The following is a 142578-nucleotide window of genomic DNA, read 5'->3' as shown; positions in this document are numbered from 1 at the left end:
TGTGGTCTGCCTTGCACACGGCATACCCGCTCCTGGGTCTCCCGGCCTCCAGCACGCTCCTCCGATCCTTCTGCCAAGAGAAATCTTCCCCCAGATTTACCGTTAACCTTGTCCAGCCCTGCTCAGACCCTCTGTGGCTTCCGGCTCCTGCAGGACATTCAGATCTTGACGAGTTGGACTGACCTCTATACTTGCTCACGCCATCTGGTTTATTCATTTCTTCACTCAGTATGTACTGAACATGTGCGTGTACCAGATCCTGCTCTGAGAGTGCTCAGTCGTGTCCGATTCTTGGTGATCCCGTGGACTGTAGCCTGCCAGGCTGCTGTGTCCATGGGATTACCCAGGCAAGAATACTGGAGTGGGTTGCCTTTTCCTTCTCCAGGGGACCATCCCAACCCAGGGATCGAACCCGTGTCTCTTGCGTCTCCTGCATTGCAGGCATATTCTTTATCATCTGAAACACAAGGGAAGCCCAGTCCTGCTCTAGAGGCCGGGCAATTAGTAAAACCAAACCGAGAAGTTCCTGGCTTCATGGGGTTGACAAGTTGATGAGGAAACAGACAATAAAGAAAAGACAAACACGTTAAGATGACAGAGTTAACAGCAGGTTGGGCTTCCCAGGTGGCTCAGTGGTAAAGAATCCGCCTGCCAATGCAGGAGACGGAGGAGCGATCCCTGGGTCGGGAAGATCCCCTGGAGTAGGAAATGGCAACCCACTCCAGGATTCTTGGCCTGGAGAATCCCATGGACAGAGGAGCCTGGCCGGCTACAGTCCATGGGGTCGCATAGAGTCAGATATGACCGGGCAACTGAGCAGGTAGAAAGAAAAATGGTCAGGGTACAGAGATCAAGGAAGGAGTTTTCTTAAATATGTACATTCTAAACGTTAAGGGTTGATCAGATACCATTTTTGTCCTTCCTGATTTAAAAAGAAAAATCCAGAGTTTATTCCTGTGAAGGTTTTTTGTGTAATTCTGAGGATGAATTCTGATTGGACTTGGTTGATCTTCACTGTCCCTCTTCCCTTGGCCAGGAATTCGTCTGGGGAAGGGCACAAGTTCATTTTGGCTGATAGTATTTACAAGAAACTCTGTAAGGGACTTCTGGGAACAATTTTCCTAGAAAGAGATGTGCATCGAGAAAGCCTTTTAGCCATAGCTTCCCTTCATCTTTGAGTGAGCTGCTCTCATGAGGGGACGTGACACTGGGGCTGTGGCAGCCGTTTTGTGACCATGAGGGGAGATGGCATGGCATGAAAAGAATCAGAGTGGCAACATAGGAAACCTTGCTACTTCAGCGACATCGCTGAGCCCCTGGACAAGAGCAGGACCCTTATCTTGGGATTTCTTGTGTGGTCAAAACTGATGTCTCAGGCAACACTTTTTTATTTCTGTGGTGCTGGTTATTGCTGTGCTGAGTTGTGACTTCCCTCAGGCCTCAGGCAGGTGGAACAGGCTGAGGGGCTGGAGCCCCAGGCTGGTAGCTTCTGACCTCAACAAGTGCCTTCTGTTCCCCCAGCACTGACCCACACTCACACACTTCTGCACACCCTGGAGGGATGGGGCAGAGGTTGGGAAGCCTTTCGTGAGGTCCAATAAGTCCAGTCCTACTGCTGACAACCAAGCCCATCCTCAGTACTCACCCTCTGCTCCAATCGTTTGGAATTACTCATGGTTCCCCAGACAGCCCAGGCCCTGTCCAGCTCCATGCTTTTGTACTTGTGGTTCTCTCTGCCTGAATGCCCTTTCTGGCAAACTCCTACTCACCCTTCAAAACCCAGTTTGAGATGGAACGTTGCCTGTGGTGTGGAACGTCTCCGAGCCGCGGCTCCCGTGTCCCTTCTGCGCTTCCTCCACCCCGTCAGTTCCCCCCCTTGGCGAGTGGTCTGTCCTGCCGTGGCCTGGGCGTTCCACAAGTCCACAGACTCACTTTCCTTTATACCTGTGGTCCCTGTTCCTAGTTCAAGGCCTGGAGGCCTCCACCGGGAAGCTAATGGTTTTTGTTGGCGAGACAGTGAGCGCATGAGTGTTCTCAGCTGGTGGAGCGAGGGCAGAGGTGGCAGCAGCACCGTGGCTGTTCCGAGGTGACTCTGCACGGAGGCAGCTGGGGCGGCCTGTGGCTCTCGGGGCAGGTGGAGGCCTGCCCGCTCCCAGCCCGCCCACCTCTCTCTAATCTCTGCTCTTCTCTGCGTCTCGCCGGGCAGCCTCCCAGGGGCCGGTCCCTCCCTCGAGCTCCCTTAGGCCTCTGCCAGCTCAGCTAGCCTCTCCGCCATCTCTGGGGTTCTGGGAACACCCACCCCACACCTCGGCTGTCAGAGCGGGGGCAGGTGATAGTCCTCCCCTCTTTGGGGAAAGTTAATTAGGCTGGGTTCCGCGAACCACTTTGAAGGGGAAAAAAAAATAATGCACGCAGTAGTTGCTTATCGGAACAGTTATTACCTGGAGGCTTGCCTCTCCCCTCTGCTGGGGCAGGCTGTGTCCCCATTCCACTACATACCTGTTTTTCTAGAAAATCCAACTCCTGAAAGCCAGGCGCTTGGGTGCGCAGAGCGAGGGAGGTGAGTTCGGGTTCCCTCTGGGCGGGGCCCCAGCCGCTGAGAACCGGTTCCCGGTTGCCCCAGGGATGCCGGGCTTCAGGGAGGAGGTAGGGCTCCCAGGCCAGTGACCCCGGCGGGGCCTCTGCAGCTCAGCACAGTGACGGAGGCGCTTCTGGGTCTCTCGGAACCAGAACACGGCAGGACTTAAGCGCGCAGAGCGCCCGCCTCTGCTGACTGTCAGGACCGGGCACACAGGGTCCCCGCTGCCCCCAGGGAGAGGCTGGGGAGGGAATTGGGCTTGCTTCCCCAGGGACCACCCAGCCCGCTGGCCCGCTATGGGGCAGACTCCAGCTCAGAGCCGCGGAGCCAGCTGGCGGCAGCCAGGATGCCAGCTTTGGTTGGAAAGGCCCTGCCGGGCCACAGGCGGGCAGCGCGGTGGACCCTTGCATGGCCAGAGCAGTCCCCCGAGATGCCTGGCATGTCCTCTCTGCCCTGTCCTGAGTTGGGAGCAGAGGCTCAGAGGGGTCCAGCCTCCGGTTAACAGGCCCCCAGCTGGGTGAGGGGAGGGGGTAGCCGCCAGGCAGGCAGGTGAGGCTTGGCAGAGGGGAGCTCTCTGAGCTTTTATGGGGCTTCAGAAGTTTGGCAGGGTGCAGCTCGAGCTGGGCAATGCTTCCTTCTCGGGGTGGGGGGAGGACCCCTCCCTGTCTTGGGTCCTGGCGTACCTGCCGGGCAACAGGTGGGTGATGGGGGGGGCCCACGGAGGCCTGCGGGGAGGGACCTCCGGCTCCAGATGAAAGGCCAGAGGTGCCCCCGTCTCCCCAGCTCCCCACCTGGAGCCCGGGACCCCAGAGCCTGGTGGGAAGCCGAAGTGCTTCCTTTTCACGCTGTCGCACCTGCTACATCCTCTCAGCCTCGGAAAGGGCGTCCCAGCTGGGCTTGCAGAGACTGTCGGGGCCCCCAGATCGGAGGGCGCCATTGGTGGCTGCGCTCCCTCACCTCTCTGAGCCTCAGTGTCCCCTTCTATAAAATGGGGGTGAGAACGAACGCCCCCGCCCCGGCATCCCGAGAGGGTCTCGGAGGAGAATAAACGAGGTGAGGCCCGGCTGAATCGGGGGCTCCCCGGCGCTGGCCCGGCTCGTGCGGACACCGAGGATGGAGACAGTGAGCCTGGGGACGCCGCATCCCGACGGTGGGCAGCAGGACAGGCCTGGCTGGCGTCTGCCCACCGACAGACCCTGAGCCCGTGTTTGCCCCCCGAGGAACCCTCAAAAGCGAACGTCGAGGGAGACTGAAGTCCGGGAGGACGCCGGCAACGGGGTGACGGCAGGGACCAGGTGTCTCGAGGGCTCGCTATGTGCCGGCCCCTTGTCTCAAATGCTTTACGTGTCCTGACTCATCGACGGCCTGCCCGTCCCGTCCAGGAGGCTGGTGTTTTATGGCCGTTCTCAACCCGGGGCTGAGGAACTGAAGCCCAGGGAGGTGGGGTCACGGCCTGCGGACGTCCCATGCAGCCACAGAGCAGAGCCCGAGGGTGTGAGCCGGCCAAGCTCCGCAGCCGCTGCTTCTAACCCCGAGGTCACGCTGCCGTCCAGAGCACAGGCGCTCGGGATCATCACACTGCACAGAAGCATGGGATCAATGCTGCAAAGCAGGAGAAAGGAACCTGGGAGATGCCCGCTGTCCTCCCCAGATCCAGCCTTCTGCTCACACACCGTCCACGGCTGCCCAGGGCCTGTGGGACTAATGCAGGGCCCTGGGTCCCCTGAGCCTACGTGCGCCTCACCCTCCGCCACCCACTCACCTGCCCGCCACGCCTTGTCCAGCCTGGCCCTCCCAACCCCCTTGCTCCCTGGCACTGTGCCCAGCCCCTCCCCCCCTTTCCCCACGCCCAGCTCGAGGCCACCTTGACTCCCGAGTCACCAACACCCCCACTGCCGCTCAGCTGGGACGTTCCCAGTCCTGCCAGCGGGACACCGCGCTGCCGGAGGCTGACATGTGCTGGGTTTAATGCTGTGACCGTCCAGTAGACGCTGAAGGGTCGTAGAAAGTCTGAACGGGAAAGCAGAGGCAATGGAAGGTCTCAGCCGGCTCCCTCCCCAGGAGGTGGGTGCTGTTATACACAGGCTTTGTGAGGTTTCAGAGCGTTTCCTTCCACTTCCACAGAAAGCGGGAAGCCCCACCTTTTCATTTCTTATTTCAGATCTATCCCAGGGAATCAGTAAGTCCCCGTAGAGCCTAAGCTCCCCTCATGGGGTTCACGTTGGGTCCTGTCCTCCAAAACAGTGGACCCCCAAGAAGCTGCTGTATTGAGTTGCAAAGGTGGGCAAGAAAGAGGGTCTTCACTGGATTCTGGTCAGAAGGGTCAGGGGCTCTGTGCACCCCATCAAATGAGGGGTGTGTCGGGGGAGATAGTGCTCAGTCGTGTCTGATTCTTTGCAATCCCTTGGATTGTAGCCCATCGGGTTCTGTCCATGGGGTTTCCCAGGCAAGAGTACTGGAGGGGGTTGCCATTTCCTTCTCCAGGGGATCTTCCCGACCCAGGGATCAAACCCGGGTCTCTTGCATCTCCTGAATCGGCAGGCGATTCTGTACTGGTGCACCACTTGGGCAGAAAATGAGGGGGGTCACTAAGTAACCCCGGCAGCCCAGAGGTCCGGCCCCCCCAGAGGTGAGCGCCTCTGCCTGTCGGCTCCCCACCCCGTGCCCCATGGGCTGCAGCATGGCTGTATGGGCGGCCACTCCTGCTGGCGAATGAAAGGGAAGAAGCGCGGTGTGAAGAGGCGGGAGGATGGCGCCGGCCAGGGAACCCGGGACCTCACCCACCGTCCAGGCTGGAGCCTCGGAGGCCGGGCTGTCCCTCCGGGTCCGGGCCGGGAGAGCCCAGGGCCCAGAGACTGGAGGGACTCCCTGGCCGCCCCCCAGCCAACACCGTGGAGGAATTGGAGGCTACTAAGTCAGAAGGACTGCGGGCAGCCTGGCTTCGGAGCCATTCATCACCTGTGGCAATTCCAAGAATGCGAAGCCAGAGGAGAAGGGAGGGGGCCGGGTGGGGGGTGCCCTGCCTTCCCCCGGGTCAGCAGAGGACCCAGAGCCTCGGCATCTGGAGAAGACTCGGACCCACAGAGCAGTGGGGGACGCTGGCTTGTAGGGGATGCCCACTGCCTGCCAGGCGCTGCCGTGAGCCTCATGGCACTGGGCGCGGTCACACCGCTGGGGCCCGGCAGGGCCAGGACTCACAGCTGTGCTCACACGCGGATGGGCAGCGCTCTGCAGGAACCCCTGCGGGCAGGCCTGTTGTCTGTTCCACTCTCCGCGTGGCTCAGAGGAGCCGCCGAGGCCCTCAGAGGCGTCGCGTCAGCCTCTCGCTCCCTCTCTGCAGCCGCAAGCACGTGCTGCCTCAGGGCCTTTGCACTTGTTCGGTCGCTTATTCTTGTCTGACTCTCTGCGACCCCGTGGACTGTAGCCCGCCCGGCTCTCCTGTCCATGGGGTCTCCCAGGCAGGAACACTGGAGTGGGTTGCCCTTTCCTCCTCCAGGGGAATCTCACTGACCTCCAGGGGAATCTCACCAACCTCGGGATCGAATGCAGGTCTCCTGCATTGGCTTCTTTACCTCTGAGCCACTGGGGAAGCCCCAGCTGGGCTGCAGTGGTCCCCTGTTCACCGCAGGGCGCGGATGTACCTGAAGGCTGTGTCCTGCATCAGGACACCGCCTGCCCTGCGGTTCTGCTGCCAGTTCAGTTCAGTTCAGTTCAGTCGCTCAGTCGTGTCCGACTCTTTGAGACCCCATGAAGCGGAGCATGCCAGGCCTCCCTGTCCATCACCAACTCCTGGAGTTTACTCAGACTCATGCCCATCGAGTCAGTGATGTCATCCAGCCATCTCATCCTCTGTCGTCCCCTTCTCCTCCTGCCCCCAATCCCTCCCAGTATCAGGGTCTTTTCCAATGAGTCAACTCTTCACATGGGGTGGCCAAAGTACTGGAGTTTCAGCTTTAGCATCAGTCCTTCCAATGAACACCCAGGACTGATCTCCTTTAGGATGGACTGGTTGGATCTCCTTGAAGTCCAAGGGACTCTCAAGAGTCTTCTCCAACACCACAGTTCAAAAGCATCAATGCTTCAGTGCTCAGCTTTCTTTATAGTCCAACTCTCACATCCATACATGACCACTGGAAAAACCATAGCCTTGACCAGACAGACCTTTGTTGGCAAAGTAATGTCTCTGCTTTTTAATATGCTATCTAGGTTGGTCATAACTTTCCTTCCAAGGAGTAAGCGTCTTTTAATTTCATGGCTGCCGTCACCATCTGCAGTGATTTTGGAGCCCCCAAAAATAAAGTCTGACACTGTTTCCACTGTCTCCCCATCTATTTCCCATGAGGTGATGGAACCAGATGCCATGATCTTAGTTTTCTGAATGTTAAGCTTTAAGCCAACTTTTTCAGTCTCCTCCTTCACTTTCATCAAGAGGCTCTTTAGTTCCTCTTCACTCTCTGCCATAAGGGTGGTGTCATCTGCGTATCTGAGGTTATTGATATTTCTCCCAGCAATCTTGAATCCAGCTTCTGCTTCATCCAGCCCAGCATTTCTCGTGATGTACTCTGCATATAAGTTAAATAAGCAGGGTGACAATATACAGCCTTGACGTACTCCTTTTCCTATTTGGAACCAGTCTATTGTTCCATGTGCAGTTCTAACTGTTGCTTCCTGACCTGCATACAAGTTTCTCAAGAGGCAGGTCAGGTGGTCTGGTATTTCCATCTCTTTCAGAATTTTCCACAGTTTATTGTGATCCACACAGTCAAAGGCTTTGGCGTAGTCAATAAAGCAGGAATAGCTGTTTTTCTGGAACTCTCTTGCTTTTTCAATGATCCAGCGGATGTTGGCAATTTGATCTCTGGTTCCTCTGCCTTTTCTAAAACCAGCTTGAACATCTGGAAGTTCTGCTGTCAGCACCCAGGAAACCTCCGTTTTAGGGATTCCAGGCCGTTTTCCCACTCAGTCCAGTGACAGGGACCAGTCAGACCGTGAAGGGTTCGGCGGGAGAAGAAGACGGGACGTTTCCTGGGGCAGGGGCGTCAGACAGCAGCCCCGTAGGCCCCACCTGTGCCAGGTTTGAGGGCAGCTGCCTCAGGGACTGGGGCGTTGGGCTGGGGCCTCCAAGGACTCACTCGGGTCTCTTTAATCACCCCTGCCCCTGACCCCCTGCCGGCTGCCGTCCAGGAAGCCAGGCCAGTTCTGGGCCTGGAGTGAAGGGAGGGCGGTCTCGTGGGGCTGCCAGAGATGCTCCATCTCTCGGGGATGTGGAAGGCTGTGCCGTGGAGTCGGGGCACAGCTGTGCTGGCGGTAGGGGAGACCCGAGGCACCCTTTCTCTGCCTGGCGGGGCAGTGGGGACTCGGGGGAGGGCCTCGGGGGTGCGGGGAAGCCAGTTCGCAGGAGACAGCTTCAGGTCCGTGTGGCTTGACGTCCCGGGCGGGTGACGCTGCTGCTAGATGCCCACACGCAGAGCTTGCAGGTCAGGCGTCAGGGAGCCCGCCTCTGGGTACCACGTCTGAAGCTCGTGTTCATCTTCCCCTTCCGCTTCACCGTGGCTCCAACACACCAGGCACCCCAGACACATTACTCGGTTTTGCGGTTGCTGTTTGACTATCCGCTCCAGCAGGACAGGGTTTGGGGGATCTGTCTGTCTGTCTGTCTATCTGGTACATTCACCGCCTTCACTTCCACTGCTCATGCCCCAAGAAGGTCCTCAACAAAGATGCACAGAATGAACTCGTGCCGTGAGCTTGGAGTAAGGATATGGGAAGCCGTGTCTGTCCTCGGGGGGGGGGGACAGTAGACACAGGCAGTGGGGACGGCCAGCCGGGACGTGGCATAGCCTCTGGCCGAAGCCAGCCCAGGGCTCAGAAGGGCCCAGGGGTCACTTGGGCCGCCGGCTGGCAGGGGCCAGGGCAGCAGTCGGGGGAGGAGCACAGCGTGGAAATCCGACATTAATACCGCAGGACCTAATTCATGAAAACATCTAATTACAGGGTGCCGGCGTTTAATTGTAATTTTGGTAATGACCTGCAACTGCATACAAATTATAGGGTAATCAACTCGAAACGTGCTTACAGCTGCTGTAAATGCTGTTTAATCTAACGGGGAGCGCCCCGGCCAGGGTCTGCGGGGCGCGGACCAGGGCACGGCGCTGGGAACGTCCTCCGTCTGGCTTGTGATGTCCCCACTGGGGAGGCGAATAGCGTGGAGCTGGGCTGCGAAGGCCAGCTGCTCTGCACCCCCAGCCCCCAGCCGTGAAGAGGGCCCTCTGCACACAGGCTCCGGTTTAGACTGCAACAGGAGAGGCTGAGGTCAAACCCACACTGAGCCGGCAGAGATTGCAGGGCTAGCGGGAAGGTCGGCCTGCCGGCTGGTCTCGGCAGGTGGGAGCCCCACGACAAGGGCTTGAATGTGTAGGCCTCCTTCGTACCTGCAGGGAGGACCAGTTGACGCGCCTGTGGGTGCGTTTTATTTGGGCTGCTTCCCAGGTGGTGCTAGTAGTAAAGAACCCACCTGCCAATGCAGGCAGATGTAAGAGACGCAGGTTCAGTCCCTGGGTGGGGAAGACCCCCTGGAGGAGTGCGTGGCAACCTGCTCCAGTGTTCTTGCCTGGAGAATCCCATGGACAGAGGAGCCTGGCAGGGTGCCGTCCACGGGGTCGCAAAGAGCTGGACACGACTGAGGTGACTTCGCACACACAGTGCTCTGAAGGGGCAGAGCTGAGCGCCTTGGACGGGCACCCACACTCTCGTAAGCACATCCCGCCTCGGCCCCGGTGGTCGCCCCGCAGGGCCCTGCCTCTCACGCTCACTTGTGCCCTTACCGCCTGGATCTCGGCGGTACTGACCCGCCTGCAGGTGTCCAGAGGCAGCGCCCCTGCTGAGAGGGAGGTGGGCTTCGGGGCCGGACACCCAAGGACTGAAGTCTGCCCACTGCCTCTTGCCGGCTGGGCGGCCTCGGGCGTGAGGTCAGGCACATGCAGAGTGTGCTCAGCTTGCAGCCCCAGGCAGCGCGTTCTCCAGCTGCAAGGGCGGCCTAGCATCGTGGGTAAGACTGTGGGCTCTGGAGCCAGCCACCTGGCTTTCCATCCCAGCCCGGCACCCGTGAGCTTCCTGAACTTGCCTCCCCTTGGACAACCCTTGTTTCTCTGTCTGTAAAAATGGGGACGATTGTAAGGACTGCTGCCTAGCTCAGAGAGTCCGTGGAATGAGTTCATGAATAGGAAGGGCTTCAATATAAAGAAATATCAGCTGTGAGTCTGCACTGTGTGCTGGGAGAGAGCTGTGGGTAAAGGGGAGGACAGGCTAGCCCGTGTTCCTGCACGGGTGCACACATCTCCCCTTCCTCTCCTGGATAACTTTCCCTTGCCGATCTGCCTGGTGAACTCTTATTCATCCTTCAAAACCCAGCTGCTTTCCCCCTCTTTGGGCCAGTGTTGGCTACTCTCCTCCCCCTCAGGGGCATCATCCATCGAGTGCTGCCTCTTCTGGTGGCATCACATTCACGAGGCTGCTGGCTCATTTCTGTCTCCGAGTGGGAGTGTTTGGGGGCACATTGGTGGCTGGCATCGTAACTGCAATGGGCGCAGCTGCTCAGAAGAACTTCCTAAATGTTGATTGAACTGATCTGATTGGATTAGCGAACGAGGAGAGGGGGGACTTGGGGGACTCCGTGCCTAGGTAGATGCTTTTGAGTTTTTTGTTTAAAAAAGGAAACATTCATAAGGGGAAATATATATTATATAAAGCAATAAATAATTACATCGAGTAAAAGTAACATTTTCCTTGTCAACCTCTTGAATCCTCTAGAGGCGGCCACTGTAGTGAACTCTTCACTGCACACCTTTTCTGTGCTTCTGCACACAATATATATTTCTCTCTACAAATGGACCCTCGAGACACACTTGTCTGTGTCTCCTCTGTTCATTTGCTAGTGTTTGCTGACCGTCCTGCCACTGCAGAGTTCACAGACCACCCCGTTGGTTTTCGGGGTGCATGGTGTTCCACCGTCCGGGTGCCTCATGATTTATTTAACTGCCCCCCTGACCCGCATGTTCTGACGATGGGCAGTTTCTGGTTTTCGCTCCCCTGGGCCAGGCTGCACGGGCGTGTCTGTGCGACCCCCCGGCACGCGTGTCTGCTGCAGTGGGGAGGTCCCCCAACCGGCCGGGCCTGCCCCGCAGTGCTGGACCTCCCCATTGCTTTCAATCCTTCGCTCTTTCCGCAGCTCTTCAAGCGGTTGTCCTGCTCTGCTTTACAGAGAGAAGCCTTACCTATCCCGTGGCTCCCGCCCCGGTTCAGGGCTCTGATGGGAAACGCCATCGAGGGTGAGAAGAGGGACAGATGGGATGGTCCCTGCCCCTTCCAGCCCGATCGGCGCCAGCCAGCTGGGGCAACACCGCGCTGTCTAGTTTTAGATGGCTTTCTTTTCCTGCGGATGTGGAGTTTCTCAGCTGTGGAACCACATTTGAAGGCCCTTCTCCTTGTTCTAGATCCAGGGACCCTGAGGTCCCGGCAGAGGGGCTTGGAGGGCGAGGCCCTGCCTGGAGCGGGGTGTGGGGGGAACGTTTGGGGGCAGCAGTTGACACTCCCTTTCTCCGGGGGAGCCCATCAGGGGCCTGGAGCCCCGTCCCTCGGCCTAATCCCGTTTTCTGCCCAGCTGAACAGCGGAGAAGGCTTATTTCTCGTCCCATTTTAATGCAAAGGAGGCTGCCAGGCCCGGCTTGTTCTGAGCTCGGTGACAGTGGCCGTGAATGGGGACCCCAGTAACCGGGACAAAAATGTGACAGGCCCTCCATCATGGCATTGTCCGACAGCCGGGACATTACGGCTGCGCCCGCAGCCCCGCCTGGTATGCTAAGCAGACAGGGGCCACCGGCCTGGTCCGGTCAGTGCTTCCATTGTGTCAGGAGCTTGGACCTGAACAATTCAGACGGCCCCCCAGCTGCTCCCCCCTCCCGCCCTCCTCCCGACACGAGGCGCGGACGTGCGGGTGTGGGTAGAGGGGCTCCCCGACCGCCGCCCTGAAGAGGCCACGGCCGCTGCTGGACGCCAGGGCGGGTGCTCCCCTCTGGGGCTCGGTGACAACACCCGCCCCCAGCAGGAGCATTTCTGAGTGTTCGCCGGGAGCGCCTGCCAGGCGGGCCTGCTCTGAGCCCCACGGTGGCCTGGGCCGGACCCGGCACCGCCTCCAGCTTGCGATGGTCACACCGCGGGCCAAGTCACCAGGCCTCAGGGGGCCCAGGAGGTGTGGCGGGGGGCCGCGGGGGGCGAGGAGGGCAGCGCCGTTCGGCAGAAACGGGGTGCAAGCCAGACGTCTCATGATGTGTGTGACTTCCACACAGTTCCAGTAAAAGGGAAGGGAAACAGGTGAAATGAATTTCAGGAGTACAGTTCATGGGACTTGCCCGAAATCTCAGTTCAGCACGTAACCTCTATTGGAAATACTGTTAACGAGACACTGCATTTATGAGACACACCGGGCCTTTGAAATCTGGTGGGTGCCAGACCCCCGCCCCCCCGCACATCTCAGTCCTCTTGTATCTGCTGAGGGTCCACACATGGCTGGTGGCTGTCGTGCTGGGTGGCTCAGGTCTGCAGGGGCCGGCGGGCACACCCACCCTCCCCCGTGACCCCGGGCCGCTGCTCCACCTCTCTGGGGGTCGGTTCCCCTCTGGAGAGCCCTTCACAGCCTGGTGATGGAGAGGAGCAAGGCGATCCCCAGGGCCCTAGTGGTGGCTCCTCAGGGGTAGGCACCCTAGTAGGGCTTCCCTGTGCAACCCCCCACCCCCCGATTGTTCTGCAGCCTCCACCCACCCCAGGGCCTCCCCCCCAGACCCTGGCCGGAGCAGCCCCTCCTCTCTTCAGGCACCAGCAGAGACCCCGCAGCTCCTGTCCCGCCCCTCTGGAGGGCTGGGTGGGGGCACCGGGGTGGTGTAGGTCAGGCTGGACTAGATGGGGATCTCCCAAGCCAGGCAGCAGTCCCTCTGCTGGACCTGCCCTCGCTGCACCCATTTTGCAGATGTGGAAACAGAGGCCTGTTCGCACAGATACGTGGAGGGAGGGTGGAGCTGAGCCACTCTCTGAGCTGCCCCTCGTCGACATTCAGCTAGGAGAGTCCTCCCCACTCCAGTCTGTTCAAAGATCTGTGAAGCTCCTTCACTTACAAAGAGAAAGGGCTACTACCGCCCCGGGCGGGGTGGGGAAGCTGGGATGAGGGGCAGCTGGGCGGGGCGGCCTCTGGTACACGTGTGCTGAGCAGCTGCAGGGAAGTCACTGCCCTCCTCATGCAGTTTCCGGCGGGCACGTCCAGGGTCTCTGCACCCGTGGCGGGAAGGCAGACACGTTTGCAAGCTTTGAAGGGCGGTCCCCAGGCTGGGGCTGGGAGGGCAGAGGGGGTGGGTGTGGACACAGCGCTCCTCTCCTTGCCCCCCACCACCCTCACCAGACCCCACTGATCACAGGAGGCTCCCATCCTCAGAACCGCAGGCTCGCCTGCTCAGCCAGTGCATTTGCGACTGGACACCTTCCAGGGCCGGAGCGGGGACGGCTGGTAACGGACCGCAGACTGAGTTATGCAGCCGCCAGACTCGGGGGGGGGGTGGCGAGCCTGGGGGAGGTGATGGGGGCCGGGACACGCAGGGGTGGGGTGCCCCCGCCCTCCGCCTCCCTGCCCCTCTTCTCCCCAACGCCCCAGCCTCTGAGCCGCCCTCCCGCCCCCATCCACCACCACCCAGATGGGCCAAGCAGCTCTATTATGCGGAGTTGGAGACTGAGGCCTGGAGGAGGGAAGGGGCTTGTCCAGGGTCAGAGAATAAGTGACCTCTAGAGTCCGGGACCCTTTCTCCTGGTCCGGAGCTGCCTGGGGACCCTCCTAGCAGCCTGAGCCACACGCTGTCGCCCACCTGCCCCAGCACTTGGGAGGTCCAGCCTTGAGGCTCCCAAGTCTGCCCTCTCCCTGGCCTTGGATTTGCTCCGCCTGCCGAAGGAGGAGGGCAAGTTGCTTCACCTTTATGTGCTCCGTGATGCTTCCCACTGAGTCTGTTTCTTCATCTGTAGCATAGAGAGTGAATTTTACAGCTGGCTTCTGGAGAAGGAAATGGCAACCCCCACTCCAGTATTCTTGCCTGGGAAATTCAACGGACAGAGGAGCCTGGAGGGCTACAGTCTGTGGAGTTGCAAGAGCTGGACCTGACTGAGCAACTAAACCAGTACAGAGCAGTTGGGGACCATGTGAGGAAGAGCGTTAGAGCCTCAGCCCTTCAGGACACGCTGGTCTGACCCTCGACCCTGGGCGCCCTAGGTCCGGGCCTGAGCGGGGAGACCTGGGGGACAGTGAGGGGTTCCACGCTGGCCTCGTCCAGGGAGACCTTCAAGGACCGGACACGCAGGCAGTGGGAGGCCTGATCTCACCGAGATGGGTGAGATCACCTGGACACAGACATGCAGAGAGCAGGAGGATGGGCTCAGAGCTGGGCTGACTTGAACCCGGGTCCCATTAATCAAGGTCTATACCTAGGAGAAGGGAGGTGAAGTTGTGCTTGGGTGGCCCAGCCCCTCTTGGGTCCTGTGCCTGGAGCTGGGTGAGAGGCGCCAACCAGGTTTGGGAGGTGACCGCACACACCCTTTGGTGAGTGAGGCTGGGGAGATGCCCGGCTCCGTCTGAGTCTCTGCCGGCTGCCCCGGGTAGGGGAGGAGGTGGGGCCCTGCTCCCAGAGGGCCAGGCGGGGCTCCAGTGGGCAGAGCAGAGTCGGGCTCCAGCTCGGTGTGAGGGCATGTGTCCTCCCAGGCAGGCTCGGCGGGATGGGGCGGGCTGATGGACAAAGGGGGCAGCGCCGCGTTCGGGGAGCCTCACGTGGAGGCTGATGGATGCAAAAGTGGGCCCTGGTGTTGAGTGGGGGTGGGCCTCTGAGTCCACAGGGCCCCTCCTGCTCAGAGAGGCGGGCCTCCAGCGGGGAATAGTGTTCCCAGGGAGCAGCGGGAACCACCGCTGACTACAAATTGCTCTGTGATTTTTCTCCCGTTACCAGGGCGACAGCAGGCTGAGCATCTTAAGCAGCAGCGGGATGCAGCCGGATCTTTTAAAGCCGTAGATGGTTTCCCTTCAGGGCTCCACACATCCTTTCTCCACCTCTCACCCTCCCTTCCCCTTGCACCTCCTGGTTTCGTTAACACTCTTCCCTCCCTCCCTCCCTCCCTCCTTCCCCCTCTGCCTCCCTCCCACCAACCCCGCACTCACATGAGGGGTCACACCTGTTCCCCACTCACCTTCACATATTGTGCCTCATCCATGCAGTTCAGGGCTTCTTGCTCTCAGGTTCCCTGGGCCTCAGTTTCTACATCTGTAGAATGGGAACAGCACGTGCCTGGGTGATGCCTACCCCATCCTCACAGGGTCATATCAACTCGCCCTGCAATTCCAGGGCCAGTGCAGGAAGTCTCCGGAGGGGTCCAGGCTGCAGCAAAACCCTCCTTGATTCATTCATGTTCACCTGTGGGTTTTTTAACCTGTGCTGTTCTATGCAGTAGCCACCAGCCCACGTGTGGCTATTGAGTCCTTAACCTGTGGCCGGTACTGTGTTTTAAGACAGTATTGGGGCATATTGGGTTAAACAACATAAACTATTAGAGTTGCTTGCACCAGTTTCTTTTCAGTTTTAGAGACGTTTAAGCCACAGGTGGTCTGCATTGCATTCCTGCTGCAAACGGCATTAACAGGTGTGACCACGGGGCAGCAGCCGCGGTGGCAGCTGCTGTGGATGGAGGTGGGGCTCGTTTCACCCGACAGAACCCCATGACGTCGTGTCCACACTGTCGGTCTGACCACCAGGGAGAAGGAGGCCCGGAGGAGGAAGCTGCTGGCCGACGGCACCCTGTTGGGTGGTTGTGCTGGGACCCCGTCTTGGTGGGCGTGGGGCGGGGTGTGTGTCCTTAAAACAAAGCCCACGGATGCAGGGCTTGAAGGCAGAGAGCGGGTGGCTTCGGAGCCCAGTGGGGCTGAGCGGGGGCTGCAGGGTGTTCAGGTCGGCAGCAAGGCCAGTGGCCGCCCGCGTCCGGGGTGTCAGGGCGTGGCACGTGCTGAGACGGTCCTCCCCGAGCCCGGAGGCCCTCGCCCGCCTCACCGGCCCAGAGCTCTGGCATCACCACCTTGTCTGAGTGGGGCTAACACCCAGGTCCCACCTGCTGCTGTGTTCTGAGCCGACACGTGTGTGGCCTCACAGCGGCCCTTGTGCCTCCCTCATCTGTGACCTTCTGTGAATAGTGCACACATACCCATGGACCGCTGCCCGGCAGGCTCCTCTGTCCGTGGGTGTGTGTGTGTGTGTGGCTTCCCAGGTAGCTCCGTGGGATTTTCCAGGCCAGAATACTGGAGTGGGTTGCCACTTCCTCCTCCAGGGACTCTTCCTGACCCAGGGATCGAACCCACATATCCTGTAGCTTCTGCATCGGCAGGCGGATTCTTCACCCCTGAGCCAGTCATAGTCACACACACACTTACATATATCCACTGTGTGCACATACACATACACGCACCTACATATAATTACACAGATACCACATGCAAGTGTATACACACACATCTGTATGCATCCACATAATAGGCATATAGATAACATATACGTATGTATGCATGTGTATACACACATCTGTATGCATTCACATAGCAGGCATATAGATACGTATACACATGTACACAGCTATGCATATAAACTGGTGTGGTTGGGGCATCTTCAGTTTGTAGAAACTGTTAGAAGATGCCAGTTGGATGTCCAGGTGAGGCAGCTTGACGTGGATGGAGGGGGGAGCGCTTTCTGTAGCCTCCAGGGCTTACGTGGGTCACTCTGTGCCCAGTAGGCATCCAGCACAGTGCCCACAGCCCCCGGGGCAGGAAGACACATTTCATAAATGGAAGAACACTCTTGCGAGACAGGAGCCCTGCACCCAGGACTCTGCATCATCTCTGTGGCCAGTGCCAGGCCTGAGCGCTGGGCCCGGCTCCTGGAGGCGTGGCATGCTGGGGACCGATGAGATAGGCGCGTGTGTGCGGGCAGGTCTTGCGCCCTTGGAGCCCCGGCTTGGCCATCGCCCGCTCTGTGGAGATGGCTGGGCTGGCCCTTCCATGTCGGCCCCTACAGACCACCTTGCAGCCCTGCTCCAGGTCCTGGGGGCTGACCTTGGGGCGGCTCCCACAGCCTCCCAGCCGCTGGGCGGAGGGTGAGTGCGGCTCCCTGCCCCTCCTGCAGGCTGGCAGCGGGGCAGGGGCACTGCGTCCACCAGGGCCCGTGGCTCCTGCCCGGCCGCCCGCTGCTGCCCCGGCCACTGGTTCCAGCTTTTCCGAGCCTCAGGCCTCAGAGGGAACGTCTCCCCACTTCTGCCGGCCCCCCCACCCCACCCCCATATCCTCCTGGCTTCTCTGGCCAGTGCCTCTGAAACCATGTGAATCACCCACCCACGGGGCTGCCCGTTCCCCGCCAGGACCCCGTCCAACACACCAGGCAAGTCCCTCTGCGTAGTTGAGTCTCGGCTTCTGTGAAATGGGAGTGCTCACAGGCGCCACACCCTGCCGAACAGGTTAAGGGAAAGAACTCGCCCAGCGGCGTGGCCAGCCCATCGTCCGCACCCTGCAGATGGCTCTTGTTTGACGAGGCTGCGGGGGGCAGGCAGGGAGGGCTCCGCTGCGGTCAGCAGCTTGGACTCTGGAGCCGGACGGTCTGGAGTCCCCAGTCGTGTCTCGGCCGTGTGGCAGCTGTGTGACCTTGGGCCAGGGACTCAGCCTCTCTGAGCCTCGCCTGTAAGTTGGGAGTGGCAGTTACTAGAGCACCTCACACGTGAGGACTCTGCACGTGCACCAGCCGGGCTGTCCCTGCCCTTCCCGAGTGGCCACGGATACCCACGTGTGCGGGGGAGAGGCTGAGCGCCCGTGGTCCGCGGGGAGCAGCAGGCGCCCCCCACCCCCTGCACGCGGGGCCTCGTCCGCCTGTCCGGCCACCCACCTCGACTTCCTCTGCCACGTGGCTGGTGGGCAGACGTGGCCCAGCGCTCCCGGAGGCTGCGTGTGGGTCCTCTCTTCTCCGACGGTGGTGTGTCGGGTCCGGGGGCTCTGTGGCCTCAGGGTACGCGCCCTTCCTTCTGGGGTGTGTGGGGGCCGCTCCATCCTCCCTTGAGGACACGCGGGGCCTCGCGCCGGGCCAGCAGCCTCACGGCCCCTCCCGGGCAGGCGCCCCCCACCCCACCGGGGCTGTGTAACCAGAGTCGCAGCCCCGGGAGCCGGGCCCGGGCCGGATCGCACAGGTATCAGCTCACCGCCTGGGTCCCGTTTCCCTTCACACGAGGGCGGCTAACAATGGCCGACAGTCGCCCAGGGAGAGGCCCCGGCCGGCTATCGGGCCACACGATCTCACCCCTCGGAGAGGCGGCCCTCCCCTGCCGACAGAGCGCACAAACGGGGCCTTCAGCGGCTGCCAGCGCCCGGGGAGCGGCCGGAACCAGCCCCCCGTGCCAGCCAGGCCGCGCGGCTGCCTCTTCCCCTCCGTGTGAACCTGCCCCCCCGCACCCGGGCCTGGGTTACATCCCGTGAAAGCCCTTTGTTCCCGGGCCTGGACGAAACTGGGCCCGGCTGGGCGAGGGGCTGCCCCGCCTCTGCCCACGGAGCCCACTGCTCCCCGAGGGCCCTCGGACCCCGGCTGGCGGGCTGGGGCACCAGGTCCGGAGGCAGGCGGGGTCGGGGTGGGGGGTACCGCTGGGCGAGGGGGCGAGGCTGCTGTCGCCTCAGGTGGCCTTGATTTTGTCTCTTTCCTGCCCCCTGGATGCTGGCTCCTTTGCTCTAGAAGTTTCTCTGCCGTGGGGCACGGGAGGCTGGGATTCATGACGGGGTCCCCACGGGGACACGCAGAGGCCAGGCTCCCCTGAGGCCTTTCCAGCCACACCTTTCAGGGGCGTGGGGAAGCACCCTGAAGATGCCGAGCTGCAAGCCGAGCCTCGGGGTTCTTTGTTTTTTTTTAGTATTTGTTTGTCTGCACCAGGTCTTCACTGAGGCACGTGAGGTCTTGAATCTTGGTTGCGTTGTCTTTTAAGTTGCAGCATGCGAAGTCTTAGTTGTGGCATGCAGAATCTAGTTCCCTGAGCGGGGATTGAACCGGGGACCCCACTGCGTGGGGAGCATGGAATCTTGGCCACTGAGCCACTAGGCAACTCTCAGAACTTGGGGTTCTTGAGGGAATTCAGCCCATGCCGTGGCCTGTCATCCCCAAAAAACAGGCTGTGGGTCTGGGCGGGCCGGGTGCTGGGTGAGCCGGACTGTCCTTGCAGTAGCCACTTGCCCCGTGCGGCGAGTCACACTTGAGAAAGATGAAATAGTGTTGGCTCCGTCACACCTGCCGTGCTTCATGCGCTCCTGGCTGGGCGTGGCCGCAGTTGCCACACTGTTCCACGTGGAACACTCTCTGGGACGGTGCGGCCATTGAGCCTGGGGGCAGTGGACTAACACACACCTGCTGGGCACCTGCCTGTGTGCCAGGCCCCACCCCAGCTGTCTGCGAACCGGCGGGTCAGAGGCGCCCTCTGAGCCCCACTGCTTGCTCTCCCCACGTGCGTGTGTGGGGCGTGCACGCGGCTGGCAGCAGAGAGAGCAGGGCCCTGGCCAAGCTCACAGCACACGGCAGAGGCACGTGGGGTAACACAGCCCTGGGGGTGATGACCCCCGAGAGAGGTGCAGGCCGGGTGCTGGGAGCTGGTGCGGAGGAGTCCCCTCTGTCCACAACTGGGGCAAGGGATGCTTCCATTTCTCTGCCCCAAAATGTGCAGGCTTGGCTGAGAGTGAGTGCCGAAGTTTCAGGTCTGAGGTGAGCACCCACGACTCCCAGCGCCAGGGTTCTGCGTGGACCCGAGATGTGCTCCATGCATCCAGGGACGGGGAGGTCACTATCTCCTCTCTAGCAAGACTCAGCCCAACCTGTTCATGGCTGTGGCAGGCAGGAAAACAGCCCTCCAAATCACAGGTGTCCTAGAACCTGGAGCCTGAGTGTGTTAACCTCGAGTAGCAGAAGGGCTTTGAATATGCAGATAAATCTAGGGTCTTGAGATGGGGGATGAGCCTCAGTTGCACAGATGGCCCTGATGTCATCATCATGACTTCATGAGGAAGGCAGGAGGAAGGGGCCAGGAGCCAAGGAGTGCAGGCGGCCACCAGAAGCTGAAAAAGGCAAAGGCCTGGGTCCTCCTCTCAGAGGCCCCAGAAGGGACCAACCAGCTGGCACCTGCCTCCACCCCAGGGAAAGTGACTCCAGACTTCTGACCTCCAGAGCTTGAAGAGGGTAAGTCTTTGTTATTTTAAGCCGCTCAGTTTGTGGTCATTTGTCACAGCAGTGAGAGGAGTCTAATACACTAGCATCGTGGTCAGCATCACGGGTTTCGGCGCAGATGGAAATAGGTTTCAGTCCCAGCTGCTACCTTTTCTAAGTGCGTAATCTTGGGCAAGTGGCTCTGTTTCTCTGTGCCTCAGTTTACTTTAGCTGGAAAATGGGTCTCCTAATGATGCCCACCTAATAGGGTTCAGTGCAAGCAGGTTATTAAGAAAATGCCCCCTGTTGGCATCATTGTCAGAATCCCTTGAAAGGCAGTGTGTGGTCTGTGATGGTGTGGTATCCAGAACAGGACCATCTGGGCTGTAGAAGTACTCCGTCCTGCCTCAGTGTGTTTATCCGTAAGATCACAGTAGTTGACGGGATACCGTGACGGTTAAACAAAATACTCTGCATACCTCACTGAGCACAGTGCCCAGCCCCTGGTAAGCATTCTGTTGTTCATTCTCCAAGCATGTCCGACTCTTTGCAACCCCATGGACTGCAGCACGCCAGACTCCCCTGTCTTCCACCGTCTCCCAGAGTTCGCTCAAATTCATGTCCATTGAGTCAGTGAAATGATCCCCTTCATGGATCGCAGCCTTGTCGTGGTGAAGAGGCTGGTGTAACTCAATGAAGCTGTGAGCCATGCCGTGCAGGGCCACCCAAGATGGACAGGTCAGAGTGAGGAGTCCTGACACAACGCGGTCCTCTGCCGGAGGAAGTGACAACCCACTCCAGTATCCTTGCCTGGAGAAGCCCATGAACAGTAGGAAAAGGCAAAAAGATATGACACTGGAAGATGAATCCCCCCCCCCCGCCAAGCCCAGGTCAGAAGGTGTTCAGTGGTAAGCATTTAAGCAATGCTAATTATTATTATGGGCCTCTATTGTAGCCCAGTTGGTAAAGAATCTGCCTGCAATACAGGAGACTCAGGCTCGATTCCTGGGTCAGGATGATCCCCCGGAGAAGGAAATGGAGAAGGAAATAGTAATTATTATTATTGATGTCATTGGATACCCAGCCCCAACGCCCCCATCCTGGGAGCCCCGCAGGCCCGGCTGAGCGTGTAGCCAGGAAGACTGCCCACGGTGCCCAGCCTGGGGGGCGGGCTGGGTGGGGCCACGCTGGCTGACCAGGCCTGGCTCTCTGCATCTCCACTTGCTCTGCCCCTGCGCCCCGCAAGCTGTCCATACACAGGCCGGGCGCCCCAGGAGGACCCCCAAGCAGCAGCCCTGGGGAAGGCCAGTGTCCGCAGCACGCGGCTGGAGGAAGCGGCCCTTGTCTGCTCCCTCGCAGCCCCCGGGAGCTCCCCGCCCTCTGCGTGTTTGCTCAGCTTCCCGGCAGCTGTTGGCTGTGGAGGGCTGGCCGCCTGGCAGAACCGGGCCCCGGAGCTCAGTCCCCGACCTCAGCTCCCAGACTCGGCTCTTGTCCTCCTGGCCGTCAAGAGTCATTAAGGAGCGGCCGCCGCCAGCGTCGCCGAGCAACCACGGTGTGCCTGGCCCCCTTCGCCGCGGCCCACGGAGGTCGGTTCCTCAAACTTTCCCTGGGACACTTTGAGCGGGTACCTTCTCTCCCCATCGACCAGCCAGGAAACCGAGGCACGGAGCCGCCAGGTAGAGCCCCAAGGTCTCACCACTCCTGGGGGTTAGATCTGATCTCCAGGAACCTCAGCCCAAAGCTGCCTTCTCTGTGTGGCCCCCTCTGAAGCTGTCACATGGAATCAGGGGCTCAGAATCACGTGATGGAGCATTTTAAAGCAGAGCTGGATACAGGAAACCGAAGACAGACATTCTCAATAGCACTCCGCCCGAGATCTTAGAGGGAAATCAGAGATCCTTATTGTCAGGCTCCTTATGTCTCACTGCCGGGGAGCCCCTGAACGTCCTGGGGTCCCCCCCACCGTTCAGTCCTCCCTAGGAGGCTGGGAAAGACTGAAGGCAAATGGAGAAGGGGACGGCAGAGGCGGAGATGGTTGGATGGCATCACCAACGCCACGGACATGAGTTTGAGCAAGCTCCGGGAGTTGGTGATGGACAGGGAAGCCCAGCATCCTGCAGCCTATGGGGTCGCAGAGTCGGACACGACTGAGCGACTGAACTGCAACAGACACGGATGCATTTCCTTGCCCGGCCCCAGCATGGGGCTCTCTCACCTCCCTAGCCCGCGCATCCTCCTCAAAGCCCCGTTCCCACTTGCCTGCATAAATTAGCACCCCTGCCTCAGAGCATCTGGTAACAAACAGTGGCACTGATCAGGCACTGCAAGGCATTGCGGTTCTCCTGTGGATTTCACAGGGCCGTCCCGGAGGAGGCGAGGAGGGCGGAGGAGCGTCAACCCCAGGCTGAGGCAGCTCTCGTTGCCTCAGCGGATGGCCTCCCCCGCACCATCACACCGTGGCTGTGAAGGGAACTCATGCAGGTCTCACCCTGGGGGGGTGGTGGCTTAAAAACCCCTTGAATTCCTCCAACAAAGAGAAGCTCACTCCCTCAGGGGCTCTCCAGGGCTGAGCCAGAGTCATCCGGGGGGGAAGACCACCCCACATGTGGCGGTCCCAGCAGAATGTAAAAGCCACCACCGTTTGACCCAGAACCCCCACATTTAGGAGACAGGAAAGCTATGACGAACTTAGACAGTGTATTAGAAAAGCAGAGACATCACTTTGCCGGCAAAGTTCCATCTAGTCAAAGCTGTGGTTTTTCCAGTAGTCACGTGCTGGAATGTGAGGGTTGTACCGTAAAGAAGGCTGAGCGCCGAAGAATGGATGCTTTGGAACTCTGGTGCTGGAGAAGACTCTAGAGAGTCCCTTGGACTGCAAGGAGATCTCTTCTCTTCATAGACGCTGCCCCCTGCTTCATGCAACCAAGGCCAGCTCCTTGCTTTTCCTGAGTCTGCAGAAGGCTCATGGTGAGACAGGCCAGGGCAGCCTCTGTGGATAGGAACCGGCCCAGAGGGAGCGACAGGCCGAGTCCCCAGGGTGGGGATGAGCGTGGCAGGTCAAACCAGCCTGGAAACCCCCGCTTAGGCAGGCTGCAGGCCGGTCAGGAGAGGTGGGCTGCAGCAGGAGCCCTGTCCTGGGGCCCCTCTGGCCATGGTAAGGAGTTTGACTTTATTCCAGTTTGATGACAGACTGTCACAGTGGCTGCATGAAGGAGGCAGAGGAGCAGGCGGTTGTGAGAAGGCAGTGCGGCCGTCCCAGCAGGGAGAGCTGAGCACAGCCAACCACCTGGGTCCAGGCGCCCCACGGACGTGGGACCCCTGCCCGCTTCCTAAGGAGACGATGCCTCGGAGCAGGGAGGTTGGCCAGGCCAGCGGCTGGGGAGGGTTTTCTCAGGTAGTAGCCATGGTAGAAATAGAGCCATGGGTGTAAGCAGGCCATTCACAGCAGAGACGGAAAAGGCCCAGATGGGCAAACTCACTGGTGACCAGGGAAGCCCAGGTCTCGCCTGCATCCACTAGACCTGGGAAGGTGGGGCTGGGCAATGCCAGGTGCGGGCGTGGGTGTGAAGGCCCCCTGGTGCCCTGCGTGGGAACAGTAGCTGGTGGGGCCACCTCTGGGGCTCATGCACATGAGGAACCCCCTCCCTGGGACTCAGCAATTCTGCTCCTGGAGCTGTCCGCAGACTTGCTCACAGGTCCCTATGAAGCCCCCCGTCCTGCAGTGCTCCCTGGGGCAGTGAGCTTACAGGAACCTGGGTGCCCGTGACTCACAGGCACGTGCAGTTGACCTCATGGCTCCACTGCAGAAGGAATCTCTCTTGCTGTGCCCATTGTACTGCCCAGAAGACTGAGGCTCAGCAGGTCGGAGCCCCGGTGCCTGAGGCACCGAGTGTCAGGAGCTGAGGTCTGACCCTGAGGCAGCTGTCGTGTGTCTTCAGCTCCTGACCCAGTTCCCATCACGGGGGCGGCTTCTGCATGGACGGTGGCAGAGAAGCGGGCAGGAGGGGCATGCTGGCTGCACCCTGGCCATCGTCAGGAGAAGGGGGCTGCAGAGGTTGAGATGGTTGGAAGGCATCACCGAAGCAATGGACATGAGTTTGAGCAAGCTCCAGGAGTTGGTGATGGACAGGGAAGCCTGGCGTGCTGCAGTCCATGGAGTCACGAAGAGTCGGCCACGACTGAGCGATGGAAGAGGTTCCCAGCGTGAGTCCTGGCTCTGCCAGTCAGCAGCCATAAAACTTCAGACGGGTCGCCCCTTTGCTTGGCATCCTCCAGCTTCTCATCTGTGAGATGGGCACAGGCCACCCATCTCAGAAGCCTTAGTGAGGTTTCCTGGGCCAACTCCTGACACAACTCTTCCTTCTCCTTCTCCCTACTCCCCAGGCACATGGGGGAACTCTCCCATCACCACCCCAAAATTCAGTAAGGAAGGCTTCTCAGAGGGGCGGGGAAACAGGTTTTGCAGAAGCAGAATCCAGGCCTTCACTCTGGCCTCCATCCCTCCTGTTAGGCAGACAGTCCAGCAGGGCTGCAGACTCTCTACCCGAGCGATACTACCTGCCGGGGGCCAGGAGCCCTGCGTGTTCTGGATGGAAGAGCGGAGGTGGGGGAGAGGCAGACTCCCCAGGGGGGTGCGGGCAAACCTGCACCCAGACCTGGGGGCATGTTGAGGGGTTCACAGCAGCCAGGGGCCCCAGCCCTTTTCTGGGCAGCAGAGCTGCACCCCACGTAACTGCCTGAGCAAAGACCCTTGAACCTGGCACCCTCGCTCGGCCTGGGCCCAAACCAAGCAGAGAGGCCAGGCACTGAGCCGCCAGCCTTCCTCGGGGCCAAGCTGGCCTCTAGGCTGCGGCGGCTGGCACCTTCCGACCCTCAGAGGCAGGGACAGGAACTGGGGGGCCAGCTCACAGCCTGCCTACCTCCCAGGGCTCCCCGGGGCAAGTGTCCCGCCACCAGCGGGGCCGCAGCAGTGCCTGGCCACCGGGGTGCTGCGACCGTGCAGCGAGCCGGTCGGGGCATTAGACGCACAACGCGGATAAGCCCCTGGCACTGTTGTTCTGCAGCTCCTCCGGGCAGCGTGTGGGCCGTGGAATCCCATTCGTCAGGACCGTCAAGTCAGGAGAGCCCAAGTTTTGCTGCGGTAACAAAGGCCCCAAATCCCCAGCGGCTTTACTGCAACAAAAGTTTCCTTTTCACCCATATTCAGCATGCCCCAAATGGGCCAACTGTGGCTTTGCTGTGTGCAGTCGTGTCAGGCTGACGGGGCAGCCGGCGTCGGGAACGCTGCCAGTCGCTGCGGCAGAGAGAACGAAGCAGGGGCTGCTGCCGGCTCCCAGGGTGTCCGCCTGGACACGAGACGCATGACTTCCCCTGCAAACTGGCCAGTGCGGGTCACACGGCCAGCCGCGAGGCAGGAGCGTGGCCCTGGACGCGCCTGAGGGGTGGAGAGGCAGCTTATGTGTGAGCAGTGCCAGTGCCTGCCCACCAGGCCTCCTTTGTTATTGTCGTTCAGCCGCTCAGTCACGTCTGACTCTGTGACCCCAGGGACCGCCGCACGCCAGGCTCCTCTGTCCTTCACTATCTCCCGGAGCTTGTTCAAACTCATGTCCATCGAGTCGGTGATGCCATCCAACCATCTCATCCTCTGTCATCCCCTTCTCCTGCCCTTAATCTTTCCCAGCATCAGGGTCTTTTCAAATGAGTCAGTTCTTCGCATCAGGTGGCCAAAGTACTGGAGCTTCAGCTTCAGCATCAGTCCTTCCAATGAACACCCAGGACTGATCTCCTTTAGGATGGACTGGTTGGATCTCCTTGCAGTCCAAGGGACTCTCAAGAGTCTTCTCCAACACCACAGTTCAAAAGCATCAATTCTTTGGTGCTCAGCTTTCTTTATGGTTCAACTCTCACATCCATACGTGACCACTGGAAAAACCATGGCTTTGACTAGACGGACCTTTGTTGGCAACGGACTGTTGGCAGTACGACTGGAGTCCTTATAAAAAGGGGAAATTTGGACACAGACATGCGTTGAGGGCAGACAGTGTGGATAGGGTCATATACAAGCCGAGGTGAGAGGCCTGAGCAGGCAGTCTGTCACAGCCGCAGAAGGAACCCGCCTGCTGATGCCCTGATTTGGGATTTCCAGCCTCCAGAACTGAGAGGTGATAAATCTCTGCTGTTTAAGCCACCGAGCCTGTGGTGCTCATACCAAGGCTGAGAAGAGTCCTGTCTCACATAGAGAGGAGTACATCAGAGAAGATGTGCAAAGTGCTTAGAAGAGGGCCTCACTCCATCACCGATGAGGCAGCTGAGGCCCAGAGAGGTTAAGCAACTTGCCCTGGGTCACACAGCTCCTGGGTGCCTGATCTCTTGGTGATCCTACTGAGCTCCAGTTTTAAGTCTCCTCCCGAGGGTGCTTTGCTGGGTTCCTGCCACCCTGGGCCTTCTTTGCCCGTAGCTGGGGCTCAACGACACCAATCGATCATCCTTTCAGAGGTCAAGGGAAATGGCGAAACAGCAGAGAAGGGGGCCGGGCTGACGGAGGAAGGCTGTTACTCAAGGAAGTAATTATGTATTAAGTGGAAAAAGTCCACCGGTGTGTTCAGTGATTCAGCATTGCCGAGTCCCTGCCAGATGTGCAGCGCTGGCTGCCTTCCATCGGCAAGAGACGCGTCAGCATGTCCACCAGCGGTCGCCTCTGCCACCATCCAGGTGTGCTGGCGGGCAGGGGCCAGAGGCAGGTGGGCTGAAGGCCGCTCCAGGCAGAAGACCTTCCCCTGGAGAGAGGGCCTGGCGTTTCAGGATGCAGTGGCCTGGCACCTAATCCAGCACTAACTCACAGGCCCTAAGAGCTGAGCCTCAGTTTCCTTGTCTGTAAAATGGGTACCTCTCTGATGAGGAAGCTCCAGGACCTGTGGCCTTTCAGGAACCTGTTGCTGGGTGGCCCCTCCCCAGCCACGCTCCGCGGGAGGTCAGAGAGGGTCAGGGTGAGGCTGCAGAACCCACAGTCCTTCCGGGACACCCAGGGTGGGGGCAGGGGCGTGCATTTTGCAACAGCTCTGGGACAACCCCTCCAAGTAGCCCTGACCGGCTTTAGAGGAGGGGCCAGGGCGGGTGTGTGGGGTGGGTGAGAGGATGCTGTGGACACTGGACTTTAGGGGAAAGGTTATTAGAATGAAAAACGCCCGTGATCATTACAACTCTGCTCCCACCACCCCTCCATCTCGGCCCTGGGGAGGGGAACCATAAGGCAGACCAGAGACGGGGAGGGACTGCCCTCAGGGTGCACAGCGAGAAAGTGGCCAGGCCACGCTGCCCGGGACGGAGGTCCAGCAGGCAGAGACCCTGACCACCCAGAGCAGGCCCGGCACAGCTAGAGTCACCAGATTTAGCAAATAAGCATGTAGGACACCAGTTAAATCTGGACTTCAGACAAACAATACATTAGTGTAAGTGTGTTCCATGTAATGCTGAGTACATGCTTGTACTAAATGTTTTGCTTATCTGAAATTCAGAGTTACCTGGGCGCCTTGTATCTTATTCGGGATAGGGAGGGGTGGGAAATGGTGGGGTTTCAGCCTGGGGTCTCTCAGGCCAGAAGGCCTGCGTTTCAGTCCTGACTGCCCCTCACTGGTCCCACAACCATGTTGGGTTACTTGAGGCTCAGCCTGAGGTTTCCTCCTCGGCCTTGACCTTACCACCTGCTTAAGGCTGGTGTGAGGATTCCCTGAGATGACCTAAAGCCTTCAGTTGGGGCCTGGGTGCAGAAAGAACTCAACACGTGCTCCCTGTGTGTGTTATTCACTGAGTTTGGGTGCGCAGAAGAACTGTAATCAATCATTAGCCACCTGTCTAAGGCAGCTGGTCTCAAACACTGGGGGTCTCAGGACCCCTTAGTGTTTAAAAAAATCATTGCAGACCGACTGTTGAGAATGTTTGTATCAATATTTACAGCGATGGAAATTAAAGCTGGGAAAAAATAGAGGTCTTTATGCGTTTGTTTTTAAATGACAACGAACCAACTGTGCTTACAGAAATAATGCACTTTTTTTTTTTAATAAACAATAGCTGTGTTTTAAAACCAGCAAAGCAGCCCAAAGAGCGGCCTTGTGTTTCACTTTGCAGGTCTGTTGAACGCGAGGTTAACACAAGGCCAGCTGGGTTCTCACACCTGCCACGGCTTTGGGCCTCTCGCGAGATCACGCCTCACGTAGCCTCTGGAAAACTCCGTGGAACGCCTGCCTGCGAGAAGGTGGGAGTGAAAAATGCAAATCTCTTGCTATCGTCAAGAAAGCAGTTTTGACCGTCTGATCTCTGGATCCCCTGAGAGGTTCCGGGACGTTGCTTTGAGAATCACTGTCTGGGACTCTGGGGAAGACGCCCCCCGCCCCGCTGACCCCTGAACCTCACCCGGCCGCAATGGCGGTGGGGCTGCCCCAGGCCTGGGTGTCGAGGTGGTGGTCCGGGCGCTGCCCGCTCCGCGACGGGCCTTCCCAGCCGCTGTCGGTGCTGAAGGCAACGGGGTGTCCCACCAGTACCTGCCTCCGTCCCCACGTCTCTCCAGGTAAGAGGGCCGAGCTGTGGTTGGAGGCCTGCGTCCTGGGCTGAGAGCCGGGGCTTGGTGGGGGTGGGGAGGGGGTGGTCACTGCCCTGTGGGGGGCAGGGCTCGGGCCTCGGAGGTGGTCTCTCTTTATACACACACCGTGCATACACTCGCTGGGGCCTGCGCAGCGCGGGTTCCCGGGGCCGCAGGTGAACGAGGTCTGATGTGGCCTCCCAGGTGATGCTGGTTGCCTGGCCCATCTGGCCTCTGGGTGGGGGTGAGCCTCGTGAGCCGCCCTGGGGGCGGGGGCCTCTCGTGGGGTCTGTCTGGGGTGCGGTCTGCCCTCGCCGTGTGGGCGTCTGGTCTCTGCCTTGGTGGGAGCCCTGCGGTGCGTGCAGGCCCCTCTGGGTGTCTGGCGCGTCCCGCGTGTGGCCGCGGGTCTGTGCACGCCCACCCGCGAGCACGTGTGTGGCACTTCCTTTGCGTCAGAGGCGGCCTGCCGTCCTGGGGGCTGAGCCAGGGGTGACTGTGGGCTCTCCTCTTGTCTCCAGCACATTCTTCGGGGGCCAGGAGTGTCGTCGTGGCAACCAGTGGCCACCTTGTCAATGGAGCAGATGGGCCTGTGACCACGTCCGGGGGCTCCCGCTGTCCCTGCCACCCCCTGAGCAGCCCCCAGGCCCCTTGTCCCCCAGGCCTGGGCCCCAGAAACCCACCTCAGCCCACTGTTCCCCAGCCTGGGCCCGGGTAGGGGCCTGGCACGTCTGGGAGTGGATGCGCATCTTCATTCACTCTTTTTTATCCCTGTTTTTATTAAAAATGTTTTTTATTGAGACAGAGTTGGTATACAATATTATGTAAGTTTCACGTGTACGACATAACGGTTTACAGTTTTTACAGGTTACACTCCACTCACAGTTACTATAAAATACAGGCGGTATTCCCTGCGCCGCACATGGCGTCTCTGCGGCTCATTTATTTTATCCACAGCCCCTGTCTTGCCCTTCCCCACATCCCTCTCCCCACGCGTAGCCACTCGCTTATTCTCTGTATATGTGAGTCTGCTTCCTTTTTGTTATATTCACTAGTTGTATATTTTAGATTCCACGTATAAGTGATATTGTACACTATTTGTCTCTGTCTGACTCATTTCACTTAGGGTAATGCCCTCAAAGTCCATCCATGTTGCTCCAAATGGCAAAATGTCATTCCTTTTCATGGCTGAGTAGTATTCCTGTGTGTGTGCGTGTGTGTGTGTGTGTGTGTACACACATATATGTACCATGTCTTCTTTATCCATTCATCTATTCATGGACACTTAGGTTGTTCCATGTCTTGGCAATTGTAAATAGTGTTGCTATGAACATTGGGGTGCATGTATTTTTTTCAATTACTGTTTTCATTTTTTTAGATGTATACCAGACATGGAATTGCTAGCTCATTATGGTTTTAATTTGTGTTTCTCTGGTGATTAATGATGTTGAGCATCTTTTCATATGCCTGATGGCCATCTGTATATTTTCTTTGGAAAAATGTCTACTCAGGTCTTCTGCCTATTTTTTTTTTAATTAGATCAGTTTTTTTTTTTTTTTTGGTTTGTCTATTTCCAGTATAAGCTGTTTATATTCTTTGGATATTAACCCCTTATCAGTCATATTTGCAAATATTTTCTCCCATTCAGTAGATTGAATTTTCATGTTGCTGATGGTTTTCTTTGCCATACAAAAGTTTTTACGTTTAATTAGGTCCCATTTGTTTGTTTTTTGCTTTAGGAGACAGATCCGTAAAAAATGTTGCTACCATTTATATCAAACAGTGTTCTACCTATGTTTTCTTCTAGGAGTTTTATGGGTTTTGGTCTTATATTTAAACCTTTTAATCCATTTTGAGTTTATATTTGTATATGGTGTGAAAAAATGTCCTCATTTGTTTCTTTTACATGTAGCTGTCCAGTTTTCCTAGCACCACTGATTGAAGAGACTGTCTTTCCTCCGTTGTGTATTCTTGCCTCCTTTGTTGTAGAATAATTGGCCATAAGTGTGCAGGTTTATTTCTGGGCTGTGTATTCTGTCGTGTTGATCTATGCATCTGTTTTTGTGCCAGTACCAGACAGCTTTGATTACTGTAGCTTTGTAGTATAGTCTGAAGTCAAGAAGCATGATTCCTCCAGTTCTGGTCTTCTTTCTAAAGTTGTTTTGGCTACTTGGGGTCTTCTGTGTTTCCATACAAATATTAAAATTACTTGTCCTAATTCTGTGAAAAATGCCCTTGGTGTTTTGATAGGGATTGCCTTGAATCTGTAGATTGCCTTGAGTAGTGTGGTCACTTTAACAGTATATGCATATTTTAAGTAATTTTATTGGAGTAGAGTTGGTTTACAATGTTGTGTTAGTTTTAAAGGCACAGCAAAGTGATTCTGTTCCACATTTTCATCTATTCGGGCTTCCTTGGTGGCTGAGCAGTCAAAAGAACCTGCCTGCAATGCAGGAGACTTGCAGGAGATGCAGGCTCGATCCCTGGGTGGGAAAGATCCCCTGGAGAAGAGAATGGCAACCCACTCCAGTGGTCTCGGCCTGGAGAACCTTAGAGAGCCTGGTGGGCTACAGTGCATGGAGTCCCAGAGTCAGACTCAACTGAGCAACTCAGCATATATTCATTATCTTTAAGATTCTCTTCACATCTCGGTTGTCACAGAACATCGAGGCACGTTCCTGGTTGGTGTTCTCTCTTGTATGTAGTGGTGTGTGTGTGTGTGTGTGTGTCCCAAGCGCTGATTTATCCCTCCCCAGCGTGTCTCCCCTTTGGGGACCATCAGTTTGTCTTCTGTGTCTTTAAGTCTGTTTCTGTTTTGTAAACATGTTCGTTGGTATCTCTTTTTTAAAAATTATATTCCACTTATGAGTGACATCGTATGACACTTTAACAGTGTTAACTCTTCCAGTCCAGCGTGTTCTGTCTTTCCATCTGTGTCATCTTCGGTTTCTTTCATCAGACTCTTAAAGTTTTCTGAGTACAGGTCTTTAGCCTCCTTAGGTAGGTTTGTTGCCAGGTGCTTTAACCGTTATTATGCAGTGGTAAATGGGATTGTTTCCTTAAATTCTTCCTATAGTTTGTTGTCAGTGTATAGAAATGCAACAGATTCCTGTATATTAATTTTGTATCCTGCAGCTTTACTGAATTCATTGGTTAGCCCTAGTAGTCTTCGGGTGGCATCTTTAGGATTTTTCTATGTATAGTATCACGTCATCTGCAAACAGTGAACACTTTACTTCTTTTCCAACTTGAATTTCTTTTATTTTTCTTCTCTGAATGCCATGGCTAGAACCTCCAAAACTGTGCTGAATGAAAGTGATGAGAGTGGATGGACATGCTTGTCTTGTCTCTGGTCTTATAGGAGAGGCCTTCGGCTTTTCAACACAGAGAATGCTGTTTGCTGTGGGTTTGTCATATATGGTCTTTATTATGTTGAGGTATGTTCCCTCTATACCCACTTTCTGAAGAGTTTTTTTAAAAATCATAAATGGATGTTGAACTTGGTCACAAGCTTTTTCTGCATCTAGTAAGATGATCATGTGATTTTAATTCTTTAATTTGTCAGTGTGATGTGTTGATGTGATTTATGGATCCTGAAAAAGCCTTGCATCCCTGGGATAAATCCTACTTGATCGTGGTGTCTGACCCTTTATTGTTGGATTTGGTTTGCCATTATTTTGTTGAGGATTTTTGCATCTATGTTCGTCAGTGACATTGACCTCTAATTTTCTTTTTGCGAGATCTTTGTCTGGTTTGGGTATCAGGGTAATGCTGGCCTCCTAGAATAAGTTTGGAAGTGTTCCTCTGTGATTTTTTTTAAAATAGTTTGAGAAGGATAGGTGTTCACTCTTCTCTAAATGTTTGGTAGAATTCACCTCTGCAGCCATCTAGTCCTGGACTTTTGTTTCTTGGGAGTTTTAAAATTACTGATTCAATTTCATTGCTGGTAATTTGTATGTTTATAGTTTCTATTTCTTCCTGACTCAGTCTTGGCAGATTGCACATTTTTAGGAATTTGTCCATTTCCCCTAGGTTGTCCGTTTTATCATCATTCGTTCTTAGTTAACAAGCTGGGCCTTGGAGACCCAGTGGCCACAAAGACAGGAAGTCCTGCCTTAAGGAAATTTAATAGCATGTAAATTAAACCTCATGCTTCCTCAGTCCTTGCAGTGCATTAGGCCCTGTGTTTTGCAATTTACGTGTGTTAGTTCATTCAATCACTGTGATAATTCTATCACCGCTCCCATTTTGTAAATAGAGACAGGCAGGCACAGAGAGGTTATGTTGCTTGCCCTAAACCACACAGCCATAAATAGCAGAGGCAGGCTTGAACACGGGGCATCTGGCTCCAGAGTCCATGCTTTTAACCACCACTATACTGCACAGCCTCTAGGAAGTGAGAAGTAGCATTTCAGATGGTGGTACACGCCATAAAGAGACAGCAATGGAGGGTGAGGGGTGCTGGAAGCCAGGGTGGTCGGCGCTGTGTCTTTGAAGTGTTGGCATTGGAACTGAGTCTTATGAACCAGAAAGAGCCAGCCATGCAGAAGTCAGAGGGACGAGCATGTGCAAAGGCCCAGAGGCAGAGCAGAACATGGCATGCTGGGAATGGATTCACCTGGCTGTAGCTGGGAGGCTGGCTTGATGGAGCCTGGGTGGAGGCAGAGAGGCCTGGGAGGAGGCTGTGACTTCCTCAGGGGAGAGCCGACGGCAGGTCAGTGAAGAGGGTGGGCAGACGGGGGGCACCCAGGGAAGCAGGGCCAGAGCTGGGTGAGCTGTCGGAGGCACCTGCTAAGGTGGCTGGGGGAAGTTGACGGCACTCGGTGCCTGGCGTGGGCTCCCCGGCCTGAATCCACTCTGTCTTCCTTGAGCCTCCTTGGAGCTGGTGGAGGCTCAGGACTCCAGCTATGGGCTGACGGGGGACAGCCTGAACCGGAGCCCTCGTCCTCTCTCCTCCTGGTGGGGGGGCCTTGAAGCTGTCAGTTCTCATCCCCGAGACTGTCCTCCCCTGAACCTGGGGATGAGCGACCTCCTAGGGGCTCAGGGAACATGTCTCTTCTGAAGCTGGAGGGCTCGGCTGCAACTCAGGTGGAGAAAAACATCTCCCCAGGACTCCCCTGACCTGGGTCTCACTGAGGGAGTCCCTTGAGTGGAGGGGCAGGGAGTCTGCGAGGATTGGGGTCCCTGGGCCTTCTGCGGGGCATAGCCCATCCCTGTGAGGCCTTGGGAAGGCCCAGTTCCTGCCCTGGGGAAACTTGAGCTGGTTTTAAACTTAACTGCAGAGGACCTGTGAGTGCGTGCACACAGACGTGTGCTCACATACGTACGTCTGAACAACACATGGGAAGTTTATCCTCCCAACCCGCATGTGGATGACTCTGCCGCCTCTGGGGTGCCCTGTGTCTGGAAAGGAGGGCACGACTCTTGGCCTTGGCGGCCCCTCTGCTGTGGGGTCTGGGGTAGAAGCCTGCATCTCTCTGGGCCCCAGTTTCTCTGTCTTAAAACAAGAGATTTGGTGCACGTCCCAGGCTGTGTGCCGCTTGCACAAATGCCACGTTCAGCTTGCAGTCATGCTTGCTCCTTCCTCATGGTGTTTGTCAACATACAGAAAAAGGAGGTTTCACTCTGAAAACCTGAATACTCAGCCCCTCTGGGAAAACCACGTGGTCTGGCCACAGGGTGGCCCTCGTTCCCACGCGGCCGCAGCGGGCCCACGCTGAGATGCTCACCTCCTACAGTTTTGTTACACGTGGGCCTTCAACACCAAAGTCCTGGGCTTCCTCATTCTTGATTTGGCCTCTTAGGATTTGCACCTATTTAAAGTCTGTTTTGTTGAAAAGCCACTTTAGAAGTAAATCAAAGGGGGGTGGGGAATACCTTTGCCCAACACAGAGCCAAGTACTTATTACCGTGTGCCCTGTTTGAGGAATCTCGTCCCTGCGGGGGGAATAGCGGGAACAGTGTAGTAGTGTTCCGTTTTTTGTTTCCCTGGAGTGTGGGTGCCTCACAATGTGTCGCTTTCTGCGTACAGCAGTGTGAATCGGCCATGCGTGTCCGGGTACCCCTTTTTGGACTTCCTTCCCATTTAGGGCCCACAGGGCCTGAGTATTCTCTGAGCCACGCAGCCGGTTCTCACCGGTTACCTGCTTTATATGTAGTGGTGTGTGTGTGCTAACCCTCATCTCCAATCCAGCCCGCCTCCCGCTTCCTCCCGTGGTGTCCATGGGTTTGTTCTCTGACTCTGTGTCTCGATTTCTGCTTTGCATGTATGTTCATCTGTACCACTTTTGTAGATGCCATATATGTGTGTGTGTGTGTTAATAGATGGTATTTGTTTTTCTTTCTGACTTACTTCACTGTATGACAGTCTCTAGGTCCATTCATGTCTCTGCAAATTAACCAGTTTAGTTCCTTTTTATGGCTGAGTGATATCCCATTGCATTATGTACCATATTGTCTTTATCCATTCATCTGCTGATAGACATTTAGGTTCCTTCCACGTCCCGGCTATCGTAAAGAGTGCTGCAGTGAATATTGGGCTACATGTGTCTTTTTGAATTATGGTTTTCTCAGGGTATAACCATCCAGTAGTGGGGTTGCTGAGTCAATGGTAGTTTTATTTTTAATTTTTTCTGGAACCTCCACACTGTTCTCCATAGTGGCTGCATCAATTTACATGTCCACCAGCAGTGAAAGAGGGTTCCCTTTTTCTCAAGTAAATCCTCTCCAGTATTTATTGTTTGTAAATTTTTGGATGATGGCCGTTCTGACTGGTGTGAAGTGGTACCTCATTGTAGTTTTGATTTGCACGTCTCTAATAATGAGCAATGTTGAGCATCTTTCCATGTATTTGTTGGCCATCTCTGTGTTTTCTTTAGAGAAATGTCTGTTTAGGTCTTCTGCCCAATTTTGATTGTGTTGTTTGTTGTTGTTGTTGCTGGTTTTTATATTGAGTTGCGTGAGCTGTTCGTACATTTTGGAAATTAATACCCATCAGTTGCTTCATTTGAAAATATTTTCTCCCATTCTGATGGTTGTCTTTTCATCTCTTTTTTAATATAAAATATATTGACTGTCTATTGTCTTTTAAAAAATAATTTCATTTCGTTACTTTTGGCTGTGCTGGGACTTCATCGCTGCACGTGGGCCTTTTCTAGTTGCGGCGAGCAGGAGCTCGTCTCTAGTGGTGATGCGTGGACTTCTCGTTGCGCTGCTTCTGTGGAGCACGGCTCTCGGGCGCACAGGCTTCACTAGTTGCTGCTCGCAGGCTCTGGAGCGCGGGCTCAGTCGCTGTGGCACATGGCCTTAGTTGCTCTGTGACATGTGGGATCTTCCCAGACCAGGGGTCGAGCTGGTGTCCGCTGCATCGCAAGGCAGACTCTTAAACCACTGGACCACCAGGAAGGCCTGTTGCCATTTACAATGTTGTGTTCATTTCTGCTATACAACGTCGTGGACCAGCTACATGAATACATCCCCCCCCGCCCTCATGAGCCTCCCTGCCACCCCCTCATCTCACCCCTCTAGGTCATCACAGAGCACCGAGATGAGCTCCCTGTGTTGTCCAGCAGTTCCACTGGCTACCTGTTTTACACGTGGTAGTGTATGGAACTGGAGAAGGAAATGGCAACCCACTCCAGTACTCTTGCCTGGAGAATTCCATGGATAGAGGAGCCTGGAGGGCTACAGTCCATGGGGTCGCAAGAGTCGGACATGACTGAGCGACCAAACCACCACCACCAGTGTGTGGAACCTGGAAGAACGGTGGGCTGATGAACCTATCCACAGGGCAGGAACAGAGACACAGATGTGGAGGATGGACTCGGGGACACAGCGGGGAAGGAGAGAGTGGCGTGAGTTGAGAGACTAGCACTCACATGCATACACTAGCGTGTACACAGACAGCTAGTGAGAAACTGCTGTCAGCGCAGGCAGTCCACCTCAGCGCTCCGTGATGACTGCACACGACCCAGTTTTGTGCCTTTTATGGCTGCGTAATATTCCACTGTGTGTACGTACCACATCTTCTTTATCCGTTCATCTGTCGATGGACATCCAGGTTGCTTCCATGTCCTGGCTATTGTAATTACTGCTGCTGTGAACCTTGGCATACACGTGTCTTTCTCAATTTTGGTTTCCTTGGGGTATGTGCCTAGGAGTGGGATTGCTGGCTCATGTGGTGATTTTTAGTTTTTTTAGGAACCTCCATACTGTTCTCTGTAGGGCGTGTATCAGTTTACATCTCCACCATCAGTGAAAGAGGGTGCTCTTTTTCTCCAAAAAATCCTCTCCAGCATTTATTGTTTGTAGATTTTCGGATGATGGCCATTCTGACCTGTGCGAGGTGATATACCTCATTGTAGCTTTGATTTGTGTTTCTCTAATAATTAGGGATGTTGAGCATCTTTTCATATGGCCATCTGTATGTCTTCTTTAGAGAAGAAATTTAGGTCTTCCACTCATTTTTTCATTGGGTTGTTGGTTTTGTTTTTGATATTGAGCTGCATGAACTGTTTGTATATTTTGGAGATGAATTCCTGTCTGTTGCTTCGTTTGCAAATATTTTCTCCTATTCAGAGAAGAATATGATCTTTCATCTTTATGGTGAAAAAGCTTTTTTGCTGTGAAAAAGCTTTTAAGTCCAATTTGTTTATTTTGTTTTTATTTTCATTACTCTGGGAGGTAGGTCAGGAAGATTTTGCTGTGATTTAAGTCAAAAAGTGTTCTGCCTATGTTTTCCTCTAAGAGTATTTTATAGCGTACAGTCTTACATTTAGGTCTTTAATCCATTTTCAGTTTATTTTCGTTTATGGTGTTAGGAGGTGTTCTTATTTCAGTCTTTTACATGTGGCTGTCCAATTTTCCCAGCACCACTTACTGAAGAGGCTGTCTTTTGTCCATTGTGTATTCTAGCCTCATTTGTTAGATGAGGTGATTAGAGGTGTGTGGGCTTATCTCTGGGCTTTCTATCCTATTGCATTGATCTGTGTGTCTGTTTTTGCATCAGTACCAGACAGTTTTGATGACTGTAGCTTTGCAGTAGTGTCTGAAGTCCGGGAGCCTGGTTCCTCCAGCTCTGTCTTTCTTTCTCAAGATTGCTTTGACTATTTGGTATCTTTTGTGTTTCCATACAAAATGTCAAATCTTTTAATCTAATTCTGTGAAAAATGCCTTTAGTAATTTGATAGGTATTACATTGAATCTGTAGATTGCTTTGGGTAGTATAGTCATTTTCACAATATTGATTCTTCCAATCCAGAAACATGGTATTTCTTGCCATCTGTTTGTGTCTTCATCAGTATCTTATACTTTTCTGAGTACAGATCTTATGCCTCCTTAGGTAGGTTTATTCCTAGGTATTTTTTTTTTTGCAATGGTAAATGGAATTATTTCCTTAATTTCTCTTTCTGATCTTTCATTGTTAGTGTGTAGGAAAGCAAGAGTTTTTTGTGCATTAATTCTGTATCCTGCAACTGCACCAGATTCATTGATTAGCACCAGTAGTTTTCTGGTAGCATCTTTAGGATTTTCTATGTAAAGTATCATGTCATCTGCAAACAGTGACAGTTTTCTTTTCCAATTTGGATTTCCTTTATTTCTTTTTCTTCTCATGATTGCCATGGCTGAACTTCCAAAGTGATAGTGAATTGCAATGGTGAGAGTGGACATCCTTGTCTTATTCCTGATCTTAGAGGAAATGCTTTCAGTTTTTCACCATTGAGAATGTTGTTTGCTGTGGGTTTGTTGTATTTGGACTTTATTATGTTGAGGTCTGGGAGACAGGGATCAAGACCATCCCCAAGAAAAAGAAATGCAAAAAAGCAAAATGGCTGTCTGAGGAGGCCTTACAAATAGCTGTGAAAAGAGGAGAAGTGAAAGCAAAGGAGAAAAGGAGAGATATTCCCATTTGAATGCAGAGTTCCAAAGAATAACAAGGAGAGATAAGAAAGTCTTCCTTTCTTATCAGTGCAAAGAAATAGAGGAAAATAATAGAATGGGAAAGACTAGAGATCTCCTCAAGAAAATTAGAGATTCCAAGGGAACATTTCATGCAAAGATGGGTTCAATAAAGGAAAGAAATGGTATGGACCTAACAGAAGCAGAAGATAATAAGAAGAGGTGGCAAGACTACACAGAAGAACTGTACAAAGAAGATTTTCATGACCCAGATAATCACGATGGTTGATCACTCACCTAGAGCCAGACATCCTGGAATGTGAAGTCAAGTGGGCCTTAGAAAGCATTACTATGAACAAAGCTAGTGGAGGTGATGGCATTCCAGTTGAGCTATTTCAAATCCTAAAAGATGATGCTGTGAAAGTGCTGCACTCAATATGCCAGCAAATTTGGAAAACTCAGCAGTGGCCACAGGACTGGAAAAGGTCAGTTTTCATTCAATCACATAGAAAGGCAATCCCAAAGAATGCTCAAACTACCGCACAATTGCACTTATCTCACACACTAGTAAAGTAACACTTAAAATTCTCCAAGCCAGGCTTCAGCAATATGTGAACTGTGAACTTCCAGATGTTCAAGCTGGTTTTAGAAAAGGCAGAGGAACCAGAGATCAAATTGCCAACATCCACTGGATCATCGAAAAATCAAGAGAGTTCCAGAAAAACATCTATTTCTGCTTTATTGACTATGCCAAAGCCTTTGACTGTGTGGATCACAATAAACTGTGGAAAATTCTGAAGAGATGGGAATATCAGACCATCTGACCTGTCCCTTGAGAAACCTGTATGCAGGTCAAGAAGCAACAGTTAGAACTGGACATGGAACAACAGACTTGTTCCAAATAGGAAAAGGAGTACATCAAGGCTGTATATTGTCACCCTGCTTATTTAATTTAGATGCAGAGCACATCATGAGAAATGCTGGGCTGGAAGAAGCACAAGCTGGAATCAAGATTGCTGGGAGAAATATCAATAACCTCAGATATGCAGATGACACCACCCTTATGGCAGAAAGTGAAGAAGAACTAAAGAGCCTCTTGATGAAAGTGAAAGAGGAGCGTGAAAAAGTTGGCTTAAAGCTCAACATTCAGAAAACTAAGATCATGGCATCCGGTCCCATCACTTCATGACAAATAGATGGGGAAACAGTGGAAACAGTGTCAGACTTTATTTTTCTGGGCTCCAAAATCACTGCAGATGGTGTTTGCAGCCATGAAATTAAAAGACGCTTACTCCATGGAAGGAAAGTTATGACCAACCTAGACAGCATATCAAAAAGCAGACACATTACTTTACCAACAAATGTCCGTCTCGTTGAAGCTATGGTTTTTCCAATAGTCATGTATGGATGTGAGAGTTGGACTATAAAGAAAGCTGAGCGCCAAAGAATGGATGCTTTTGAACTGTGGTGTTGGAGAAGACTCTTGAGAGTCCCTTGGACTACAAGGAGATCCAACCAGTCCATCCTAAGGGAAATCAGTCCTCAATATTCATTGGAAGGACTGGTGTTGAAGCTGAAACTCCAATACTTTGGCCACCTGATGCAAAGAGCTGACTCATTTGAAAAGATCCTGATGCTGGGAGGGATTGGGGGCAGGAGGAGAAGGGGACGACAGAGGACGAGATGGTTGGATGGCGTCACCAACTCAATGGAGATGAGTTTGAGTAGACTCTGGGAGTTGGTGGTGGACAGGGAGGCCTGGCATGCTGTGGTCCATGGGGTTGTGAAGAGTCAGACACAACTGAGTGACTGAACTGAACTAATGTTGAAGTAGTTTACCTCTGTGCCCACTCTCTGGAGAGTTTTTCCTATAAATGGATGTTGAATTTTGTCAAAAGCTTTTTCGGCATCTATTGAGATGGTCGTATTTTTTTTTTTTCAATTTGTTAATATAGTGTATCACATTGATTGATTTGCATTTACTAAAGAATCCTTGCATCCCTGGGAAAAATCCCTCTAATTCATGATGTATGATCCTATAAAAACGTTTTTTTTAATTCTGTTGCTAGTATTTTGTTGAGGAATTTTGCATCAATGATCATCAGTGATTTTGTTGTTGTTCAGTCACTAAGTTGTGTCCAACTCTTTGTGACCCTATGGCTGTATCATCAGTGATATAATCAATTTTGTTTATCTTCTCAAAGAACCAGCTTCTAGTGTCATTGATTTTTGCCTTTTTTTCATTTGCCTCTATTTTATTTATTTCTGTTCTGATCTTTATAATTTCTTTCTTTCTACTAACTCTGCATTTTTTCTTCTTTCTCTAGTTGCCATAGGTGTAAGGTTAGGTTGTTTGAGATGTTTCTTTTTTCTTGAGGTAGGATTATATTGCTATAAAGCTGCCCTCTTAGAACTGCTTTGCGGCCTCCCATGGGTTTTGGGTCATCATGTTCCCAATGTGGATTGTTTCTACATATCCTTTTATTTTCTCTCTGATTTCCTGGTGATCTCTTGGTTATTTAGTAGCATATTTCTTAGCCTCCATGTGTTAGTGATTTGTACAGTTTTTTCCTCTGTCACTGATTTCTCATCTCATAGTGTTGTAGTCAGAAAAGATGCCTGATACAATTTCAGCTTTCTTACTGAATTTACCAGGGCTTGATTTGTAACCCAAGATGTGATCTGTCCTGGAGAATGTTCCACGTGCACTTGAGAAGAAAGTGTATTCTTCTGATTCTGGATGGAATGTCTTATAAATATCAGTTACATCTGTCTGGTCTAATGTGTCATTTGAAGCTTGTGTTTCCTTATTAACTTTCTCTCCAAATGATGTGTCCATTGGTATAAGAGGGGTGTTAAAGTCCCCCACTAGGAACTTCCTTGGTGGTCCAGTGGTCAAGAGTCTACCTTGTAATGCATGGGACGTGGGCTCAATCCCTGGTTGGGGAAATAAGATTCCATGTGTTGTGCAGAAGCTAAGCCTGTGCTCCGTAACCAGTGAGCCTGTGCTCTGTAGCTAGATTCCGTGAGCTGCAAAGAAAAGATTCTGCATGATGCAACAAAAACCCGATGCAGTCAAATAATAAATATTTAAAGTTCCCCACTGTTATTGTATTATCATTGATTTTCCCTTTTATGGATGTTAGCATTTGCCTCAGGTATTGAGGTACTCCTATATTGGATGTTGGATATATACTTATCATTGTTGTATCTTTTTCTTGGATTGACCCCTTGATCATTATGTAGTGTCCTTCCTTGTCTCTTGTAACAGTCTTTAAAGTCTATTTTGTCTGATATGAGTATTGAAGGAGATGGGAATACCAGACCACCTCACCTCCCTCTTGAGAAACCTCTATGCAGGTCAGAACGCAACAGTTAGAACTGGACATGGGACAACAGACTGGTTCCAAGTAGGAAAAGGAGTACCTCAAGGCTGTATATTGTCACCCTGATTATTTAACTTATATGCAGAGTACATCATGAGAAATGCTGGGCTGGAAGAAGCACAAGCTGGAATCAAGATTGCTGGGAGAAATATCAATAACCTCAGATACACAGATGACACCACTCTTATGGCAGAAAGTGAAGAAGAACTAAAGAGCCTTTTGATGAAAGTGAAAGAGGAGAGTGAAAAAGTTGGCTTAAAGCTCAACATTCAGAAAACCAAGATCATGGCATCTGGTCCCATCACTCCATGGCAAATAGAGGGGGAAACAGTGAGAGATTTTATTTTGGGGGCTCCAAAATCACTGCAGATGGTGATTGCAGCCATGAAATTAAAAGACACTTGCTCCTTGGAAGGAAAGTTATGACCAACCTAGACAGCATGTTAACAAGCAGACACATTACTTTACCAACAAAGGTCTGTCTCGTCAAGGCTATGGTTTTTCCAGTGGTCATGTATGGATGTGAGAGTTGGACTATAAAGAAAGCTGGTGCTGAAGAATTGATGCTTTTGAACTGTGGTGTTGGAGAAGACTCTTGAGAGTCCCTTGGACTGCAAGGAGATCCAACCAGTCCATCCTAAGGGAAATCAGTCCTGAATATTCATTGGAAGGACTGATGTTGAAGCTGAAACTCTAATACTTTGGCCACCTGATGTGAAGAACTGACTCATTGGAAAAGACCCTGATGCTGGGAAAGACTGAAGGCAGGAGAAGGGGACGACAGAGGACGAGATGGTTGGATGGCATCACTGACTCAATGGACATGAGTTTGGGTAGGCTTCAGGAGTTGGTGATGGACAGGGAGGCCTGGCATGCTACGGTCCATGGGGCTGCGAGGAGTCGGACACGCCTGAGCGACTGGACTGAACTGAGTATTGCTCCTCCAGGTTTCTTTTGACTTCCATCTGCACGGAATATCTTTTTCAGTCCCTCACTTTCAGTCTCTGTATGTCCCTAGGTCTGAAGTGGGTGTCTTGTATGGGTCTTATTTTTGTATCCATTCAGCCAGCCCATGTATTTTGGTTGGAGCATTTAATCCGTTTACATTTAAGGTAATGATTGATATGTATGTTCCTATTACTATTTTCTTGATTGTTTTGGGTTTGTTTTTGCAGGCCTTTTTCTTCACTTGTGTTTCCTACTTAGAGAAGTTCCTTTAGCATTTATTGTAAAACTAGTTTGGTGATGCTGAATTTTTTTTTAGCTTTTGCTTGTCTGTAAAGCTTTTGATTTCTCCATCAGATCTGAATGATATCCTTGCTGGCTAGAGTAATCTTGGTTTGTAGGGTTTTCCCTTTCATCACTTTAAATATATCTGGCCACTCCCTTCTGGCCTGCAGAGTTTCTGCTGAAGAAATCAGCTGATAACCTTTTGGGGATTCCCTTGTATGCAATTTGTTGCTTTTCCCTTGCTGCTCTTAATATTTTTTGCTTTGAACTTGATTTTTGTTAGTTTGATTCACATGTGTCTTGGCGAGTTTCTCCCTGGGTTTGTCCTGTGTAGGACTCTGTGCCTCGGGGACTTGGGTGACTGCAGTGGGCCTGTGCTGAGAGACTGCCTTCCCTTGGCTTTGTTACACCTGGGCCCCAGCATCTGAGCATTCAGCACCACAGTCCTGGATTTCCTAAGTTTTGATTCAGCTGCTTATGATTTTGGCCTTTTTAGAGTCAGTTTTATTGAAAAGCCACTTTAGAAATAAACTCAAGAGGGAAAAAATACCTTTGCCCAATGCAGAGCCAGATATTTATTACTCTACACTGTATTTGAAGAATCTCACCCTTATGGGGAGGATAGTAATAACAGCAATAGTAATAATTAATAATACTAATATTTAGCATTGATCCATTGCTCTGCTACTGAAAGGGCCATGCAGTTATTACTGGGAGGGAGGCCCTTCACAGTAGCCCTGTGAAGTAGGGATTATTCCCCACTTTTCAAGTGAAGAAGCTGGGGCTCAGAGCACAGCTGAGCTGGGCATCTTGGAGAGAAAGCAGGCCCCAGGCTTGGGAATTAACATTATTCTAAGGTGCCACAACTGTGGTGTTGGAGAAGACTCTTGAGCGTCCCTTGGACTGCAAGGAGATCCAACCAGTCCATCCTAAAGAAGATCAGTCCTGGGTGTTCATTGGAAGGACTGATGCTGAAGCTGAAACTCCAGTACTTTGGCCACCTCATGCGAAGGGCTGACTCATTGGAAAAGACCCTGATGCTGGGAGGGATTGAGGGCAGGAGGAGAGGGGGACAACAGAGGATGGGATGGTTGGATGGCATCACCAACTCAATGGACATGAGTTTGGGTAGGCTCCAGGAGTTGGTGATGGACAGGGAAGCCTGGCGTGCTGCGGTCCATGGGGTCGCAAAGAGTCAGATACGACTGAGCGACTGAACTGAAGGTGCCACATGAAGGCTGGCATTCTTCTCAAAGGCCTGGTTGCCCTCATGCCAGGCCCATTCCTTACCCAGAGAGAAGGGAAGTCATGGGGTGACTTCTGATATCATGTTATGTGATTAACATTAAATAGTCTGGGGAGTCTGGTCAGAACCTTCCCCTTTCTCAGGTGCTATGAGACCAGGAGCAGGAGAACCACAGGATTGGGGAGCCTCTACTCAGGGTAGATGCTGTAGATTTTCCAAGGTAGAGATAAACCTGTGACCTGGGGTGGGGTGCCAGAAACTTCCGTGTGTTTGCTCTCCCTAATCCCATCTATCCACCCACCTATCCACCCATTCATCCATCTGTCCACTTACCCTGCCACCCATCAGCTCATTCATCCACCCATACTCATTCACCCAACCATCTACCCATCCATCCATCCATCCATCCATCCACACATCCATCTACCAACCCAGTCTTTTACCCCTCCATCCATTATCCAACCATCTATCTGTCCACTTACCCACCCATCCATCTACCCATATATCACCCACCCACTTACCCACCCATCCATTAACATCCATCTGTCCATCAAATTGGGCTTCCCAGGTGGCTCAGTGGTAAAGAATCCACCTGCCAAGCAGGAGGCATGGGTTCAATCCTGGGTCCACAAGATCCCCTGGAGAAGGAAATTGCAACCCACTCCAGGATTATTGGCTGGAAAATTCCATGCACAATGGAGCCTGACGGGCTACAGTCCATGGAGTCACAAAGTTGGACTGACTTAGTGACTAGCAGCAGCAGAAGCTATTTACTTGTCCATCCCCCCATCTACTGACCCCTTTATCTGCCCATCCATTATCCATCTATCTATTCACCCATTCACTCACTCATCCATCCACCTACCTATCCACCCATCCATCTACCCATTCACTGACCCACCCATCCATTATCCATCCACCAATCCAGTTTACTCATTCATCCATCCATCTACACATCCACCCATCCCCTTATCCATCTGCCCACCAACCCATTCACTCACCCACCCATTATCTATCCATTTGTTCACCCACTGATCCATCCATCTAGCTACTAATCCATCCATCCATCTACCCACCCACTTACCTATCCATTCATTATCCATCCACTTACCCATCTTCTGTCCACTCACTCATCCCTCCATCCACCCATCCACCTACCATTAGTGACCCTCCCACTTACCCACCTATCCATTATCCATCCGTCCGTCCACCTATCCACTCTCATCCATCCATCCACCTACCCATCCACTCACCCACCAACTTAGCCACCTATCTATTACTTCTCCATATACCCATCTACTCACTCATACATCCATTCATCTTTCTACCCACCCACCAACCCACTCACTTAACCACTCACTTATGCATCCACCTGGCTACTAACCCATTCATTCATCTATCCACCCACTTACCTAACCACCCATTACCCATCCATTTACTCATCCACCATCCACTCACTCATCCATCCACCCATCCATCTGCCCATGCACCCCCCATCCACTTACCCACTTCCCCATTATCCACCTATTCATCTACCCACTCATCCACCCATCTTGCCATCCACTGACTCACCCACCTACCCACTCATCATTTATCCATCCATCAATCTGCTCATCCATCCATCCAGCTATCCATCTACTCATCCACCTACCCACCTATCCTTTATCCATCCACCCACTTATCCATCCACCCACTTACCCATCCCCACCCATCAGCTCACTCATCTACCCATTCACTCACTCATCCATCCATCGTACTACCCATCCACGAACCCACCTACTTACCCATCTGTCTTATCCAATGATCTAACTGTCCATTTATCCATCCATCCATCCACTCACTCATCCATCCATCCATCCACCTATCCACCCATCCATTAACATCCATCTATCCATCCAGTTGGGCTTCCCAGGTGGCTCAGTAGTAAAGAATCTACCTGCCAAGTAGGAGATGCAGGTTCAGTCCTGGGGTCTGGAAGATCCCCTGGAGAAGGAAATGGCAACCCACTCCAGTATTCTTGCCTGGAAAATTCCATGCACAGAGGAGCCTGACAGGCCTCAGTCCATGGAGTCACAGAGTCAGACATGACTTAGTGACTAAATAGCAGCAGCATCCACCCATCCACTTATCCATCCACTCATCAACTCACTCATCCAACCACCTACCCCTTACCCACCCATTATCCATCTACCTGTCCATCCACTTACCCGTCTTCCATTCACTCACTCATCCATCCATATATCCATCTACCTGTCCCTTCATCCACCCATCCATCTACCCATCCAGTGACCCACCCACATACCTATCCATTATCCATCTATCTGTCCATCCACTTACCCGTCTTCCATCCACTCACTCATCCATCCATATATCCATCTACCTATCCCTTCATCAACCCATCCATCCACCCATCCATCTACCCATCCAGTGACCTACCCGTGTACCTATCCCTTATCCATCCATCTACTCACTCATCCATCTCCCATCCACCCACCCACTTATTTATTATTTATCCATCTATCCAGTCACCCATCTACTCACTCATCCATCCATTCATCCATTTACCCATCCACCAACCCACTCACTTACCCACCCTTTATCCATCCATCCATCCACTTATCCATCCTACTAGCCAATAATACATCCATCTATCTACCCACTCACTTACCTATCCATCCATTATCTATCCACTTACCCATCCTCCATCTACTCACTCATCCCTCCATCCACCCACCTATCCCTTCACCCATCCATGTACCCATCCAGGGACCCACTACATACTCCCCATCCATTAGCATCCATCTATCCATCCACCTATCCACTTACCCATCTATCCTTCTATCTACCCATCCACCCACATACCCACCTGTCTACTATTTATCCACTTATCCATCCACCCATCTACTCATCTATCCATCCATCTACCCATCCACCAACCCACTGACCTGTCCACCCATCATCCATCCATCTGTCCATCCACTTAGCCACTAAATCCACCCATCCATCTACCCACCCACTTATCTATTAATCCATTATTCATCCACTTACCCATCTTCCACCCACTCATTCATCCCTCCATCTACCTATCCATTCATCCACCTATCCATCCACCCATTCCTCTCCCCATCCAGTGACCCACCCATGTACCCACCTATTCATTATCCATCCATCCATCTACCTACCCACTCACTAATCTATGTACCATCCACCTACCCACCCACCTTTTATCCATCTATCCATCTACTCACTCACCCATCTATCTATTCATCTGCCTACCCACTTACCTATCCATCCATTATCCATCCACTTCCCCATCCTCCATACACTCACTCATCCATCCATCCACCTATCCATCTAGTGACCCACTCACCCACCTACCCATTATTCACCCATCTATACATCCACCTATCCACTCACTCATCCACCACCCACCCATTTACCCACCCATCCATTACCATCCACTTATTCATCCACCCACTCACCCACTCACCCATCTATTATCCATCCATTTATCCTTTCACTTACCCATCCATCCAACCATCTACCTATTCATTCATCCATCAATTCATTCATGATCCATCCACCTGTCCACTGACCACCCACCTCCCTACCCATCCATTATCCATCTGTCTATCCGTCCACTCATCCATCCATCTAGCTATCCATCTACCCATCCACTTACCCACTCATCCATCATCCATACATCTTTCTAGCCACCCATCCGCTGATTCATCCATCCATCCACTCATTCCTTTATGTGCCTACCCATCCAGACACCCATGTAAAGAAGACAAAAAAGGTCCAAGGGAAGAAGTCAAGCCACTGTCCAGTCATTTTATTTGTCCATGCTGTGACCCAGGCCCGGTGCTAACACTGGGGAGTCTGACACTGCCTGGAGACACTGAGGGGCTCCCAGTGTCTGGGGCCAGGGGACTGTTGTCTCAGAGGTATCTGAGTTTCACCAGTGTCTGCGGGCACAGAGTTCGGAGATGCCATCTCTTCTTGGTGGCTCATCACAATCGCCAAAGGTCCCAGCAACCTGCTTCACACCGCAAGCCCTCACCCGTAAGCAGACACCCCTGGGACCACAGCAGATCAACAGGCACACAGCACCCTGAATTTCCCAGGCACATGGAGAGAGATGCACAGATAGCCATGTACATGCAAGAGCACACAAGACGTACACATCAGCACCCGGAAGGGGCTCGAGGGGGCGGTCACACGATAGTGCTGAGGATCCCTAAAGTGTCTCTCTCTCTCTCTCTCTCTCTCTCACACACACACACACACACACACACACAGGGAAATGCAAACAGACACGCATTAGAACACCCACACCCTCCTGGAGGAGAGACTTCCAGGTTCAGAGGCACCGGACATCGGTGGACCCAGTGTAGAGGCCTCATCACACCTCTCTGCGCCCTGGGGCTGTGCCATCCAGGAAGCCCTGCTGCTTGAGGGAGCCCCTCACCCAGCTCTGCTGCCCCGTAACGAAGGACGCCCAGCAGCGGCAGGGTGTCCTGAGGAGGAGCGGGCTCCCTTAGCTGGCTTCTGCCAGGCGGTCATGACATGTCCCTGTGACAGCCACGTGGGGCCCAGGACACGAGCCTGCCCTCCACATGGCTCCTCTCGAGGTCACAACTCGGGGGCCCTGCTCAAAAGGCCGGAGCTCAACGAGCCAGGGCCAGGGCCCTGCCTCCTCCTCGGGGAAACCGCTGACCACACGGCCCAGGCGTCTGGGGCCGCTCCTGCCCACTTGGCCAGCAGGGCTGGAGAGCCCAGCTGTGTACGTCAGGGTCTCCGTGGGGCCTGACCCCACACCCAGGCCTGGCCCCTCCTTACCCCAAAGGGAGTACCGGGATTAAGAAGGAGCACAGGTCGTGGAATGATACAGGCAGACTCAATATAAATAAAATATTCATATAAAAATAGTCTCTTACAAAATATTCTCTCTTATCCAGTGGCTCACTTTCCAGAAGGTGGGAACAGCTGGGGGGTTTAGCATTACCTTTCCTCTCTCTCTCTCTCTCTGTTCCAAACTGGACTTTTCTAACGGGGAGGATTGAGCTGGGGAGGACTATAGGCTGGGAACCGTATTCTAGAAAACGTCTCCCAGTTCCAGACCAGCTTAAATCTCTGGAGAATTAGCAGCAAACAGCAAAAAAAGTGTGTGTGTGTGTGTGTGTGTGTGTGTATCTATATACGTAGAAAGGATGTCTGCCCTTGCCCTTGAACATCTAGTGCGACAAGGGGGTCCTCGCGAAATCAGCTAGGAAAAAGATCTGCCTGAAGAATCACTATGTACAGTTCTATTCCACTCCTTGTCCTAGCGGCAGAACCATCATCCCACAGGGAAAGCCAGCGGTCCACGTTGATTGCAGAAAACGGATCCCGACGAGGTGGAAGGGTTCTTGTTTAATTAAATAAATTAATATTATTTTTTTTATATCAGAATAAATTGTTAAATATTGCTATTACTGTCGAGGCCCCCGGGGTCCGGTGCTTCTGGCTCTGCTCCGGCCGAGGGCGGCGTCTGGGTGCGGCATGGATGGCGACTCGGGGCCCAGGAGGGGTCCCCCGCCCCCCGCCTCCACCGGCAGGGGCACCCCCCCCCCCAGCAGATAAGACCAGCTTAGCAGCGGCGCGGAGGCCAGGCGCCCGCTCACTTGCACGTGTAGACCTCGGTGCGCTCACTGCACGTGTTGCACTTCACGTAGCAGCACCAGTGGAATTTGCAGTTGCACTGCCACACGCGAGCGTACTGGTGCGTGTTGTAGCCGCGGCCGCAGCACATGAGGTCGCAGCCGCTGGCCTGGGGCGCCGTCTTGTTGCAGGCGCGGCCCTGCGTGCCCACGCTGCCCGTCACCGGATCCTCCTCGCAGTAGTTGGGCGACTTCTCGATGTACACCAGGTCGGTGTCCATGGGCTTGCGGTAGGACAGCGGCTTCTTGATCTTGAGGAAGGTGGGCCGCTTGTTGCGGCTGGCGCGCACGGGCTCCACGTGGACCGCCTCGTTGTACTTGTCCTTGAGCACGTAGCCCAGCTCGCGGAACTGTGGCAGCGTGGTCCAGCAGGTCTTGGTGGTGCAGGAGCCCGACACGCCGTGGCATTTACACTCCAGCTTCATGTTCTCCTCCAGGATCTGCGGGGGGGCGGGGAGAGCACATCGGGTCACGGCAAGGCTGGGCGGGGCAACCCTGGGACCACCCACCGGCCCCGCCCTCTGCTGCCCCGCCCCCGCTGCCCTGTCCCCCGCTGCGCCGCCAGGCTGGGTTTGGCCTGTGCTTTTCTTTCTGGGGGGGCTTCCCTGGTGGCTCAGCTGGTGAAGAATCCACCCGCAATGTGGGAGACCTGGGTTCGATCCCGGGGTTGGGAAGATCCGCTGGAGAAGGGCAAGGCTACCCCACTCCAGTATTCTGGGCCTGGAGAACTCCATGGACTGTATAGTCCATGGGGTCTCAAAGAGGCGGACACGACTGAGCGACTTTCACTTTCACTCGCTGTCTTTCTGGTGCCGGGAAGCTCAGACCTGGATGCAAAGCCTCCCTGGGACTCGCCTGCCCTCCCTGCTCCCGACCCCGAGGGAGCCTCACGCCGCTGCAGGCCGGTCTCGACCACACGTGGGTTCTCTCGGGGCTGCGCCGGCTTAAAATCACTTGGGAACCAACGTTTGAAAGCCAGGAGGAGACTTTCAAAGACAGGCTTCCGGGTGTTCTGCCAGGCTGACAGAACAGGTACCCGGCAACTCTGGAGTGATGCTCAAAATTATTTCATAACCAGAGCAGCTGGGCGCTGACCTGCTGGCATGGGACCTGGCCACAGAGGCCAGCATGGTGGTCCAGCGGCGTCTGGCTCACCTCAGCCAGCTCGGCCTCCCAGGCAGCCTCTGCCTCCCCCTGGGGCCGGCAGCCCTCAGCTCGCCCCAGTCCTTACTGTTCCCTGGGGCTGAAGGGACTGGTTTAAGTCCCAGATCTAACATGAACCTGCTGAGCGCCCTCAGGCAGCTTGCTGTTTCCCCATGTGCAGAACCAGGGTGATGGTTTGCTTCATTGTAACCCTCCAGTGAGAGGCTGGTCAGAAGGGAGAGAGGGTGGACTTCTGAGACACACAGGAAGCTCAGCTGTCTAAGACACACTTTGGCATGGAAGAAGCTGGGTGCAAAAGCGAATCTAGTATGTGATGGCAGTGACAGGAAGTTCCAGGAAAGGCAAAGCTAACGACTGGGGTCCACGGCATCTTTACTCTCAGCTACAGGCTGAGATGGCCCATGGCCTGGATTTTGCTGGACCCTGCTGCAGACATGACTGAGCGACTCTCTGCAACCCCATGGACTGCAGCACGCCAGGCTTCCCTGTCCTTCACCATCTCCCGGAGTTTGTTCAAAGTCATATCCATCAAGTCAGTGAGGCCATCCCACCATCTCATCCTCCGTCACCTCCTTCCCCTCCTGCCCTCAATCTTTCCCAGCATCAGGGCCTCTTCCAATGAGGCAGCTCTTGGACTATCCCAACAATTAAAGAAGACAACGTTTACCAAATCCCCCACAGGACAGGATATTTATATTGCTATCTAGGTTTTTTTTTTTTTCTTTCCAGTTTTTGTCTCCTTCCCTCCCTCCTTTCTGTTGTTCATTGGTTTAAACTCTATGCGTGAAGAGGCATCTTTGGAGCTAAAGTGTCTCCTACTTCCGGGTCATCTTTAGCCTGATGTCATCCTACCAGACTCTTGTTGCTGTGTGCCAGGCACTGGGATGGGCGTGTGCTGGTGAACGTCGTTTCTGAGTCATTGCGTGTGAGCATGTCTGTGGTCCTTTGTCCACACTGTCCTGCCGCCTCTGCCTGTTCCAGTGACAGACTAAGTGAACGGGGGAGTAAGCGACCTGGGCACACTCTGGGTCCATGCGATTATGTTGTTGATGTTTCGTTGCTAAGTTTTGTGTCCGACTCTTTGGGACCCCACAGACTGCAGCCCACCAGGCTCCTCCGTCCATGGGATGCTCCAGGCAAGAAGACTGGAGTGGCTTGCCATTCCCTTCTCCAGGGGATCTTCCCGACCCAGGGATCAAACCTGCGTCTCCTGCACTGGCAGGCGGGTTCTTTGCCACTGAGCCCCCAGGAAAGCTCGTGCACTGGCATCTTATTTAACTCTGTGGGGTTAGCAGGATCCTATTTAATGAGGCAAAAACCAAGGCTCGGTTAACTCCCAGAGCGGGTCTGTGCGGTGTTCGGAGGCCGGGGTCTTACTGCCGAGGGGTGCGAGTCAAGAGCTTGGTGGCCGAATACTTGCTGTGTGACCTTGGGGTTGTCACTCCCCCTCTCTGAGCCTCAGCTGCCTTCACTGAACATGCAGTGATGGCAATTCCATCTTCTCTGACAAAAGTTAAGGGGGCTGGAATAGAATCTGATGTTCCAAAAGTAGCTGTTAGTTCTGCCTCTGGGCTGGGCCTGTGTGGGTGCTGGGGACAGAGAGGTGACCAGGTCAGATCCCTGTCTCCAAGGACAGGCCTGTGTCCAGGGTCCTCTCGGCCCTAGATGCTCCGAGTCCAGGAGGTGATTGGCCACGATACTCAACAGAAGAGAAGCCCACAGCGTCGGCACTCAAACACACCAGAGTGTTCTGGGACTCGGCTGAACGCCTGCTTTCAGGACACCTGGTGGGACAGACAGAGCACGTACTGTGGTGTGACCCCGATGTGCTGCAGCCAGTGGTGGGGAGCAGCCCCCCAAGTCACACAGATGTCCCCATCAGTGAGCAGACAGCCCCCAAGTGTCACCTCTCCATGTTGGCCTAAAAAGCAGAGGCGTCGTGTGTGTTGGGGGCAGAGTTCAGCAGGCGTTTCTGGGGCCCGATACCCTGGCCGCTGGATCTCGGAGCATCAGAGCCTCCCCCACGGATGCCTGGGGTGAGGGGCATTCAGAACAGGTGCTGACACCGAGGCGGGGTGAGGACACGGACACACGGAGCTCTGGCTCAGAAGTGTCCCTTCCGAGGTGTTTGCCCTGGAAACCGCGTGCTCGCAAACAGGTTCAGGGATGTTCCTGCCAGCAGCGTTCATTGACAGCTTTGTGGGCACAATCTGATGTCCGTCCACGGTAAGACGGGTGAACAGAGGAGAGTGGGCTCAATGGGGCCCTCGAGGACAGGGACCTTGAACAGCCACAGCAGCAGAGGTCAACCTCGGAACACCGTGGGGAGGGAAGGGGGCGGTCGTGGGAGCTCTGCACAGAATGACTGCGTGTGTATCAAGCTCAAAGGCGGCAAAACTGGACTGTAGAGAAAGTGGTTGTCCCTGGGGTAGGAACTGAGGGACTGGGGTTGGCTCGGGTCACCCGGGGGGGTCCTGGCAGCTTTCTGTTCCTTGATATGGGCACTTTATCTTTATTCCTTTAAATCCTTGTGGATGATCTGAGAGCTTTTTTTGTACATGAGCTGTGCTTGCGATTTATAAAAATGCAACGGGCGCAGGAGCCCGTAAGCACATGGAGAGAGAGTGCATGTCAGTAGCTCCGGGAAAACGAATCAGCACCGTGGTGAGCCGCACGTGCCGCCCACCAGGATGCCGCGAGAGGAAGCAGGGAGACTGCTGTTCTAGGACGACGTGGGGCAGTAGGAACCCCAGTGTGCTGCTGGGGGCGATGTGAGCGGGCGTGGCCCCGGAAACAGCCTGGCAGCACCTCCAAATGACTGGGGACTGTGCTCCCGGCGTCTGGTCTCCCCTCCTCACCCCTCATCTCACAGGCTGAAATCTAGCCCCCAAAGGGAGGGTCTTCAGTCACAAGTGAAGCCCTCATGAATGCTATTGGTGCCTCATGAACAAAGCTCCAGAGAGCCCCTTCCAACCCAGGAGGACAGAGAGAAGGTCCCGGCCGTGAGCCAGGAAGTGGGTCCTCACCAGGGCACAAGCCGCACCTCGGGCTCCCCGCTCCCAGAACTGGGAGAAGCACATTTCTGTTGTTTTGTTCACGTGCCGCCTAGTCTGGGGCACACTGCGGGAGCTGCTTGGGCAGCCCGAGATACCCAGCAATTCTCCCTCTGGGTGTTGGGTTGGCCACTGAGTTCATTTCAGTTTTTCCGTAAGATGTTAGGGCAAGGATAACGAGACATCTGTTCATCACCTGGGCACACCTGGGTCCATGCCTTTATATGTGGTGTCTTACTAACTCCACGATTCCACTTAACAGGGGTCTAAGGGTCAGCTAACTCCTAGAGCAGGTCTGTGCGGTGTTTGGAGGCCAGGGTCTTATTGCCGAGGGGTGCGAGTGGAGTGGTTGCTGGCTGCTTATTTGCTGTGTGACTTTGGGGTTGTCCCTCCCCCTCTCTGAGTCTCAGGTGCCTTCACTAAACATGGACTGAAGGCAATTTGATCTTTTGTGGCAAAAGTTGGCAGGGGCGGTGCCAGGAGAGAACAGATATTCCAAAAGTCGCCGTTAGTTCTGTCTCTGGGCTGGGCCTCTGTGGGTGCTGGGGACACAGAGATGACCAGGTCAGATCCCCATCTCCAGGGATATGCCCGTGTCCAGGGTCCTCTTGACCCCAGATGCTCGGCCTCCAGGGGGAGGTAGCCCCAGCAAGTCAATACACCCAACAGAAGGGAAGCCCCCCCACACACATCCACATTAAAAGACTGATTAAAACAATGTTTACATCAGCATCCTTTACAATAACCCCAAAGTGCAAACAACACCAATGGCCACCGACGGGTGAAGAGATAAAATGCGGTCCATCCACACAGCAGAATAACATCCATAGAAAGGGAAGAGGTGCTGACCCCTGCCGCACCACAGGTGGACCCTGGCCACGTGCTGCTCAGTGACCGAAGCCAGCCCCACAGGACCAGGTTCGGTCTGATCGCGTTTACCGGCGACGTCCGGGAACGTCTGGCACTATGCAGACAGAAGGCAGACCAGAGCAGTAGGGGGTGAGTGCTGAAGGGTGCAGGGCTCTTCTGGAGGTAAGCTGACAGTGGGGATGGCTGTGCATACATGTGAAGATATCAAACGGTGTGGAACTGTACCCTTTGAATGAGGGCCACGCCATGGTGTACGCAGTAGACTGTAACTAAGTTGGCTTTAAAAAAAGAAAAGTTCTTGGTCGCTTGTGAGGAAGCACTTGGTGACACTGTGTGTCCTTGGTGGTGACCCCCCAGGCAGCGAGCCCCAGCGCCAGGGCCAGACGCCCGGGAGACCGCCTCCAGCTCACCGCCTCCCTCCTCATCTGGGGCCACTGTGGCCTGAGGCTCTGGCAGCATTTGGATGGGCCCCTGATCGCATGACACACAGCCCGTTAATTAACCCTGCAGACTCTGCATTTTGAGAGCTCGGTGATCGCGTTAAGTCCGCATTAAGCTGGGCGGAATCACAGCCGCGCTGGCGAGGACTGGTCACTCGGACGGGCACCGAGCCCTCTGCCCCAGGCAAGGGGGCGCGAGCAGAGGAAACGCGTGTGGGACAAAGCCAGGCTCGGCTCCCACCCCCAAGGCCAGGCTGGCTGCCAGCGTCCGAGCCGCCCGGGGCGGGGGGCCTTCTGGGGCCCCTCCCACTTGGGGCCTGGGCTGCAGTTCTGGGTCAGGCAGTCACGGGTCTGCACCTTCCCCATGGCCTGGCCCGGCCCACGGCTGGTGCGCTCAGGAGATGGCCAGAGAGAAGTCAGCAACAGGTGCCTTCACACCCTGGCATGGCTGGTACCCCGGGCTTGAGCACCCAGCCCAAGCGTCTGGGGTCCTGGGGGCCCTGCATTGCCGGATGGAGGGGAGGTCAGGGGCCCCGGGGAGGGGCAGTGGGGGGCCTAGAGCCGCCCGAACGGACCTCTGTCAGTAGTTTCTGCCCCTGGCTGAACTTCTGGGTCCTTCCTGGCTTAACGGCTGGGCCCCTGAGACTGCCCAGGCGATGCCACATTAGCATCCTTGATGCAGAGACCTCTCGGGACGAAAGGAAAGGCCACCGAGAGAGCAGATCACGAGGCCCTCCGAGTTCTCCTCTTGCCCCTCACCCCACCTGTCACCGCCAGTCAGGCAGGGCACGGACTGGCCTTCATGGAAGCGGCTCTGGGTGACGACCGGGGACTCACCCGGAGCCACTGAAGCTGTGCCCTTGCCAAGAGCACGTGGGGAAGCAGGACGCAGGCACCCGCCTCAAATAAGAGAATAAGTGAGACAAAGACGGTGGAGCTGGGTCAGGGGTGCAGAGCGTGGGGGTGGGAGGCAGGTGGCCACATGACTCCGCCGGGCGGGGACATCCTCTCTGAAGGAGGGGATGCTCCAGCAGAAGCAGAGGCCCGGGGCAGGCCGGGGTGGGGTGGCACAAGCCTGCTCCCTCCTTTCATTCTCCCTTGAAGGACGGACACTGCGGCCAGTGGCCAGAGGGCCCGGGGCTTCTGCTGAACAGGGTCAGGGCTGTGCGGTGCCCAGGAGGGGGGCATCCCACAGGCTCTGCTGACCACGCTAAGGAGCTGGGGCTTGGTTTTTCTGTTCTTAGTGGAATATGAGTTCCTGGTGTATAGCATCGTCCATCAGCCACACGTACGAAGCGATGTGTGTGAACCTACAGCCTGTCATACAGAGTGAGGTCAGTCAGAAAAACAAACACGTTTACGCACAGATGTGGAGTCTAGGAAAATGGTGCTGATGAAGCCCTGCGGCAGGGCAGGAATAGAGACGCAGCTGGAAGAACGGACTTGTGGACACAGTGGGACAGAGACGGGGTGGGACAAACTACAAGTAGCGCTGACGTGTACAGACTACCACGTGCAAACAGGTGCTTCGCGGGGAACTGCCGTCCAGCACGGGGGCTCAGCGCGGGGCCCTGCGATGAGCTAGAGGGCTGGGGTGCGGGGTGGATGGCAGGGAGGGGGAGAAGCTCAGAGGAGTTCCAGATTTACTGAGGAAGCGTCAAAACAGTACCGAGGGTCCCAGTATATCCTTTACCCCCTCTTGCCTGTGACTAACATCTCACCTCAGTACAATGTCAGCTTATTAGCACGGTGCATTAATGAATGAGCTAAGGGCTTCCCTGCAACGCCGGAGACCTGGGTTCCATCCCTGGGTCGGGAAGATCCCCTGGAGAAGGGAAAGGCCACCCACTCCAGTGTTCTGGCCTGGAGAGTTCCATGGACTGTATGGTCCATGGGTTCACAAAGAGTCGGACACGACTGAGCCACTTTCTTCTTATAACCGTCGCTTGTTAAGTGAAGTCCACACTTCCTTCGGACCCCTGGGTTGGTACCTCCTGTCCCCTTCCTGTTCCAGGAGCCCATCCAGGCCACCCAAGGGATTCAGTCCGCCTGTCTCCCTGGGCCAGGAGATGGGGTTTTATTGTGTGAGGACAGGACAGCCAGTGGCGGCCAGGAGCAGGATTTATGATTTTTAAAAGTCCTCTCATTGGCTGAAACAAAGGCACCACTCACTCTGGTGCCGGGAGACTGTGTGTGTGAGTCCAGGGGTATTTGGGAAAGTTCTGCACCTTCTGCTCAATTTCACTGCGAACCTAAAATGTGTCTGAAACAGTCTTTAAAAAATCCCAAGCGAGAGGCTGTACACAGGGAGAGTCCCTGGAGTCCAGACTTGGTTGATTCTGCTGCTGACGGGCTGCGGGGGCCTCTCTGGACCTGGGTTTCCCCATTTCAAACTCAAGGGTTTGAACTAAATGATTCCCAAGGCTGCTTCTGACTCTAAGAATCCTGAGCTCATACCGACACGGCTCTTCAACCCAAAGTGTTTTCGGGGGTCTGACACCTGCTGAGAGTTGGGCACTTCCATCCCATTTCACAGGTGAGGAAACTGAGGCTCAGAGAAGGAAAGGGACTCAAGACCACAGCGCAGGCCGCATCTCCTCCATACATCTGTCCGGAGCACTCCCCACCCTCCGCCTCCCACCCCTTCCCAGGAGACTGGCCCGGAAGGCTGCACCCCTGAGCTGGCTCTCGTTCCTAGGGGTGAGTGGTCTGGCCCCGAGCACACCTGCCTCAGGATGGTGAATGCAGGGGGGTCTGGCCAGTGGAAGGCCCCAGAGGGAGCCCCGGGGGCAGGGCCAAGTCCTGGTACTGGTTCCTCCCTGCCAGCCCACGGGGCGGCCGCGTCCCCCTCGCCAAGGTCACAGGTCACGGCTCCTGCTCCCACATGCTCTGTGCGTCCACGGGGTTCCAGCAGCCCGACCCCCCAGCCCATCCGGCCCGAGGAGTAACGGGCGCCCTGCTGCCAGCCCCAGGGGGTGTACCCTCCCTCTGGATTCCCTCACCTGTGTCTCTGTTAGCCCCTGTCTCTGATAAAACAGCGTTCCTGCGGGGTGACGCACAGCCACACAATCCGCCCTCCTAAACGTGTGCGCGTCAGTGGCTTCAGTATATGCAGCGTGTGCAGCCGTCAGGGCCAAGGGCAGAGCGCTTCGTCACCCGCGAGAAAGCCCACGCTGCCCAGCAGTAGCCACTCCAGTTCTCCCTCCTCTCGGGCCCTGGCAGCTGCTCTTCTGCTCTCTCTCTAGATTTTTTTGCCTATTCCGGACATTTCGTATAAATGGACCCATAGAGCGTGTGGCCTTTTGTGTCCAGTTCCCCGCACTCAGCATAATGCTTTCAAAGCTCACCCACGGCGCAGCAGCTCTCAGCACCCCGCTCCTTTTCAGGGCTGAATGATATTCCCTGGTCGGCCGTGTGGCGCTCTATCCACCCAGTCACCAGCTGTTGGCCTGCAGGCTCTCTGGTTAAAACGGTCCTGGATTTCCTGGTCGGAGCGTGTCGGCCGCCCGGCCCTGACCCGGTGCTACCCCCTGGTTCCTCGCGGCAGGCCCGGGCACGAGCCGCCCCTCGACTCCCAGCCCGCGCGCTCTCCCCTCCCTCCAGCCCTGGGCCCTGCACCTGCCGGCCCTTATCTGGAAGGCCAATCTTTACTGCCATCACGGAGGCTCGACCCAGCAGTTCCACCGCAGAATATGTACCCTCCGGGGTGGGTGCGTGCATGTGTAAAATGACAGCCTCTGAGAGGCGTTATCGGCAATATCAAAAGGCCGAAAGGCTCTCGGGATCCACTGATGGGACCGGTTCTGTGAATCACAGGGCACCGATGGACTGGAATGTCCCGAGCTGCTGGAGAGGACGAGGCGGCCCTGTGCTTTCCAGTGAGACGCAACGGTGGAGAGAACAGACGTGCGCAAAGTATGCGGAGCATGAGCTGTTCGTGCGAGAGAAAGGCCTGTGTGTGTGTTCTTGAGAGCACAGAGCACATGCCCGGAGGAGCAGGGAGACGCTGGGAGGAGCAGCTGCCTCTGGAGAGGGCACCTGGCACCTTCCTTGTCGTAGGATTGTTCTTGCTGCCATCTGAATATTCTACCAGGTCAGAAAAACGTCACCTCCTCCACAGAGCCTTCCCGGATTGCCAGGGCGGTCACGGACTCCCCCATGGTTTCCATCCCTGTCCTGGGCTGTTGGGTAGTTTTCAGTTTGTCCCTCTGGTGACCGTATGTCAGTTATTAATAGCCTCTGGCGTCAGCCCAGCAGCTCCCTGCCGTGGACATGGAGCCCTGCCACCTAGGCCCCCTGCCTGAGGTGGTGTGCTGGTAAACCGGCTCCCAAGAGAGGAAAGAGCCCAGTGTGGGATAAATGCTCCCACCACAGCCAGTTTTAAGCTACCAGTGGTTTAACCATCAGCTTGCACATCTCCAATATTTAACACGGGGTCTTGTGAGTGCTAGGAGCCAGCTCCAGGACACCACGGGACCGGGCAGCCTCCAGCTGTCAGATCCTGCAGGGTCCATCCCAGCCCCACATACCTGCCGCCTTCCCTGCAGCCTGGGACAGAGAAAGGCAGGGGTCCCAAGGTCCGGCTGCTCTGACAGGCAGTGCCCGCCCTGGAGCCCCCGCTGAGGCTCTGCCGGGCCCCATGCTGCAGGGACAGTTCTGCCACCCCCGTTCCTCTCCACCCACTTCGCATGGCACGCTCAGTTGTGTCTGACTTTTCGTGACCCCCATGGACTGTAGCCCGCCAGGCTCCTCTGTTCATAGGATTCTGCAGGCAAGAATACTGGAGTGGGTTGCCATCTCCTCCTCCAAAGGATCTTCCTGACCCAGGGATCGAACCAGCGTCTCCTGCATTGGCAGGCAGATTCTTTACCACTGAGCCACCTGGGAACCCCCTTCACTGATTCCTCATGAACAGCTTGGACCCAACTCCATCTCAGCCTCTGCTCCTGGGGCTGAGAGAACGAGGAGACCACCCCCCACCAGCGGTGACACTCCCCCCACCCCCAGCCTCGGGCAGGAGCCTGGCGCGGAGGAGGTGCCGGCCAGCCGCGAGGTGAGAGGGGACCCGCTGTTTGTCTGCGCCCGCGTGCATTCCTTCAGTCTCACCCGTCTGCACGGAGCACCTGCTCACCTCTGCTGCGGGGGCCCCGGGGGTCCATGAGACAGACACGGGCCATCCTGCCTTCCCTGAGCCTGTGGACCCAGACGAGCAGCCCTGGAATTAATACCGCCCCAGATCGAAGTCGGAGAGTGCTGTGACGGAGCGAGACAAACAAAACTCGACCCTGGAGGAGCTGCCCCGTGTGTAGCAAGGACCAGAAGCCAAGCAGGACCCGTGAGAATCTGCCAAACTCAAGACGACACACAGGAGGAAAGACAGTCCCCTCAGTAAAAGGTTCTGGGAGGGCGGCAACATGAAAAGAAATGGACACAGAACATCCTTTAACACCATGCAATGGATGAAAGATCTAAATGACAGACTGGATACTGTAAAAGCCTTAGAGGAAAGCGTAAGTAGAACACTCTTTGACATAAATTGCAGCCGTATCTTTTTGGATCCATCTCCTAGAGTAACAGAAATAAAACAAATGGGACCTATTTAAACTCAAAAGCTCTTGCACAGCAAAGGAAATCATGAACAAAATGAAAAGACGCAGAGGAATGCAAATTAAAACTACAAGGAGGTATTACCTCACATGGGTCAGAATGGCCATCATCGCAAAAATCTACAGGAAATGCTGGACAAGGTGTGGAGAAGAGAGAAGCCTCCCACACTGTTGGTAGGAATGTAAATGGGTATGTCCACTATGGAGAACAGTATGGAGGTTCCTTGACAAGCTAAAAGTAGAACTTACCATATGACCCAGCAATCCCACTGCTGGCCATATGCCCAGAGAAAACCATCAACCCAAGAGACACGTGCACCCCAATCTTCACTGCGGCACTACTTACAACAGGCAGGACGTGGAAGCAACCTAGATGTCCATCGGCAAAGGAATGGATGAAGGAGATGTGGCACGTACCTACAGTGGAATATTACTCAGCCATAAAAAGGAACAAAATTATTCTGTTTGCAAAGACATGGATGGACCTAGGGACGGTCATGCAGAGTGAAGAAAAACACCGTATAGTGTCACCTATAGGTGGGATGTAGAAAAATGGTTCACGTGAACTTATTTGCAAAGCAGAGAGAAAGACACAGATGTAGAGAACAGGTGACAGCAGGCGGGTTGGGGGAGGGATGACCTGATGAACACACACCACCGTGTGTAACGTAGACGACTCATCAGAACCTGCGTCCAGCACAGGGGTCTCTGCTCAGGGCTCTGTAGTGACCTAAACGGGGAGGAAGTCCAGGGCAGAAAGGGCATGTGCGTACGTGTAACTGACTCACCGTGGTGTAGACGAGAAACTAACAGCACCAGAAAGCAACTATACTCCAATAAAAACAAAACAAAACCTGACAGGTCGCAGAATGAAAGCAAATATTTGCAAACAATGCAACTGACAAGGGATCCATGTCCAGAATTTACAAACAGCTCACGGGGTTCAATATGAAATAAAACAAGCACCGATCCTATCCAACACTGGGCAGAGAAACCTAAATGGGCATTTCTCCAAGGAAAACACAGATGGCCAAGAGGCACAGGGAAAGACGCTCAACGCAGATGATTAGGAAGAGAAATGCCAATCAGAACTACAACGTGGTATCAGCTCACACCAGTCAGAATGGCCGTCATCAACAAGTGTATGGACGATACACGCTGGAGGGGGTGTGGAGAGAAGGGAGCCCTCCCACACTGTTGGTGGGAATGAGCGTTGGTACCTCCAGCATGGAAAACAGCGTGGAGCTTCCTTGGGAAGCTAAAAGCAGAGCCACCCTATGACGCAGTGTCGCACTACGGGGCGTATATCTGCAGAAAACCGTTAATTCCAAAAGACACACGCACCCCAGTGCTCACTGCAGTACTACTTAACACCAGCCAGGACACGGAAGCGACCCAGACGTGCACGGCAGACGGATGGGTAAACAAGAGGTGGCTCATATACACAGCGGGATGTGACTTGGCCATAAAGGATGGAAGAATGCATCTGCGGCAACATGCACGGACCTGGAGATGACCAGACCACGTGGAGTCAGTCAGAGGACACAGATGCCATGGGATATGACTTACAGGTGGAATCTAAAACATGACACAAATAAGCTTACAAAACAGAAACAGAGAATGAACTGATACCGACGGGGAAGGATGGGGGGAGCGACAGATGGGGAGTTTGGGATGGACGTGTACACGCTGCTCTATCTAAAATAGATAACCAACAAGGACCGACGCTATAGCCCAGGGAACTCTGCTCAACATTCTGTAATAACCCAAGTGGGGAAAGAATCTAAAGAGAGAATGGATGTGTGTATAACTGAATCCCTCCGTGGTACGCCTGAAGGTAACAGCAACGTCGTTAATCAGCTGTGCTCCAATATAAAATGAAAAAACTTTTTAAAGAAAATTCAAGTTTGGAATGATATTAAAAAGTTTCTGTGGAACCTGAGAGAAGCAAAGAAATGTAAAAACGTAAAGGAAAAGAAACCAAAATCTTCTCTAAATATATGTGTCTGTTAGTCACTCAGACATACCGACTCTTTGCGACCCCATGGACTGTAGCCCGCCAGGCTCCTCTGTCCATGGGGTTCTCCAGGCCACAATACTAGAGTGGGCTGCCATGGGGATCTTCCCGACCCAGGGATGGAACCCAGGTCACCCCCCACGGCTGGTGGAGTCTTTCTTTACCACCAGAGTCACGTGAAAAGCCCTGACATTAAAAAAATAAAACCATCAAGGACCTCCTGTATAGAGCAGGGAGCTCCGCTCCATATTCTGTAATAACTTAAATGGGAGAAGAATTTGAAACACAGAAACATGTGTATGTCTAGGTGGGTCATTCTGCTATATCCCTGAAACTAACACAACTCTGTGAAGCAACAATACTGCAATAAAAAGTTTTTAAAAAGTCGAACTTAGGGGAGATGGAGGAACAGCACGTGCCAAGGCCCGGAGGTGGGCGGCATGCGGACCAGCCCCCCAGGAGGAGCAGGAGGAGACGGGGCTGGGGCCGCGTGTGGGGGCGGCAGGGCTGGACGCTCAGGGCAGGGGCGCTCCTGATGAGCTGCGGGCCCAGGAGTTCCAGCAAGGGGCCTTTCTGCAGGAAGGGATGAGGTCTAGCTGACCCCCTGAGAGCCGACTCCAGAGAGGGGGGAAATGAGATCAGAGAGGCAGAGTGGAGGGCGGGGGACGACATCCCCATCACCCAGGCCGGAGACGCTAGAGGCCCCGATGGAGGCGGCGGCAGTGGGGGGCAGGGGCGGTGACACCCGGTGGGGCGGGGCACGGGGCCCCGGGTGACTCACGGGCCTCTGCAGGACATGGAGGCCGCCGGGGACCAGGCCGGGAGCCAGGCTCGGGGAAGGGCAGGTGTCGAGGGCGTGATGGGGACATTTCAGGCTCGGTGAGCGGTCGGGAAGAGGGGCTTCTGGGGGAGCAGAAATCTGGCCCCGGTCAGCTTAAGCGACCATAGTGGACTATCCCGGTCAGGATCCAGTCACTTCTAAACCCTCGATAAAACGTGGATGAAAACAGCCAGAAATAGGACACCCACCTCCATCATTTTGGGTATTAAAAAAAGATTACAAAAGCACGAGAAACGAGAGAATGAGAAAAGATGACCGCCAGCTAACTATGAATTAAGAGGCTGCTAAAAAGGCAACCATCTGAAGCCATATCAACAGAGGTCTAATGTTCATAATACGGGAGCAGACAGTCTGGCTGTGTGACTTTCAGAACTGGGCTATGCCCCCACGGATGGACAGAACCAGAGAGCATGCTTACCAAGGGGGCTGGAGAGCCCAGGCTGACGGAGCTGGAACTGCCCCCCTAGAGAAGGCAGATGCTGGGGCCCTGTGCACCACCCCCTACACCCTGCTGGCCTGTCCTGGGGCGGGGTAAATGGGAGGGGCTGTGTGTCCAGAGGTCAGAACCGGGACCCCAGCTGCAGGGGATCCCTGCAGCAGATCCCAGCTCCGTGCGAAGCCAGGAGACCCCGCCACGCTGGCCGGCACTGGAGGGGCCGCGGGAGGTGGGGACCTCCTGTCCTGGGAAGTGTGGGGGGCGGCAGCTGGGGTCTGCAGGGGCCATTCCTGAACTGGGTGGGGCGGGGCTGCTCTTAACCTGCTCCTCTGTCCCCCAGCCCGGCAACCAAACCTGTCTGGAGTAATAGGAAGGATTTTCTGCACCGCTGGAGGGAGAAAAATCAATCTCTCCCTGACAGGTCCCCCGGGAAGTGCCAACAATGTACCAGGTGCTGCCCAGAGCCCGGAATTACCAGGGCGGGGCTCCCAGGCCTGGGAGGGGCCTCGGGAGAAACTCGGCTCCAGCAAAAATTCCTGATTCATGACACCCAACAGATACTATCGAGGTTGGCCTCCTGGGCCGCCCCAGACTTTGGGGCTGCCTGGATGATCTGGGGGTGGACTTCCTGGAGGAGGAAGGGGTCCTCCGGGGAGGGAGGTCAGGCAGTGACCGAGGGCCAGAGTACGGAAGCCGAAAGCTGTTGGCCAGTGTTGAGCTCCACTGCGCCCCTCCACACTGTAGCCCCCGCCCGGGGAATCCCCGGCCCAGGACGATTTCCCCACCTCGCGGTGACCGGCCCTCCTCCAGGAATGCACCTCCATTCATCCCCGCATGGCCCGGCCCAGCCCAGCCCTCCTGGGGCCTCTGCAAATGCCACCTCCTCCTCCTCGGAGCGCCCTGCCCCTGCCCCACCCAGCCCAGGAGGACTCCTCCAGCACGGACCTCTCCCACGCCCGACACCCTTCTCTTTGTGCCCCTGTTTACCGCCAGCCTGCGTGGCCTCCAAGCTCTGCAAACGTGGACGGCCCGATGAGGCGTTCTCCAGCCACGGAAACTAAAGTGGCCCCAGCCCAGTCCTCACTGCCGCTTGCCACCAGTCATCTCTCCAGTTCCCACTGGTCACCGCTAAGTCCGGGCTGGTGACTCAGGCAGGTCGGGACCAATCAGAGGGAGTCCTCGGGGTTCGGCGAGAGACTGAGCGAGACGGAACGCTTTAGACGACCACCAGCTAACTGTGAACTAAGAGGCTGCTAAAAAGGCAACCGTCTGAAGCCGTATTAACAGTGGTCTAAGGTTCATAACACAGGAGGAGACGGCCTGGCCGTGTGACTTTCAGAACAAGAACCACAATTTCCCACCAGAGGAGCAGGAGGGGCTACAGAGGGCAGAGCCACGGATGGGTATCTCGCAGCCACGTGGTCTGACCAGGAAGGCAGAGCTGAGGAACCCAGAGAGGAGGAGGGGTGTGTGGACGTGGCTCCTGGGAGTATCATTTATGCCCTGGATCAAGCTGGCCCTGAATCCGCTACCCCGGGACCAGTTGCTTCCGTGAACTAATGAATTCCCTTTTAGTTTTTAAGCTGGCTTGAGTTGGGTTTCTGTCCTCGTGGATTAAAATGTTGTACCTGGCCAAGAGGTCCTTTTGTCTGCAGTGCAATGCTTCATGTAAACCCCAAAACCAGTCCCTAATTGGTGGGTGTGAAGTCACAGCAGGAAGCAGAGCTGAGAGCCTCCGGCTTGCTGGGCATCTCCAGCTTCGGTCCAGGCAACCAGACTCAATCACCACATGCTGGTGGTGGCAGAAATGGCCAAAGGAAACAGGGCACACTGCCTGCCCGCCCGCCCCCCACGACCTGACCACAGCTGGCTGCCTCTGACCACAGAAGGGAAAACACTGGACCCTGCCTGATAAAGAGAGACCCGAGAAGGCAACTTCCGTTTTCTATCTTTGGATGCTGTGGTGTGAAAGCGTGACTGCGGGAGCTTAGGCAGCCGCCTTGTGACCCAAAGGCAAGAGAACCAGAGGCCAACAAGGTGACGAGGGCAGACGGAAGGATGGAAACGGCTTGGGCCTCGCAGAGTCTGCAGAGCCTCTGAAAGAAACTGCATCCAGACTTTCATTTTGCAGGAAAAAGTCAACTCCTATCATCGAAGCCACACCTCATGAAGTATTCTGGTACTTGGCACCTTGCACCTTCAGAGATCTGCTCCTTGTCGTCAAGCAGGAGCAAGTCTTTCCTCAGAGGAAAGCGTGGAGATTGAGGAGAGAAGGGCGGGGCTTCCCTGGTGGCCCACTGGCTAAGACGCTGAGCTCCCAATGCAGAGAGCCCCGGGTTCGATCCCTGGTGGGGGAAGCAGATCCCACAGGCGGCAACCAAGAGTTCACATGCCCCAAGCACAGATATCTCCTGCGACAGGGAAGATCAGAGACCCCAAGTGCAGCCAAATCAATATTTTTTTAAAAGACCTCTTCGAGTTTTCCTTGCTCTGCACAACAAATGCTGGGGTGAGCCGGCACGGGGCAGGCGGGGTGGGGGGCAGGGTCGTGGGGTGGAGGAAGCAGGCAGGCCCAAATCCTGGTTCTGCGCCTACGTTGCTGTGTGGCTGCTGGCAAGTCCCCTTCCTTCTCTGGGCCCCGGTCTCCTCTGCCTCTAGGACGAAGGCCCCAGAGGGGACTTCCCGAGAGAGAAGATAGGGACACAGAGGGACGAGACGGGCACGTTCTCCCAGGTGTCGCTGGGGCAGGAGCAGAGACAGAAGTGAGGGAGTGATCATTCCCCCCGGAGCGGGGGGCACTGGGAGCGCCCACTGCGGCCTGTCTGCCTCCCTCCAGCCTCCGCCCACACCTGGACACCTCTCCTGTCGGAACCCCACACCCAGCTCCTGCTGCCTGCCCGGGTGCACTGCACGATCACCGCCTCCTTCCCACATTCCGTCTGCCCTGGCCCCCGCCGCATCCCTGCCCGTCCGTGGGGACGCTGCCCTGGCCCCCGCTGCATCCTTGCCCATCCGTGTGGACGCTGCCCTGGCCCCCGCCGCATCACTGCCCATCCGTGGGGATGCTGCCCTGGCCCCCGCCGCATCCCTGCCCGTCATCCGTGTGGACGCTGCCCTGGCCCCCGCCGCATCCCTGCCCGTCATCCGTGTGGACGCTGCCCTGGCCCCCGCCGCATCCCTGCCCGTCATCCGTGGGGACGCTGCCCTGGCCCCCGCCGCATCCCTGCCCATCATCCGTGTGGACGCTGCCCTGGCCCCCGCCGCATCCCTGCCCGTCATCCGTGGGGACGCTGCCCTGGCCCCCGCCGCATCCCTGCCCGTCATCCGTGGGGACGCTGCCCTGGCCCCCGCCGCATCCCTGCCCGTCATCCGTGTGGACGCTGCCCTGGCCCCCGCCGCATCCCTGCCCGTCATCCGTGGGGACGCTGTGCCTCCTCCCATGCCCAGACTCCAGCCACTCTCTCCCAGCAGGAGACCTGGCTCCGGAACCTTCTTCAAGTCCCCCCAAGCTGTCCGACGACCTGGGGGAGGCCGCACCAGCTGGGGGGAGCAGAGAGCAGGGGGCAGAGCTGCTGGGCGTGGAGGCCTCCTCTCCCAGGGCCGGGCTGGACCAAGGGAGGGGACGTGGGCAGGGGGATGGTCCCCGGGCCCCGGCTGCCCGTCTCCAGGCAGCGCGTGGCCCACACAGCCTCCTGCAGGGAGGCCCGCACGGGGCCCTCCGCCTCTGCGTGTGATCCAAGGTGCCCCTCACTGTGCACTAGGGCCACGGCCTGTGCCGGGCACCCCGTGCCTACTTCCTAAGGAGCCGACAAGGTGGGGGCCCCGCTGGAGTCAAGACCGAGGGCCTGGGTGTGCTGGGCACCTCTGTGCCCCCTTCTCTGCCCCCCGAGGCCAGCCTGTGTCTGCTGCACCCACAGATGCCCCATGCTCAGCCTCTGGCCAGGCCCAATCAGGGGAACCCCAGTCTCCAGCCTGGGTGCTGAAGCACCTTAATGCCACCCGCGCCTGTAAGTAACCCCTTCATTAAACTCCCCTGTGTTACCCCAACTGTGCCATCCACCAGCCCCCCCCCCCGGCTGGGACCCGGGGTGAGCCGCCCCCACCACAGGCTTCAGTTCTGTCTCCATGTTCGAGGGGACATAGCCCATGGTGGATGCATCAGGACCGGTGACCCACGGCGAGGTGCCGGGTCCAAGGAGCCCTCGGAAGGGCAGCCGTGTTGCCGGGCGTCACCCGAGGGTGAGCGTAGGGACGACTGCCCATCAGGGCCCCGCGCCCACTCCACGCCAAGCTGCCCAGGGTCACAACTTCCCATCTGCGCACCTCTCCCTCCTGCCGGACTGTGAGCGCCCCCCACCCCCCGAGAGCAGGCACCACCGAGCCCGACTCCAGTCCGAGCCGCCGACAGCATCGGCTGGCGTCCCGAGCGCTCAACAGGCAGCAACTCACTGAAGCCGCCTGGTGACCCCGTCATGCACATTCATCCTCGTCAGCCCCACTTTCCAGGGCAGGAAGCGGAGGCGCCAGGGCCTCACAGGTGGGCAGCTCCGGGCTGGTGTGAACCCAGGCAGTCAGGCTGTGGGACACAGCTGAACAGAAGGCAGGCAGGCATGTGTGCCGGGTCGGCCTTGTCCCCCCAGGCCACGGTCACAGGCCTGGACGGTGCAGTGGATGCCACGGCGCCCACCCGGGCCCTCTTCCAGGACTGAGCACTCACCAACCAGCTGCCCAGGGTGTCGGCCTGTGAGGCCCACAGCCTCTTGGAATCATCCTCCAGGAAGATCCCCTGGAGGAGGGCATGGCCACCCACTCCAGTATTCGTGCCTGGAGAATCCCCTGGACAGAGGAGCCTGGTGGGCTACGGTCCATGCGGTCCATACGGTCCATGCGGTCCATGCAGTCGCAAACAGTCTGACATGACTGATGGGACGCAGCACGCGTAGGAGCCCCCGCACCCGAGCTCACGGCCCCTCGGCAGGGCGGCCACGGCCAGTGCCTGGTTGATGCTGGGTCCCTGGGGGGGTCCCCTGCCTCCCCCCGGGGACGACGCTAAAGGGACGTTTGGAGCCCGGAGCCGCTCCCAAGACCCACCGGAGCCTCTGCAGCCTCGGCATCCCTGCCTGGCTTCTCTCCCACTTCCCCGGAAATGCGCGGCGGGTGAGTGTCCACGTCGGGGGCCCTTTCCGAGGACCCTGGTCTAGGGCATCGTGGAACCCCGTGGGCAGAACGCCGCCCCCGAGACACGGGAGGTGCCACAGGTGTGAGCGCCGCCCTGGGAGGGGGCTGCGGGCCCCCCCATCCCCCGTCCCCCCGCCCCCCAACTCCCACACCTTTCTCCGTCGCCCCTCCTGCCCGCACGTCGATCCATCATGAGCAGAAAACTTCACTTCACTCAGCTGCAGCTGTGTTCCTCTGGGCAACTCAGATGAAAGAGGGGGAAAGACAGCTTTTTTTTTTTTTTTTTTTGGTAAACACGTGGAGTATTTTCTCCTTGGTCACATTCTTTGAGTCACTCTGGATGCACTGACTCCAAGCAAGGATTCCTGCCTGCCTCTGGTGGGGATGGCCGGGGAGGCCGCGTTCCACAGAGCAAGGCTGCTGGAATGCGGCCGGGTTGGCCCGGGGAGGGGTGCAGACTCCGGCTGGGGCCTCTGGAACGAGCAGCGTCAGCCCTGTCCCCGAGGGAGACGCTCCCGGGTCTGGACTGGGATCTGCCAAAGTGAGCGTGGGCCGGGTGATGGTGGCTCAGACTCCATCCCTGGCTCCCTGTCATCCAGGGCTTGAAGCCCGGGGTCTGGGGCCTGCCAGCCTCTGCCCATGGTGGGGCCTGGGAGGAAGTGCTTCTCGGGGACAGACGGCCCTCACCCCAGACTCGTCTCTTTCTTGACCTGACTCTCGCACACTCAGAGCACACATGTCACCACCTCCCGCGCAAGCTTAGTGCCCTGGGGTGTGGACTGTAGCCCCAAGTGAGGCAGCCAGGTGCCCCCAACTATAGGGTGAGGGGCAAGGAGGCTGATGGGAGTGAGCGGAGCCACAGAAACACGTTCCTCCCGACTTCTGACACATCGCTGGATTGGCCTTGGCATTCATTCATTCATTCACCCATTGTTCAGTCGCTGAGTTGTTGTCCAACTCTTTGCAACTCCATGGACTGCACCCCGCCAGGCTCCTCTGTCCGTGGGATTTTCCAGGCAAGAGGCTGGAGTGGGTCGCCATTTCCCCCTCCAGGGGATCTTCCCACCCAGGGATGGAACCCGCGTCTCCTGCATTGCAGGCGGATTCTTCACCCCTGAGCCGCCGGGGACGCCCATCCACTCACTCACTCACTCGCTAATTTCAACTTTCTACCACGTGTTCATTGAATCGCTGTCCCGGGCAGGCCTGAGGTTGGTGACTGGGTGGCAGAAAGAGGCCAGGCCCCTCTCACCAGCAGCTGACGACCTGGGCAGGGAGGCGGCCTGCACCCGACCGTTGCACGGGCACGAGGCTGACGCTGGCCTGCCCCGCTGGCAGCTCTGAAGAAGAGTGCCTGCTGGCCCCTCCCGTGCTCACGGACCCCCGGCAGTGGCTCCCGGCCCCCCACAGCCCGACTGGAAAGTGCTTCCAAGACAACGGGAGCAGCTGAGTCGGGGAGGGAGCACGCGGCATGGAGGGACTGTTCCAGCAGCTCCAGGTTTGGGGGCGCCTGGGGGGGGGGACACTGGAACGACGGTGGCTGCTGGCCAAGTGCTGGCTCCGTGGGTCCCCGTCCCCCTCCTCCACCCCCGCGGTCCCTGCCGCCTCTTTGGCTAACCTGCACCTCCTCTGTTTGCCCTGATCGCCCTAGGTTCCTTGCGGCTCCTCCCACACCCCCGGCATGCTCCTGCCTCAGGGCCTTTGCACGGCCCGCTCTCTCCATGGTTCCCGCCCTCACTTCTTGGGGGCCTTAGGCTCAGATCTCACCTCTGCCAGGACTCTTCCTGACCCCTGCCCTGGTTCGTCTTGCTCCCCGCGGGCATCGATATCTGACATAGCACACATTGCTGTCCTTGGCTTCTCTTGTTTACCACGGGAACGCCACCTGCCCGAGGGCAGGGACTCAGTCTGTCCACTCCTGCCGCGGCCCCAGCGCCCAGACTGGCCTCCAGAGCAGGCCTGGTGCTCAGTAACTGAGTGAATGGCTGAGAGCAGGCCTGGCCAGAGTCGGGGCGGGGGGTGAGGAAATGACCCCCGAGCTGACACGGGATGAGAAGGGCCAGGCTGGGCACAGAGGAGGAAAGGGCAGGCCGGGCGGAGGGAAAGCACGGGCAAAGGCCTGCGTGGAGGGGAGCCGGGGAGCCCCGAAGTGGGGAGGAAGCCGGTGGTCTAGCTGCAGGGCCGCCCGCCTCCCGTGGGCCGGGGACTTGGCATCGCAGTGGCTCCCTGAGGCCACCACGGGGAGGACAGACCCGAGCAGACACGGGGAGGAGGAGGACGCGGCTCAGCCAGGGGCAACTGCAGAGGGAAGCCGGGAAGCAGAGATGCTAGAGAACCGCTCGCCTCCCCCAACGGACCCAGCCTGCGTCCACGGCGCCTGTCGGGCTGCGTGGCCCCGGCCAGCCCCGCAGAGAGGCAGGACCAGAGCACCCGGGGCACAGGTCCTGCCTGCATCCGCCCAGACCCTCCTTCTCTCTTGACCCACAGACCTGGGCTCTTTCAGGGACGGCCCCGAAGAGGATGGACTTCAAGGACGTGTGGTACCTGAGCACAAGGACAACGCAACACTCAGACCAGAAACACGCGTCCTCGCAAAACCCGTCCACGCGTGTCCACAGCAGCCAGAGGGTAAAACAACCCAAATGGCCAGCATCGGATGAACAGATAAACGAGACGTGGTCTAGACTACAGGGCAGTATCACTCAGCCCTAGAAAGGGATGGAGTGGAGACCGCCCTGGTGGTCCAGTGGCTGAGACTCCACACTCCCAATGCAGGAGGCCTGGGTTCGATCCCCGCTCAGGGAACTAGATTCCACAGGCTGCAGCTAAAAGGATCCCGCACGCCACAGTGAATATCAAAGAGCCACGTGCCACCTCTAAGACCCGGTGCAGCCAAAAGAATTTAAGAACAGTTTTTTTAAAGGGGTAAAGTGCCGACACCTGCTACAACATGGATGGACCTTGACAACGTGATGCTCGGTGACAGAAGCCAGACCCCCTAAGGTCATATATTATAGAGATTCCATCTGCACAAAAGGTCCTGAACAGGTGAATCCATAGAGACAGGAAGCAGATTGCTAGTTGGCTGGGGGATGGGGAGCAGGGAGTCACCACGGACAGGCACGGGGGTTCCTTTCGCGGCGGTAAAAAGTTCTAGAATGGACTGTGATGATGGCTGCACGGCTCCAGAAAGCCCGCTGTGCGCACTTCACGCCAGGCCGCTCTGAACCACTCTAACCCTCGGGGCTTCGGCACCTGCCATTCCCTCTGCCTGCAAGACCCTTCCTCCGGCTTCTCGTCTGTCCTGTTCAGTAGGCATCCAGAGGGGCCAAGGTGTTCAGTAAGCCTTTGCAGAGTGAATGAATAAATGAGTGTGTGAATGAATGAGTGAGTGAATGAATGAATGAGCACATGAGTGAGTGAATGAATGAGTGAATGAGTGCATGAGTGAGTGAATGAATAAATGAATGTGTGAGTGAATGAATGAATAAATGAATGAATTCATAAATGAGTGAATGAAGAAATGAGTGAATGAGTGAGTGAATGAATTAATGCAAGAGTGAGCGAGTGAATGAATGAATGAATGAAGGCACCCTGGCTCGGGAGCCCGATGGCCTTTTCCTTCATGGTGGGGTCTGCTAGGCCCCTGACTTAGTCCACAGAAGACCAAGCTGAAGCCCCAGGGAGCGGCTTTGGGACAGAGGACAGAGGAGCGGATTCCCCAGAGTACTGAGACAGGGCCCAGGTCCTGCTGCCTGGACACCCTCTGTGCCCTTGGTCACCCCCAGACGAATTGCCTGGACCCCTGCGAGGTCCTGCCCGGGTGACCAGGCACGGCTGAAGCCCTGTGAACGCCCCCATCCCACAGCAGAAGCGCCCTCTGTGTCGGCGTCCAGGCAGGCGGGCGGGCCCGGCCTCAGCCCCTGCTGCCCGGCAGCCCGCCCAGGGGACATGGAGTGGGGACACCTCCCCTGAGATAGCCTCTTTCCTGTCCCTGCTGGAGGCAGGTTTTTTCCAGGCTGACAAGAGGGAAAAACACCCCGGGTTATCTCTGTCCCAGGGCAGTTTCCAGCAGCGGTGGGGGGCTCTCCCCGGGGCAGGGGGCGGGCGTGGTGCGGGGAGAGCTGGCTCCTTACTGCTCTGCGGCGCTGGGTGACCAGGCACGACTGAGGCCCCTGAACGCCCCCGCCCCAGAGCAGAAGCTCCCCTTGTGCCGGTGTCTGGGAGGGCTGTCAGCGCAGGTGGGCGGCCCCGTGTGCCCGCAGGAGCTCGGGAGGACCCGGAGAGCCACTGAAACCGTGTCACACCAAGGACCGGGCGCTCTCACAGCAGAGAGGAGAGGCGTCCGCGTCCCGACTTGGAGTCCAGGCTCTGCCACATCCTGGCCGGGTGATCGGGGGACACTTAAAATCCCCGAGCCTGGTTCAACCAGAAGGAACAACAGCAGAGACCACAGCTGGGGTAGGGCACCTAGAGGCCCGCCCGCAGGGGGGAGCTGGAGGAGGGGACCTCCGCACGTTTGCAGGACTGTTTATTCTCTGCAGAGGATGCCAACGAGCCTCGGGATGCAGGGAGGGATGCTGGGTTCTTCCCGGCTGGCCTGGGGATAACTCCCAACTAAGAGCCTGTGGGGATGGAGTGAACATCCAGGAGGGAGTGAGCGCCCTGTCACCAGAGGTGTTCAAGCCAGACTGAGATCTGTGCCGTCCAAGAGGGGAGCCACGTGCCACATGAGCATCTGAACTGGGGCTAGTCTGAACAGAGACGTGCTCGTGTAAAGTGATGGCCAGATTCCCAAGACTCATTACGGGTGGGGGGCAGGGAACCCTCCCATGTTTTCATACTGCATGCCTGCTCAGTCACTTCAGTCCTGTCTGACTGTGCGACCCTCTGAACTGGACCCGCCAGGCTCCTCTGTCCATGGCATTCTCCAGGCAAGGATACTGGAGTGGGTTGTCATTTCCTCTTCCAGGGCATCTTCCCGACCCAGGGATCGAATCTGCGTCGTCTCTTATGTCTCCTGCATTCATTGGCAGGCGAGTTCTTTACCCCTAGCGCCACCTGGGAAGCTCACTTTCATATTGATTGCATATTAAATAAACGACAGTATTTTGGACATATTAAAGATATTATTAAGTTTAATGTCATCCCCTCGCCCTTTTTGATGGGGCTACTAGAAAATTGAAATTACATATGTGGCTCATATTAGCTTCTCCTGGACAGCACGGGTCAGAATCCCTGAGCTGTACCCTGACACACCCCCTCAGGTGATGTGTGTGTGAATGAAAATCTGAGATGCCCTGCAGGTGCCTTGACCCAGGGGCTGGGGGACTTGGCTTAGAGGCAGTGGGAGCAAACAGCCTGAAGTCCAGCCGTGCTCCGTGGAATGTTAGATAATCAACACCTCGGCCCCCGAGCCACACGCGTGGTCGGCAGTGCCCTTTCTGCCAGCGGGCTCTCACCAAGAACACACACAAACTTTCAAGAGAAGGGGGTAGTTTAGCGGGGACTGGGCTCTCCTCGAAATGAACCATGTCCCAAATCCACCATTCGCTGGCCTCCTGTAACTTGGTGAAAAAGTCACTCGGTCGTGTCCGACTCTTTGTGACCCCATGGACTGTACAGTCCATGGAATTCTCCAGGCCAGGATACTGGAGTGGGTAGCCTTTCCCTTCTCCAGAGGATCTTTCCAACCTGGGGATTGAACTCAGGTCTCCTGCATTGCAGGTGGATTCTTTACCAGCTGAATCAAAAGAGAAGCCCAAGAATACTGCAGTGGGTAGCCTCTTCCTTCTCCAGCAGATCTTCCTGACCCAGGAATCTAACCAGAGTCTCCTGCATTGCAGGTGGATTCTTTACCAACTGGGCTATCAGGGAAGCCCTGTAACTTAGTAAAGGCTGGGAAATAATCTCAGAAAACAACTGAAAAATGGATCTGCATGTTAAAAAAAAAACAAACAGAAAACCACGTAACAACTCTCCCTAAATTCCTCCTCCTTTTTCTCTCTGAAAACTTGGCCCCGAGGTGTTCAACGGCACTAAATATAGAACTGGTGAACCAGTGAATCACTCGAGGTGCCGGGGCCCAGGGCTGTCTCACGGTCGAGCTGCAAACGCTGAGAGCTGGGCTCTGGAATCAAAATGCCGACAGGCCTCCCGATGGTGAACAGGCCGGGGCGGGGGCGTGGGGAGCCGGGCTGGGACCTGCCAGGGGAGTGGGCGGGGCAGGGCCTCTCTACACGCAGAGCAGCCCAGGTTCAGAGTCTGCCCTTGGTTTTCCCAGACATAAGCCGTGCCACACACACTCCTTCCAGGGTCCAGGAGGCGATCTGCCCATCACCCCCACCCCAGACCCCAAACACACCGTCTGGGACCTCATCTCCTGTCTCCCTCAGTCAGTGAGCGACACTGGCCTCTTGGCCTCAAGCTCTTACACTTGCCGTGCCCTCTGTCTGGGATGCTGTTCCCCACGCGGCTGGCTTCCTGACCTCCCGTTCAGCAGAGGCCTCTCCCGACTCCCTCATAGAAAATGCTCCCCCCACCTCCGGTCCTCTCTGCCCTCTCACCCTGCTTTCCCTTCTCATCACAGCACTGATTACACCCTGACAGTAGAGTCCATATATATGTGATTATTTGTTTGTCCCCTGCTTTCTATCTGGAATGTCAGCTCCATAAAGGCAAATACCATTTAATCCCAGAGCTTAAAACAGTACCAGACACAGAAATAGGCGCTTGATAAACATTTGTTGAAAGAGTGAATGCATGGATTTCCATCCCTTTCTTTCAGCTGGTCTCGTGATCTCACTGGGATAATGTCCAACTTGCCAACCGTGAGCTCAGCTTTTCACCCGTCCATTCAACACAACCTCCTTCCAAATATCTATCCATCCATCCATCTAACTGTCTATCCATATAACTGTTCATCCAAACATCCAAATACTCCTATCTATCTTTCCTTCCCTGGTGGCTCAGTGGTAAAGAATCCACCTGCAATGCAGGAGATGCAGGTTCGATCCCTGAGTCGGGAAGATCTCCTGGAGAAGGAAATGGCAACCTACTCCAGTATTCTTGCCTGGAGAATCCCAGGGAGAGAGGGGCCTGGCAGGCTACATGGGGTAGCAGAGTCAGACATGACTGAGTGACTAAACAACAACCACCACCTGCCCTTCCAAACATCTATCCGTCCATCCACATATCCATTCACCTAACCATTTTCTAATGTCTATCCATCTAGTCATAAGTATAGAACTGGGGAGCAAGTGAATCACGCTGAGGTGCCGTGGTTATTATTTATCCATGTCTATATCCATGCCGTGCCTACATTATTCATCCATCCAACCAACCATTCAACCATCCACCTAACCATCCTTTAATATCTGTCCATCTAATCACACATCTGTCCATCCATATAACCATTAATCTGACCATCCTTCCAAATACAACCTATCATCTATTTATCCATCCAACTATCCACATATAGAATTGATGCTTTTGAACTGCTGTGTTGGAGAAGACTCTTGAGAGTCCCTTGGACTGAAAGGAGATCAAACCAGTCCATCCTAAAAGAAAGCAGTCCTGAATATTCATTGGAAGGACTGATGTTGAAACTCCAACACTTTGGCCACCTGATGCAAAGAGTCAACTCATTGGAAAAGACCCTGATGCTGAGGAAGATTGAAGGCAGGAGGAGAAGGGGATGACAGAGGATGAGATGGTTGGATGGCATCACCGACTCGATGAGCATGAGTTTGGGTAAACTCCGGGAGTTGGTGATGGACAGGGAGGCCTGGTGTGCTGCAGTCCACGGGGTCTCAAAGAGTCGGACACGACTGAGCAACTGAACTGACCTGAACTGATCCACATATCCACCTGCCCAACTACTCAGTCACCCGCCCACCCAAACCAACCCCCAGATGCTGGGACCTCCTCCTGCCAGGTCCCACAGTCTCCCACCCTCCTTCACTGAGTTCAGCTCATGCTGCCGTGATTCCACGCGGTAATCCACGCTTTCCCTCTGCTGTTAGAATGTCAGCACCTCGGAAGCACAAACTGTGTCTTCTCTCTGATCTCCAGTGCCTAACAGACGGCTGGCATGGAGGAGACGTCAGCGAATGTTTGCTGGATGAGCATATTTTTCTTTTCCCCGTATTTGTTTGTTTTGCACTTCCTACTAGACTGTGAGCTCCCTGATGGCTGAGACCATTTTCGAGTCATCTGCTGCTCTGTAAAATCTCACACCTGACGCAAAGAAGGTGTGTTATCCGTATGAATGAATGAGTCAATGCATGCACACGAGAGAAGAACTATGGCAAGAGTAGAGATTCTGGAGCCATACTGCCTGGAGGCACATCCTGGCTCTTTTTTTTTTTTTAACGGTATGACCTTGGGTGAGTTAATGAACCTCTCTGTGTCTCAGTGTCCTCATTTGTAAAAGGGAGATCACAGGACTTCCTTCCTAAGTCAGAAGAAGAAAGACAAACACCGCATGACATCACCTATATGTGCGATCTAAAATAGGACACACATGAACCCGTCTACGAAACGGAGACGGACTTGCAGACAGAGACCAGCCGTGGCTGCCAAGGGTCGGGGGAGGGAAGGGTTGGGAGTTTGGGATTAACAGACACAGATTGTCAGATGCAGGATGGAGAGACAAAAAAGGCCCTACTGTGTAACCCAGGGAACTATGCCCAATGTCCTGTGATAAACCATAGTGGAAAAGAATACGAAAAAGACTATGTGTATACACAAGTTAATGACTCTGCTATGCAGCAGAAATTAACACAACATTGTAAATCAACTACAGTATTTTTAAAAATAGTGCTTCACTAGGCTCTTATGAGATTTTTATGACTTAATATACATCAAGTACTTAGAACAGAGCCTGGAGTAAGCTAAGGGTGGGCTTCCCAGGTGCCGCTAGTGGTAAAGAACCCGCCTGCCAGTGCAGAGATGCAGGAGATGGTTTGATCCCTGGGCCGGGAAGATCCCCTGGAGGAGGGCATGGCAACCTCCTCCAGGATCCTTGCCTGGAGACTCCCATGGACAGAGGAGCCTGGCGGGCTACAGTCCACAGGGTCGCAAAGAGGCGGGCACGACTGAAGTGACTTAGCACACACAAGCACTCACACAGGCGGAACAGAGTGAGCAAAGGGAAAGAAGAGATGAGGTCAGAGGGTCCCCGGGGTCCGGCCTTTGTGAAGACTTCAGCTTCTCCTCTGAGCGAGCTGGGGGCTGATATAAGGTTGGGAGTGGAGAGCGGATAAGGTACCTTACATCTGAAGGGCTTCCCTGGGGGTCCAGGGGTTTAAGAGTGCGCCTTGCAATGCCAGGGACACTGGTTCGATCCCTAGTCTGAGAAGACCGCACACGCCACGCAGCGACTGAACCCGCGTGTCACGACTGCTGAGTGCTCCCTCCGGAGCCCGTGAGCCCCAGGGACGGGGGCCCGCGTGCGCTGCAGCCGTGCTCTGTAGCAAGAGAAGCCACCGCAGTGAGAAGCCTGCGCACCCCAACCGGAGAGCGGCCCCCGCTCCCTGCAACTAGAGGAAGGCCACGCACAGCAGGGAAGACCCAGCACAGCCCCAAATAAATCAACAAATATTTTTAAAAAAATATCCCATTTAAAGAGGCCGCCGGGGCACGGCGGCAGCAGAAAGACGCGTTAGGAGGCTGCCGTACTGCGCCAGGGAGGAGGTGATGGGGTGTGGACAGTGAATGCCACGCACGTAGGCAGAACCCAACGTGCCGGACGTAGGGAGTGACAGGGGTCAGGACGAAGCCCGCGTCTGGGGCGTGGACGGTGGGGAGGATGGGGCTGCTCCCCGCCCCGAGCTGGCGGGTGGATGGAAGCCGGGGCGCGTCTGTGGGAGAAGGAGCTGCGGTGAGGGTTAGGGCAGGTGGGCTCCAGGCCAGCAGACCCCCTGGAGCGGGGAGGAGGCAGCTGAGGCTCGAGTCTGGACGGACATCTGGGCAGGAGACTGGAGCCCACGGACAGTTCTGCAGGTCCCAGAATGTGGCGGTGCCTGGGTACCTCTGGGCGGGCTGGGAAGGGCCTGGGCAGAGCTGTTTCCTGGGGGCGCTGCTCTGACACCCCCGAGAGACCCAGGTGGACCTCACCTGTCACGGAGCAGGGAGGGCCCGTGCAGGGCCCTCTGCCCCTAGTGACCCCCTCTCCTCTGTCCAGTGAAGTGACCGACCAATCTCCACGAATTCCCACACACCTCCTCCCCAAGTCCCCAGCGGGCCACGCAAATGGTCCATGGGAAACTCGGAGCTTCAGAGCTAGAAAGAGCCTAAGGAATTTCGAACATAGGAATTAATACCCAAGTGGGGCTTTAAAATGACCATGGCAGCTACCACCACTGATCACGGGAAAGACAATGCTCATGACAGCAGCCACTGTCTTCCGAGCGCCCGTCACAGGAGAGCACGGGCCTCTATTTCCGGGGCCTCATCTTCACTCCGCACGACGGCTCCGGGGTGCAGGTTATCACTGCCTCTCTACCAGGGAGGAAATCAAGGCTGAGGTGGGAAGACCACTCAAGGTCACATGGCAAACCGCAAAGTCGGGATTCTTCTGACCTCCTTCCTCAGCCTGTGATTCCCACCTCCCAGTGCAGAACAGAAGCCCAGCATCCCCTCTTGGGTCAAGAGCTCGGTGTGGTGAGGAGCCTCTGACCTGCCCCCGACCCAGGACTTGACGCCCTGCAGAACCGCCCAGCCCGCAGGCCAGAGCCTTAAGTAGGTCGCCTGCAAAATGGGCACAATTACCCCGCTTGCTTGGAGGAAAACTGCGAGGCTTGATCAAGGAAACATGTTAGAAAGTGTCAGTCGCTCAGTCGTGTCCAACTCTTTGCGACCCCACGGACTGCAGCCCGCCAGGCTTCTCTGTCCATGGGATTCTCCAGGCAAAAATACGGGAGTGGATTGCCATTTCCTTCTCCAGGGGATCTACCCAAACCAGGGGTCGAACCTGGGTCTCCTGCATTGCAGGCAGATTCTTTACTGCCTGAGCCATCAGGCGGCTTTGCAAATTTTAAAGTGTTTTACAAACATTGTTAGAATCATTATTATTTCAAAATACTACCAATCCTTCCAGGTCTAAAATACACACACACACACACACACACACACACACAAACACTCTCTCTCTCTCTCTCTCTCGGGCTAAGAAGAGACCCAGAGAGGACGGGCAGAGCGTGGGCTGCAGAGACAGGTGGCTGAGAAGGAAGCTTGCTTCCATGTTTTCTGCCTGGGCAACCTCAGTCCACCCCTTAACCACCTGTGCCTCCATTCTCCCCATCTGTAGAATGGGACCAATACTGCCTTCCCGGGGGGATGGAGGCGGGGGCTCATTTATGGAGACCAGAAGCACCAGGGCAACACGTGATGCCACAGACCTTGGAAGAGGCACGCTGAGCAGCGGAGGCTGGGCTGGCCCTGTCCACCCCCAGCTGGTCCTGGCCCGCCCCCTCCCCACAATGTCCCGGGGTGGCCCTGAGGTCAGGTGAGCCCCCGGCCTGCAGCAGACCTGGAGTCTGGGCCTCGGCTGCCCGTCTGCGACATGGAGCTCAAGAGGAAACCCCCCCAAGGTGGTCAGGCTGGTGAAACGGACGCCCTCATGTCGACAGACCACAGGACTCGCGTCTCGAAGGCACGCTGCAGGGTGAGGACTTGAAGAAGCCCCTTGTCAGGCCAGGGGTCCTTTTTGGGGGAGAGGACAGCACCTTGATTGCTCCTCAAGGGACACCAAAGTGTCAGGATCAGAGTAAGCGACACTGCTGCCCAGGTGCCCAGTCCTCCACCCCCCACTGCTCCGCTCCCCCTCCCGGCCTGGGCAGATTTGATAACACCCGGAGTCCCGCTCCCCCTGCAGAGCACAAAGGTGGCGATTGTCCCCAGTGGGTGCCTTTTGACTTGGTCTCGCCGCGCTGAAACCGAGCCCCCTCTTCTGTGCCCCACCTGGGAGGCCTCACGGGGCCTCGCCAGGCTGCCCCCACCCCCACACCTTGGCTGGTTTCAAATGCGTGTCCCCCCCTGACCGCCCCCAGAGGGCCCGCAGCCACGCTGGGGACGCCTTCCAAGAGAACCGCCACCCACGGCCCCTTGCGAGGCCCTGTCCTGGGCTGGCCAGGGCCTAGGGAGGCGGCAGGATTGTGCCCCTCGCTGCCAGACCTTTCCGGGTCCCCCAAGAAGTGACACGGGGGTGTGAGCCCATGCCCACCACCCCCAGCCAGCCCATCCACCGGGCCTTCCTGCCCGAGTCACAAGCCACGTGGCCCCCTATCCCTGGAAAAGTGGACTGAGGGGCATGCTTCGTCTTATTCCCTGGCAATGAATTCAAACTTCAGCAGCCACACGGAGCCTGTGGCGACCACTCAGAACAGCAGGGCTAGGAGCACATTCAACTCCTTTCCTCTTCCAACCCTCAAAATAGGAAGTGATCGTCACCGTTCTGCAGAGGGAGACACTGGGGCACACAGAGGAATGTTAAGACGCCCAAGGTCACACAGCCCGGAAACAGGAAAGCTGGGCACCATCTCCAGAGCCCAGAGCCCGCCCCCTACACCAGGACAAGCCAGCCTCAGCCCAGCCCCTCCGCTACACGGCTGGCACAGGAAGGCAGGGGACAGGCTCCTGCAACCCCTAAGCCCCCCAGGACCCCTTCTGGACAGCGGGTCTCGCACTGAGGTCGCCCCACCTTGCTGAGCGCACCCACTGGGCTCTGGCCTCCAGGGTGGGCTCTGGGAGGTGCTGAGGTGGCTCTCACGCCCGCCCAGAGGGACGAGAGAAGTCCGCAGGGGGACAGGATGGGGGTCCCTGGCCAGCTTCCCTAGGCTGAGCCAGCCCAGAGGCCCCACGATGGCAGGAGGTGTGCCGAGTCCCAGCACGGGCCTGGGTACCCCTGGGCACCTCCTTGTCCAGCTCCTGCACCCCCGGGACGGCCCAGGTCCCTCTCCTGCTGGCGATGGACAACGGGCACAGCTTCCTCTCCACACGGCCCTGCTCCCTCCTGACCCAGGAGAGTCCTCTCCCAGGACGAAGGCAGGGCTGCCCCAGCGCTGCAGTGGCCAGGACAGGACAGGGGGTGTACGAATAACCTACGATCCCCGAACCTCAGACACTGGGGCCGTCTGGGGAGATGGAGGACTCCAGAGCCTCCGAGGTGCCCCAAACAGGGGACTGGAGAATCTCAGGACAACGTCTTGGAACCATGAGATGTAAGACGTGGGGAGAAACATGTCTGGGTCCAAGAGGTCCTGGAGCGGGAGAAGCTGTCAGAGGTTAAGAGCCGGGTCTGGAGCCAGACCGCTCGGATCCAGGGCCAAGGCAGCTCCTGCCTGCTGTGTGGCCTGGGTCACATCTTGCCCTCTCTGGGCCTCTGTTTCCCCATTTGTAAGATGGAGACGACAATGGAGAACAGCAGCCTCCCGGGACCTGTGGCGATGAAGTCGGCGAGAAGGCAGAACCCAGCCCCCGCCTTCTCCCAGCAACCAGGCACCTGCCCTCCGACTCATCCCATCATCAGAGCTGTGACCGGCAGCCTCTTCCCAGCCTCCTCTGCCCAGTGGTCCTCCTGGCTGCCTCCCCACACCTCCACCCCAGGCCCCTCGCTGACTGGGGGACAGTGACAGCCTCTCCGAGGTCACCTGCCTCAGGCTCAGGTCCTAAGCTCCTCCCAAGACCTCTGGGCCTGCCTGTGCCCACCCAGACTGGGCTGGGAGGGGGTCTCAGCAACCTGGGGCTAAGCCCCAGGACCAGGCCCCGCGGAGCTTGGGCCCTGGAGATGTCTCCCTTTTCCGGGGAAGGGCTGGGGCTGCCTCCACCCCGCATTGCCTCCCCACCCCTCCCATTGCTATCACCACCGCAGCATCACCCACCGGACTTGGCTGTGCCCTGCCCTCACTGTGTCACCCGGAGAACTGGAAAAAAGCACTCAGGCCTCCCGGGCATCCTCCCCCAGGCCCTCGCGGGCTCCGCTCCAGCCCCTCCTCGCAGCTTCCGCTCCGGACCTGCCTGACTCCTTCCTCTGGGCCTGCACACCCGCCTGGCCATCCCAGCAGGCTGTCCCCGGGGCCTCCCAGCCCCACGGCAGCATCCCGTCCAGCCCACCCCCTGCCTCGGCCGGCCATGGGGGGCTGGGGGGCACAGAGCAAGGGGGGTCTGAGCTGGGAGCTGGGGCTGGGCGCACATCCTGCCCCCACCCCCACTGCGTCTGGCCGCGGCCGGGTCTCTGTGATGGGAACCGCCTCCCGTCTACTAAATGGACACAGTTCTCAGCGCCGTCTGGAGACCAGGGCAGTAGGGACTGGGGACCAGAGTAGGGGCTTCGGTTTTTGAGTTTTACTTTGTAACAGATACGTTATAAAAATATTTAAAACCATGCGTGTACGTTAAGTCACTCAGGTGTGTCCAACTCTTTGCGACGCCGTGGACTGAAGCCCGCCAGGCTCCTCTGTCCATGGAATTTCCCAGGCTAGAAACCTGGAGTGGGTTGTCACTCCCTTCTCCAGGGGGGTCTTCCCAACCCAGGGATCGAATCCCAGTCTGCTGCATTGCAGGTAGATTCTTCACCATCTCTGCCCACCAGGGAAGGCACCCCAAAGGCAGATTCAAATGTAAAACTGCAAAGCTTTTAGAGGAAAAAAAACACAGGGAAAAATTTTTGGGACCGAGGGCTCAGAAGAGAGATCTCAGCACAAAAGCACTATTCGTAAAACGGAGAACTGATAAATTGGACCTTATTCAAATTAAAAACTTTTGCTCTGCAAAATAACCTATGAAAAGGCGGAAGGACAAGGCATAAACTGGAGCGGGGGGTCTGCAAACCGTGTGTCTGACAGGAGGCGAGCATCCAGGACATACAAGGAATTCTCAGAACTCAGCAGTAAAAAGCCTGATCAAAGCAGAAAATGGGCATAAGGCACAAGAGACATTCCCTGGAAGAGGCTGTACGTTTGGCAAATACACACGTGGAAAGGTGGTCCACGTCACTAGCTACGAGGGGACAGTCGCTAAAACCACAGTGAGGAACTGTGCACACCTCTCAGAACAGCAAAAGTGAACGGCAGTGACAACTCCCAGCGCGGGGGAGGATGCAGACAGGTTTCCTGGCGCACCGCTGGCGGGCACCTACGACGACACAGCCGTTCTGCGGAAGTGTAGCCCCTTCTCACAAAGCTCAACACACAACCCCGGCACTGACCCCAGAGACCTGGAACCCTGCGTTCACACCAAAACCTGCCCACCAATGTTCACAGCCGCCTCGCGTGTCAGAGCCCCCACCCGGAAACTACCCAGACAGCCTTTAACGGGGGAAGGGTTCCATACCGTGAAACCACACTCCGTCATAAAAAGGAACCAACTCTCCATCGACGCAACAAGTTGAATGATTCATGACATGATTATGTTGAGCGAAAAGAGCCGATCTCAACTGGTTACCTACTGTGCAATTCCATTTATATAACAACCTTGAAATCATAAAATGTGGAAATGGACAAGAGATTAGTGGCTGCCAGGGGCTAGGAAGACCATAAAGAAGGCTGACCACCGAAGAACTGATGCTTTAGAACTGTGGTGCTGGAGGAGACTCTTGAGAATCCCTTGGACTGCAAGGAGATCCAACCAGTCCATCCTAAAGGAGATAAACCCTGAATATTCACTGGAAGGACTGATGCTGAAGCTCCAGTCCTCTGGCCACCTGATGTGAAGAGCTGACTCACTGGAAAAGACCCTGATGCTGGGAAAAGACTGAAGGCAGGAGAAGAAGGTGACGGCAGAGGATGAGATGGTTGGATGGTGTCATCGACTTTACAGACATGAGCTTGAGCAAACTCTGGAAGACAGAGGAGGACAGAGAAGGCTGGTGTGCTGCAGCCCACTCTGTCCGTGGCAAAGACAGGGACGTGACTGAACAACAAGGGCTGAGGAGGGTATAAGGAGGGACGGAAGAGGATCTGGCTGCCAAAGGGAAGCACAGGAATCGTCGCCATGGAACCATCCGTGTCCTGACTGTGCTCACCCACACCCGGCTGGGATGCTGTGTTAGATAACTTTACGAGCTGCCGGGGAACAACGAGCCAAGGACATGCAGGAGCCTTCTGAATTCTTAGAACCGCACGTGGGTTGACATCTCAACATAAACATTTTAATGTAAAAATGCAAGAAATCCATTGACGTTTTAATGTGAGATACACAACGAATACATGTTTGCTCTAAGTGTGCCCCACACAACATTGGAGACATATTTGTACTAAAAAACCATTCGTTATCTCGAATTGGACTGGGAGGCCTGTTCTTTATCTGGCATCCCCAGGCTTGGGAAATTCCCCCAGGTGAGAGGAGACAGCTGGCACGTCACTCACCAGGCCACACATCTTGTGTGAGCACTTACGATGTGCCAGGCCCCGTGCTAGGCACAGAGGATACAGCTGCAAACTCAGGCCATCCCAACCCTCGCGGCGCTGATGCTGTCGTGGGAAGATACAGGGAACAGAGGCATTAAATGTGTGCTTAGTCACTCAGCCGTGTCCGACTCTGCACACCTCTGGACCACAGCCTGCCAGACTCCTCTGTCCATGGCATTTCTCAGGCAAGAATACTGGCATGGGCTGCCATTTCCTCCTCCAGGGGATCTTCCTGACCCAGGGGATCAGACCCATGTCTCCTGTGTCCCCTGCGTTGCAGGCAGATTCTTTACCCACTGAGCCATTCAGGAAAGCCCTGAACAGAGATGTAAATAGCTGTGTAAATAAGATGGTTTCACACGGTGGTAAGTGTGACGAAGAAAATAAAGAAGGACAGCATACAGAGGTGAGGCGGACAGACAGGTGGAGAGTCAGGGAGGGATTCCCCGGGAAGGGGACCTCTGAGCAGAGAGCAGCAGGAATTAGCTGCGCAGACGTCTGAGGGAAAGGGCATTCCAGATGAGGGAAACAGCACGTGCAAAGGCCCTGAGGCAGGAACACAAGCTTGGCGGACTCCTGGAGCTATGGCCGGGGACACGGCCGGTGTCCAGTCGGTGCTCAGCACCTTGTACTCCCCCACCCCCTCACATCAGAACTAGAAGACCCTTCTGACACTCAAAGTCCCGCCATGGAGGACATGGAGGCCCTGGAGGGTCGGGGTTTGCCCATAGCCACCCTTGGTCCATGTCCCTCAAATTTCAGCTGGAAGCTGTTGCATCTGGAAAGGGAAGAACCCACACGGGCACCAGACCCGGAGCTGGGAAGGACATGGAGGCTCTTGGAGGCCTCCCCAGAGCCCAGCCTGGGCAGCTGGCCGGCTCCAAGACAGGAGGGACCTGGCTGGGCTCAGGCCCTCGGCGTGCCACCTGACCACTCCATCCGATCAAATATGCAAGTGGCCCTCAGGACAGCGGAGGGGAGCATAGCTGAGCAGCCTTATCTGGGCCCCGCCCCAGCCACCCAAGGCCAGCGCCCTGCCGTCCTCAGGGCAGGGTGGGAAGCCTGCTCCCGGGAGCACCCAGACCAGACCGGGCAGGGCAGGAAGGGACAAGACCGGCACCCTCGGCGGGCAGGGGCTGGGCAGGGGCTGGGAGGTGACTCCTGTTCGGGTGGAATTCCATCTCCCTGAGCTCACCTCCCTTGGAGCAAGTGGCACATTCCAACGGGGCCAGCCCCGTCCCAGCTGGGCCCCCATCCCCAGGGCTGCCTCCACGGGGCTCAGGCACCGCGCACCCAGGAAGGGCCCCCAGAGCTCCTCTGCACACGTGGCCCTTAGGGTCCAGCGAGGCCTCAAAGGCACGCTCAGCCCGGTGCAGGAGCATCACGGAGGTGCAGAGACTGACCCCTAGACCCCCAGGAGAAAGCCAGCTCCAAGCACAGCGATCAGAGACCATCCACAAGGTCCACCTCCCCATATGTTCTCCTGCCCCAGTGCCCGTTTCCCCAGGGCTGAGTCCGGCTCTGGGCCTTCCCAGGACAGTCTTCACACTAGCCTGTTCTGCTAAAACCCCAGGGCGTCGGCTCTTGCCTCCCGTTGGTGGCTCCCAGAAATGGCTCCAACCAAGACCTCCCTCCAGGCACCCGTGGTCCCGGGGCTTCCCCACCTGCTGCTCGTGGGGTCCCCCACTCCCAAGCCCAAGAGCACCCTCATAACCATCACCTCTCACATCCAGTCTCCCCCTGGCGCACTGCCTGACCCCAGGGAGGTGGGCTCCCACCCATCCACCGCAGATGCAATCCGTGGTGGGTTCCCGCCCATTCTGGCCCCCTAAACGGCAGTTCCTCCTGCCCACCCATGGGCCCTGCGGCGATGGGGCACAGGCTGCCACCCCGCCCCCTAAACTGTTCCCCACCTGGACCCAGAGACCTGCCCTGGCACCCCTCCTGCAAAGCCTCTGCAAGAACCGCCAGCCCAAGGGGGACGCTTTCTCCTGGGCCTGCACTTGACCCCAGCCCCCTCTGTAGCCCCGTCACCCACGGGCCCCTCTCCCCATGTGTATGCAGTCTGCCCCCATGGGCCCATGCTTTTGGAGGACTTCATGCCCCTGTAGAGCTTTCCTGGCGGCTCGGACAGTAAAGAATCTGCCTGCAACTCAGGAGACCCGGGTTCAATCCCTGGGTCGGGGAGATCCCCTGGAGAAGGGCACAGCAACCCACTCCCATATTCTTGCCTGGAGAAGCCCACGGACAGAGGAGCCTGGGAGGTTACAGTCCATGGGGTTGCAGAGTTGGACACGACTGGGCAACCAACACCATGCTTTTCCAGAGGCCGTGACTTCTCCCTGAACTCCCTCCCTCCCGCCTGCCTTGTCCACGTGGAGGACTCCTCCGTATCCTTTAAAGCCCTGCTCCAGGGTCCCTCCTCTTTGCCCCAGGGGTGTCCGGACTTCTCCGAGAAGAAGCTGCTCCCGCCTCTGAGCCCTCATGAGCCCCCTGAGCAGCCGCGTCTCCTGACCGTTCCGTCCCGAACCATCATTTTTGCTCCTCTGCCCGCCTCTCTCACTAGACTGGGCACCTTGAGGGCAAAAAGAGTGCTGAGCTCATCCCCTCACTGCCCAAAAGGTGGGAAAGAGACGACGCAAAGCCACAAAGATCCCAACACCATCCAGAGATTCCAACCCACTGCTTCGGATGCCTCTCTCCCTCCCAAAGACCTTGATTTCAAACCCAAAGTGTGAGGGTGTAAACATTAACATTCTACAGCCCCAACCCCAAGTCTGTGATTTCAACCCCAAAATACGGTGACCCTAAAATTCCAAAATATGGTGACCTGGTGCTGGGAAAGATTGAAGGCAGGAGGAGCAGGGGACGACAGAGGATGAGACCGTTGGATGGCATCACCGACTTGATGGACATGAGTTTGAGTAAACTCCGGGAGATGGTGAAGGACAGGGAGGCCTGGCGTGCTGCAGTCTGTGGGTCGCAGAGATTCGGACACGACTTGGGAACTGAACAACAACAAAATCCCAATAGTAACTCTGATCAGAGCATCACATCTCCAGAGGATCTGCTGGCTCTGTCTTCTAACCTGGCCCCTCTGATTTGACACTGCTGACCACACGATTACGCGAGACAGCGGGACACGGGTGCAGAGGTGCCGCCACCCACCCCCCTGCAGCCCCTCGGACACATCTGCAGGTGGAAGCCTGGCTCAGCGCCCCCCGGACCAAGCTGGGGACAGGGTGCTCCCTGCGCGTTCTTCCTCATCAGTCAGCTGGGTCAGGGGCGCCCCTGCAGCCCCCCGCGCCACCCCTCGTGGGGTCTGCCACCGCCCCGGCCCCCGGGACGCACACCCCGTCCCTCTCCCCCCTTTTCTCTCGCACCGGCTGCCGGCAAGCCCAGAGCCCCGTGGTCAGGTTGAGTCTTGTCTCCTCTCAGCAGGGGGAGGGAGCCGGTGATAAACACATCTGTGCTTCCTTCCAAGACGCTCAGCAGGACTTCCAGCTCACCAAGACCTCCAGCTCCACTGCACCTGGGGCCCACGGAAGCCTGGGGTGGGCACAGTTTCTGGCACGGGGTCCCACGTCTGCAGGGTCCTGGGGGCCCCCCAACTGTGCCCCTGCCAGGCCCCAGAACAAACAGAGGCTCATTGTGCCATTGGACAGATGAGGAAAGCGAGGCCCCCAGAGGGGCGGACTCCAGGCTGATACATACTGAGTCTCGGCTGCCTGGGGTGAGGCCCTGCTCCTGGCCGCTGGGATCTGGGTCCGGGCACTTGGGGTGCCTCGGTTCTGGGGTGAGGTGCGGGCAGGGAGACCCCCAGCCTGCCATGGTCTGACTGAGGGGCCTGGCCACTGCCCTGGGTAGCTGAAGGCCAGTCAGGACCCGCTCCTGGCCTCTGCTTGCACCCCCGAACCATAAAGCGGCTGCACTGGTGGTTAATCAGGGTACCCTGGGGAGTCCCAGGTTCTACCTCTTGGCTCTGGGAAATACAGCGTCTGGCTGAATGGCCATCCAGGAAGCCACCCTCAAGTGTCCCCTCAAACCAGAGTGGAGCTGGGTGGTGGCGGGGGATGAATGTGGGGCTGCAGGGGGCACCCCTGAGCTGGGACAACCATTTCTGCTCAGAAGCGTCAAGTTAGGCCCAACCTGCACTCTGCCGAGATGCTCAGATCCCCCTCCTGACCCCAGCCAAGGCCTTGTCTCTGGGATTCCATCCTCCCCTGCTCCATAACCATCAGGGGCTCCCCAGGGGCCGTCGGGGACCCACCCCTTCACGCCACAGGGACACAGAGCGCCCCTGTCCACCAGGCCCTGGGGTGCAGCTGCAAACGTGACACGCGAGGTCTCTGTCCTCGTCAAGCCTGGGACCTGGGAGGGGAGGAGGCCCCGGGACAAGGCACCGCGTGGGAAACAGCTGGGAACAGGCTGAAAGGGGGCACAGCGGAGCTGGCCAGCAAGGGCAGAGCAGCTCCGGGAGGAAACCCACCGCTCTCACCTCCCGGCCTGCAAGGCAACCACGCACCCTCCCAGCCGCTGTTACCCCCTCAGGGACCCACTGACTAGCCAGACTGGGCCCCTGAGCAGAACCCAAGCCCCCTCCTCTGGGCCTCTGACCATGACCTCTCCACACGAGACCTGGCTTGCCTCCATCTCTCTTCTAGGCTGAGCCCAACCTCACTCACTTCCTGGGGTCCACCTATTCCAGGGAGCCCCCTGAGGTTGATCTCACGATGTCGGACAGCTCCTGTCCGCTGCCTCACCCCAGAGCTGCTCTGAAGAGCACGCACGGCCGTCTGGCCTGCTCGAGCTGGAGGCTCAGGGAACCGTCTCCCCCTGCCTTCCGCCAGGCAAGGCGCTCTCTCCTTTCGCCCTCACCCTGGCCAGACCAGGTAGCCGCGTGGGAGGAAACGGGGGTGGAGGGAAGCCACTTTGCCTTCTCCTGTCCACCCCGCTAGGGATGAGAGCTTCAAGGTTAGGAGGGAGCCTGTGACCTGCGATCTCAGTCCTAAGAAGTGCTCCGACTGTAGCAAGCGGGAGGGACAGACTGCCCTGGGCAGGCGCTCCCGGCACAGGGCTGGACCAGCAGGGCCTTCAGTCTAACCCCCCCACCCCACCAGCATCACCAGGGACAGACCAGCCGAGCGCCTGCCCCTGTGACTCACCATGGCCAGCCGGGAGGCTCGGACACAGCGGACGTGGCCGAAGACTGCAGCGGGAGGGACAGAGGGCCGCTGGTACCTCTTCCTTATCCGCCTGCAGGGAGCCCGGCTCCCCTCTGAGACGGACAGGCCAGCCCCAACGTCGGTACCAGACAGATCCCTCCTATGCCACACGTACGCACCATCTGCGGTCACACCCACCCTGTGCTGAGGGCCAGCCGCGTTGCCAGGGCCTGGGAAGGGCTCCCCTGCCCCCTCCCCGCCCCTCCTCGCCCTGGACTGAGGACACTCCCGCCAGCTCTGCTTCCTTCCCGGGAGGAAGAGAGCGGCAAGGGCCATGATCAGAACACAGGGGCCCACTGCCAGCCCACGCTGTCCAGACCCCAGGCTTCACATTCTGGCTTTGACCCTGAAGAGCCCGTCAGTCAACCCCTGTGTGCCTCAATCTCCTCATCTGCAAAATGGGGTAACAGCGCTGCCGTTCACAGGGACGCCGTGAGGAGGGAGGGAGAAGACCACTTGCCCCTAGACACGCCCGAGCAAACCAAGGCAAGCCAAACAGGCAGCGCCAGGCCCCCTCGCCAGGACATGTGATTGAGCCCCTGGAGTAACCTTCTTTCTCTTTGCCCTCTTGCACATTTTTCAAGAGTCATTGGTAACGACCAGTTTTAAAAACCAACAGGGAAAAAATGAAGTGCTTGTGCATGAAAATCTGAGTCTAAAACCAGAGGAGGTGGCTACCCTGGGACACTGCAGACTGTCTTCCAAGCTGAGCCCAGACTCTTGGAGGACGTGAGGAGGCAGTGAAGAGGGAGTGGTCGCTTCCATCATTGTAAGCTCCAGATCTTGGTTAAGCGGACCAAGGATTCATTACCAGCCCCGGCAACTACCCCATGGGAATGACTTCTACTGAACTCACCTTGACTCCCGAACCGCCCCCACCCCACAATCTGAGTTTTTACAGCTGATTTTGTGGATCCCAGGATGAGAGTTCACATCCGCCCCTCGTCCCATCTTGCTGAGTTACAGTGTTCTAACAGGGACACAATTACTCAGCCTTGCCGTTCACTGATAAGCGTCATACCACACAGAACCCCAACCGGCAGCAGATCAACCGTGGACTCCAGCTGAACGAGGCTGAGGGCAGAGCCCCACGGCCCACCGCCCGACCCCCAGCCCCAGACGTTAACAAAGAAGCCAGAGCCGCCCGGCTCCCCTCCCCGGCTGCCTACCTTTCGGCCTGCCTCGTTGTTGTGTAAGTTCATGAGAGTCCGGGCATTCTGCTTGATCTCCCGGGCATCCACAAAGACCTTGGCGAAGCCGATGCCGTAGCGGATGTCGGCAGAGCAGCCGCCCCACTTCCAGCCCTCGTCCCGGTGGTACTGGCCCTGCTTCTCCTTGTCGCAGCCGCAGTCGCTCAGGTTGCCCTGGGTGCAGGCCGCCGTGATGGCGTGGGCCACACCCGCGGCAATGATGGCGTAGGTGAAGGCGGCCTCCCGGCTCCCTGCGGGGACAAGAGCAGAAACACTGGGCTCGGGTCTGGGCGTCCGGGGTGAGGAGGGAGGCTGAGCCCTGCTGGGGTCCGCCAAGACCAACACAGCGCCCGGCACTCGCCCCCAGGGCCCCCCATCACTTGCACCCCCATTCAATCCCCAGTCACTGAACACCCTCGGGAGCCGGCAGGGGCAGCGGAGGAGGGGGGGCACCTGCTTGCCTGGCCCCTGTGACATTAGAGGAGGGACCCCCACCATACCGATTACCACCCACTCTCCACGCTGACGTGGCTGCATGCACGGCGTGCACACACGCACACGCATACACATACACACAGAGGACCTGGTGACCGTCAGGCAGCACTTTGAGCACCCGCAGTGCGCAGAGGCTCTGGAGCCACAGGCTTGGGCCGAAACCCCAGAACATCAGTCTCTGCTCTGTTACTTTCAGCCGCCGCCACCCCTTCCCTGGGTCTCGGCCTCCCCACCGTAAAGTGGGGACCCAGCCACAGTGCCTTTCTCGTGGGGACCCCAGGGAATAAGAGATCAGGGTTTATTACCAGTGTCTGGTGGTGGAAAACACCTGCTACGAGGTTGATTCAAGCCTGTGAAAGTGAATGGAGAGTGAGGACTCGACGCCACGCGGAGCCTTCAGGTAACTGATGAAAGGACCTTCTATAAAACGTGGTGTGCAAATTTATACCTACACTTTAATACATATTTTATTGTTATTTTTTGAACAATAATATCTAAGTAGAACTCTACCAAATATAATAAAAGCAACTCTTCAGTCAATAAGTAAGTAATCTAAGGATTCAAAAAAGAGAGAGAAAGAGAGAGATTAGCGTCTGTCTGCAGCTCTGGGCACCCACCTGCCCGCAGCACTCCTGAGTCTTGCTCCCGCTGCGCCCGGGTCACCTGTGGTTCAGAGGTCCGCCCCACGAGACTGTGAGCATGTGCAGACAAGGCCGGGACCTGCGTCCTCAGCCTCCGTCTGACGTGGCCATCAGGGCTGGGGGAGGGGAGAGGGACCGCCCGCAGGGACGGGAGGACAGGCCGGCCTCGGGAAGCAGGGTCCTGGGGACCCCACTCACAGTGGCATCGAGTCCTCACTCTCCGTTCACTTTCACAGGCTTGAATCAATCTCGGAGCAGGTGTGCTCCACCATCAGACACTGGTATAAACTCTGACCTCTTATTCCCTGGGGTCCCCATGAGGAAGGCACTGTGGCGGGGTCCCCACCTTACAGGGGGGAGGCCGAGACCCAGCGCTGAGGGGCCGCTTCCCCACACGCTTTCCCAGCTACGTGGAGACGGGGCCTGGCCGGGAGGGCAGCTGGAGGCCCCGTGGAAGGAGGTACGTGGGCCCAGCAGGAGGGCGCTGGGGTGATCAGCGGGGCACGAGGGTCCTGCGTAGCTGGGGGGCAGGAGACAGAACCCAGCGGGGGAGCACTCGGGCTGGGGACCCAGCCTCCCGGCCCCTCTGGGTCTGAGAGCAACACCAACTGCCCGGGAAGGAGAGGAACCCAGGCCCCCGTGTGGTGTGGGCGCTCAGAGCCAGGGTGGGTGGGGGTCAGGGGAGCCCCCTGGAGGAAGAGCCCCCTGGGGGCGGAGAAGCATTTCAGGAACCGGGGTGGGGATGATGGTAGCTGAAGCAGGGGCCGGGGAGGTGGAGGAAGCAGCGACCCCCAAGATGCTTCAAGCCCCAGGTCACTGTCACCTGACTCTGGGAGACCTTTTCTCATGCCCCCCACCCAGGCTGCCAGGACATGAGCACCCTGCCCCCCAGCCACCTTCCCCCGCCAGCCCCCGCTCCCCCAACCCTGCAGATACGCAGGCCTGTCCACCTGCCAGACCCACTGCTTCACTGTGCCACGGCCGGACCCTGGCATTCCACGACAGCCCTGCTCACACAGGGGCTCAGAGCCCAAACGCCCGAGTCCAAACCCCAGCTTGGCCACGGAGTGCCCGCGATGCGAACAAGCTCATCCTTACCCTGAGGCTTAAGCTCCAGCTCACACTACCGAGCATCAGACCCAGAAGGAAACAGCACATGGGAGCAGACAGACAACAGTGAGGTCAGAGCCGCACAGACAGCAGAGAATCACCAGGTGGAGGAAACACAGAGAGTAAGACGGGGAGGAAAGCCCTGTTCCACCACTTTCGAGCTGTGTGACCTCAGCCGGGTCACCTAACTGCTCTGTGCTCCAGTGCCTCCGCTACAAAACAGGAGAAGGACCACCCACTTTGTCAGGGAGGTTGAGAGGACTTGCTAGAATTAACAAAGAATTTAGCAAAGAGCCTGGCGTGAGAAGGAGTGTGTTAGTTGCATTTGACTCTTTGCGACCCCATGGACTGTAGCCCGCCAGACTCCTCCGTCCATGGGATTCTCCAGGCAAGAATACTGCAGTGGGTTGCCATTTCCTTCTCCAGGGGATCGTCCCAACCCAGGGATCAAACCCAGCTCTCCTGCATTGCAGGCAGACCCTTTACCATCTGAGCCACCAGGAAGCCCCGGGTGAGAAAGTGACCCCGGGTATCAGATTGATTACAATTCCTACTGATGATAGTAGTTCACAGTCCCTTAGGAGAAAGTTGTGAGGTAAGGAGGAGGAGTCCAGTTGTTGAAGAAACCGGGGCCGAGAGAAAAGTCTGGCTCGCTCAGGCCACTGAACTGGTGGGGTGGCAGCGCTGAGCTGTGCAGACCGGGAGCTGTCCCCAGTGATCCAATGACCGCAAAGGGCACAGGCCCGGCTGGCGGCCTCGGCAGGTGAACGGACACTGTGTCTCCTTTATCAGCCCCAGAGCAGAGCAGCAAATTGAGGGGGGCCTGGCCTGCCACTTGAGACTTGCCCTGCCCCCCAGGTTCCTCCCTGGGGTGGGGCGGGGCTGGGGACAGGGGGCGGGGTTGTCCCACTCCGTGGGCGGGGCCGGGGACTGGGGGCAGGGCTCTCCCACTCGGGGTCCCCGGGCCTCTGAGGCTCCTCTGCAACATGTGGCAACCCAGAAGCTCAGGGAGGACACCTACCCAAACGCAGGAGCGATGCGGATGGCTTCCGTTCCCACCGGGATCCCCCCAGCATATCCCGGATGGGTGGGAGAAGGGCGACTACCCCTGCACACACACAGCTCCCCTGAGTTCAAGGTCACGCCCTGACCAAGGTGAAGTCTATCACGGGCCATGGCCTTCCCCCCACTCCCCGCCCCCAAGCTGGGCCTCACCTCTGCACCCATGGCCCCCAGGAAACAAAGGGACCATTACTCTTAGCTTCCAAGCTCCCAAGACCCAGGTACTGGATGCTCAAGTCCAGATGTGGAAGGGCCGCTGCTGATTCCTGCCATTGACCTTGACCTAGACCTTGCCCATCAGTGTGAGACTAGGACTGCCCAGTCCCCCTATTTCCCCCTCCTCACTGACCACCAGGGAAGCTGCCCTGGGCAGGGGGCTGGCGTGTAACTCCTGTCAAGCCTATATACCTGTCGAGGCCTCTATTGCTCCCTCTCTGAGATGGGTGTAACAGCATCTATGAGTCATGGGCTGGCGCAGGGCTGACTCACTGCGCCCGGCATGGGGTGACTGTTCCGGACACAGTTGACACTGCCGCTGTGACTGTTATTAAACATCTTTCTTAAAAGAATATACGTGTTGGGCTGCGCTGGCTTTCAGCTGAAGCACGCGGAAACTTTAGCTGTGGCATGTGAGCTCTTAGCTGCTGTGGGCTCTTAGTTCTCCGACCAGGGATAGAACCCGGGCCTCCTGGCACTGGGAGGACAGAGTCTTAGCCACTGGACCACCGGGGCTGAAGGACACGGCTGCCCCATGTGGAGGCCAGTGTGTGGGAATGACCCAGCATCCGGCTGCCCGGCCAGGCTCAGGGTTACCTGCCTGTCTGGCTCCCACTGTTGACAGCCCCCACGACAGCGTGTGAGGGAGGGATGAATGAACGAGCAACTCCACCCTGCCAGAAGCTGGGTGACCCTGGGCAAGTCACTGAGCCTCTCTGAACCTCTCTGTCCGTATCTGTGAGTCTCACCCACCCACCTGGCCCGTGGCCAGCGTGTGAATAAGCGGGGGTGAGTATTATGATAATTGTAACAGATGGAATCCCAGGCCTCCCGGGAGGAAGGGAGAGAAACTTCCCCGCCTTGGCGTTCTCCATTGCCCTCCTGCCGTGTTAGATTTGTCTGCTGGCTGTTGCTCACACTGCACCGACCACTCCTGCTGTCTCTGAGCTTCACCCCCTGCAAGGCAGCACCGTGTCATATCCTGAGGGGCTGCCGTTGAATGGGTGCTCAGTATGTCATCTGTTTAATGAATGAATGAAGGCAGGCTCCCAACAGTGGCCAAAAGCTGAAGAAGCTTCGTTGCGTGCTTTTTACCGGCTTGGCGCTTTGGGGAAGAGGTCTGCTCAGCTGTGGGTGGGGAACCCAGCTGACCGGGGTCCAGAGAAGCTCTGACCCGGCAGGTGCAGGGCAGGGATGGGCCGCACCTGTTTGGCACAACCTCCCCATCCCCCCACTCAGGGCTTCGGAACAGAGTCTGCCCGAGGCCTGGGGTTTGGGGGCTTTTGGGGATGCAGGGAGAGGCTAGAAGGAAAGGGACCTTGGTGAAGCACCTGCTCTGCTCCAGACCCACACTTGAGGCTGTTTCCCAATGGCCCTGCGGGCGGCCACCATTCTCCACAATGTTACCGAGGAGGAGGAGACCGAGGCTCTGAGAAGCAAACTAGCCTGGACTGCGATTCCGGGCCCTGGCCGGTCAGCAGGGTCCTCCCCCAGCCCCGGCCCCCACCTCCCTTCCTGGCTCTTCACCGCATGGGAAAGCCCACGGTTGAGATTCCTTTGGCATAAGGCATCGACCCCGATCAAAATGCCTTTATTTCTGCCATTCAGTGGTTATCGGTTAAAACATCAATAAGTCACTGACAAGACCCATTCAAATGGGACAGGATGCTGAGAACAGGGTTGACGGCAGAAAGAAGGTAGACAAGGATCCCCAAATCTTAAAACCTCAGACTCTCCACGTAAGAGGCCACCTTAAATGCCTCCTGCCCACACGCCCTCCGCCCACCCCAGGCGAACAGCAGTTCCTTATTGTGTCTGTGGGTAACTGGGGCTCGGGGAGCGGACTTGCCCAGGGGCAGCCAGGATGCCAACCTGGAGGTCACAGACAGCCTCGAAGGACTCCCCCGACCCCAACCACGTGCGTACTCCCAGGACCACCCCTCTCTGAGCCTGGGGAAGGCCCTCCTGTGGGGAGGTTTCCTGAAGCTGCGTAGGTGTGTCTCACTGGACGTCTGGGAGGGGTCCTTGGGGGTCTGCTTTACTGCTGCAGAAACAGGATGAGGTGGTGACCCAATAGCACCCACTTCATAAGAAGAAAAGCAAAGTCATGAAATGCTAACTGTCCACCAGGCTCTTTCCTAAACACTCAATATAGATCAACTCGCCTCATTCTGGCAAGAACTGCATGAGGTGTGCAGTGTTGTTATGTCCATTTTACAGATGTGAACACTGAGGCCCAGAGAGGTGGTGTGCTCTGACGAGGACCCAAACCTGGTCAGCCTGGCCCCAGAGTCTGACCCTCTCTCCTGCCTTAAGGTCAGGACACCCACTCCAGTCCTACCGACCCCCAGCCAGGCTCCTTCCAGATTCTTCCTCGTGGGGCCAGTGGGCTTGGCCATCGCTAACCATCCCCACCAGGGGCAGACTCGGCCCCCTCTCACCTCGACCACCCCCCTCTCCCTCTGGTCCCTGAGCAGAGGAAGAGCCTCCATCTGCCCTGCCTCTCCTCCGCCCCCCGACCAAGCCAAGGGCCCTGTTCCTTCACTCCACAGCTATTTCCTGAGCACCTCCTGGGTGGGGGTTTTACTATGCAGGGGCTGAGGACCCTGAGAGGAGGGATCCAGGCCTGGCCTCGCCTTCTGGGGGACAGACAGCAAGATCGCATCACTCAGTGGCAGGCCAGGACCCTGCAAAGTGTAGGACAGGAAGGTGACAGGGGCAGGGAGCTCTGGGGCGGGGCTTCTGCCCAGGGAGAGAAGGCTCCCGGCCACCAGGGTCAGGTGGCCCTGCCCTGGCATGGGCAGTGGTGGGAGCAGGCAGGGGAGGAGGTCCTGCCAGCCCTGCCGCCCGGCCTGGGCAGAGGGCCCTCTGTCTTCAGAACCAGAGAAAAGTACCCCGTGCCACAGACATAAAGCCCAGGGTTCCTCCTGGAGCCAGAGCTTCACAGAGGCCGGGAGACTTGCCCAGGTCACCAGTGACTCAGTGAGACCTGAGGGTTAGAGCCAGGGTCTCCTGGCTACGAGCAGGAATCCCGCCCTCACCTCCACCTCTGGCTCCTCCACTAGGCCACCTGCATCTCCAGGTAATTTTCCAGCCAGAAGCCCAGGTGGCCTCAGCTCCAAACTTGGCCATGATGGAGCGTCTTCGTCCCTCCTAGCTGCTCCCTACTCAGTGGGGTGACCCTAAGCAGGGACTCCAGCTCCCCAGCCTCAGCCTCCCCACCTGGGAAGTGGGAACCGCCCAGAGGACACAACCCAGCTGCCCTGAAGATGAAACGAAAACTCTGTGTTCAGAGAGGCCCAGTTCCCTGGGAGTTTCTTCATAAAGACTGGAGTTATCAGGGAGATGAACCCGGGGAGCCCACCTGACGCCCTCCCTGCATTCCAGCTCCGTAATGATCCCGGCGGGGACAGAGGAAATGAACTGGTGTCCAAGCCTGCCCGAAAGATTCCATTCCACCGCCCTGCGCAGCCGCTGCAAATGGTTTGCACCGGAATATTATCTGGGTGTATTTACGGTATCTTACTGGAAACCACAAAGTGCACTGTATTTTTTTTTTTTTTCTCTCTTTTGCTATTTAAAGCCGATGGGTCAGAGAATGAGCAATCTGCAGTGACACCGGCGGAAATATATGATGATTTGGAAAAACAGATGGAAAAAGGTGGCCTCTGCCAGCCCGTGGCATGGCGCTCACAGCCCTCTGTGGGCTCAGAAGGCCACACCTGGCTGTCTCCGAGCCGAGGAACTGGGGGGCCTCTGGATGAACGGAAGAGTGGGGGTTTCAGGGGCACGTGTCTTGGCTGAACCCGGCTGACGGGACGGGCCCTCAGAGCTGACCTCTGGCCCCCAGCCTCTGCCCTTCTCTCCTGCCTCCATTGCAACCAAGCATCTCCTCCCAGTGAGCAAGGCTGCAGCGCACTGCTGCCGCTCATCAAGGGTCAACAACAAACCTGCAGAAGATTATTCAAACACCTGAGTTGGTTTTTTTTTTTTTTTTTAATACTTGTTCACTGCAGTAATTTGGCCCATAGGTATATCAGAATCTAATTCGAAATAGCCATACGATTGATTGATACTGGCTCAGATGGTAAAGAATCTGCCTGCATTGTAGGAATTCCTGGGTCAGGAAGATCCCCTGGAGAAGGAATTGACAACCCACTCCAGTATTCTTGCCTGGAGAATCCCATAGATAGAGGAGCCTGGCGGGCTATGGGGTCGCACAGAGTCAGATACGACAGAGCAGTTAACACACACATGCGTACTGTATTTTCCTGTGATTTAACTGTAAATACATTTACAAAAAAAAAAAGAAATGCTCACGGCATTCCTTCCTTCCTCCAAGCCTTTCTGCCTTCAGCCTGCAAATACCCTTCCTCTCCCACCGAGCTGGTGACAGGCCTTGTCGCCCAGTGGTCTCAGAGCAGGGTCTGGGGCAGGGAAGTGCCGATCCAGCTGGGTTGACATCCCAGCTCCACTTCCCGGGGGTGGGGCCTGGGGTGAGTTGTCTCAACTCTCAAGGCCTCAGTTTCCTCCTCTGTGAAATGGGAATAATAAAGCACCTGGCTCTTAAGGGTGTTAGGAAGATGAAACAAGCCAAGGCACCAGCCACCAAGCCAAGAGCATGCCTGGAAGGGGTGGGTAAGCAGTGGCTCTTCCTAGGAGGGTTAGTGGTTACCATCTCCCTCAAGGCGCAGCTCGGGGTCCCCTCTGAGGGGCCTTCCTGACATCCCCTCCGTGGCTTGTGGCTCAGCACCTTCACCATCCTTATTCTGGGTTGAATTCAAAGATGAGTTCAACAGAGAGGACCCAGATTACTCATCTGCGACGCCTCGGCAGCTGAATGAATGAGCATGCGTGTAAAGGCGTGTGAGAGTGTGAGAGTGTGTCTGTCGACCAGAGGAAAGCTGGCAAGAGAACATTTTAACAAAAGAGTCATCTCAAAGAATAGTGTCAGGAGAGCTAAAACCCAGGATGAACTGAGGCTTGCAAAAAAAAAAAAAATGCACACGAGACAAAAAGTCCTTTGTTAGCTGCGTTCTAAACAAGAATAGGGAAAGAATAGGTCTTTTGCTCTGGCAAGATGGTGTATTGTTAAGAAATGGCAGAGAGAAAGTGGAGCTGGCCCACCCCTTGCTTCTGTGTCACTCTGGAAAGGTCTTCAAATCACCCCTCCAAGCGGTCATCCGCTCACCAGACATGGGCTCCATCCACCCGCCCAGATGGGGGGAAAGATGGAGCCATTGTGCAAGGCATGCGCATTCCCAGACTGGGACCCTGGGCCCAGCGGGTCACCTAGGGGAGAGGGGCGAGCTGCTCTAGACCACTCGGGAGAAGACGCAGTGAAGCGGGTCGGGAGCAGAAGCCCAGAAACGCATCCACGTTGCCCGGCTGGTAGGCAGAGGAGGGTGGCCCCCAGCGCCTGAGTCCTAGGTCACCAGTGCCCTTCCCTGGAAAAATTCCGCAGGGGCGTACCAAACAGGAGGTCGTGAGTATTTGAAAAAGAATGCAGCCGTCCCCAGGAGCGCATGTCAGGAAATCACCGTTTCTCTGTTGATGATAATGCTGGACTCCTAGCAGATTTCTATATGTGCTAAGAATCTGATCATTCCCACATCCTGTCTCTTCCCCGGACACAGGGGAGAGAGAGGGGCTTCGGAGAGCTCTCCCCACCCCCATCCCCTGGCAGACCCTGTGGGAAGGATCCTTCCCCACCCCTGTCTCCAGCCCCTTTCTGTCCCCCGCCCGCCCCCCAGCATCCAGCCGGTGCCCAGGTCACTCTGCCCCCCCCCCCCCCACCTGCTCCACTCTGGCCAGGGTCACACCTGCAGGCCTCCTGTGACTGCCCCTCCCCACCACGCCCTTCCTCTCCCGGGTTGCGGCAGCCCATTTTAGGTGACCCAGCGGGCAGCCTTCCATGCGGCAGCCCAGTGCCATCCGCCTGGTGCCCAGCCCTCTTCTAGCAGACTCCCAGGGCACACTTCAGCCCCGACTTCGCTGTCTGTTCCCAGCAGACGGTGGGCACCCGGAGGGCAGGCCCGGTGGCCAGTTCATCAGCCGCTTATCACACAGAAGATTCCAGTAAATATCTGTGGGGCCAATGAATGAATGAGTGGGTGGACACGAGGGCGGGGGAGATCCACGAGCACTTAACTCACATGAATTCAACCAAATGCACCTAAAGCAGAAGTAAAGTTAACATACTGTATGGGTGGGACGGTAGCCTGGTGCAGCCGCTATGGAAAAAGAGTGTGGAGAGTCCTCGGAAAACTAAAAATAGGGACTTCCTGGTGGTCCAGCGGCTGAGACACAGTGCTCCCAAGACAGAGGGCCTGGGTTCCATCCCTGGTCAGGGAACCAGATCCATGTGACACAACTAAGCGTTCACACGCCACAACTAGAGACCCTGCATCATGCCACAACCAAGACCAGGCACGGCCAAATAAAGAGATAAATATGCTTCTAAAAAATTAAAAATAGAACCAGCATATAGCAATTGTACTTCTGGGTATGCAGCCAAAGAAAATGCAAGTGCTAACTCAAAAATATTTGCACCCTCAAGTTCATCACAGCATTATTTACAATAGCCAAAACATGCAAATACCCTGAGAATCTATTGACAGACGAATAAAAAAGTAATACATACATACATATAGGGGTGTGTGTGTGTGTGTGTGTGTGTACATGAAAAGAAGTGAAGGTGTTAGTCACTTAGTTATGTCTGACTCTTTTGTGACCCCATGGACCTAGCCCACCAGGCTCCTCTGTCCATGGAATTCAGGAAAGAATACTGGAGTGGGTTGCCATTCTCTTCTCTATGGGATCTTCCAACCCAGGGATCGAACCCAAGTCTCCTGCACTGCAGGCAGATTCCTTACTATCTGAGCCACCAGGGAAGCCCACACATATACATATATAAATATATATATACACACACGTGTGTATGCATACAACAGAATATCATTCAGCCACAAAAAAGGAAGGAAATCCTGCCATCTGCAACATCCTGGACGGACCACGAGGGCAGAGAAAGACAAACACTATATGATCTCACTTATATGTGGAATGTTGAAAAAAATACTGTGTGAATACTCTGCATACAGCATATCTTCATTCTATCTGGGGTACATGTGTTACACGCACACGGGAATGTTTTCCTGTACTTGTATAGAGAACCAGGTATTCTGAATGTTGCAGCTGATTTAAGGGACTTTGGAGAACGGCGCTGGGTGGAATGGATCTCACTGTCCACGTCCACGTCAGACACACCCTGCTGTGCCCTCGGGGAAGGGTGCTGGACGTGGCGGCAGGTGAATACAGTTCCGGTGGACTCCTGGTTAGTCCGAAAGCCCTGGGATGAGCATGGCCCATCCATGAGGGTCCCCAGAGCACTGTTCCCTGGGGTGGGTGCCTTGGAAGAGCGGTTCCAGCAGACTGTCAGTGAGCCCAAGGTCTGGGGAGAGGGGACGCCCAGGGAAGCCTGCTCAGGGTGCTCTCTTGTCTGCAGGACTTCTCAGAGCCTCTAATGCAGGGAGTACAGCATGCTGAGTTCCCAAACTGATCATCCTGGGAGCCTTCCTTTTGACCCCAAAGCGGCAGGTGGGGGTGGGGAGGGCTAGAGATCTGTGTTCTCCAGAAGAAACGCAGTAACAGGTCCTCCTGAGTCTCGCCATGGTGGGGGGCGGCCTCCCCGAGGCAGGGACCTAGACAACACTCCTTCCACCTGAAGCAGTGCAAACGTGGGGACAGAGCTAACAGAAAGCTGGGCTGAGACAGGTCAGAACGACCACAGGCAGGACTGAACCATCAGGGCTGCGTTTCGGCTCAGAAACGGAAAGCATTCGCTCCAAGAGGACAGGGTGCGTCCCCCGTGTGCGGTGCACCCAGACCTGGGGCCTGAAGACGAGCAAGACCCTCGAGGGCTCAGAGCGGCTGGACACGGAGGGCGGAGTGGAGCGGGCCTGCCTGGGAAGCAAGCATGTCTCCACGTGTTTCCCGAGCACCTACTGGGTGCCAGGCCCTGGGGTCACACAGAGAAGATGGTTGACAGGTCCATGGTCCATGGACTTCCACACGGCCGGGGACTGATGTCAGACACATGCAGCCTTCCCAAAGCACACAGTCACTTCTGAAAGTGGTAAGTGCTGTCAAGACAACAGCATGGAGTGACCTGCGGGGGAGGCTGTCACGGCCAGGTGGTCAAAGGCCTCCTGGAGGAGGTGGCATCTGGGTGGAGGCCTGCACAACGCTGGGCTATGCAAGGTCCCCACCACCGCTCAGCAGCTTGGCCCTGTCGCCCTTCTGCTCTGACCCCTGTTCCAGAAGGAACTGGGGCAGGGGTCTGCGCCGGTACCCCGGGGGGCCCCCGCCTCAACTGAGTTGCCCTGGAATAGCAAGTGATGCGAAGAAAACCACGGAAGGCGGGGGGCAACTAGGGACAGCAGTCTACACTACACAGCAGGTCCTGGTGAGCGGCGGGCATGTGAGCCGAGGGTGGAAGGAGCAGAGGGCGTCCAGCTTGGGGACCAGCCGGGGCAAAGGCTCTGAGGTGGGAAGGACTTGTCATGCATGAGGGTCGTGGGGGAGACAGGGTCAGGATGCAGGTCACAGAGGTCAGCAAAGCACCAGGGGAGGGTCAGCATCTTGTTCTCAGAGCAACAGGAAGAGTTTTACAAAGGGAGATGCCGTGGTCCAAGCAACCTAGAGGATAGGCTTTGCGGGGGGCTGTGTGGTTGGGGGTGGGGGGCAGTGTATTAGGGGCTGATGGAGTTGGGTGACAGTGCTCTGAAGATGGAGGTTCGAACCAGGAGATGATGGTGGAGGTGGGAAGAAGTGGACAGACTGGGCAATGTGCTTCGTAGAATCAAAATGACGAGCTCAGGTTAGAAACGGGAGCGACAGCCTCTCCCCTGTCTATTCCACATCTTCTTGTCCTGGGTTAACCAGGAATAAACTCCAGAGTGCCCCCAGTTCCTTGAGTGTGTCTTCATGGCAGAGAGGCACGGGGGCCTCCTGGGAGGGTGAAGGGACGCCCCCGATGGCCCAGACCCTCCGAGCGCCAGGGCCTTACTTCCAGGAGGTGCTGCTGCCTGCCCCCTGGCAAGGGGGGCCGCGGGACGTGGACACCAGCACTCGCTTGGACACCCCACAGCCCACTGGCACAACCAGCCTCGGATCCTCGGCGGCCTCGAGAGTCCTACAGTCTGTTAGGACCACACAAAGAAGAACCTCTGCAGCTACAGGAGACTCGCCACCCGTCCCAGTCTTGCCACAAAGCCGCCACGTGACATGGTCAGCCTCCACCTGGGGCTGAGTGAGACGCAGGTGTTAGAAACCAGTGAGGTGATGGGTGAGGAAGGGCTGCCTGGACTCTGCCCACCCCCCGTCAATGGTCAGTGAGAAGGTGAAAGGCGGGGGTGAGGCCCCAGGTGGCCCACTCTCCTCGGGGTCCTGCCCAGGAACTGGGATGCAGCCCTCACCCCCTACCCACGACACGACACGACCACGTGCAACCTGATGGAAAATGGGCGACAAGAATGAATGGGCAAGTCACCCAAGACTAAACCTGCTCAGACAGCAAATGCAGGAAGAGATTGCAACCCGGTGACTTCAAGGACATGCAAATCAGGATGACGGTGAGAAAGCATTTCACATCGCCCCGCAGGCAACAAGGAAGACCTCTGGGCGATCCCTGGTGCTGGAGAGGCCGCAGGTCAACGCTGCGGGCTGGGGGAGCAGCACGTGCGCAGTCACTGGGGAAAGCAGGTCTGTCCTCACCCGCTGCCACCAGCAATTCCGCAGCTCACTATAGACGTCAGAGACACACGGGGGCCCCGGGACATGCGCACAGGGAGGCCTGCAGGGGCCCTATTAGTAACAACCCAGACACCCCTCAGCCAGTGTGTGGGCGCACAGCTGGGGTCTGTTCACCACGGCTGACACGAATCAACCATGGCCACAAGAGGACTTCCCCGGCGGCTCAGCGGTTAAGAATCCTCCTTGCACTGCAGGGGACGCAGGTTCAAACCCTGGTGGGGGGATCTAAGATCCCACATGCCATGGAGCAGCCAAGCCTGCACACCACAGCTACTGAGCCCTAGCACTCTGCAGCCCGCCCACCACAAGCAGAAGGTCACGTACGGCAACGAGAGATCCCGATGCCACACACAAACCCCACGTGCCGCAACTAAGACCCGACGCAGCCAAATAAAAAATGTTTTTAAAAAAATAGCTACAAGGAACGACACATACGAGCTTTGTTAGTGGCGATGGGGAAAAAAAAAAAAGTAAATTCCAAAAGACCGCATACTATGTGATGCCTTTCCTCTGTAAAATTAAACACAACTCAAAACAATGTGCTTCCGGGGAATCTATCAGTAGGATAAATCAGTCATCAAGATTCAGGAGAGACAAAGTGTGACTTGGGAGGCGGAGACAGAAGTCGCCTGAGAAATGCTCACAAGGGGTATAAACTGAACGTGCCCTCCTCGTTATCTTGGTGGATTCGAGGGGGAGGTCATCGCTTTATTTAACCAGAGGAAAGGCCTGGAGTGGGGGCTGAATGCCTTCCTGGGTCCCCCGAGGCCACACTGTTGATAAACCTGATGAGGGGGTCACAGAATGCCTGGCGCGTAAGGCCCTTAATGGCTGGCCTGTGGTCTCACCTGAGGCTCCTGACCCCTGCCTCCTGAGGCCACAGACCCCCACTGCCCCTCCCCTGAGCAATCACATGCCCATGTCTCTTCCCCGTGGTTCCCTCCGCCTGGGATCCCATTCGCTGGCCAGTGAAATCCCTCCCACCCTTCAGGACCCAGAGCAAGGCCATCTCCACTGTCCAGGCTGCTCTTTCCACCTGGAGTCTCACCTCTGAGCACCCGGCACTCCTCGTATGCTTTTCCCTAAAGTGCAGACCATCCTGCTGCCTGGTTGCTTGCTAAGGGCTCAGCTGTGTCCCCCAAACGTCATACGCTCAGCCCGAACCCCCAGGACCTCAGAACGTGTCTGTATTTAGAGGCATGGCCTGTAAAGTGGGGGTTAAGTTACAATGAGGCCACTAGGCTGAGCCGTCTCCCAACCTGTGTCTCCCAACCGGTGTCCTTAGGAGAGATTAGGGCAGAGACATTGGGGCACCTGCAAAGACCGAGTGGGCACGCAGGAAGACAGTGACCATCTACACACCAAGCCCTGGGGCCTCGGAGGAAACAGCCTGCCTGGCCCCTGATCGCAGACCCCATCCCCAGGACGATGCGTGGAAGCTGCCCAGCCTGCGGCCCTCGCACGGCCGCCCGAGCCGCCCCGCTCCCTGGAAGATGGTCGGCGTGCAGCTCCCAGCCCCTTACAACATCAGCCCTGTTGCCCATGGTCCCTGTGATGGTTCGGGATGGACGGATGCTCCCGAGCCAGGCCCCAGATTCGATCAGAGTGAGCCCCAGGTCGCTCGCAGGCCTGTCCTCTAGAACTGCAATCCCAGGGGTTTTCTTGGAGCCACCCCCGAGGCCACCTCTCCTACTGGAGCCTCCTCTGCAGGAATGCTCCTTGCCCCAGGCCTCCGCTCCTGCTGGGAATATACTGGTAGTATAAAGGAGACGTGCAGACTGGTGGCATCCCCCGCCCCCCCGCCTCAGCCTGCAACAGACCCCTCAATTCCACAGCTCTAGGCAGCTGGGGAGCCGCTGGCCAGCAGGGCCACCTTCGTCCTGGGGTTCCCTACGCTGGAGCCCCACTATTGCACCATGCCGCACTAGCACAATGCCACCAACAGGCTAGCTATTCCAAGACTGCCAGTGAGACTGGGATCAGCCCAGCCCCAGGAGACCGTGCCACTCACTTTTGCTGACCTCGGGCAAGTCTCCCTGAGCCTCAGTTTCCCCATACGTAACGCCTCACTTGTTAACAAAGATCCAGCTAAAATGCCAGAGCCCAGGCCTGGGTCCCAGAAACAGGGGGTAGGGGCGTGGACAAGAGAAGCTGAGAAAAGCACGAGGGGCCATGAGCGAGGGCTCAGAAGATGGCGGGAGAGGAGACAAGGGTCAAGGGATGCGTGGTACCTTGGAGTCGCATGCTCGGGGAGTAGGGTGAGGCTGGGCGGGTGGGAGGATGAGAAGGTGGGGACAGATGAGGACCGGGGGCCGCGGGAGACCGATAAGCAGGTGGGATTTCCTCCTGAGGATGGGAGAGCCTCCCCAGGAGGTTAAGTGGGAGATGACAGGGTCCGGTTTCCATTTACAAGGGACAGTCCTGCCTGCAGGAGGTTTTCAGGGCGGCCGGGGGCAGGTAGGGGGCTGGGGGTGCCTGGGGAGCCCTGAGGTGCTCCCGAAGGTTGGGCTGAGGACACGGAGCAGTGGGCAGAGCTGGTTGGATCCTTCCGACATGAACTCTATTTGCTGCTGTCAGGGCCGCAGGAGATGGAGAACCTAGGGGTGTCCCTGGAGCAGTCAAGCGGGCTGGGGTGAACCAGTGTGGCCCAGGGACCCCAAGCTGACCTCACTTCCAGAGAAGCGCCCCACTTCTCGGCTCAGCAGTGGGCTTGCAGGGTTCCCGGCCCCCCAGGTCCAGATGCACACAGCGAGAAGACACACAATGGCCTTCCCCACCCAGCGCAGTCCTCCCAGCCACCATCACTCCAATGCCCTTTCCACCAGGCTTCCCTCACTATCGCCGTGGAGACCGGATGTGTGGCCCAGCACTGTACGCGTGTCTGTGTGTGTTTAACTGCACAAGGCACCATTCCCATAAGACAGGGGCTGGAGATCCGAATGCCCACAGAGGCCAGGCAGCTTGTATCAGGGCAGCAGGTGGACACGCGTAGGGACGGGCCCTGCGGCAGTGACTGGGCTGCCCAGGCTCCATCGACAGGGTGCTGTGTTCTCAGCTGCAGCCCGTCATTAGCTCAGCGGACACAGGTAGAAGCTATCAGTAGCTCTTCCGAGTTTTGCAAAAGCAGCCACAAGTTCACGTTTTTAGGTGAAACGGATAACTTTAAAATTTGGGCGTCAACTTGCAGACCAGTATCAGTGCTGAATCAGCCAGTTCGCTTGTGGGCCCCTGGTCTGCAGCTCTGCCACAAACAGATGGTGGCGTGGATTCAAACCAGAGAGCTGACCGCGCCCCCATCACCGGACCTGAATGCCGCACCTGTGGGATCTCATAGCTGGGGCATTCCACCCTGGGGCAGGGGAAGGGGGTCCCGGAGCAGTCCCGAGGCCTCCTGGTCTCCCCACGGCCTGTCAGACCCTGCTCGGGGCGCCCGGGTAGCACATACCCACTTTGAGCTCCTTGCCGAAGACAGTGCGCTCCCCCAGCGCTGAGCAGTTCCAGCGGCCATTGCGGAATTGAAACTGACACTCGTCCAGGCCCATTTGCGAGCCTTCTCCTATGACGATGATGGCGTCGGGCCGGCTCTGGCAGATCGCCCGCTGTCTGGGAGCCAGGCCTGGGATCTTGTTACAGATGATGCTTGCACCCAGAGCTACCACCGAGGAGAAGCCGCTGGAGCAGGGGACACAGAGAGATGGAGCGTTAGGCCGGCAAGGTGGAGGGGCGGGGCACAGCCTGCAGACCCTGCCTGGGTGTCCAGCCCTGCCTCCTCCCCACTGCTCCCATCACAGGTCTCTCAGCTTCTGACACTGCACGCCCAGCCCACGTTCATGCATTTATCATGCCCATCAGCACTTGTGTATATTCATTATTAGGCGTAATTTCCTTTTTAGACACAAAGAAAAATGACGCCGGTCACAAACATACTGCCACACAAACTCAGCCAGTTGCCTTTGCATCTTTGGGAAGATTCGATTGAGACGAAGTTTAGAATCATGAAAAATGGAACTGATAATCATTTAGGGATCATCTCTGTGTGATGGAGTGAAAAAGTTGGCTTAATGCTCAACATTCAGAAAACTAAGATCATGGCATCCAGTCCCATTTCTTCATGGCAAATACATGGGGAAACAGTGGCTGACTATTTTTCTGGGCTCCAAAATCATTGCAGATGGTGACTGCAGCCATGAAATTAAAAGATGCTTGCTCCTTGGAAGGAAAGTTATGACCAACATAGACAGCATATTAAAAAGCAGAGACATTACTTTGCCAACAAAGGTCGGTCTAGTCAAGGCTATGGTTTTTCCAGTGGTCATGTATGGATGTGACAGTCGGACTGTGAAGAAAGCTGAGCGCCGAAGAATTGATGCTTTTGAACTGTGGTGTTGGAGGAGACTCTTGAGAGTCCCTTGGACTGCAAGATCAGTCCTGGGTGTTCATTGGAAGGACTGATGCTGAAGCTGAAACTCCAATACTTTGGCCACCTGATGCGAAGAGCTGACTCATTTGAAAAGACCCTGATGCTGGGAAAGAATGAGGGCAGGAGGAAAAGGGGACGACAGAGGAGGAGAAGGCTGGATGGCATCACCGACTCAATGGACGTGGGTTTGGGTGGACTCCGGCAGTTGGTGATGGACAGGGAGGCCTGGCGTGCTGCGGTTCATGGGGTCGCAAAGAGTTAGACACGACTGAGCGACTGAACTGAACTGTGTGATGAAAGTGCAAAGGTAACCCCTCAGTTTCATGAAGCAGTTGCCTCTAATAGGGCAGCGGGTACACAGTTAAAGAAATAAAACATTTAAATGTGTTATATATGTATTGTGGATGTATGCATTTCATTATAAACACATCTTTTAAAAGCAACTCTAAAGAGAAAACAAATAAGAAACAAGAAAAAAAACAGAAAAGAATTTTTTTAATGGGAAAAAATAGGAAAAATAGAAAAAAATAAAAAGCAAGTGTTAATAAAAGTTGCGGTCTTTCCTTCCTACAGGCCCATGGAGTCTGTGGATCCCACTCCAGGCACGAGTGGCCTAGAGCATGCTCACGACCAGGGCAGGGAGGTTCCTGTCTTGCCCACTCACTCGCTGCACAGGTCCATACCAGACACCTGTCAGGGCACGAGGCTTGGACGGGCAAGGCCTTGTCCTCCAGGGGCCACCAAAGGCCACAACGCACGCACCAGATGAACAAAACAGGCCATTCAGTGATTCACTCTACTGAGAAAATAAGTGAAGACGCTGTGACAGCAAGTAGCGGAGGGGCGGCTTCAGCTGGAGTGGTCAAGGAGGGCCTCCCTGAGAAGGCGACAGTGCCGCGGAGCCCTGAAGGGTTGGGAGCCAGCCATGGGAAGGTCTGCGGCAGAGTATTCTGGGCCGGGGTGGAATAGAAGATGCAAAGTCCCAGGATGGGGACAAGCTTGGGATCGCCAAGGAACAGAAAGAAGTCACGGAATCCAGCTGGGAACCAGGGCTCAGGGAAGGGGAAAGCCTGGAGAGGGGGGACGGCTGGCAGTGGGAATGTTCTCCGTGCATCACGGGACACGGGAGGGCTGGAAACCGGTCACTGGCAGGGTCCGCCCACCTCCACCCCGGGGCGGGAGAGCACTGCGGGACTCCAGGACGAGGGCAGGGAGCGTGGGCAGGCAGAGGTGGAGGTGGCTTGGCCTTGGTGGCAGAGGTGCGGGGTGGCCCAGCGTTGCCGGAGGGCTCGGGCAAGGGCGCAGGGAAAGACGGGCAACCGTGAGCCACGGGCGTCTGGCCTGAGCGTGGGGCCGCTTCCTAGCGTCAAGGTAACCCCAGAGAGGCTCCGACGGCAGCCCTGAGCGTGGAGCCAGCCCTCTGCTTACACAAAGATGGCCCGCTTCTCTGGAGCTCCCGTTGTGTGTAATTCTTGAAAGGCCATCAAGCAGCCTCTGAAAGAGAAGATCTCACTCGGGTTGCAGTATCAAGCTCTGGTTGACACGGCCAAGGTCAGTGCCCCCGCAGAGCTAAGCGCCTCATCCTTCCTGCCCAGCCTTGGCTGTGGGAAGTCGTTCTGGGATTGGGATTCGCCAAGGGGAGGGGCCCCCGCCGCTCTCCAAGCGCATAACAGACCACCCCTGCCACACACCAGCCCTCCTCCTCCCACCTCGGGTCCTTGATCCTCGCTGGTCCCTCTCCTGGGAAGCTCTCGCCCCCTGAGCTTCACGTGCTTGGCCTCTTGCCATCACATGTGACCACGAGGGTCCCCTCCCTGACCATCCCACCTAAGGGAACCTGCCTCCCCACTCCATCCCTCCTAACTTTCCATCCCAATCGTGAGCCTCAGAAACGTCACTCAGGCTGCGTGCCTGCCACGCAGAGGCACCCCCAGCTATGCCTTGGACGCATCCGTGAGCTTTGCAGGACGCCTACAACATGCAAAGGCAGTGCGGCCGTGCCGCCACACACACCAGCTGACGAGGTCTTTCTGAACAGCCCTCCTGGACAGGGCCTGTCACGTTCATCTCACGTGTCCACTCTGCAGCTGAAAGCCGAGGCTCACAGACGGTGAGACCCAGAAACCGGCAAGTGTTCTCAGTCATTCGTCTCAGCCACTAAAACACAGAGCTAGAAGGTTTGCACTATTGGAGGAAGAGGCAGCATAAAAAGAGTAAGTCAAGAGGAGATGCTCTGGCCACAAGACGGGAGAAACCTCTGAACACCTAGCTGACCACCAGGAAACCCCCTCCACCGGCAGAGAGTGAAATTACATATTCGGGCAAAAAAAAAAAAAAAAAATCACAGGCACAAATAGTCTCAAAGCTAAGCGTTCAGGCCTAGAGTGCTACCAAAGCTTCCATCACCTAGACTGTGTGACCTTGGGCAAGTTACATCTCTCTGGGCTTCGGTTTCCCCATTGCTAAAATGAGGGTATTAACGAGACCTCATCTCAAAGGGTGGCTGAAAAATTAAACACGGGAAGTGCTCCAAAGGTGTCCGGCACGCGGTGAGTACTCAGTAAATGAGCCGCTGCAGTAGTTATTGGGTCTGATTGTTCCAAAAGGCTTGGGCCTGAGTCAGAGGAACTATCCAAATAAGAATACACAGGTGCCTTGCCATCCATCGAACAGGATCGCCTGTCGCGAGGGCCATGAAACTTCTCCCTTCATGCCCATTTTACAGACGTTGATAAGCCGAGGTGCCGAGAGCAGCAGGGCCTGGCCCCAAACCACCCTGCCACTCCCCGCCTGACCTGGCCCTCTGCCCCCACCCCAAAGGGCGGCCGCGGGACGGAAGGCGGGCGCCCTCCGTGGCTCCAGGGCTCCCTCCCTCTGTCCCTCCGGGCAGCTAGATCTCTGCGGGGACGCTGAGGTCTAGGCGCCGGCGGCGGGAGGTCGGGCGGGCGGGGCGGCCAGGGGAGGTTATTTTCTGTTGTTTTCCCTTTCTCTCTCCCCTCCCGGGTCCCTCCGCCCCGTTTCTAATTAAAAAAGGAGATAAAGCCGCACGCGGCCAGCGCCAATCAGCCCCACCGGCTTCCTGGATGCGCGCGGGGCGGCGGGGCGCGGGCCAAGATGAAGATTAAAGCAGGGGGAAAAAAAAAGAAAAGCAAAGCCACCCAGACGCGGGCGAATCAATAACACTTAAAACAGCCGCAGGCAGGCAGCGCGCGAGCCCCGCAGCCGCCTCCCGGCCCGCGGTCACGGCTGGCAGCCGCCTGGTCCGCTCCTTGCGCACCTGCTGGCCGCCTCGGCCGGTCAACTTGCGAGATCGCCGGAGCCGCCGGGGCGGGGAGGCGGGGGAAGCGAGTGACAAAACACAAAGGATCCATCACACTCACACTTACACACACACACACTCACACACCCCGCCGCAGACCCTGCAGTTCGCCCCCTCCCCAAGCGGAGCTGGGGGCGCCGCTCGTGCGAAACCTGCCTAGGTGGCCCCGGCGCGTCGGAACCCCCATCCATCCCTGGAGCCCCCGCCCCCACGCTTCACGCGCGCTATCTCCGAAGTACAAAGGGTGACTGGCCCTGCAAACGCAGCTCCAAGACGCGTCCCGGGCCGCCCCCTCCCACCTTCCAGCCCGAGCGCCGCCCCCGGCCCACCTCCTAGAAACGCCGGGGTGAGGCGGGGAGGGCCGCTCGGCGGACGCGCCGGCCGCCGCGGGTGCCCAGCGTTAGGGGGCGGGCTGTCCCGCCGCTCGCCGGCGCTGGCTCGCGAGCTTGCGTCCCTGGGCGTCTCGAGCCATCTCCAGCTCTACCCTTGTGTGCGTCTGCTCGGGTGGCTGGCGCTGTCCCCTCGGCCCGGGGGCCTGAGGGTCCCTGGAAACGCGTGGTGCCCAGGCTTCTGTGCTTTGGCCCAGCGAACGTCCCTCCCTCCGGGTACCTGTTCCTTGCTCGCAGACCCGCCCCGCCTGCCACCCGGGGCCTGCCCTGCACTAGGAGCGGCTGTGCCCGCCCCTCTCTGGACACTTTCTCTCGGGCTCTGGGGGCTGAGCTCCCTGGGAGCGGCTGTGGTCCTGGCTGGCGGTTCCATGCCCCGGTCTGAGCGTCCCTGGGAGGCGCTGACCCTTTGCAGCGGGGGACCCTCTTCAGAGTCCCCCGCGCTGGAGCGTCCCTGCCGGTTGTCCTTGGCTTGAGGTGGGGGGCTTCCTCCCTCGGGCATTCCCAGGACGGCCGGTCCCCCTGCCCGTGTCTCTGGAGCTGTGCGCCCCCCTGGGGCTCGCGCCTGCGGGGGCCCTTTGTGCGCCCACCGCTCCCGCACCTCACCCCCTCGGCCTCTCTGCGGAGCCAAGGAAGTTGGCGGCCGGCGGCGGCTCAACCCCTCCCCGAGACACGCCAACTTTGCCGGGACGCGCGCGCAGGGGGTGCGAGCGGCCCTTACCCGATCCGGAGGTAGACCATGCCCAGGCTGAGAAAGAGGTGGCCCAGGCAGCGCCGCGCTTTCCGGTTCATAGTCCCCGCTGGCCGCCGGGGCCGCGGGCCGGGCCGGGCTGATCCCGCGGGCCGGCCCTGGCGGGGCAATCCACATAGCCCGCCCTGGAGGAGCGGGCCGAGGCTTCCCGAGGCCGTCTGTCGTGCGCCCGTCCGCGCGCTCGGCGCCGGAGCCTCGCCGGGAGCGCGGGAGCCACCGAGCCCCGGGGAGGAGGGAGGAGCGAGCGCGGCGCGGGGCGACGCCGGGCTGCGCGCGAGCGGCCGGGGCGAGTGTGCGAGGCGCGGGGCGTGCGGGGGCGCTGCAGCCGCCCGCCCCCGCCCCTCCCACCGTCCCCCGCCCCCTCCCCGCCCGCCTCCCCGGAGCGCCCGCCCCGCGCCCCCGCGCCCCCGCGCCCGCGGGACAGGGCCGCCTGCTCCGAGCGCGCTCACGCTTGCCCCACGCGCTCCCGCGGCGCCCCCTCCCGGCTCCCGGGCGCCCAGCCGTGTGGGGGGCAACGGGAGTCCGCACGAGTCGCCCCTCCGGCGCCAACTAGCCAACTGCGGGGCGAACGGACGCTCAGGGACGGCTCTCGGGTTTGGGGGGGAAATCGGGGCTCGGCCAAGAACCCTCGCTCGCTCCCGGGCCCGCATCCCCGTCCCGCTGAGTGCTCGGAGCTGGGGGGGTCGTGGGGAGCTCACCCCAACCCCCCCTCCACAGCTTCGGGGGAGGGCGCCCCCTTTCGCAGGGCTAGTGGCGGAGGAGGATGACTTGGCTCAGCGTATTCATCCTCACCCCAGTCTATTCGAGGCGGGGAGGCAGGTGGGTACCCAGGTGAGACAGCCTCCTCTCGGATCCCGCTCCTGGAGGACAGTCGGAGTCGGGCGGAGGCCTGGACGCCCCGCTCGCAACCCAGACGCGGGGCGCTCGAGCCGCCCGAGGGCTCCGGGCGCAGCCGGCGGCTCAGCGCGCGCTCGCGGCGACACCTGCCGGGCAGTGCAGATAGGCCTGGCTCGCTCGCGGGGACAGCGTCCGAGCTTACTAGAGGGGCTGACCCCTTCCCGTGATACAGTCAGCTAGGGACTCTGGGCCTCAGACTGCAACGGAAGAGACCGAAGCTCAGGGCAGCTAAGGTGTTTTCCCAAAGACACCAGCTGGAGGAGTGGCCGAGCCAGATTGCAAACAAGGCGTGCGTGACTCTAGTGAACAGCTCCCGGCTCCCCAGGGCTATTACTTCTGAATGGCTTTTCCAAATCACACAAGGTCAATGAAAACCCCTATTCTAGCGTCCATTCCCGTGGCACAGATGTCTGTGCCACGCCCCAGGCTGGGCGCCGCGGATATTTTAAGGAATAAGTACAGCATCCTTCTCTCCGAGATGGTGGGGGAGGCAGACACGAAGTAAACAAGTGCATAATTGGAGACGTCAGAGGGGCAGGTGCAGATGATAAGACAGAGGGATGGGGAGAGACAGCCCTAGGGCTGGAGGGTTGATTTTAGACGTGAGACCTGAAGGGCAGGGAGAAGAGGGTCCAGCAGGGCAGGAAGCAGGAAGGCAGGACAGAGGCTCTCCAGTGGGTAGGAGCCCCAGGAGGAGATGAGGGCTGTGTCCCAGAGAGGAGGAAGGTCAGCGAGGCAGGAGGGGGGGAGATGGCGTGTGGACCCCATCGAGCTCCGTTGGCAGATGAGCAGCCATCCTCCTCCTGTGTTTCTCCCAGCCCTGAGCATCCTGCCTCCAGGAGGTCACTCAAATGTGCTCTTTCTTCTCTACACGCACCGTCATTCTTAGACCAAAGACACACTCAGGTCACAAATGTTAGGGGACATTCAGAACCAGGGACTGGTTCACAACCAGGACGTTGGGGCAGGTGGATCAAATAAATAATTCAGTGCCTGCCCTCCAGAGGCAAGTAGTCTGAGGACCAGTTTAATCATCACATAGGTAGCACGTACTGCATGCCAGGTGCTGACATCAAGAACGTCAGCATATTAACTCATTTAGTCCTCTTACGATACTATGAGATTGGTGTTCTTCTTGCTAATATTAATGGAGTGTTGGAGGGGATGGGGTGGGGAGGGCTGCAGAGATGAGGCCCAAGATGGGATCTGGGGATAAATTCAGGGTACAAGCTCCGGGAGATGGTGAGGGACAGGGAAGCCTGGTCTGCTGCAGTCCGTGGGGTTTCAGAGTCAGAACAGCTCAGCGACTGAACAACAAGGAAAGTGAATTAAGTATGGGCCTTCTCTGAAAGAGAAGCAGGGGTGTGACAGCCTCCGATTTGTGCTTCAGAAGGCAGGTGGCGGCTGTTATGGGACCAGTAGAGGGAGGCAGGACATGAGGTGGGAGGTTACTGGGGGGAGAGAGGGCTCAGGTTGGACAAGGCTCAAGGGGACCAGTGGATGCAGACAGTCTGAAGGCAGGGGAGACGGGGTGAAGAGGCCCCAGGACGGGCTTCTGCCCTGGGAGGCAGGGTGGTTGATGAGGACAACCCAGAGCCTGGCAGGAGAAGCTGGTCTGAGGCCCGTGAACTTGGTCTTGGAGGTACCGAGTTTGATGTGCCTGTAGGCCACTGATCAGACAAGTGAACGTGTGTGCCAGGAGAGAGGGTGTGGGCTTCCAAGGGTGACTGAGGTCTCCGCAGCCAGCAGTCGGTTAAGCCAAGGCAGGGATGGGACGCTGCCTTGGGAGGCAGAGAGGCTGAAAGTGTGAAAGTGAAAGTGTTAGTACGACTCTTTGCCATCTGGTGGACTGTATCCTTCACAGGCTCCTCTGTCCATGGGATTCTCCAGGCAAGAACACTAGAGTGGGTTGCCATTCCCTGCTCCAGGGTCCCGACCCAGGGATTGAACTCGGGTCTCCTGCGTTGTAGGCAGATTCTTTACCGTCTGAGCCACAGAGGAAGCCCCCAAAGAGAGGCTGAGTATGATGGAAAGGACGAGCTAGGGGCGGGAGCAGCAGGAGCGACTTGGAAGTCACTGAGAGAGCCGGGAAGGAGCAAGAAGCTTGCAGGGTCAGACCCTGTAAGGGAGGTGAGGGCATTTGGCATTTAGAGACCCTCTCTTGAGCCACCTCCGGCAGGCCTGGAGCAGGGCTGGGGGCTTTGGCGCCCCCTGCTGGAGTCACAGAGAGGCTGCTTGGTTCCCAAGGCTTGCAGTAATCGGTCCTAACACACCTGGTGGGGTGGTTGCCAGATCAACTCTTAAGTGTGGGCTCTTAGAGGGTGTCAAAGCCTGGCTCCACATTTGTCTCTGTGACCTTGGGGCAGGTCTTCACATCTCTCCTTGGTATGTCTGTAAACCAGGGGTGGTTATAGGTTCTACCTCCAAGCCTCGTGAGGCTTGAGACGCTCACATAAAGTGCTCAGAAGGCCTGGAGCACCATAAGGGCCGTGGACGCGTTTGGGATGTTAAATCAATGGGGCTGGCCACAGATGCCACTCAGTGACACCGCTAAGCAGGAAAGGACATTGTGTGTAAGACGGTCTCTCTCTTCATTTGTGCTTACGAGAAAAATGTCAGCAACGCAAACCAGAGGCGAAGCTTTCATCACTAAAATATTTGAAGGGCGTGGAGATTCCCAAGAGCCAGGCTTCCAGTGACCTGCTGCCTGGGGCAGCCTGTGGGGGAAGTTGGGCCCTTTCCAGCACAAGGAGCGCAGAGCCGTGGGGCGTGGGGCAGGGCGCTCGTGTGGGAGCCAGGAGAGTGACGTTCTCCTTGGTCACTACTTTGCTTGGCTCGGAGGAAGTCACTGCCTGTCACCTCCTCTGTAAACTGGGGTGAGGATGATAATGCCCCCTCACGAAATATATGCAGTCACGTATGTGAGCATTTAGCAGAGCGTCTGGTAGGTATCATGCACTCAGCATGTGATCACTATTTGATGCTAATGAAGATGATTTCAGTGATAATATTGTATATTGGGATCCAGCCCTTTAGGATCTTCAGGAATCTTAAAGGTCATCTAGATCAGTGTTTTTCAAACTTCCAGGTGCAACAGAATGACTTGGTTACCAAAAAAAAAAAAAAAAAAAAAAAACAGTGCCCAGGTCCTCTCCTGGATTTCCTGGTGGAGGTGGGCATCGCTTCTCTGATTATAACCAGCTCCCAAGGTACCAGCCAAGTCTGGCTTCATTGGAGCCCAGGCCTCACGCAGAGCCCATCCCCCTTTGGACCTGTCCTGGCTGAGTGGTGGCCACTGTGCCCAGAGCTCTCATCAGGAGGCAGCTCACTTCGATTCAGGTGTGGGAAGAGCAGGTCTCCACTGTCTTGGGCCTTGATGCCTCCAGCTCAGACAGGGCTGCCCTATGTCTGCATCTCCCCCAAAGGAACTTCTGAAGACCCTTAGTTTTCCAGAGACAAGCTCAAGGGTCCAAGTGTGAGGATTTTAAAATTGTCTTATTTCAGTGCAATGTGACTAGAACATCCACGGATCTTGGATGATTGGGGATGACAGCTTTCTGAGTGAAGGCCACCCTCCGCTGACTGCGCTGCTTGAGTTTACCTCTGTGTTGACTGCCACTGACTATATTTAATCTGTAACTTGCTGACTTTAGAAGAGCCTATACTTAGTTTTATGATAGTATATACTAAACAATGTAATACAGGCAGACCTCTGAGTTATCGTGGGTTTGGTTCCAGACCACCAATGATCCAGACAGTAATGCAAATATCTCAATAAAGCAAGTCACAAGAATTTTTTGGTTTCCCAGTGCATATAAAGCTATGTTTATACTGTACTGTACGGTAGTCTGTTACATGTGCAATAGCTTTATGTCCAAAAAAAGTACACACTTTAAAAATACTCTGTTGCTAAAAATGCTCACCATCATCCGACCCTTCAGTGAGCTGTGGCCTTTTTCCAACAGTAACCTAATGCCCACCCATCAGAGATCACCTTAACAAATATAATAATGTTGAAAAAGTTGAAATATTTTGAGAATTACCAGAATATGGCACAGAGACCCAAAGCAAGCAAATGCCATTGGAAAATAGGCGTTGATAGATTTACTGAACACAGGGTTGCCACAAACCTTCAATTTGTAAAAAATTCAAATTAAAAAAAAAATCTTTGAGCCACACTACAGCGAGGTATGCCTGTAACAAAAATTGGTCAAACGGACATTTGGTGCAGAGGAGGAGCACATACACAGCCTTCTCAAGCTCAGGAAACACTCTCCACGTTTGCTTCCGAGGACTCTCATGGTTTGTGAGCCCATAGGTGGATCCTCACATGGGATTTTCCACTGACCTTGGGGTTAAAGTCATTACAAGGCCATGGTACACTAACTATAGCGTGTGGGAGGCGATGGGGAGCTTGGAGCTTGGTGGTACCGGAATCCTCTTTGGACTCCATCCTTCCCGTCTGTACGCTGGGCAGTTTGGGCAAGTCTAGTGCATCTTCCAGAGGCACGTGTGAGACCCGACGCCTGGTTTGACTTGAGGAGTCTCCAGCCAGTGGTTTTATCGGCGAGGCTTCACATCCAGGCCAGAGCACCAGGAGCAGGAGGAGGTGGTGGCAACAGATGAAGAGGCCAAGTCCCCCTTCCGAGCATTTCTGCCCCCGTGACCTTGAACGGGCGACTCGTCCCCAAGGCTGTTCTCTCCTCTTCCTGCCATAGGTGCTCATCCTTCTGCCATAAGGTCCCTGAGAAGCCCCTTCTGGAAAGCACCTGGAGCTATTCTTACACACCTCTGAGTGCTCCAGCCACGCAGACCTCATGGACTGCTGGCAGCTCACGTGGGCTTCTGGTCACCTTGGGAGGAAGGTGCTTATCACAATTCCGCCCCCAAGGTCTTCCTCAGGATAATCTGTCCCTGGTGATTCATCTCGTGGGCTGGGTCCTTCCTCTCGGGCCTGAAATATCTCCCTCCCTCCACCATTCCTGGGTCAGGCCTGTGACCCCCCCGCCATGTGACTTCCTCCGGGGCCTGGCCGTGGGCCCCTGCCCGCCGGCCAGTCCTCCAGTCCCTGGCTGCGGACCCATTTTGGGCCTGACATATCAGGCAGGGCTCAGTCGGGGCGGAGGAAACCCACAGCGTGTTGTGCTGGGGAAAAAGTGCATTCCTATGTCCGGCCCCCACCCTGGTCCAGCCGCGCCTCTGCCTTCAACGGGCTGGGCTTCCGCCGCACATCCTGGCCCAGCCCGGCCCTTTATCAACCGGCTGCCACGTGGTGCCCTACCCCTCGGACACACATCTCCAGGGAGGCTTCCGGCCTGGCTGGGACAGAGGGCCTGGCCACTGTGGAAGCTTCCCCCCAAGTTTGTGGAAGTGATCTTTTTCTGGAGCCAAGGACAGCTCTTTGGAGAAGGTCAGGAGATGGGCACACACCTCCCAGCTCCACTGAGAACTTGCTCTGTGACTTTGGACAAAAGAGTCTACCTCTCCAGATCTTAACTTCCCCAATTTTAAATAGAAAATACCATCTCCAGTTGCTGTGAGACTAAAGAAGGTAATACAAGTACACGGATGCCCAGGTTCTACCTCCAACCAGTAAGTCAGCATTTCTGAGGGGTAGGTCCCAGGCACTGAGCACAGTGAAGGGTGGGAAAAATGGTGACTAGCCAAAGCTTTAAAGCAGACCAACATGGGTTTGAATTTTGGCTCTGTTATATGATGACAGCACCTTGAATAGATCATTAGCCTCTCAGAGCCTCCGTTGACTTGTCCATCAGATGGGAAAATAGTACTCACTTCCCAGTGCTGGTAGGGGAATTAAAGGGAGTGATTGCTACCAGCTGCTTGGCACTTAGGGAGCACTCAAGTGATCCTGTGAGGATGGACCCTTATCTAGTCACCACTAAAAATCCAACAAGTCTGTGCCTGACCCACAGCTGACACTTCAAACATCTGTGAGTGAATGATGAGGCTGTTGTGACTATAGATTAAAAAGTGATGAAGAAACACAAGTTACCATTGAAGATGAAGCTTCCGTCTTTTGACTTAAAAAACTGCATTTCCCAGCATCATCCGCAGAACTCTGTTCTGGCCAGGGAGACTCAGGAGCAAGTCTTCGGGCTCCTAGTTCCTTGGGTTCCCTCTTCTTTGCTGACCTCTGGCCACCATCTTGAGAAGGACGGCAGACTGGAAACAAGAAGGATCGGGGGATATGTTCAAGCTGCCATTGCAGCTCAGGCTGCCCAACTCTGGGCTTTATTATTTTCCCCCAAGTGAAAGAAACTTGTCATTGTTTAGACCCCTGGTTGGGAATTTTTGTTTCTACAATAGCAAAGGAAATGCTTTGAACTTCCTCATTGTCCTACTTTCTGTCCACAGCTCTCAGCCTCCAGGTAAACCTAGGACAAGACTAGCAGCCTGTGTCACTCATTCCCTCCTCAGACCTCTGGGCCTGGGTTAGAGGCACCACAGGGCATCTGCCCAGCCCTGAAACTGAGCCCTGGGGCAGAATTAGCTGTGTGTCTTGACAGCCCCCTCCGACCTCCCCAGAAGGTTCAAGGAGAGTGACTCTCCCCTTCCCCAGATGCCAACCTCGTACCAAAAGCTCCTGTTTCCTGGGTAGTCTTTGGAGTCAGGAAAATCTAACTCAGAATCTTGACGACTCCACTGATCTGCCATAGGCAACGTGTCTTTGAACAAAGCTTGAGATTCACATTCATCAGTTGAGGCTATGCCCATCAAGAGATAAAACTAAATATGGAACTCAGAGGGAGAAAAGTCAAGGTAATAGGGCTAGAGGTGAGTAATGCTCCCAAATAAACCCAGAACTAGCACTAAATATCCAAGGGAAGGGAGGTGGCAGAGTAAATGTAATATTGAAGACCTTGGCATTATGAGAACAATAGCCCAACAGCAGAATGTTGGGTGTGGGCATGAAGACAGTGTGAGGAACTTACCTTCCTTCCTCCATAATAGGGCAAAGGGCTTCCCTGGTGGCTCAGAGGGTAAAGCATCTGCCTGCAATGCAGGAGAACTGACTTCAATCCCTGGGTTGGAAAGATCCCCTGGAGAAGTAAATGGCAACCCACTCCAGTACTTTTGCCTGGAAAATGCCATGGACGGAGGAGCCTGGTAGAGTACAGTCAATGGGATCGCAAAGAGCTGTACACTACTGAGCAACTTCACTTTCATAGTAGGGAAAAATTGAGCCAAGAGCAAAACGTGTAACTTAAAGAGAAACAATGACCCCCAACTTCTCAATGCTCTTCATAATCTTGGGAGGGGGGGAGTCTTGTAGGAAATATTTGTCATGGTAGCAAACAATAAATCAAATTAGAAACTGCTTTTATTTCATTTAAATTCTTTTTATTTTGTTAAATTCAAGTATAATAAGCTTCATATATTTATTTTAAAATTTAGCAAATAGTGTGATCCCCCTTCACAGAATTCTTTGATTCCTTTTGCCCTCCCTCCCTTCCATTCAATCTCCCTCCAGTCTTTTCTCCTTCTTGCCTCCTGCCATATATAGGCCTACAAAGATAACTGTGATGATGTTGCTAATATTAATCTTGGACATTTGGGGTACTAGAATTTGCTATGATTATCCCTAGCCCCACCCCCCAATTTTTGCAGCATTTTGCTATCTAGCTTTAATTCTTTAGAAAGGCATTTAGCAATTTTATGAAGAAGATAAAATCATTTCCCCCCAAACTAACAGCACTTAGTTGGTAGGGTTTGTGAGCATTGACTAAGATGATCAGGAAAGCACCTGGCATAGTGTGGCCCCCAGATCCCTGCCCTGTCATAGCGTGTCCTGTCCCTGCTCCTCCTACGTGGAAGCCCCATTCTTCTCCCTTTGGCAAACTTCTATTCATCCTCCAAAACCGACTCCAATGTGAAGAATTTCCTGACACGAATGTCCCATTAATCAGATCCTCTAGTCTGGACACAGTCCAGGTAGTGACAGCTCAGCGTCCGGGGTGACTGTTCAGAGGTCTTGGGTACTGAGGCCACCTGGGGCAGCCCAGCTCCTGTTTTACTGACTTCTACTGTGTTGTTGTTGTTGTTTTTTTTTTTTTTTTCCAGGCCTCCCTTAATTCCCCAACCTTTCAGTATATCCTTTCAAACAATTGTTTTCATTTAAATTCCTAAATCCAGTTTCTGCAGCTTGCAATTCAAGTACCCACCTGTTGCCCTGCCTCCCCAGCTTTGAGTTCCAGGCTAGGAAAGGTTTGTGGATCAATCTCAGTGGAGGCCACGGACTATCCTTCCCTCAACCCAACCTTCTGAAGGACGTGCAATGGGACACCTGTGCAACCTCATTCTTCCAGGTCCCGGGCAGGGGCGCCCACACAGAGTTCTTGCTTGTAAAGGAACTGGTCCTTTACTGAGAGGAAACTGGGCGGCTTGCTGGAAGACACACAGCTCTGGACGGACAGGCAGCGGGCCGGGTCTCCGTGCACGTCTCCGCACTCAGGGCCCGGGCTCTGGCTGTCCTGTCCCTGGCTCTCCCCCGCGTCCACCCTCGGTCTTGCTCACAGAGCGACACGCGCTCCCCGGCTCCTCAGCCCCGCCGCGAGCCCTGGGACTACGGGGTTATCAGCAGCTCCAGTCCGCAGAGGCAGAGACCGAGACTCGGCGGGGAGGGGTCAGTCCCAAGGTCCCCCGGTTGCGATGTGGGGGCCTGGACGCGAGCCGAGGCCGCGACGGTCCGAAACCTAGGGGCTGCCCCTCAGCCCGCGTGGCCTGTGCGACGCGGGAACCCCGGGAGGACCCCTGCGGGGTGGTGTACGAGCGGCCCCCTCAGAGCGGCCCCGCCGCTGACGGGTGGGCAGGGGCAGGGGACTCCTCGGGTGACCGGAGAAGGCGACGAGGTTGCGGGTGGAGACGGCTGTGCGGGACACAAGCCGAAGGGGGGCCGAATAGGGCCAAGCCGGACCCGGCAAGGACCGTAGCGCCCAGCCAAGGAAGCGCGCGAACCCGGATTGTTCCACGTGTCGATAGCGGCAGAGCAGGTGGGCCGAGCGGAGCCGAGCGGAGCCGAGCGGAGCCGAGCGGAGCCGAGCGGGGCTGAGGAGAGACGAGAGGAGCAGAGCAGGCGGACAGAGACCATCGGGTAGAGCCGAGCGGGGCCGAGCGGGGCCGAGCGGGGCTGAGGAGAGCCGAGAGGAGCGGAGCAGGCGGACAGAGCCTGTCGGGTAGAGCCGAGCGCGGCCGAGCGGAGCCGAGCGGGGCTGAGGAGAGACGAGAGGAGCAGAGCAGGCGGACAGAGACCATCGGGTAGAGCCGAGCGGGGCCGAGCGGGGCCGAGCGGGGCTGAGGAGAGTCGAGCGGAGCCGAGCAGGTGGACAGAGCCCGTCGGGTAGAGCCGAGCGGGGCCGAGCGGGGCCGAGCGGGGCCGAGCGGGGCCGAGCGGGGCTGAGGAGAGCCGAGCGGAGCCGAGCAGGTGGACAAAGCCCGTCGGGTAGAGCCGAGCGGAGCCGAGCGGGGCCGAGCGGGGCTGAGGAGAGCCGAGCGGAGCCGAGCAGGCGGACAGAGACTGTCGGGTAGAGCCGAGCGGGGCCGAGCGGGGCCGAGCGGAGCCGAGCAGGTGGACAGAGCTGTCGGGTAGAGCCGAGCGGGGCCGAGCGGAGCCGAGCGGAGCGGAGGAGAGCCGAGCGGGGCCGAGCGGGGCCGAGCTTGTCCCCGAGAGCGGAGCGGGTGACCGCAGGATGACTGAGTGGGTCCTGCCTAGTGGAGGCGGTGGCGGGACTTGGTAGGAGTGAAGCTGCTTTGGAAGTCTTGTGGTCCTTCGCGTTTAGACACCGCCTTTTCAGTCTAAACAGAGGAAGCGGGGCGCTTCGTTCGCCAGGTCCGTGAGGTAACGTCAGAGGAGGCTTTTCCTGTGGCGGCTTCGATTTCCCGGTTGCACCATCCCGGCGGTGGATGGTGGAGACCTTGTGCCCTGTCTGCTGGGACTGGGTGTCACCTCTCTGGGTTGGGGCCCTCGGGCCCGGTTAGCCTGGGAGGGGTCCCGGGGGACAGGTCTCCTGGGCTGAAATTGCCCGCCAGGTTGTTCGGAGAAGCGCGTCCCCGCCTCGTCGTCTGGCGGATGTGTCCCCGGTCCGGAGCGGGGGAGGGACGGACAGACGACCCCAGCCGAGCCTGGGCTGCGCCGGCGTTTGGACCTGAGGCGGGAGGCGCTTCTTGGGCTCCGGGCGGCGAAGGAGTCCGGAGTCGGAGGACGGCCTTGGCCCAGGCGAGGGGCGACCTCACTGAGCCTGGTTGTCACCTGTGAGATGGGGGGACACGCCCGCCTCTCGGAATGTTCAGAAAGGGGCTTAGGGGATGCTTGGGGTAAGCACTTCGGCAGTATTATCCTGTGGTCTTTATGTGGTAAGATGTCACCCCTTTTAATTCCTAATAAAAAGTGTTATGTGCCAGGCACTGTTTAAGCTGGGGGCGGGGTGGGGGGCGCGCATAGACATGAACATATAACACAGAATATATAACCCTGCTTGTATTCTGGTAGGAGGCAGCTATTCCTGTGATCTGGCTCCAAAATTCAGGCAGAAGCACAGCTTGGACCAGCTGTCCACGTGGCCATCTGATCCCTTCTCACAGTCCCTGCCTGTATTCCTAGGATGGTTTGTTCTAAAACACACATTTGATCGTGTCACTTAGGTGCTAAGAGCCCTTCGGCGCCAATGAGATAAAGGCCTCCCTCAGAGCTGGCCCAGTCTGCCTTTCCAGGCGCATCTCCTTTCCCTCCCCGGATTTTCAGGAACGCTTGGCTACATCCCTCTGCTCTTTGCTTCCCGCCGCCGCACCCCCCCGCCCCGCCCTCGTTTAGAATATTTAGAAGTGGTCGACTCGGTGTTGACACGAGATGGCGCCAGAACGGTGCGCGAGGCTTTCTCTAGCGCCCGCTGAACATGTTGGGCTTTTTAGAAAGACACTTAAAACTTGTTTTATTAGCAGCTTGTATCTTTTTAGCACACCTCTCAATGAATTTTATGTATCTAATTAATTTTTCAGATATGAACATAAATGGGCTTCCCAGATGGCGCTGGTGGTAAAGAACCTGCCTGCCAATGCAGAAGACTTAAGAGATGCGGGTTCGATTCCTGGGTCGGGAAGATCCCCTGGAGGAGGAAATGGCAACCCACTCCAGTATTCTTGCTTGGAGAATCGCATGGACAGAGGAGCCTGGAGGGCTACAGTCCATGAAGTCATAATGAGTCAGACACGAATGAATGGACGTAGCATGCATGCACACCCAGGCTTGAACACATGTTAGTTTATTCTCTCACAGCTCAGCCAATAAACCTGAAGCTGAAAAACAGGTGTAGTTCAGGTTAGTTCCTCGTGAAGACTCTGAGGGGTCTGTCCCACGCCTCTTTCCCAGCCTTCCGAATCACCGGTAACCTTCAGCATCCTTCCTTGGTGCTGTTCTTCCTTATGTGTCTGTGTGTCCTCTCGCTTGTTATAAGGATACCAGTCAGTGGAGTTAGGACCCACCCTAGTGTAGTACAACTTTATCTTAAATAGTTATATCTTCAAAGACTTCATTTCCAAATAGGGTAACCTTCTGAAGTTCTGGGTGAATTTTGGAGGTTACTGTTTAACCAATTATAAAACCTCTAAATTTGAAGGAGACACCATTCAATCCATTAAACCCTATGAATGTAGTAAATGTGGGAAATCCTTCAGCTATAGCTCAACTCTTTTTCAGCAGTTGTAAGAACTCTGTTGGGTGCAGACAGAGTAGGAAAGTCTTCAACTCTAAATGATCCTCATTAGGAATCAGAGAATTCATCCTGGAGCGAAGTCATCTATGACTGCAATTAATGGAAAACTTTTCAAAATAACTTCTCTCTTATTCAATAAGAAAAATCCATAATGTATATAAATCTTCTGAATGTAATCAATGTTTAAAAGCTTTCAGATGCCTCATTAACCACAGAGAATGCACACTGGACAGAAATCCCAAGAGTATAATGTCAACAAAACCTTAGCTGGAAAGTGGAGCTCGTTTACCTCAAAGATTTCATACTTAGTAATATATTTTTATGTTTATACTGAGGTAAAGTTGGCATATAACATATTACTTTCAGGTGCACAACATAATGATCTGTTATCAGTATATATTGCAAAATAAGTTTAGGTAACATCTGTTACCATACGTAGTTACAAATGCTTTGTTTTCTTGTGATAAGGACTTTTAAGATTTACTCTCTTAACAGCAGTCAGATTGCAATATAGCATTGTTAACTGTAGTCACCATGGTCTACATTATATCCCTAGGACTTATTTATTTTATAACTGGAAGTTTATGCCCTTTGATCCCCTTCACCCATTTTGCCCCCCAACCCTCACTTCTGGTAATCACGTCTGGTCTCTATAGAGAGCTGAGGTGTTGGGGTTTTTTTGGTTTCTTTCGTTTTTTATTTTTTTTTTCTTAGATTCCACATAATAAGTGAAACTACATAGTATTTGTACAGTCCTTCTCTGTCTGACTTATTTTACTTAGCATAATGCCATCAGGTCCGTCTATGTCACAAAGACAAGATTTCATTCCTTATTATGACTGGATAATATTTCATTATATATATTTCATATATATATCACATTTTTAAAATCTATTCTTCTATAGATGGATACACGGTTTCCCCCCATATCTTGGCTATTGTAAATAATGTAGCAGTGGACATGGAGGTACAGATATCTTTTCAAATTAGTGTTTTTGTTTTCTTGGAGTGAATACCCAGAAGTGGAATTGCTGGATCATATGGTAGTTCTATTTTAATTTTTTGAGGAACCTCCTTACTGTTTTCCATAATGGCTGCATTTTTTACCACTTGAGCCACCTGGGAAGCCACACTACCCTTACTAATGTACTAAAGTCATCAGAATGTGTGCAAGCACCTAAGTTCCTTACCATGCAAGAACTCATGTATGTGAATAAAAAATAGGTGAGATACATGTAGGTGGAAAAACCAGTCTGGGAAAATTATCTGGAAATGAAACCTCTTTGTGCATCACTAAATGTCTGTTGTGTACAAACCTAATTATTTTATTAATTTGGGGAAAATGTGAAACTCATATAAACATATTCAAAAGTTGATATTGTTTGATACCAAACTAAAGATAAAAACTTATAAGACCATGAGCCTTCAGGATAAAGTTTATAATTTTTTCCATGTTAAATAATTCAGGTAACAGTAAAAATTCCATATATTCGAATGGAGTAGGGATATAATAGGATATAACTTCAGTTATATGTTTCAGTTATAACTGGAAGTTATAACTTTCAGTATCTTACTTCACTTTTAAATAGCAAATTTAAAAAGATGTATTTTTATGAGGGTCATGTACTGCATATTATCAAACTAGAATTGCTACATATTTTAAGAAGTAACATGATTTTATGTATCACCAAGACTTTTTTTAAAAAAATTCCCATTTAAGCTGTGTCAGTTCAATGATTATAAGATCCAACATGATTCAGAGATGTTGAGATGTGGGTCATAAGTGAGTCATAGAGTTGCTCATCTACATGGCAATTCCATAATGTTTCCTTATGTATATAGAGAAAAAGCATTGAATTTGAGCCCTAATTCACAAAATGAAGTCTTTCTCATTCTACCAAAAATCTGAAATAGTGCTGAAATATGAATTTGGCTTCTTTCTGTAATTTTGTGCTTTTCATTAAATCCATTTTTGAAGTCTCATCTTCTGATATAACAAATGTCTAACATTTTCAGCATCTGTATGGTGAAGGTTTGGCATCCATTGATCATGTTTATCCCTTAAAATTGGTCACATTATCCTGATTCTTTGTATAGTGAATAGCTTTAAATTATATTTAGACATTTTGAATGTTGTATTATGTTTTCAGTCCTGTTCTGTCCCTCTTGAGATGTTTTGCTGTAGAAGGCAATTAGCCTGGTGTGGTTCAACCTGTGTGCCTAGTTCAGCTTCTGTGTGTTGGATCCACTAGCTCTTGTTGTGGCTGTAAGCTGTGTGTGTTCGGGATTAGGCTGAGACACCTGCAGGCACACACACGGAATTAGGACCCCTCTGTAGGTTCTCCCCTCTGGAATTCCCTCCCACACTCTCTGGCCCTCAAAAGCATCTTTTCTGTATCCTCTGGCCAGATGGATATGGTTCCTATTACCACTTCCAGGCCAATTCATGGGTGAGAAAAGACCCATGAGAGAGAAGAAATAGGAACCTTACTTATTTTTATGTATTTTTAAAGTCTTCTAAAAAAAAAAAATAAAGTCTTCTGACCTCTGCTCATGTTTTTTAATTCCCTTACTTACTTCTTTAATGTTTTTTATGCTTATGTTACATACGTGATCATTACAGGATATGTACTTTTAGAGATACATTGTTCTTTCCTCATTAATTTCAATAGATATTTGATTTTTCAGTGTACTGAAAATTTAGTTTTTTTCCCTTATATATAGTTCATCTTCCTCTGGAGAATGTTTTATGATTGAATTGTTATTTGCTTCTTTCTTGCTTTGGAGGACTAACAACTAGAGAATATATATTCTTTATCACATACGTTTGTTAATCTGAAGTCACAACTAACATAAAGGAAAACTTTCATCACCACCAGATCCATATGATAATTCTAGAAATTAAATGAAAAGTTAAAAAACTGAAGTGAAAATGTGGTGGAAAACTTTCAATTGTGCTATGGTGAAACCCATTGCTCTTGCTAATTGCAGAGAAAATCTTTGGACAAAGTATAAAAGACAACTCTGAAGAACTCTGAAAAGTAAACAAAAGTGGGCCAGTTATGGAGGGAGGGCTTTGGAGATGCACACTGCATGAGGGTGAGTTTCCCGTTTCTTTTCTCTCATGAAATGATAACAGAAACCATGTTGTTCTGACAAAGAGCAAACAGGAGGAGGGGCCTCTGAAAGTCGGAAGGAAATTCTGATTCCTTCTACAGTGAGTATGAGCCTTGAGGACATTGTGCTGAGTGACATAAGCCAGACACAAAAGGACAAATATTGAATGATTCCACTTACGTGAGGACCTAGAGTAGTGAGTGTCATAGAGATAGAAAGCACGGATAGGATGGTGGGTGCCAGGGGTTGGGGAAGTGGATGGGAAGTTGTGTTTAATGGGGACAGAGCTTCAGTTACTCAAAGTGCAAAGAGTTCTTTAGATGGGTGGTGTGTATGCTTGCACAGCAGTGTGTCTGTTCTTAATGCCTCTGTGCTGCTGCTGCTGCTAAGTCACTTCAGTCGTGTCCGACTCTGTGCGACCCCACAGACGGCAGCCCACCAGGCTCCCCCATCCCTGGGATTCTCCAGGCAAGAATACTGGAGTGGGTTGCCATTTCCCTCTCCAATGCATGAAAGTGAAAAATCAAAGTGAAGTCGTTCAATGGTGTCTGACTCTTAGCGACCCCATGGACTGCAGTCTACCAGGCTCCTCCGTCCATGGGATTTTCCAGGCAATAGTACTGGAGTGGGGTGCCATTGCCTTCTCTGTAATTCCTCTATACTATACATTTAAACACAGTGAACATGTTACATTTTTTGCTTTGTATATTTTATCCCAGTTTTTAAAAAGTAAATGCAATGACCCTATGTTTATTTTACTTGACATTAAAAAGAAACTTCTCCTGCTCACTCTATATGTGTGCTGTCTGTCTCACTCTGTATTAAAGTGTTCCTATCTTAGAATGCAGATAATATGGACTTCCAAAAATCATTCTCCATCTTTGCATTTATTTGGATGCTTTAGATTTTAACATTTTGGGATCTATCATTTTTTATGTGTTTTCTATTTTTCTCCTCTGTTTATTTTTCTCTCCCTTTGCTTTCTTTTGAATTATTTGAATAATATATGCTTTTAATTTTAAATTTTTTGGCTGCCCCATGTGCATGTGGCGTTTTAGTTCCCTGACCAGGAACCAAACCTTTGCCCCCTGCGTTGAAAGCACAGAGTCTTAACCACTGGATCGCCGGGGAAGTCCCTATTTGAATAATATTAATATTCTGATAACAAATGACATTTTGGCAATATGTCTTTGAACATTTTTATTTGCTGTAGCCCAGGGTATTACAATATACATATTTAATTTTTCCAATCAGTTTAGAATTAACATAGTAGCACTTCATGTAATTTCTCAGAACCTCAATACCCTATAGGTTTATCATAGCACCATTGCTGTTACATTTATTACATACAGTGAAACTCCCACTAGTCTGTGTTACACATTTTGCTTTAAACTGTTCTCAGAATGAAAATCTGAGACGAGATAAAAGTAGTCTTTCCTAGGCACCCAGGTGTTTACCACTTCTGTGCTCTCTTTTAGTTTCTGAGGTACTATGTTTCCCTTCGGCATGAAGTTCTTCAGCATTCCTCCAGGAGCTGATTGGTTGGCAAATCCTCTCAGTTGTACTTTAATTAATTGATTTTACTGTTTTTCCTGAAATATATTGTTTCTGGGTATAAAACCAGGTTTCTCATCTTCTTTTTTTCCCTTGTGGCTCTTAAAAATATCTTCCACTGTCTTTTGATGTCTGTTATTGCTGAGGAGAAGTCTATGGTCAGTTGAATCATTGTTTCCCAATAAGTATTTTTTATCTTTAGTTTAATCATGATCTGCCCAGGGATGGTTTTCTTTTAATTTTTCCTGTTTGAAGTTTGATGAAATTCCATGTTTGTAATCACATTTGGGTAGTTTTATGATGATCGTCTATTTATTTTTAGAAATATAGTAAGAGTAAGTTATTTATTATGTTTACTCTTTACATTTTGGAAGTTTTCCAATATCTTTTCTTTTCTTCAAGTTTTATTGTGATATAATTGACACACAGCACTGTAAAAATTTAAGGTATACAGCAAATGATTTCAGTTACATACATCATGAAATGATGACCACAGTAAGTTTAGTGAACATCCATCATTTCATACAGTACAAAGTTAAAGAAATGGAAAAAATGTTTCCCTTGTGATGGGAACTCTTCTTACTCTCTGAACAACTTTTCTATGTAACATACAGCAGCATTAATTATATTATCATGTTGTACATTACATCTCAAGTACTTACCTATCTTATAATTGAAATTTTATACCTTTTAAGTACCTTCACCCCATTCACACTTCCTCTCCTCCCGTTCACCTCTGGTAACCACAGATCTCATCTCTTGTTTCATGAGTTTGTTTGTTCAGTTTTGAAGTACAGTTGGCCTGCAGCACTATGTTAGTTCCAGATGCACAACACAATGACTTAATATTTCTATACATTTCAAAATGATCACCACAATAATCTAGTTACCATCTGTCAACATACCAGGATATTATGTAATTATTGACTATAATCTCTACACTGTACATTTCATCCCTATGACTCATTTATTTTGTAACTGCAAGCTTGTACCTCTTATTTCCCTCACTTATTTCTCTCTTTCCCCCTACCTGTTCCCCTCTGGCAAGCACCTATTTGTTCCCATGTCTATGATTCTGTTTCTGTTTTGTTGGGTTTGTTCATCTGTTTTGTTTTTTTAGGTTCCACATATAACTAAAATCATACAGTATTTGATTTTCTCTGCCTGATTTATTTCACCTATATCGTCTTGGTACAACCATGCCCTGTAAATGGCAAGATTTCATTCTTTTTTTATGGCTGAGTAAAACGCTATTGTGTATATATAAACCACATGGATACTTAGGTTACTTCCATATCTTGGTTATTCTAAAAATAATGCTGCAATGAACATAAAGTGCATATATCTTTTCTACTTAGTATTTGTGTATTTTTTGGATAAATACCTTGGAGTGGAATTGTTGGGTCTTATGGCAGTTGTCTTTTTAGTTTTTTGAGGAACCTCCATACTGTTTTCCACAGTGGCTGCAGCAATTTACGTTCCCACCATGAGGGTTCCCTTTTCTGCACACTGTCACCTACACTTGTTATTTTTTGTGTTTTTGACAATAGCCAGGTGTGAGATGATATCTTACGGTTTTGATTTGCCTTTGCCTGACAATGAGGATGTTGAGCATCTTTCATTGTGCCTGTTGGCCATCTGTATGTCTTCTTTGGGAAAATGTCTATTCAGTTCCTCTGCCCATTTTTTAACTGGGTTGCTTATTTTTTGATGTTGAGTTGTATGAGTTCTTTGTATATTTTGGATATTAACCTTTTATCTGATATGGCATTGGCAAATATTTTCTCCTATTCAATAAGTGGTCTTTTGGTTTCTGCACAGAATATTTTTAGTTTGTAGCCCTGTTTGTTTACTTTTGCTTTAGTTTCCCTTACCTGAGGAGACATACACATTTTTTTTTTTTTTTGCTAAGACCAATATCAAAGAGTATGCTGCTTGTGTTTTCTTCTAGAAGTTTTGTGATTTCAGGTCTTATATTTAAGTCTATAATCAATTTTGAATTTACTTTTGTATATGGTGTGAGAAAATTTTCAAATTTCATTCTTTTACATGTAGCTGTCCAGTTTCCCCAGCACCATTTATTGAAGAAACTGTCTTTTCTCCATTGAGTATTCTTGCCTCCTTGTCCTAGACTAATTGACTATAGGTGTACGGGTTTATTTCTGAGCTGTCTATGGTCTGTATGTCTGTTTTTGTCCCTGTACCAGGCAGTTTTGATTACTATAGCTTTGTAGTATAGTCTGAAGTTAGGGAGCATATCTCCAGCTTTCTTTTTTCCCCCAAGTTTGCTTTGCTATGCAGGGTCTTTTGTGGTTCAGTATACATTAAAATCCTAAAGGCTTATTTGTTTTAATTCTGCAAAAAATATCATGAGTATTTTGATAAGAATGGTATTAAATCTGTAGATTATTTTGGGTAGTATGAACATTTTAACAATATTATTTCTTCCAATTTGTTAAGACAGAATATCTTTCCACTTCTTTGTATCATCTTCAGTTTCCTTCATCGTGTTTTACAGTTGCCAAAGTACAGGTTTTTCACCTCCTCGGTTAAGTTTATTCCTAGGTATTTTATTATTTTTTTGATGTAATTTTAAACAGCATTGTTTTCTTGCTTTCTCTTCCTATAGCTCATTATTGTGTATAGAAAAATAACATGTTTCTGTATGTTAATCTTGTATCCTGCAACTTTACCAATTCATTCGTTAGTTCTAATAGTTTTTTGATGGAAACTCTAGTGTGTTCTCTAGATAGTATCATGTGATCAGAAAACAGTGGCTTCTTTACTTCTTCCCTTCTAATCTGAGTGCTTTTTATTTCTTGTCTGATTGCTGTCGCTAGGACTTCTAATACTATGTTGAATACAAGTGGCAGGTGTGGGCATCCTTGTCTTGTTTCTAATTTTAGAGAAAAAGATTTCAGCTTTTAACCATTGAGTATGCTAACTATGGGTTTGTCATAACCTTTATTTTATTGAGGTTTGTTCCCTCTATACCCAGTTTGATAGGAGAGTTTATTATGAATGGATGTTGAATTTTGTCTAATGATTTTTCTGCATCTATTGAGATGATTGTGTGATTTTTTTCCTGTCCTTTTGTTAATGTGGTGTCCTACATTGATTGATTTCTGGAATATCGAACCATCCTTACATCCCTGGGAAAATAATCCTGCTTGATCATGGTGCATGATTTTTTTTTTTAAATGTAATGTTGAATTTGGTTTGCTAATATTTTGTTGAGGATTTTTACATCTATATTTATCAGAGATATTGGTCTATAATTTTCTTTTTTTGTAATCCCTTTGTCTGATTTTGGTAACAAGGTAATAATGGTGGCCTCATAGAATGAACTTGGGAGTGTTCCCTCCTCCCAAATAGTTTTGAATCATTTGAAAAGAATAGGTAGTAGCTCCTCATTAAAAGTTTGGTGGAAGTTCCCTGTGAAGCGTCCTGGTCTCAGACACTGTTAGGAGTTTTTCAATTACTATAATTACTATACAATAGTAATCAGTCTTTTCAGATTGTCTATTTGTCCTGATTCAGTGTTGGAAGAGTATCCATTTCTAGGAATCTATTTCTTTTTGGTTGTCCAATTTATTATCATATGACTGTTTATAGAGTTCTCTTATGACTCTTTGTGTTTCTGTGATATTAGTTATAACTTTTCCTTTATCATGTATTATTCCATTTATTTGGGTCCTCCCTCTTTTTTTTAAGTGGGGTGCCTAAAAGCTTACCGATCCCAAAGAATGGCAATGCCAAAGAATGTTCAGACTACCGCACAATTGCACTCATATCATATGCTAGTAAACTAATGCTCAAAATTCTCCAAGCCAAGCTTCAACAGAATGTGAACCGTGAACTTCCAGATGTTCAAGCTGGATTTAGAAAAGGCAGAGGAACCAGAGATCAAATTGCCAACATCTGTTGGATCATAGAAAAAGCAAGAGAGTTCCAGCAAAACATCTACTTCTGCTTTATTGATTATGCCAAAGCCTTTGACTGTGTAGATCACAACAAACTGTGGAAAATTCTTAAAGAGATAGGAATACCAGACCACCTTACCTGCCTCATGAGAAATCTATATGCAGGCCAAGAAGCAACAGTTAGAACTGGACATGGAACAACAGACTGGTTCCAAATCGGGAAAGGAGAACGTCAAGGCTGTATAATGTCACCCTGCTTGTTTAACTTATACACAGAGTACATCATGCAAAATGCTGGGCTGAATGAAGCACAAGCTGGAATCAAGATTGCTGGGAGAAATACCAATAACCTCAGACACGCAGATGACATCACCCTTTGGCAGAAAGTGAAGAGGAACTAAAGAGCCTCTTGATGAAAGTGAAAGAAGAGAGTGAAAAAGCTGGCTTAAAACTCAACATTCAAAAAACAAAGATCATGGCATCCGGTCTCATCATTCCATGGCAAATAGATGGAGAGACAATGGAAACAGTGAAAGACTTTATTTTGGGGGGCTCCAAAATTATTGTAGATGGTGACTGCAGCCATGCAATTTACAGACGCTTGCTCCTTGGAAGAAGAGCTATGACCAACCTAGACAGCATATAAAAAAGCAGAGACATTACTTTGCCAACAAAGGTCCATCTAGTCAAAGCTATGGTTTTTCCAGTAGTCATGTATGGATGTGAGAGTTTGACTATAAAGAAAGCTGAGTACCAAAGAATTGATGCTGTAGTGTTGGAGAAGACTCTTGAGAGTCCCTTGGACTGCAAGGAGATCCAACCAGTCCATCCTAAAGGAAATCAGTCCTGATTATTCATTGGAAGGACTGATGCTGAAGCTGACACTCCAATATTTGGTGACCTGATGTGAAGAACTGACTCATTAGAAAAGACCCTGATGCTGCAAAAGATTGAAGGCAGGAGGAGAAGGGGACAACAGAGGATGAGATGGTTGGATGGCATCACCGACTCAATGAACTTGAGTTTGAGCAAGCTCCGGGAGTTGGTGATGGACAGGGAGGCCTGGTGTGCTGCAGTCTGTGGGGTCCCAAAGAGTCAGACGTGACTGAGCGACTGTACTGAACTGAAAAGCTTACCAATTTTGTTTATCTTTAAGAAAAAAATGCTTTTGGTTTCATTAATCTTTTCTCCCCCACCCCCCGCCCTTTTTTTTTTCTGGCTCTATTTCTGCCTGATCTTTATGACTTCTTTCCTTGTGCTGTCTTTGGTCTTTGTTCTTCTTTAACTTTGTTTTTTAATACCTTGTTTGATTTATCTGATACATAGTAAACTGTACGAATTTGAAGCATACCAGTGGATTCTTTTCAATGTGTATTAGACATGTAAAACAACTGTCACAATCCCCCAAATTTTCTTCATGCCATTTTAAAATCTTACTCTGCTTTTCTTTTTCCCCTCATGCATTCCCAGACAGTCATTGATATCCTTTCTATCACTTTACAGTTTGTTACTGGGTAAGGGGTTTAGTTCTTAAGACTGGGATTTGAATGAAACTCATGAATTATCTCAAATAGATATGTTGTTAAATGACCTGCCATGTATGTGTGAGCTACATGTATCAAAGTGAAGACACTAAACAGACAAAGCCTAAGTCCACATATTTCAGTTAACCCAGAGAGCACAGACTGTACACTCTGATTAATAATTTTGAAGTCAGGAGGCAAGAATATACAATGGAGAAAAGACAATCTCTTTAACAAGTGGTGCTGGGAAAACTGGTCAACGACTTGTAAAAAAATAAAACAAGAACACTTTCTAACACCATACACAAAAATAAACTCAAAATGGATTTAAGATCTAAACATAAGGCCAGAAACTATAAAACTCCTAGAGAAAAAAACATAGGCAAAACACTCTCTGACATAAATCACAGCAGGATCCTCTATGACCCACCTCCCAGAATATTGGAAATAAAAGCAAAAATAAAAAAAATGGGACCTAATTAAACTTAAAAGCTTTTGCACAACAAAGGAGACTATAAGCAAGGTAAAAAGACAGCCTTCGGAATGGGAGAAAATAATAGCAAATGAAGCAACTGACAAAGAATTAATCTCAAAAATATACAAGCAACTCCTGCAGCTCAATTCCAGAAAAATAAACGACCCAATCAAAAAATGGGCCAAAGAACTAAACAGACATTTCTCCAAAGAAGACATACAGATGGCTAACAAACACAAGAAAAGATGCTCGACATCACTCATTATTAGAGAAATGCAAATCAAAACCACAATGAGGTACATTTCATGCCAGTCAGAATGGCTGCTATCCAAAAGTCTACAAGCAATAAATGCTGGAGAGGGTGTGGAGAAAAGGGAACACTCTTACACTGCTGGTGGGAATGCAAACTAGTACAGCCACTATGGAGAACAGTGTGGAGATTCCTTAAAAAACTGGAAATAGAACTGCCATATGACCCAGCAATCCCACTTCTGGGCATACACACTGAGGAAACCCAATCTGAAAGAGACACGTGCACCCCAATGTTCATTGCAGCACTGTTTATAATAGCCAGGACATGGAAGCAACCTAGATGCCCATCAGCAGATGAATGGATAAGAAAGCTGTGGTACATATACACAATGGAATATTACTCAGCCGTTAAAAAGAATTCATTTGAATCAGTCCTAATGAGATGGATGAAACTGGAGCCCCTTATACAGAGTGAAGTAAGCCAGAAAGATAAAGAACATTACAGCATACTAACACATATATATGGAATTTAGAAAGATGGTAACGATAACCCTGTATGTGAAATAGCAAAAGAGACAAGATGTATAGAACAGTCTTTTGGACTCTGTAAGAGAGGGCGAGGGTGGGATGGTTGGGGAGAACGGCACTGAAACATGTATATTATCATATGTGAAACGAATTGCCAGTCCAGGTTCAACGCATGATACAAGGTGCTCGGGGCTGGTGCACTGGGATGACCCAGAGGGATGGGATGGGGACACATGTATACCTGTGGCAGATTCATGTCAATGTATGGCAAAACCAATACAATATTGTAAAGTAATTAGCCTCCAAAAATAAATAAATAAATAAATAAAAATAAAGAGGATGTGGTGCATTAAAAAAAATAATTTTGAAGTCAGTACCTTAAATCATCTTTTAAATGCTTCATTCATTGCAGAATGGGCTTCCCAGGTGGCACCAATGGTAAAGAATCTGCTGTCAATGTAGGAGATCCATGTCCGATCCCTTGGTTGGGAAGATCCTCTGGAGAAGGAAATGGCTACCCACTCCAGTATTCTTGTCTGGAGAATCCCATGGACAGAGGAGTCTGGTGGACTACAGTCCATGGGGTCGCAAAGAGTTGGACATGACCTAGCAACTTTCACTTTCATTGCAGAATAATTACATATTTAATGTCATTTCACCCGTATATATTTTAAGACCTCAATTATTCGTTTTTCAGTACCGATTAGCACCAAAGGACTGATGCTGGCATAGCCATTTCCCACAAGCATCTGGACACACATACGCACAGAGTCGGTATTCCACAACATTCTTGAGAACCAAGAGACAGTTATGTCCAAAAAGTACATGACCACAAAGAAACTCATGAGCAACAGAATGGTCTGGGTGGCCCTTTCTTCGGGGGAGGCTTTTGGAGAAAGCTTGGTGCTGTGAAGATGCTGGGTCTGCCTCTTATGCCTGTACAAGAGAGTCACCATGTATCCACTTGAGAGGGCCATGAGCCCCAACAAGCAGACGTCTTGTAAGGTCCTCAGTACAAACTGCGCGTACCTAAGGAAGTGAATCATGGGGCGAAGTGAGCAGGATTCAGTGACATGTAGAAGATGGGCTGAGGTCACATTGGGGGTGGCAACAGTGGACACTAAGAAGTAACCACTAATGAACATGTTGAAGACCCACAGGAAGAGAATGCAATACAGGTTGTGATGGGATGATTGAAGTTTGAACTTTGCCAAACAGGAGTTTCTGGGGTTGAGGGTGATGGCCTGGAGGACACTCAGCAGGCAGGTGGTACAAATGGAGAGGCCCCTCATCAAACTGTACAGGTAGACAACCAATTTACATTTGATGTCATCCCAAGTTTTCTGAGACCCAAAGGTGTCCATAGCCATAACTGCCACGGTTAGTAGCATGACTATGTGGATTAGGGCCAAGTGACCAATGGTCAGGTCAGTGGACTTGTGTCTGTGCTCAAGAAGGAAGTTGTGGGCATGGAAGAGAAGAAGGATGGTGTTGGCCAAGATCCCAATGGCAACTTCAGAGAAAAAGGCATTTCTTATGTCAGTGAAACTGGAAAGTCTATTTTTATTCATCTTTGTGGAGGAAAATAAGCATGTAGTCAATACCTGTGGAGAAACTCAAGAAAAATTCTTTTTCACAAATATGATCAGTATCAACAACCTCAGCTGGCACTCTTGCCCCCATCTGAATAGGTGGGTTGGACTCCCCTGGTGGCCCACTGGCTGAGACTCTGAGCTCCCAATGCAGAGGGCCCAGGTTCCATCCCTGGTCAGGGAACTAGATCCCACATGCCACAATTAAGAGTTTGCATGCCGTAACCAAGACCAGGTGCAGCTACATAAATGAATGAATATTAAAAATAAGTAGGTAGGTCGATCCCAATTTATACTTTACCACTGTTCAGTGCACAAGACTGCGTTACTTACCCTCTGCCCAAATACCATCCCCAATATTTCTCTAGTCTCACTACTTCCCAGGCTTCACTGGCTTGTGTATCTCATTGCTGTACTTGCATAGTACCTGAGATTTCCTCTGTAGTAAAAAATGGTTTGCCTTTTATCTGCAGAAATGTGATATAATGCTACATATATAAAAAGAGCTCTGTCATTTTTGTTGAATTAGAATGAGGAGAAATGCCTACAGGTGGACATCAGGTCCTCTTAAACAAAGGGTGTCAACTAGATCACCATGCACAGAGTTGTTTTATCTCGGTTCTATCTTTCCTCTAGTTTATTGATTGTCAGACCAAATATACAAAGACTAAATGTTGAGAGGCATGGTCCCTGAAGAGGCAGCTTGAAATAAAATGTGTGATTGGACACTGAGCACAAGTGTGACTCCAAGCAGCCACTTTACGTCTGAGCCTCAATTATTTATCTCTTGTGTAGAACATGATAAACCACATTACCTCTATGCTAGAGATACTATGAGAATAAACAGATGGAGCATGCCAAGTGGGGAAGAGCGTGTGATGTGTAAGAGTCTATAGAAATGTTAGATACTGCTTTTAGTATTATGTAGTTCCTCACACATGTGACTTGGGAGAGTTGGCACAGTTCTCTTAATAATTCCTAAGCTCTGCTCCTGCCTCAGGGGAGAGGGGGAATCACTACCAAAACTGTGGACCATTTAAAAAATATCTGTTCATAAGGCCCTGATGGAGTGTCGTTCTTTTCTCGGAATCCTCAAAGATAACTTCACATCCTACATATATTTCATTATCTAGCCTGAAAACACTACTTTATGACTCTTTGAGTTGTCAATCATTAGTAGGAACAGATTTCTTTTCTCTCCAATCCTTTGACTTGTGGTACCAGGGTGAGTAAAATATAACAGTTTAAATAGATTCTGGATTGTTTTCTTTGCAGATTTTAATTAGAAATCTGGTGTTTACCCCACCCTGAAGGAGGTTTCTTTCATAGGGCTTCAATACAGGAGTTCAAGCATGCAGGTGTCCTTCAAGCAAGCAGTGCTATCTCGCTAGTCAGGAGGACCAAGCATACAGTTTATACTCAAGAATTTGGTGATAGCCTACAGGGATGTTTTATCTGTGCGATGTAAGTATTTAAGTCAAGCCTTATAAATATGAGGTACATAGCATCATAAAATGGCTTTAGACATTTTCACAGATCTGTTACCTGTAAATCAAGAATATAGGGCTGTAATATTTTCACAGGTACTTAGCAAGAAGCTCTCTGATGTTTACTTGCTCTGGACGTGCTGTGCTGTGCTTAGTCACTCAGTCGTGTCCAGCTCTTTGCGACTCTGTGGACTGTTCTCCACCAGGCTCCAGCGTCCGTGGGACTCTCCAGGCAAGAGCACTGGAGTGCATTGTCATTCCCTTCTCCAGGGCATCTTCCCGACCCAGGGATCGAACCCAGGTATCCCATGTTGCAGGCAGATTTTTTACCAGCTGAGCCACCAGGGAAGCTCATGAATACTGGAGTGGGTAGCCTGTCCCTTCCCCTGGGGATCTTGCCGACCCAGGTATTGAACTGGAGTCTCCTGCATGCCAGGCAAGTTCTTTACTAGTTGAGCTACCAGGGAAGCCCCAAATTATCTCTAGGTTACTTATAATACTTAAAACAATGTAAATGCTATGTAACTAGTTGCCAGCATGTGGCAAATTCAAGTGTTGCTTTTTGGAATTTTCTGGAGTTACAAAAAGTATTTGCCCCCTGGTTGGTTGAATCTGTGGATATGAAACCCACACATACAGAGGACTGGCTGCATTATGAAGATATGTAGCCATTTCTGTGCTAACATAGTGTTTTTGTTAGAAAACATCCTGGAGGATTTGAATATTTCATAGACACAGGTTAAAAGAAGAGAAGAAAGGACATGCACTTTTTCATCTGCAACAGAATCATAATAATGCACACTTATTAGGGTGGAGATGGTGTGTAAATAATATGTTTAATGTCAGCACTTAGGAATTGGCCTGAGACATGTGAAAGAGCGTGTATATTTTGGTTTATCATTATTTTATAGGTCAGCTTCATCTTTCTTATTACATTTGTCATCCACAAATCAAGCTAAAATGGTCCAAAGG

The 142578-nt window shown here is 54.4% G+C and overlaps 1 protein-coding gene across 1 annotated transcript; it reads right to left on the bottom strand.

Moving 5' to 3' along the window:
• Window positions 1–49820: 49820 nt before the first annotated feature.
• WNT7A (Wnt family member 7A) lies at window positions 49821–114671 on the bottom strand. The gene is made up of 4 exons (XM_061127602.1): window positions 114503–114671; window positions 109102–109328; window positions 92299–92570; window positions 49821–50330 (listed from the first exon to the last, which is right to left on the bottom strand). Exons 1-4 carry the CDS (start codon window positions 114571–114573, stop codon window positions 49851–49853), a joined length of 1050 nt encoding a protein of 349 aa, XP_060983585.1. The 5' UTR covers window positions 114574–114671; the 3' UTR covers window positions 49821–49850.
• Between the last annotated feature and the right edge of the window lie 27907 nt (window positions 114672–142578).

The sequence above is a fragment of the Dama dama genome, chromosome 24, assembly GCF_033118175.1.
Source record: "Dama dama isolate Ldn47 chromosome 24, ASM3311817v1, whole genome shotgun sequence".
NCBI lineage: Eukaryota > Metazoa > Chordata > Mammalia > Artiodactyla > Cervidae > Dama > Dama dama.
This window is presented reverse-complemented; position numbering and strand designations above follow the sequence as displayed.

Excerpts from the sequence above, each read along its gene's own strand:
- WNT7A (XM_061127602.1), bottom strand. The coding sequence starts at position 114,573 with ATGAACCGGAAAGCGCGGCGCTGCCTGGGCCACCTCTTTCTCAGCCTG. Across the intron at positions 92,571-109,101 it reads CGGCAAGGAGCTCAAAGTGG|GGAGCCGGGAGGCCGCCTTC; the intron begins GTATGTGCTACC and ends TTGTCCCCGCAG. Across the intron at positions 50,331-92,298 it reads ACAACGAGGCAGGCCGAAAG|ATCCTGGAGGAGAACATGAA; the intron begins GTAGGCAGCCGG and ends GCCCCCCCGCAG.